General features: G+C 32.6%; 16 protein-coding genes, 1 non-coding gene and 1 pseudogene across 23 annotated transcripts; 10 read left to right on the top strand and 8 right to left on the bottom strand.

The window, feature by feature from the left end:
• Positions 1-12,126: 12,126 nt before the first annotated feature.
• LOC130973127 (subtilisin-like protease Glyma18g48580) lies at positions 12,127-16,708 on the top strand. Its single transcript, XM_057897541.1, has 11 exons — positions 12,127-12,266; positions 12,371-12,480; positions 12,618-12,715; positions 12,826-12,984; positions 13,352-13,475; positions 14,200-14,746; positions 14,859-14,953; positions 15,068-15,319; positions 15,445-15,559; positions 15,650-15,866; positions 16,093-16,708. The coding sequence occupies exons 1-11, from the start codon at positions 12,177-12,179 to the stop codon at positions 16,635-16,637; spliced, it is 2,352 nt and encodes a 783-aa protein (XP_057753524.1). The 5' UTR covers positions 12,127-12,176; the 3' UTR covers positions 16,638-16,708.
• Positions 16,709-53,880: 37,172 nt separating this feature from the next.
• Positions 53,881-58,935, top strand: LOC130976237 (uncharacterized). 2 transcript variants are annotated; one of them, XM_057901041.1, is made up of 10 exons: positions 53,881-54,633; positions 54,767-54,841; positions 55,598-55,707; positions 56,017-56,085; positions 56,188-56,303; positions 56,386-56,440; positions 56,736-56,856; positions 57,498-57,545; positions 57,800-57,894; positions 58,028-58,935. In XM_057901041.1, the coding sequence occupies exons 2-10, from the start codon at positions 54,814-54,816 to the stop codon at positions 58,127-58,129; spliced, it is 744 nt and encodes a 247-aa protein (XP_057757024.1). In that variant the 5' UTR covers positions 53,881-54,633; positions 54,767-54,813; the 3' UTR covers positions 58,130-58,935. The 2 variants fall into 2 exon arrangements, with proteins under 2 accessions (XP_057757024.1, XP_057757023.1); XM_057901040.1 differs by lacking the exon at positions 54,767-54,841 and having other exon boundaries at positions 53,884-54,633; positions 58,028-58,932.
• Positions 58,936-59,342: 407 nt separating this feature from the next.
• On the bottom strand, positions 59,343-63,674 carry LOC130976624 (probable WRKY transcription factor 12). The gene is made up of 4 exons (XM_057901535.1): positions 63,379-63,674; positions 63,139-63,218; positions 62,566-62,730; positions 59,343-59,645 (listed from the first exon to the last, which is right to left on the bottom strand). The coding sequence occupies exons 1-4, from the start codon at positions 63,649-63,651 to the stop codon at positions 59,483-59,485; spliced, it is 681 nt and encodes a 226-aa protein (XP_057757518.1). The 5' UTR covers positions 63,652-63,674; the 3' UTR covers positions 59,343-59,482.
• Positions 63,675-69,064: 5,390 nt separating this feature from the next.
• Positions 69,065-69,442, bottom strand: LOC130975752 (glycine-rich protein DOT1-like). Its single transcript, XM_057900492.1, has one exon. The coding sequence runs from the start codon at positions 69,440-69,442 to the stop codon at positions 69,065-69,067; it is 378 nt and encodes a 125-aa protein (XP_057756475.1).
• A 930-nt stretch (positions 69,443-70,372) lies between these two features.
• LOC130975751 (protein MAIN-LIKE 1-like) lies at positions 70,373-70,903 on the bottom strand. The gene has a single exon (XM_057900491.1). It carries the CDS (start codon positions 70,901-70,903, stop codon positions 70,373-70,375), a length of 531 nt encoding a protein of 176 aa, XP_057756474.1.
• A 10,040-nt stretch (positions 70,904-80,943) lies between these two features.
• LOC130973775 (transcription termination factor MTEF1, chloroplastic) lies at positions 80,944-82,003 on the top strand. The gene has a single exon (XM_057898431.1). It carries the CDS (start codon positions 81,037-81,039, stop codon positions 81,868-81,870), a length of 834 nt encoding a protein of 277 aa, XP_057754414.1. The 5' UTR covers positions 80,944-81,036; the 3' UTR covers positions 81,871-82,003.
• A 1,126-nt stretch (positions 82,004-83,129) lies between these two features.
• TRNAL-UAG (transfer RNA leucine (anticodon UAG)) lies at positions 83,130-83,209 on the top strand. The gene has a single exon. It is a non-coding gene; the product is annotated as a tRNA-Leu (tRNA).
• A 209-nt stretch (positions 83,210-83,418) lies between these two features.
• On the bottom strand, positions 83,419-85,653 carry LOC130973826 (pentatricopeptide repeat-containing protein At1g71460, chloroplastic-like). The gene has a single exon (XM_057898500.1). It carries the CDS (start codon positions 85,633-85,635, stop codon positions 83,548-83,550), a length of 2,088 nt encoding a protein of 695 aa, XP_057754483.1. The 5' UTR covers positions 85,636-85,653; the 3' UTR covers positions 83,419-83,547.
• Positions 85,654-97,620: 11,967 nt separating this feature from the next.
• Positions 97,621-98,515, top strand: LOC130976095 (uncharacterized). Its single transcript, XM_057900858.1, has one exon. It carries the CDS (start codon positions 97,786-97,788, stop codon positions 98,380-98,382), a length of 597 nt encoding a protein of 198 aa, XP_057756841.1. The 5' UTR covers positions 97,621-97,785; the 3' UTR covers positions 98,383-98,515.
• Positions 98,516-98,701: 186 nt separating this feature from the next.
• LOC130976094 (uncharacterized) lies at positions 98,702-100,629 on the bottom strand. Its single transcript, XM_057900857.1, has 5 exons — positions 100,292-100,629; positions 100,041-100,121; positions 99,848-99,916; positions 99,547-99,732; positions 98,702-99,395 (listed from the first exon to the last, which is right to left on the bottom strand). The coding sequence occupies exons 1-5, from the start codon at positions 100,391-100,393 to the stop codon at positions 98,769-98,771; spliced, it is 1,065 nt and encodes a 354-aa protein (XP_057756840.1). The 5' UTR covers positions 100,394-100,629; the 3' UTR covers positions 98,702-98,768.
• A 589-nt stretch (positions 100,630-101,218) lies between these two features.
• LOC130976096 (PRA1 family protein F4-like) lies at positions 101,219-101,979 on the bottom strand. Its single transcript, XM_057900859.1, has one exon. It carries the CDS (start codon positions 101,870-101,872, stop codon positions 101,306-101,308), a length of 567 nt encoding a protein of 188 aa, XP_057756842.1. The 5' UTR covers positions 101,873-101,979; the 3' UTR covers positions 101,219-101,305.
• Positions 101,980-102,748: 769 nt separating this feature from the next.
• LOC130974404 (uncharacterized) lies at positions 102,749-105,864 on the bottom strand. Of its 3 annotated transcripts, none has more exons than XM_057899290.1 (5): positions 105,514-105,864; positions 104,186-105,066; positions 103,477-103,880; positions 103,262-103,331; positions 102,749-103,095 (listed from the first exon to the last, which is right to left on the bottom strand). In XM_057899290.1, exons 2-5 carry the CDS (start codon positions 104,959-104,961, stop codon positions 103,032-103,034), a joined length of 1,314 nt encoding a protein of 437 aa, XP_057755273.1. In that variant the 5' UTR covers positions 104,962-105,066; positions 105,514-105,864; the 3' UTR covers positions 102,749-103,031. The 3 variants fall into 3 exon arrangements, with proteins under 3 accessions (XP_057755273.1, XP_057755272.1, XP_057755274.1); XM_057899289.1 differs by having other exon boundaries at positions 104,186-105,056; XM_057899291.1 differs by having other exon boundaries at positions 104,186-105,051.
• Positions 105,865-109,682: 3,818 nt separating this feature from the next.
• Positions 109,683-114,104, top strand: LOC130976524 (cysteine protease ATG4-like). Of its 4 annotated transcripts, XM_057901402.1 has the most exons (10): positions 109,683-109,817; positions 110,548-110,747; positions 110,847-111,098; positions 111,187-111,272; positions 111,637-111,687; positions 111,816-112,195; positions 112,525-112,663; positions 113,364-113,419; positions 113,500-113,570; positions 113,674-114,104. In XM_057901402.1, exons 2-10 carry the CDS (start codon positions 110,630-110,632, stop codon positions 113,886-113,888), a joined length of 1,368 nt encoding a protein of 455 aa, XP_057757385.1. In that variant the 5' UTR covers positions 109,683-109,817; positions 110,548-110,629; the 3' UTR covers positions 113,889-114,104. The 4 variants fall into 4 exon arrangements, with proteins under 4 accessions (XP_057757385.1, XP_057757384.1, XP_057757386.1 ...); XM_057901401.1 differs by having other exon boundaries at positions 110,548-111,098; XM_057901403.1 differs by lacking the exon at positions 109,683-109,817 and having other exon boundaries at positions 110,863-111,098.
• A 1,042-nt stretch (positions 114,105-115,146) lies between these two features.
• LOC130973228 (2-dehydro-3-deoxyphosphooctonate aldolase) lies at positions 115,147-122,023 on the top strand. Its single transcript, XM_057897663.1, has 16 exons — positions 115,147-115,487; positions 116,775-116,888; positions 117,014-117,067; positions 117,183-117,280; positions 117,827-117,923; positions 118,100-118,165; positions 118,320-118,379; positions 118,483-118,557; positions 118,671-118,755; positions 119,081-119,139; positions 119,812-119,856; positions 120,246-120,344; positions 120,481-120,528; positions 120,648-120,695; positions 121,159-121,223; positions 121,666-122,023. Exons 3-15 carry the CDS (start codon positions 117,032-117,034, stop codon positions 121,213-121,215), a joined length of 873 nt encoding a protein of 290 aa, XP_057753646.1. The 5' UTR covers positions 115,147-115,487; positions 116,775-116,888; positions 117,014-117,031; the 3' UTR covers positions 121,216-121,223; positions 121,666-122,023.
• A 1,610-nt stretch (positions 122,024-123,633) lies between these two features.
• On the top strand, positions 123,634-129,667 carry LOC130974041 (uncharacterized). Its single transcript, XM_057898772.1, has 12 exons — positions 123,634-124,139; positions 124,780-125,339; positions 125,423-125,512; positions 125,620-125,859; positions 126,326-126,547; positions 126,627-126,933; positions 127,020-127,357; positions 127,463-127,572; positions 127,657-127,760; positions 127,841-127,914; positions 128,002-128,098; positions 128,239-129,667. Exons 1-11 carry the CDS (start codon positions 123,941-123,943, stop codon positions 128,095-128,097), a joined length of 2,340 nt encoding a protein of 779 aa, XP_057754755.1. The 5' UTR covers positions 123,634-123,940; the 3' UTR covers position 128,098; positions 128,239-129,667.
• Positions 129,668-130,353: 686 nt separating this feature from the next.
• LOC130976454 (uncharacterized) lies at positions 130,354-133,492 on the top strand. The gene is made up of 5 exons (XM_057901325.1): positions 130,354-130,983; positions 131,807-131,905; positions 132,393-132,437; positions 132,572-132,709; positions 132,825-133,492. The coding sequence occupies exons 1-5, from the start codon at positions 130,573-130,575 to the stop codon at positions 133,149-133,151; spliced, it is 1,020 nt and encodes a 339-aa protein (XP_057757308.1). The 5' UTR covers positions 130,354-130,572; the 3' UTR covers positions 133,152-133,492.
• A 285-nt stretch (positions 133,493-133,777) lies between these two features.
• On the bottom strand, positions 133,778-134,908 carry LOC130977071 (uncharacterized). The gene is made up of 2 exons (XM_057902071.1): positions 134,744-134,908; positions 133,778-134,502 (listed from the first exon to the last, which is right to left on the bottom strand). Exons 1-2 carry the CDS (start codon positions 134,813-134,815, stop codon positions 133,939-133,941), a joined length of 636 nt encoding a protein of 211 aa, XP_057758054.1. The 5' UTR covers positions 134,816-134,908; the 3' UTR covers positions 133,778-133,938.
• A 3,387-nt stretch (positions 134,909-138,295) lies between these two features.
• Positions 138,296-141,736, top strand: LOC130975750 (uncharacterized; annotated as a pseudogene).
• The last annotated feature ends 1,517 nt before the right edge of the window (positions 141,737-143,253 follow it).

Below are 143,253 nucleotides of genomic sequence, written 5' to 3'. Positions count from 1 at the left end.
AGAAAGAACAAAATTTTTAATTAAATTCCTATTATTTCATTCGAACATATTATTGCTATAATTTTTTAATTTTTCTGATATTTATATATAATTTTAGTTTCAAATTATAAATGCAAGTGTATCATCAATGGCCGTTAATTAATTTTATTATTAAATGTGTATAAAAACAAATCAATGTAAAATTAGTTAGGATAATAACTTATTCATAAATTAATCAAAATATTTTAACTTGAAATATGAAGAATAAAAATTTTGTTGATAAATTAAATATAATAAATAATATTTTAACAATGAAACTATTTACTAATTTTTTTATTTTTTAATCTGAGTTATATTTTTAGTTTAATTAATAATATTCAAGGAAATTGATTTCAATATATACATTTTCGCCCCCGCACTACAATTCAATTCAGTTTGTGTATATAACATTTAAAAAAAATGTTAGCGGAGAGGCCCCTCCACCAATGTTATTATATCTCAAATTGACCCCAATATTTTTAAAATTTAAAAAATAATTCTGGTCCTTCAAAAACCATAATATACTTTTTCCTTCATAGAAGCTTCCATGTTATATGTTATATTATAAATAGTTTCACAAGGTAAGAAGAAACCGAGTGTTATAGGTCAATAAATGACTACAATGTAAATAAACATGGTCCTTAAACTATGCATAAATTGAGACAAACGTTTCGTAACTTACGTTGTAACTATAGTTAGTTTGTCCTTAAATAAAGTCACGTTCCCATTTTGGTTGTCATAAATTATTCTTCTGTCTATGTTGTAAACAATGTCCATGGCTCCTTGTCTTTCATGATCAGTCGCATTGCTTTGAAGAAAATTAAGCATGAGTATCTTTTATTTTATTTTAGTTTTCTATAGGATTTTGAATATACATTACTTTAGAAAGCAAGTTGGCTAAAGAAAATGTACGTCAATTATTCACTGGACTAAAAATTATTGTGTCTGAAAGGATGGGGTGATCATTTTCAATTGCTTGGAAAAAGACAGATATATAAAGAACGAATTACACTCACCAAAAAATAATTAGTCCCTTAATTTAATTGGCCGGGATGCTTCCATAAGGAAAAAAATCATTCTTTAAGGAAAAAATTAGACTAAGAGATTGATTAATGGTATTGTTGTCTTTTTAAAACAAAGTGTTCGTTGGTCCTTAATTCTTTATAGGTATACATTTTATTTAAATAGGTCCTTTTTAATGACATGATATATAATTGGTCTCTTTATTTTATTAATTAGTTTTTGTTAATGTTTCTTGTATATTTCTCATATTTTTTAATTATTTAAATGTCCATGTGATTGTACATATGATATCTTTTTTTCTTTATATATATATATATATATATATATATATATATATATATAGATGTTCATAATTTAGTAGTATGAAAGATAAGTACTTACAAGTAATGGAAGCTATATATATGATTAATAGTTTTGTAGCTAATTATATTACTATAGGAAGATTAAAAAATAGTTTAAATTCATTTTATTTAATATTTATTCATTTTAATAATAATTAATAAATATTAAATAAGATAAATTTAGGTGTTTTTTTATCATTTTTGTTGTTACTAAATATTTTTATGAAAAAGCAATTAATTAATTGTACATGTTTTACAGTTTTACTTCTTTTATATATAAAAGAAAGAGAGTGAAACTGAGATTATATATTATCCACATATTAGGTTAAAACTTTTGGTCATTTAGATAATTGGTTTTACTAATAGAGTAATAGTTCATCAATAATGTTCTGATGATTCTTTTTTTTTTTTATCAAGAAGCTAATAAGCATCAAGCATGTATATATAGATGGCAAAAACAAACAACGCATTATTATGACGATAAATAATATTGGTATAGAAGACCCATTAGATATCAGAATGGATTTTCTCAAATTATTTAATAAATTATGATCTTTTATTTTATATTTTTTAAGTGAAATAAAAGAAATATATAAAAAAATATTGAATAATAAAAAATTATATTTTATTAAATAATTAAAAAAATTAAGAAAATTTATTCTTGTTAGACACTCTTGAGTTTGTCCAACCTGTGGTTCTCAACATTATCATTATTTTCTTAATAGAAGTATAAAAGACAAAAGAAAGACAACCATATAATAAGTCCTATCTTTACGGAGTCGTCGCTCTCTAAATCCGACTATATACCATTATTCTGCTAATTTTAATTTAGCTCAACATTCACGAAGATCATGTTTTAGATTTTGTACGTATAAATTAGATACACAATATAGTCCACGCGTTGCTAAGTTGGTCTAACTAATGCATGAATTTTGTCAACATTCTAATAGTTTCTAGGAAGAATAATAAAATAAAGATTATTTCTGTATGACTGTGTATAATGAAAGACGATCACGAGTAGTGTATGTACACCTATGTTACATATTATTAAAACAAGGGGAGAGGAATTAAAAAAAATATATATTTAATCTCATTTGTCTCGTATTCTCCTTCTTCCTGCCATCCTTAGTTAAATATAGGAGTCATCAGTCTCCGTCCCTCGAGCCTTGACTTTAATTATCGTTGTTACACTCACCTAACATACTTATGTTATACAAAAATATATACTAATTTGTTACTCAATAATTGGCCCACAACAACAACTTTAAAATTGAATTATATTCAAACAAATAACCTTTTTAAAAATCTTTTCAACCAAACTACTAGAATCTCAAATATCAAAATATTAGCAAAAGACTTCATCAAATCAGCAATAAAAATACAAATAATCACTTCAGAATAACTCAATAGGTACTAAATGACTCACTCAGTCAAAAGTACGTAATTCATTCCAGATCTCTTTAAATAATTCTATACTCTTATTTGAGCGTTGGAATCTCTTTGCAGGTGTCCAACACCGCCGCCCTTACGAAAAGACAACGTTCATTCCTCTTAATCCAAGGAAAACAAATTCAAACACTAGCGAAACAAACTATACTTCGAAAACGTCTTTACACATAGGAACATTTGACGCCCAACATGAGGCCCGATTTTCTAACCCCCACAATTTTTGAAAATATTTTTTGTGCTTTTTTCTCCTTTTTGCAGGTCATAACATATGGCAGACGAACATAGCCATGCTCCCTCAAACTCTAACCTGATCGAGCTTCTGGCCATCAATAAATCCCTCAGGACAGATAACTAAAGAATGGCCGAACTCTTGCGCCAGAAACAGCACAGCCAGAACAAGGAAGGAGAACACAAGAATGCTGGAAATAAGGACGACCCTGATGAACATATGTCAGAGGCTAAGCACGTCATACCAACAACATTGAAAACAATCACGAAAAGAACAAACCCCTTTTCGAGGGAGATCATGAGCTTTCAAATGCCTAAAAATTTTACCATACTAATGACCCTGAAGCCCTACGAAAGGATAGGAGATCCCAATATCCACGTCACTAAATTCTACAAAATGATGTTTATGAATAAAGAGTCCGATCCGATTTTATGTCGAATTTTCCCTACGTTCTTAGATGGAGCCTCCCCGATCTGGTTTTCTAACCTACCCGAAGGATCTATTTGCAGCTTTGATGAGTTAGCCGACTTGTCTATCAACAATTTCGTCGCATCCAAAATATATGTGCACAACTCTGACTACCTAAGCACCATAAAGCAAGGACCACACGAGAGCCTGAAGGACTACATGATAAGGTTCGCAGAAGCAACTACAAAAATACCTAATTTAAATCCAGAAGTACATCTTCATGCCCTAAAAAGCAGCCTTCGTCACGGGAAGTTCCAGGAAACCATAGTCATAACGAAGCCAAAAACACTAGCTAAGTTTCGAGAAAAAGCAACAAGCCAAATTGAAATTGAATAACTCCGACAACTGTGAAAAGAGGAGAAGTCTACCTCAAGCAGGGAAGATGAGAAACGAAACAAGCATGCAAATAACAGAACAGACCAAAGATCATTTAAACTCACGCCAAAGTTCGATAGTTACACTCCTATCAACACCAAAAGAGAGGACATCATCAGAGACATTCTACATTCAATACTTATTATCAAACCTCCAAGTAAGGCAGACACATACCAGGACCAGCGATACGTTGACAAATCCAAATACTGCACCTTCCATCAGAAATATGGACACACGGCAGATGACTGTGTCATAGCAAAGGATCTACTTGAAAAATTAGCTCGACAAGGCCTATTAGACAAATACATTGATACCCGGGGACGAAAATGAAACACGAAAAACTTCGGCCAACATTCCAAAATAACTGATAATTCCCGAGATAAAAGGAAGAAGGTAGATGAAGATACTAATCCACCACATCGAATAATAAATTGTCTGGTGATTTTGTAGGAGGAGGATGTACCAACTCGGCCAGGAAGAGATCTTACCGAACTATGATGTCAGTAACTGGATCAAATTCGTCCCAACCTATCAACCCAAACAAACCGGAGATCTCATTCCTCCCCAAAGACTACAAAGCAAATGATCACAACCTTGACGACCCAGTGGTTATATCTGCACAAGTCGGAGAACCATTGGTAAAGAAAGTCCTGATGGATCCTGGGAGTAGTGCAGATGTCCTATTCTACTCAACATTCCAGAAAAAAAAAGTGATAAAGCCCTCCAAGCATCATCAGGGGAACTGGTAGGTTTTTTAGGTGAGCGAGTCCCAATCCAGGGTTATATTTGGTTACAAACTACACTTGGAAATTATCCTAATTGTAAAATCATTTACATACAATATTTAGTCGTCGATTGCAAAAGTCCTTACAATATAATTCGAGGCAGACCTTCTTTGAATGCCTTCAATGCTATTATCTCCATTGTACATTTGTGTATTAAGTTTCTTTTGCATGACAACAAAGTAGTAACAATTCATGGAGATCAAAGAGAGGCCATGCAGTGTTACAATGCCTGCCTAAAGAATGAATATTCGAGACAACCTGAGCAACAGTACGTCTAAACAGTATACAAATCAGAGCAATCACCTCCACTGGCCAACTTAGATCCTCAGACTAACTATCAAAAGCAACCAGTGCCAATAGATGACCTCACAAAGTTTCAATTAATAACCGAGGAAAGCAAATACACATACCTCAGAAACGCACTAAAAAATGAAGAGCAGGAACAACTAGTCGAACTATTGAGGCAAAATGACGACCTATTCGTGTGGACTCCAGCAGACTTTCCAGGAATAGACCCGAACGTCATCTGCCACAAATTGGCAATCAATCCGTCAATCTAACCTATAGCTCAGAAGAAAAGACACATTAGCACAAACAAAAGGGCAGCTTCTTTGGAAAAAACTGATGAGCGGATATTTTATACGCTTTTTGGGGGTAATTTCTTGTAGATTTTAGTATGTTTTAATTAGTTTTTAATAGAATTTTATTAGTTTTTAAGCAAAAATCATATTTCTGGACTTTACTATGAGTGTGTGTATTTTTCTGTGATTTCAGGTATTTTCTGACTGAAATTGAGGGAGCTGAGCAAAAATCTGACTTAGGCTGAAAAAGGACTGCTGATGCTGTTGGATCCTGACCTCCCTGCACTCGAAATGGATTTTCTGGAGCTACAGAAGTCCAATTGGCGCGCTCTCAACGGCATTGGAAAGTAGACATCCAGGGCTTTCCAGCAATATATAATAGTCCATACTTTGCGCAAGGATAGACGACGTAACTTGGCGTTGAACGCCAAGTTCATGCTGCTGTCTGGAGTTAAACGCCAGAAAAACGTCATGATCCGGAGTTGAACGCCCAAAACACGTCATAACCTGGAGTTTAACGCCAATAAAGGCCTCTACTCGTGGATAGCTTTTATCTCAGCCCCAGCACACACCAAGTGGGCCCCAGAAGTGGATTTCTGCACCAATTATCTTAGTTTATTCATTTTCTGTAAACCTAGGTTACTAGTTTACTATTTAAACAACTTTTACAGACATTTCTTGTACCTCATGACATTTTCAGATCTGAATTACATACTTTGTGACGGCATGAGTCTCTAAACTCCATTGTTGGGGGTGAGGAGCTCTGCAGCGTCTCGATGATTTAATACAATTCCTTTGTTTTCCATTCAAACACGCTTGTTCTTATCTAAGATGTTTATTCACGTTCATGGATTGAGGAAGGTGATGAGAAACCCAAAAGCTCCTTAAGCTGGGTTCATCAAAGAGCTCAGATACACCACCTGGTTAGCCAATGTAGTAATGGTTAAGAAGAACAACGGTAAGTGGAGGATGTGCGTGCACTATACAGACCTTAATAAGGCATGTCCAAAAGACGCATACCCCCTCCCATGTATCGATAAACTAGTTGACAGTTCTTCCGATTTTCAATGTTTAAGCTTTATGGATGCTTATTCCGGTTATAACCAAATACTAATGTATTCGGCTGACCAGGATAAGACTGCTTTTATTACTGACAATGGAAATTTTTGTTATAAGGTCATGCCGTTCGGACTCAAAAATGCAGGTGCAACATATCAGAGACTTATGGACAAAATCTTTTCAAACCAAATTGGCCGAAACATAGAAGTCTACGTCAATGACATGGTGGCGAAGACACTACATGCAACAAATCACATTAATAACTTAAAAGAAATCTTTCAACAGCTTTGAATATACAACATGAAACTCAACCCCGAGAAATGTTCTTTTGGAGTACGAGGGGGAAATTCCTCAGCTTCATGCTCAGATGCCGAGGTATTGAAGCCAACCCCAAAAAATGCTAAGCGATACTAAACATGAGAAGCCCAAGAACGGTTAAAGAAGTTCAACAACTTACCGGACGGCTTGCAGCATTATCCCGATTCTTGCCTCGTATAGCACATCGATCGCATCACTTTTTCAGAACACTAAAAAAGCAAGAAAAATTCAAATGGTCTGAGGAATGTGAGAAGGCCTTTACGGAGCTCAAGACCATACTATCAGAACCCCCTAGCCTTCAAACGCTGGAGCTTGGTAAACCCCTATACCTCTATTTATCTGTTACTAATCATGCTGTTAGTTCTATCTTGGTAACTGAAATAGGAAAGCAACAACACCCAGTATACTTCGTCAGCAAGTCACTCCAACATGCCAAGGTCAGATATCCAAAGTTAGAAAAATTAGCCCTGACCTTGATAACAACAGCCAAACACCTGCGATACTACTTCCAAAGTCATACCATCATAGTCAAAACAGAACAACCCCTCTAACAAATTTTAGCAAAGCTCAAACTTGCTGGAAGACTGATTAAATCGTAAATTGAATTATCCGAGTATGACATCTAATACCAATCGCGAGGAGCCATAAAGTCTCAAATGCTAGCAGATTTCATTACAGAACTCACAGTAGACGAGCCCAGTCCAACCGTAAACAATTGGACACTATACGTCGACGGGGCTTCAAACAACAAGGGTTCTGGAGCAGGAATACTGCTTGAAGATGAATAAGGAACGACCTTAGAACAATCTTTACAATTCACTTTCCACGCAAGCAACAATCAAACAGAATATGAAGCACTCATAGAAGGACTAAGACTGGCCCACACAATAGGCGTAACACAGCTCAGCGTCAACTGTGATTCCCTACTTGTGGTACAACAGGTAACAGGTAATTTCCAAGTAAAAGACCCAATGTTATAAAAGTATAATGCTATTGTCAATATTCTTATTAATGATTTTCAAAAATTTGAAATTTCTCACATACCTCGGCAACAAAATGATAGAGCAGATATCTTTTCAAAATTAGCAACAACCAGAAGCCAAACTAAAACACCCATTTTATCTCAACTAAAACTTGATGTACCTAGTGTTATGCTAACAACAATTTCGAGTATTTCATAGGAAGAAGACTGGCGAAATCCTTTCATATATTATTTAAAAACAGATTTGGTATTCCTCATTCCATTATAACTGATAATGGTAGACAATTCATAGATAAAAAATTCACAACTTTCCTATAAAATTACAAAATAATTCAACAGTTCTCGTCTGTAGAACACCCGTAAACTAATGGTTTAGCTGAGGCTGCCAATAAAGTTATCTTACAGGGACTCAGGAAGAAACTCGAAGATTCCAAAAGAGAATGGGCCGAGCTCGTTCCAGAGGTACTATGGAGTTATAACACAACAGAGCAGTCATCAACAAAAGAAACTCCCTTCAGGCTGGTATACAGGTGCGATGCTATGCTACCTATTGAAATCTCTCTACAATCTCCTAGAACCAAAAGCTTGAATGAAGGCAACAACATTAAAAACAGAAGAACTGAGCTGGATCTCGTCGAAGAATATTACAACAAGTCAACACTTCAACAACTCGCTACAAAACGAGCCATAGCTCAAAAATATAACAAGAAACTCACACCGAGGACATTCCTAGAGGGCGACCTTGTTCTTAGGAAAATAGAAGATGCACGAAAACTACCAGGACATGGAAAGCTAAGTGCCAACTGGGAAGGCCCATTTTGGGTTTATAAAATCATTGGCAGAGGAGCATACAAACTCCAAACACGAGAGGGTATAATATTACCAAATAATTGGAACATTTCTTCCTTAAAATTGTACTACAATTAGTCTATAAGTCAGGCACGGTGATGTAATCTTTTTTCTACTACCAGATTTTTCCCTAAGTTGGATTTTGCTGAAGAGGTTTTAATGAGGTACACCACCCCGCATCTTTATAATTATTAAAAATTTTACAACCCAGCAACTATAAGTCCCTTCACGTATCTGTTTTTTATCTTACTCGGCCAAGCACCATAACAAATCCCACCAACTCGTAAGATGAGTTTTCAATCATTAAAAAATATTTTCAAACAAGAAAATAACACAAATTATCAAATACGCACTGAGAGTGCAATCACAAACCACCAGTCAAACAATACCAAATATTTTCGGCTAAATAATATAAGCCAATAGTTCCAAAACAGCTACATCAAACAGTTTTTGGCCAAAAGCCAGAAGTTCCAAATACATACACAAAAAAACAAACAGTGAATAATCACTGATCTATTACAAAGATTCACGGGGTATTCGGATTCTCACCCTCTTCCTCTTCTTCATTATCATCATCTTCCACCAACTCTCCACCAACAACGACCTTGCACAGATCCATACATGACAAATCAACTCCAGGAGCTAACAACCTCGCCTGCTCAGCAGCTCTATCAAAACCAGCAGCAAACATTTCGAGGCCGTGATCCTCCTTCTCAGTCTCGAGTTGTTTCTTTTCAACACCAAGTGCTACCAACCTAGCCTCAAGTGCAGCCTTCTCCTCTTCAAACCTCTTTCTAGCATTTTTAGTCAAGGTCAATTTCTCCTGCAACGTATTTACCAAATGCAGAGCGTCACGAAGCTTATTCCCCTTCTCCAAGTTTTCTTGCACTAACTGATCCACAGTCGCCTTATCAAAGGCATCTCGTGCATGCCTAAGCTCCTAAGTCCGGCCGATGCACAACATTAACAAACCAAAATCAAAACAAGAAACATTAAGGAAATCAAAACTATCAAAACACATACCTGCAGATACTGAGAAACACCGACATTCTCAACATCATGAACAAGCTTAACGTCGGCAGAATTCTGACCATACTCATCAGCTACTAAGGACATAGGGAAATGCTCACTCCACAACGATGTCAAATCCTTATCCCCCCTATAGCCATGAAGGGATCTCTGGTTCTCAGTAAATTTCCTCACCTGCTCCAAATCAACATCCCTCTCACCGAGCTTATCCTCGGCTAGGTCTACAATCTTTTCCTTTTTACCATCACCTCTCTTTCGTTTATAACTCACTTTCTTCTTTGGCGAAGGATGATCGACCTCCGCATCCTTCTCCACCATACCATGGCTACTCGAACCCTACTTTTCAACATTTTTAGTACGGAAGAAAGCACGAAGACTACTTGACGTCACCTTTGGAGCCTTTTCAACTGAAACAAAACAACCATATCTTAAGACATCACACAAGCAAAATCAATCAAAATACAACCAACTTTTACCCATATATCCTGACAAAGCATCCTTATCTGACTCCAATTCAAGAAGTTCTACAACAGACAACAAATCAGACGAACAAATATGGTTTACTAAAAATTCAACAATCATCTCATTCTTATACTCCATTCTATCCATTCCTAGGATCTGTCTCGGCCTCGGATCCCAGAACAAAAGAAACTTTTCCAAAAGACATTCATCCACATACTAAGGAAAATCATTTTCGGCAACGCCAATATTTAAAAACATTAATTTAAAACCCTTATAAGAAGATCTATACAAGCTGAAAATAGCGCGACCAGGAGCACTAGCCAAGTTCAACCAACACCCCCTCTTCACACCTTACACTGGAACAAAGGAAAAAACACCTCTAATGACGGCTCTAACTCAAGACAATCCATCAATATTTCAAAGGCCCTCACAAATGCCCATGAGTTCGGATGTAACTATGACGGAGCACATTTTAACTGCATTAATACCCCACACTCAAATTCTGAAAAGGAAAACCTAACACCCAATTCGACAAAAATGCAGATATACATAAAAAAGAACTCAAAACTTTCTCCACGATGGTAAACACGATCGTCAGCATTACAAGTCATAAACCTAACATTAACACCTGAACCTTCCCTAACCCACGACAATGAAGAACCCAACTGAGACAAACTGCGATCATCATCAAAAACAGATACCCACTTCTTTACCAAATCTGCAACCCAAGCAAAAACGTCACGTGGATCCCACTCAAAAACTTCCTCCACTATCTTATCATCTTTCTTATTACTCTCAACACCCTTTCTACCCCTAGCACTTCTCTTTGACACCTTTTTTCCCTTTTCCATTCCAGAAAAAAGTCAAGCAGAAAAAAAATAACAAAGCAACTAAATTAAGAGTCACTAACCTTTTCTGCTCATCTTCAGCAAATAACCAAACAACGTAAAATCCGAATGGATAATCTAAAATCCAAAACTTCACCCACTAACCCACTACACACAACCTCAGTAAACCAGTAAAAACCCTAAGCAAACCACAATCGTTGATCAAAATATTACCTCACGAATCAATGGACAATAGTGATAACCATTTCATTCCCCCAGACGCATTAACTACAGCGGTCTTTTCAAACAATTTCTCTCCCCTCCTCGTATTTTGCATTCACCGCCAAAACATCAAGCTTTCCCCATTTTTCAAAAAACTTGCCATAAACAAGTCGACCTGATTCCGAGCTATACAAAAGCTCGACCTGTTATAACTTGGTTATGCAAAATAGGTCTAGCTTGGGGCTATGATCCGTTACCCAAGAACCGGTCCACAATAACAACTTCGGAATCAGATTCGATCCAAACAAATAACCTCCTCGAAAATCTCTCCAACCAAACCACTAGAATCTCAAATATCGGAGCATTAGCAAAAGACTCCGTCAAACCAGCAACAAAGATACGAATAACCACCTCAGAATAACTCAATATATACTAAGTGACTCACTCAGTCACAGGTACGTAATTCATTCCAGATCCCTCTAAATAATCTCATACTCTTATTTATTTGAGTGTTGGAGTCCCTTTGCAGGTGCCCAAGCCACCATCCTTTACAAAAAGACGACATTCCTTTCTCTTAGTCCAAGAAAAGCAAGTTCGAACACTAACAGAATTAACTATACTTTGGAGATATCTTTACACACAGAAACATATACCATTTATATATCAAATCAATTATTAATATATTTGTGTATAAATATATATATATATATAATTAAATTTATTTTTAATATATATTTATATTTTAATATATATTTTTTACTGATAATTAATTTTAATATACACGTAACTTCTATATTATATATTCTTAGATTCTCATTACACATGCATACATCTCCCGTATTTGTTTTAAATTCAATGAAGACTTTTTGCTTTTTAAAAATAAATAATAAACTAATATATAAATACACAAGGAACATGCGTTGAAAAAAAATTACTAAATAAATGCGAGTGTGAAAAATAATAGGAGTTAAAAAGAGACCAAGAGTAATATAATATAATAAGAGACAACCCTATTTCTTTTCTTTGTTTATCTTCAAAAATAGATAGATGTTCCATTACATAAGGAGAAAATTTTGCAGATCAACTCCCTCCAATGCATAGAATTGAAAGTATATATACTTATTAATTAGTATACACAAAGTTAAAGAGCACCAAGAATATGGGTCGTTATATCTTTTACCTTCATCTTCTTGTTTTATCTTTTCTTCTTTCTACTTTCTTTCTGACTGCTGCACAAGCCACCAAAAAGGCAAGATCTTTATTATTATTATTATTAGCTTCTAATTACTATTATTTTTTCATTTTTCATACTGTGTTTCAAATAAATGAGCCTTCTAATTTTGTAAATTTCAGTGCTACATTGTGTACTTGGGAGCACATTCTCATGGTCCAAACCCTTCGTCTTATGACCTTGAATCCGCTACAAATTCTCATCATGATTTACTAACTTCAACCTTGGGAAGGTATATATAATTAAACAATCATATATATCATATATAGATCGACTAATAAGTGTAATTCACAATAAAACCATGCAGTAAATGGACTAATTATCGCATATATATTTTGATCATCATCATTATTCACATTGAATTCACAGCCATGAGAAGGCCAAAGAAGCAATTATTTATTCATATAATAAACACATAAATGGCTTTGCTGCACTACTTGAAGAGGAAGAAGCAGCACAAATTGCAAGTAAGATGCAATGGTTTTCCATTATTATTAATATTGTCCCTCGGGACTTAATTAATAAACAAAATTTATAGTTAATAATGTTTATCTGGGAATTCATCAATTTGGTGCAGAAAACCCAAATGTTGTGTCAGTGTTCTTGAGCAAAGAGTATAAACCACACACTACACGTTCATGGGAGTTTCTTGGACTGCACAGGAGGAATGGTATGAACACAGCATGGCAGAAAGGGAGATATGGTGAAAATACAATCATAGCTAACATTGATACAGGTAAGCTTTCTCCACACCGCACATGCTACTTCATATACTTCATAATCAAAATCAGAACCGCATATATTATTGATAATGAGTTGGTCCAATGGGATTATATTACCGTGAAAATCCATTGTTTTCATCTTAAATTAATCTTAAATTAATAATAAAAAATTTGTTAGACGATAATTTAATTAAATATTTAATAATTTGGTATCAAATAAATTGTAGTTAACAACAACTCTTTATGATGTAAGAATCTTTTATAAAATCTAGAGACAGTTGTAAATTAAACAAATTATGTAATTTGAACTTGAACCATGATATATATATGTAAAAATAATTATTGTTTATATTAAATTTCACCTTTTGTATATACATACAGGTGTTTGGCCTGAATCTAAGAGTTTTAGTGACAAAGGAATAGGCCCTGTTCCAACAAAATGGCGTGGCGGTAATGTGTGTGAAATTAGCAAAGTTCGTAGTTCAAAAAAAACTCCATGCAACAGGTTCTCTTCTTCCTTCAATAATATTTTCTGCAAACACAAATATATTCTATCATATATGCTTAATTGCAAATTTTATGAAGCACCAGATTCACCAATTCAATATTAAAAACTGATAAAATAATTTGTACTTGTATATCATTAAGCGTAAAAGAATTTTATATAGATAACTAATAATGTATTATGGCTTTAGTAAAAAATAATAAATAATGAGCTTTTAAATTTTGTTACTTAAAAATGTAGTGAAAAAGCATAAATCTGATTTTATAACCGTGTTTTTACCACATTAAAATTAAACGGTTAAAAAAAATAAAAATATTATTTGTACACTAAAATTATTTACTAAAATAAGCTACTAATATATTTATATATAAATACATGTGTAATTTAATTTATTTTTAATATGTATTTATATTTTAATATATATTTTATATTGATAACTGATAGTTGATTTTAGTATATGCTGATCCGAAGAATATTAGGGGCCAATAATTTTTGTGATTTGTAGCTATCAAATATTCAAATAACCATCAATAATAATTTTAATGGTATGAAATTAGTATAAAATTTCATCCAATAATTTATTTTTTTTACTAATTACATATGGTCAGAATTTAATAAAGTTGCTGACCTAAACTTTGCTGACCGCTCATAACCTAGTATAACTCTAAAAAAAATTACTTGGCTAGTAGTCTAACTGAGCTTATGCTATATTATGATTAATCAGGAAACTAATCGGAGCAAGATACTTCAGCAAAGGCTACGAGGCAAGCATAGGCAAAATTGCGCCATCACAGCACACGGCACGTGACTTCGAAGGCCATGGCACCCACACTCTATCAACCGCCGGAGGCAACTTCGTACCCGGCGCAAGCGTTTTCGGCAACGGCAACGGCACCGCAAAGGGTGGATCACCAAGAGCCAGGGTTGCAGCCTACAAGGTGTGCTGGTCAACGATAGACGAGACAAGCTGCCATGGCGCAGACGTGTTGTCCGCCATTGACCAAGCCATCAGCGACGGCGTTGACGTCATCTCCATTTCGGCTGGTGGCAGAACAGAGGTAAACCCTAATGAGATATTCACCGATGAGGTGTCCATAGGAGCGTTCCATGCGCTTTCAAGAAACGTTGTTGTTGTTGCTTCAGCCGGTAATGAAGGACCCACACCTTCAAGTGTTGTCAACGTGGCTCCATGGGTGTTCACGGTTGCTGCTAGCACCATTGATAGGGACTTCAGCAGTAACGTAACTCTTGGTAACAATCAACAAGTCACGGTAAGTTTCTATGATAAAATACTTTCATTTCGTACTTTTTTCAAAATTTATTTTAACATTTTTTAATGTGTAGAATTAATTTGGTCATGTTCATGTAAACTTGAATTACCAGGGAGCCAGTCTTTTCGTAAATTTACCATCCAGTCAATCCTTTCCTCTCATCCTTGCATCTGATGCTAGATTTGCTAATGCCACAATTCAAAACGCGTAAGTACAAATCCTATAAAACTTTGATTAATTGAAAAACAATATAAGAGATAGATACAAAGTCACGCAAATTTAATTTAATCATGTATATGTACTTGTCATACGTTATTGCAGTCAACTTTGTATGCCTGGAACACTTGATCCAGCAAAAGCAAGGGGCAAAATAGTCATGTGCCTTCGAGGTGGGAAAATAAGGTCGGTTGCTGAAGGCCAAGAAGCTTTATCTGCAGGTGCAGTTGGAGTGGTTATGGAAAACGATGCTCAAAGTGGAAACACAGTTCTAGCTGAGCCTCATGTTTTGTCCACTACAAATGTCCCCAAAAATAATCAGGACAAAAATGTTCATGATTATTACAACAGTACCACGTAAGTAATAATTATGCCATATATATAATAACTTAACAAATTCTAAGTAACATTTTGAAACACTATTAGTTGCAAGTAAATTTTAGTTCAACACTTCAACTTATGGTTACATAAAAATGTTTCAGGAGCCCTACTATTAACATGTCTGCAGCAAGAACATTGCTTGGAACAAAGCCAGCTCCAGTTATGGCCTCATTCTCATCTAGAGGTCCAAATCCAATTCAACCGTCAATACTCAAGGTTTATATATAGTCATTGATCCTCCTTAGTGACATATTATTCAAAATTTTATTTTGTTTTCTAACTACATTCCCCTGCTTTGTGTTTCAGCCTGATATAACTGCACCAGGGGTGAACATACTAGCTTCATATTCCTTAGCAGCAAGTGCATCTAACTTGCCATCAGACACACGCCGTGGGTTCCGGTTCAATGTGCTACAAGGAACTTCCATGTCATGCCCTCATATCTCTGGTGTTGCTGGTCTTCTCAAAACTCGTCATCCAAATTGGTCTCCAGCAGCTATTAAATCCGCAATCATGACCACAGGTACTCTAAACATGCATTTCTTGTTTATCCTAAGGCTAATTATTTTGTTAGGCAGACAATCACTTGCATATGAGAATTGACAGATGATTTGACATTTTGACTAAACTGTCGTCTAACAATTTTCAACTATCATTTTAACGTCAAGTTGTAGTCATGATTTTGTTATGCTATATGATTATTCATATGCATGCCTTACTATATTGTTTCTTTTTCTTCACTTTTTCAGCAACTACTCAAGATAACACCAATGGAGCTATACAAGATGCATTTGATAATACATTAGCCACACCTTTTGCTTATGGTTCAGGGCATGTTCAACCAGACTTAGCCATGGACCCTGGACTTGTTTATGACATTACCATTCTTGATTACTTGAGCTTCTTATGTGCTTCTGGATACAGACAAAACCTCATTGCATCACTCAATTCCAACAAGAACTTCATATGCTCTGGATCTCACAGAGTAACAGACTTAAATTACCCTTCAATCACATTACCAAATCTCGGATCTGACGCAGAGAATGTTACTCGCACGGTTACTAATGTTGGACCTCCAGGAACATATGTTGCAAATGCAAAGTTGCCTGGATTTAACATTGTTGTGGTGCCGAGTTCCTTAAAGTTCAAGAGAGTTGGTGAGAAGAAGAGGTTCCAGGTAATTGTGAAGGCAAGAAGTGTGAGTCAGAATGGGAATTATCAATTTGGAGAGTTGAAATGGACAAATGGGAACCACATTGTTAGAAGTCCAATTGTTGTGAGGCGCACATCATGAGAAGTATATACTAATTAATATTAATACATTAATATATGGCTATGTATGACCCATGACATGTTATGAGATGTTCTTTTCTTGGATTTTAGGATGCTTTTGTTTTTTATTTGGTCTATCTATTAGTGTTCTTTTTCATTGTTGATTGTTAGGTTAGGCTATCTATCTATTTTCTGCGCAACCTTTCTATTTCTGCATAATTGACTTTGGTTAGATTGGACAACCCCCAATGACTGTTTTTTTTTTTTTTTTTTTTTGGTCGATGGATTGACACACTCACACACCCACTCACACACACTAACCTAGCCACTGCTAGGGTTCGAACTTGTGTGGCTTTGGATTGAGGCAAATACTTTTGCCATTGAACCACATGCCTCAGCCACACTTATAATTGACTGTTAAAAGAAAGAAGATTCTATGAAATTACATAAATGTTCCTTAACAAACACATTTGTAGAGAAAAAGGCAAGTGTGGGCCAAATAAGGAGGGATCAGTAATAAGCCAGCTTCAGCTTTGATCCAAATATTATGGGCCTTAATAAGCCTTGAACTCGGAACAAATAAAAATACAAGAAGGATACATGAACCTTGACCAAAAAAAAAAAGAAGGATGCTTGAACAAGAAGAGCAAAACTAAAGTGTTGGCAATTCTGCAGTAAGCAAGTGTTTAAGGTTTGAATCTCATATTGTGTATATAGTAATTTATTAATTAGTGGTAGACTTTTAAATAAAACTTAGATCCATAATGAATTAGTTTTTAATCAGTCAAACTAAAAAATATTATAAACAAAAAAAAAGATATTGGTAGTTCTATGACCAAATAGAGAAGTATTGGTGGTTGAACCAAAAAAAAAAAGAAATTATCATTTGATAGTACCTTATTTTGATGAATATCATGGAGGCTTATCAATTGATTTCTTTTTTTTTTTGTCAAAAGCATGGATTCATTATTGAAATTCATTTTGTTCAAGAATAAAAAATGGTTTAAAAGGGACATGGCACTTTTAATATCGATTTGTTATATTTATAAACAAATGTTATTGCCCAGCGGCTCAACTGCCATCTTGTTATTTGTCATAAAAACTAATTAGTGGATGAAGCTGAAAATTTATTATATTGGACCGAAAATGAGAAAATACAGGGAATACAATAGATACATCATACATGTTTGGCAGCGAGACAGAGCAGCTTCTTTTTCTTCTCTCGTTTTCATGAGGTCGGGCCCCTGATTAGTGGTCAAAGGACCACCTTTCCACCCACACTTATCTATTTATTTAATATCTATCTGAGTATAACTATATTAAGTATATACTAAAATTAATTACAAAAATCAGTCACTAACGTGAAATATACATTAGAATATAAAATATACATAAAAATAAGTTAAATTATATATATATATATATATTTAAATACAAATATATAATTACTGATCTTATTGATTGATTTTAGTGTACAAATAATATTTTTATTTATCTAATATATTAAAACCACCAAATTTATTAAATGACATACATACTTTAATTTTCTTTATTCATTTTTTTTAAATGAAAGATCACCTAAATTGTAAAAAAAATCAAATGAGTATGTAATTACAATTCATTATTATAATTTTTTTCTATTCTTATTAAAACTTTATAATTTTATATCTATTAAATTTTTTATAGTCAAATTAAAATTGTATCGTTTAAACTGATATATATTTCTTATATATATGTCAACAAAATTAATCAATACATTCCTTATACATATACTTTTTTAGATAAAGTATTTTTTTAACTCCTAACATTTGAACTAAATTCTAATATAGTCTCTAGTATTTAAAATATTTTATTTCATCTTTTTAACCAAAATTAATATTTTTCAAAAAAAAAATTTTCTTCTTGTACTACCTCTTTTTCTCTTCTATTATTATTATATTATTATTATTTTATTAAAAAATTAATAAAATTTATTATTTTTTATCTGTATTTAACTATTAATATTTAAAAACAAAAGTTAAAAATTATCGAATTATTAAATAAAAAAAATTGAACTAATAACTAAAAATAACGGTCAAAAACAATAAATTCTACTAGTAGCCCTCTAGTATTTCTCGTACGTGACATTCACAACAAACTAAAAGATATGCATTCATCTTGAAAAATCCAAGAAAAGATATTGATCTTAAAATATGCACTTATAAACTGTAAATCAAAATACTTTATGCAAAATATTTATAGTAATAAAAAAAATAATCAACATAATTATCAAAAGATATAAAATCCGTCATGTCAAAATCTTTGATGCAAAAATGTATACTATGCATTTTAAAATTTATATAATAAAAATAAATTGATAATGATAAAGTGATTATAATTATAGTTTTATTTTTTATTTTCTCTATTTTTAGAACATAGATTATTCTATCTTCTAAGACAAGAAAAAATAATATGTAATCATCACCGATAAATTTATAATATTTATTATTTAAAATAATTAGAATTTTACCTTTTGATTTTTCAATGTTATTATTTAAGAAGAACCTAATGGTTGAAATACCTCAATCAGTGTCATTTTCAATAATCTATCCTTTCCAAATCACTATATGTTATACAATATAGAAAGAAGGTTTAAGGATCCAATTGCAACTTGCCACAATTATTATTTCTATAAAACATTAAATACATTCACTTCCCTAAGAACCCTTGGAAATAAAGTATACCTTTCTTTTTACAAAAGGAGAAGAGTACCTTTCTCAAACTTGTAAAGTGATACTCAACCATTTTTAGGACCCAAAAAACCTTTCATGAACTAAAGGGCATATACCCTACGTTCATCAATTCAGGTGGTACACACTACACACAACATGGCGAAAAAGTTGTTCTTATTTAATTCATAGCATTTATCCCATTTTGTACATTGTTGTGAAGATATAGACCAAGTCTTTTTCAATGGAAACATCTTTTTTTTTTTTTCCTCTGTACATAATATTCGTGTTAAAATATATAGTACTAGTTTCCTGCATTAACGAAGAGGTTTCCATTGTGCCCCCACTATATGCTTAAATAATGAGTTACTCAAATTATATAGATAATTAAAGGGAACCTTTAAATCTTTAATAACATTATCGTCTTCTCTAAAAAATTTTGGTAGTCCCCATAAACCTTTTCCGATCCTTTTCTTTTCTCCAATTAAAACCTTTAACCTACTATATAGGTTTTCATAAAATAAGATTATTATATATTTAATTGGGATAATAAAGATCTCATTCCGATCAAATTGGAATTAAGCTGATCTTGGATTGTGTCCCAAATTAGGAACAAATTCGATAACCAAGTTAGCTAGGGTCATTTGTATGTGATTTAATGAAGATTACGTGTAATAATGTTAATGCTATGTGTCATCCCATTTATTATTAATTGTGTGACATGTAATATTCATTGAGATCAAACCAACATTTTATACACTAATATTTAAAAAATAATAAAAAATCAGTTCAATCAATTTAAAATTATTTTATTTAGTATTTAACTATTTATTAATTATTGTTAAAATAATTGTATAATTTTAAATATAATAAAAATATAATTACAAATGTTATATATATAAAATTATAAATGTTATATTATATAAGATAACTTTAAATATTGTTTCTTAATATTATCATATTTTATAAACAGTGTTAGAAATAACTAAAAATTCATAGTTATTATAAAATTTTAAGATTAAATTAGCTGGTCTGAAACGAATATTAGATATACTCTCTCTTGAAGTTAGATTTTAATGCTATGAGTATTTTTTTTTTTAATGAAACGAGGTTAACGAACGTCCAATAAAGAAAGGGAATAATTACACTATCACCCCCCCCCCCCCCCCCACATCAGCACTATTCAAAAACTTAAATCTCATTAGGAATATGAAAATAAAGAATATAAAGTCCTAATAGAAGAAGAGGATATTCTTTGTTGGCAAGATCTTTATCCGTTACTCGATTGATTTCTATATAGATATTTATTTCTCGTACAACCAATTACGATCAAGCAAATCCTTTAATTTGACTTGAGACTTAAACACGATTTCTTATATATCATTTCATTATTTAAAACAAATTTCATTCATAATAGTTTTGACTGTTGTATCAAATCTGATTTTATCTTCATAACCTTCAAAACGTTATTTGTATTCTATACAAGGACAATGTGATCCATATTGGAGCAACATTTTATATATATATATATATACTATGATATTTCAGCTCCCTAGATCAAAGTATACTTTTACAATAGTAACCTTTATGAAATCTTACAATCATATATCAACTTTTATCAAGTAGTGTTGGATTATTCTTGATGACAATATCGAAAGAAATAGTGCAATATTACAATAGTTGTATTTCTCTCCAATTTTGGATCGAACTTCTTTAAAATTATCAACTTAAACACTATAGTGATCCTTCTCAAATGGAGTCCCAAAAGGAAAATAAAAATGAACATTATATAGTATTTTCTCAATGTGTATATATATAGTGATCAGAATTATTAATATTTGACAACTCATGAAGGGTTGTAGACTCTTTTTCTCCACCTAAAAAGTTGTTTGGTCGCTAACCAAAATCAGCTCAAACAACTTGAAATAGTGAAACATGACAAAACATATTGCTGTTAGGTATATATATGAATATAATAATTAACCCGGGAAATATGTCTTTTCTTCTTTGTATATAAAAGGTGAACTAATAACTAAGATTTACAAAAATGAAGTGCAAATTTCCTTGGATTCCATACTTTAATTTTAAATAGGTTTATATATAATGTTGTATATATAATTTACTTTTACAAATTACAAGTATCGCGTTCTATTGATATCTTAAAATATAAGCTCAATTGGTTGAATAATCTATTATTACATTGTTTGGCGTTTTTACTGGATTTTTGGATAAAATTCAACACAAATGAATGTGTTATTGGCCTGAGATCGGGGGCTTATAATAGCATCCTCCGAAATCACCATGACAGTTTCATCGCAGGCTTTAGTGCAAATCTGGATAATTGTTAAATTACTTTAGCAAAATTTTAGGGTATTTCTTTGAGTTTTTTATTGTTTATTCAATGATGATAACAGCATCCAAGTAAAAATAAACTCAAATAGTTTTGAAGTTTTGTCAGAACTATTTTTATTACTCTCATAGTTTTTTTTCTCTTGTAGCAGCAATTCAGACTTTGCTGGTTAAGAAGTGAAATGTGACAATTAATTAATGTATTCTGAATGGTATGTTTAAAAAGTTAGAAACTTTTAATGATATAGAAATGAATTGAATTTAAATATTTGGAATGAATTAAGAAAATTATAAAATTGAATTTCAGTGTTTGGATTATTTATCAAATGAATTAAAGTTTTATAACTTTATCCTTTATTAATATAACATCATATTTAAATAATAAGAGAAAAAAATAAATTAATTTTTGACTTTTTGATTTATAGATATTTAGGTCCCTGAAGATTTAAAAATATATAAGTTTTTAACTTCTTTAAAATTTGAACATATCAATTTTTGGGTCTAATTTGTCTCATTTTAAAACTCTTGTATGTGTATCTGTATCAACCAGGTTAATACAACGGAAATCACGTTTAATTTTTTTGTTGGGTCTAACAGACCCAAGTAAACATAAGGGATCAATATGTCCAAGTTTTGAAAAGGTCAATAACTTAAATATATTTTCAAATTCTTAAGGATTTAAATATTCACGGATCAAAGGTCAAGGAGTTATTTGTCTTTTTTTTCAAATAATAAATATATTTATTTATTAAATTATATAAAATAATTAAAAAATTATATTTTTTAATTAAAATTTTTTTTCAATTAAAATTTCTTCACCTCTTTTAAAAAAATAAAAATTAGAGGAATCGAAAAATATTAAATTTAAAAAATATTTATTAATTAAAAAATTAAATAGTTTTTCATAGTTGATTCTATCGACAAACTAACAACAAAAAATAAACATCAACTATCAAGAAACAATTTGTTGAGTAGTTTAATAATATAGTAAGTAAAAAAAATTAGTTATTAATGGTAAATTATACCAATTAATTCATGTTATTAAAATAGAATGAAATTATGCCACTTTTTATTAGTAGTGTTATGATTGATACAACTTCACTTAAAATGTTTAGATGTATTGACAAACGCTTAGTCTCATTAATGTTCAGACGTATTGGCAAACATTCAGTGTATGTATGTCATTAATCTAAGTTAAATATATAAAATTTTGTGGATTTTTTTTAGATTTATATAGTAAAACTTAAAAAAAAGTATATATTATATTAATTAAGTGAATTCAAAGAAAAAGAAGAGAAGGGAATGAAAGTGGTGAGAGCAGAGAGAATGTGTGTTAAAAAGTGAAAGGCTTTGAGAAAAAATGAGTGAGAGAAAAGTTAAGAAAAAATAATTAAATTATAAGGATATTAGATTATAAAAATATTTTAGACATTTTAAATTTTAAGTGAAATTTCAATAAAATACAATTTTAAATCAGACTTATTTAATTTGAAATTAATTTTGAGAAAAAATAATAAAATTGAATTGAACTTTGTATAAATTAATTTAAATATTTTTATTTCAAACACTAAAATTAAATTCTAAAAAGTTTTCAAACAGTCTAAAATAAATTGTGTGAATGACTTAACTAAATTTAAATACAACTAAATTATTTACTTAGTTGTTTATGATTCACTTTCTAATATGATTTGGCTTCAATTTTCTAAAAATATTAGAAGAGTATCTTTTCCTAAAATAGTTGTGTAGTTTTGTTTTTTGAGTTAAAGTCAATTGATTATTAAAAAAAATATAAGCTCGAATAAATAATAGGAGTAGAGCGCAGTTAATCTCCACCGTTATTCATTTAGTAATTAAAAGGCTGTTTGCGGATCTATTAAGAAAATAAGAAGTATTTTACGTTTATAAAATGTTAAGTCGAAAATAATGTGGTGAGGGAAAGGAACTTTTATGGTGAAACACCAATTGATCTCTTAAAAGTTATTATTATTATTTTTTTTTTTGGTGACTTCTTAAAAGTTATTATTAAAAAGTTATACCTTCGTCTGTATTTATAATTTACAATTTATAAATACTTTTTATTTCATTCATGAAGAATATATTTTAGAAGTACTTATAGTTTATCGTGTGTCTTAGACTTGATTTCATAAAAAATTTTTAAAAAATGTTTGTACCACTTTTTAAAAACTTAAGCTCCTCATTTTATATTTAGTAAATAAGAAAGATCATATGTTTGTATTCACAACTTTTAAAAGATCGAGATACTTTTGAAAACATCTAAAATAGAGTTTTTTAAAGTTGACTTGTGTTTTTTAAAATTTAAAAGTCTAATATAACTTCATATATTAACTAATTTTTTAATTTAATACTTACATTTATATCTATTATAGTATTTTTAAATTTAAAAACTATTTTACCAAACGCAATTGTTATTACTTGTATTTATTGAAAGCTATTTTTAATTTGATTGATCAAATATAATGTTGCAATTTTTAAAAAATTATTTTTTAAAAATTATTTTTTATAAACTACTTTTAAAAATAAAAACTTTATCAAACTAAATCTTAATTTCCACGAATTCATATTTATTATTAACTCCATCAAATCTAGTAAATATAATTATTAGAAAGAGACAAAAAAAAAGGCTAATATAGTAGAGCCAATTAATAGTATACAGTACTGTTCTACATATATATTTTAATTTTTTTTCTTTTTCTTTCGGTGACTAATATATTTGCAATTTAATGATGAATAAATATAATAAGAAATCAACTTGTAATTAATTAATATTAGTCAACTGTTTTACTTTAAAAAAAATTTTAATCTTTATTATTGGGAGAATACTTAGAATTTAGAACTAAAAGTTATAGAATTCAAAATAATAGACTAACCAAAATACAATTCACATTAAAACAAAATTAACAAGTGAAGATATATAACGATGCAAAAATTATCAAATAATTAATAAAATAGTAAAAAATATAAGTGTAGTATATCACTAATAACAGCAATCATAACTCAGAGAAAAATATTCTAACAATCTTCCATATAAAAATGTCTACTATTTTTCATTGTAATACTCTCTCTTTATACACATGCACTCTTTCTATTTTCTATGGTTGTAACTAACTCTCCGCCTCAGTATAATATAATAATTTCTGTGACGCACTCTCATATCATGCTTCATAATCCTTCATCTACACATGTAGTTTTCTTGCTTTCTTGCTTGTTGGATCTACAATTGGTGCATTCGGTCCATCATAAATTGTCGGATCTGCAATTAGTGTATTTGGCCCATCATGAATTGAGTTGTTCGTATCAATCACTCCTTCCATTACAATGACCTTGTTCTCAAAGTCTTTCGCAGGATACATTCTTAGCAACTCAACCCAACTCACCCATGTTGCTTCATCTCTTAATGTTCCTTGCCATTCCACCAACACTTAAACATCCTGAGACCCATCATCAAGCTACAAGGTTCTACTATCAATAATGGCTACCGGCACTGGTTCAAAGGGAAGCGAAAGAGAAAGCTCGTTGATTTCCCTTGCCACAATGGACTAACTCTTAAACTCCTTCAATAGTTAAACATAAAAAACAGGATGAATTGCACTTTCATCTGGCAACTCCAGCTTGTAGGTGACGATTCTCACACCTTGGAGCACCTTAAATGGTCCAAAATATTTCTTACCAAGTTTCAAATGTCCTCGCGTCACTACAGACCCCTGCCGATACAGTTGGAGCTTTAAGAGAACTAAATCACCAATATTGAATGATTTTTCACACCTATGAAAGTCAGCTTGGCGTTTCATGCGTTCTTGGGCTTGCTAGAGGCGAAATTAGAGTTCCATGTCAAGAATTGATGGATCGATCCCACGATAATTGATGGATTAAGCAATAATGGTTGAGTGATTTACTTAGTCAAATAAACAGAAAATGGTGTTTGAGAGTTCAATAATATTAAACAGTAAATTCAGAGAATTAGAAAGCAAGCAGTAAATGGGTTGTGAAATATATATGAGAAAATAGTTAAGGTTTCAGAGTTGTTTATTTTCTGGATTTCTATTTCTTACCAACTATTTTAATTATGCAAGATTCAATTCATGACAAACTATATGTGACTAAACCCTAATTTCTTAGACCTTTTTAGTCTCATCTAGCCTTTATCAACCGCCAATTCCTTGGTCACTTGATTCCAATTAGAAGGTTAAGTTCAAAACTAGTTTATGTGCCACAGAAATCCTAATTATCCAAATATAAGAGGATTATATGTCACGTATCCCGTTAAGTCCAGATAATCAGTGATTTAGGAGAATTTGTTTTCAAACTGTTGTTCAGGTAAAGATCTTTTCCAAAATTTACAAGAACTCAATTAGAATAAGGATCATACTTTCGTTCCACCCAGATTCATAAGATGAAGAACGAAAAATAATTCTTGAAATTGAAATCAGCACATGAATTAAAATAGAAAAGTAATAGTATCAATCCATACAATAAACAGAGCTCCTAACCTTAACAGTGGAGGTTTAGTTGTTCATGGTTCAAAGAGAAAATAAGGATTTTGAAAAACTGTAAAGTGCGGAATGAAGTCCGAGAAAAGAGAGGCCCCCGAAGAAATGATTCTTTTCCCTTTTATATTTAATCCTAATTAATATAAAATATATTTTCTAAAACTAAATAATATCTTTTTATATTTATAAATAAAATAAAAAATTAATCAAAATATAAAACAAAATCTTCGAATACTTCTTTTTGCGTTGGGACCATGGCAAATACTAGTATTGGCACCTAACTTCACATTTGTGAAGTTAGACTTTGCCATGGCTGAATGGAATTGCTGCTGGCTCTTTCATGTGGCGCCTAACTTGGGAAATTCCCAGTTAGGCGCCACCTTGGTTGAATTCACGTGCAAGCTTTGATGTTCTGGCGCCTAACTTGAGAAATCCCAAGTTAAGTACCACCTTGACTGTACTAAATGGGAGAAAAGTGTATAGTATTTTATATCGTTGGAAAGCTCTGAAAGTTAGCTTTTCAATGCCGCTAGAATCACATTAATTGGACATCTGTAACTCAAGTTATTTCCATTGGAGTGAAAGGAGGTCAGAGTTGACAACATCATTCACTTTCTTCTCTTTTTCTATAGAAACTCTATCAAATCTATCTGAATGCTACCTAAAATAAACAGAATTACACACAACTCAAAGTAGCATCCATAGTGGCTAAAAGATATTTAAATCTTGATTAAACTTAACAATTCAAATGAAAATTCACTAGGAAAAGATAGAAAAGATGCTCACGCATCACAACACCAAACTTGAATTGTTGTTTGTCCTCAAGCAACCAAAATTAATATATGCTTAGGATGTGAATGTGCATGAAAAGTGAGTGTTCAATTAAGCTTCTGTCTCTTCTTAAAGTGGGATTTATACACTACAATCCGGAATAGCTTTGGCATCTCACTATCCTTTGAATCAGAGGAATGTCACTGTCATTTGGAATTAGAATTCGGATAATATTATGAATTCTTTGGCCTTCATACTTTGGTTTAATCCTTGAACATAACAAAAATTTTTTCATTCTCTTTTCTTTGGTGCTTTGCACCTTGAGTCTAGCCGTGACTTTAAATACTTTGTTTCAAACTTTACTTGATACAAAAATACCACAAGCACTTGACTGGGGAACTCTCTTTTGACTCTGATTTTTCTTTCAGTTACTTCCAGACAATGGTGCTCAAAACCTTTGGCATACTCTGTTAAATGCACTTGATCTCGACTCTTAGTGCTCTGTCTCATGGATTACTTGACACATTTACACCACAAGCATATGACTAGAGAAACAACTCTTTGAGCTTTTAATCATGTCTGACCTCCCTAGTCATTGATGCTCAGAGTCTTGGACCTTGCTTTTATTTTTCTTTGCTATTTCTTTTACTTCAAGGATTAAGCTTTTGTTTAATTCAGAGAATTCATAATAGTTCTCTAAATTCCTGTTCCTTATGCATCAACATCCTTTGATTCAAATTCAAATATGCACTGTTCATATCATGTATTCAGAATCATAAATAACACCACCATATTTAAGTAAATAAGACTACTCTTTAATATAAACTCATTTTCTCATGCAATATATCACCTCTTTTCTTTTTCTTTTTAGATTCAAGTTCAGTGAGCGGTACATGAGACAACTTTTTAGAATTAAAAGCAAATAACAGAATTAAAATTAGCAAAATTAAACTAGAACCTAGGAATTGAACTAACCAAAGATCATGCAGACACTAAAACAAAATAGTAGAAAACAGGAATATAACATAATAAGAACAGAAGGAAATATAGAATGAAAGGAACTCAACCACCTCAGTTATCCTAGTGGCCGTCTTATTCTTCAGGCTGTGCTCCTCTGTGAAGATGATTTGCCTCCCTTTGGTGCCCTTAAAATAAACAGAAAAGCCACAAGCGAAGCGACAACACCAAACTTAAAAGTTTGCTTGTTCTCAAGCAAAGAAAAACTAGAAAAAGGGGGACATAAAAAAATGTATGGAAGAGTAAAAACAAATATTAATGCAAAAGAAATCGAAAATGATAAAAGGACAAGAAAGATGAAAATTAAAACTTATTCATTTAACGATCAAAATATAATTCACATAAGAACAAGATCAATAGGTGAGGTTATATAACAATGCAAAAAATTATCAAGTAATCAATGAAATAATAAAAAATATAATTGTAGTATATCGGTAATAACAGCAACCCTGACTCAGGGAAGAATACTCTAACAACCTTCCATATGAAAATGCCTACCATCGTCTATGACACTACTCTCTCTTTATACACATGTACTATCTCTATTGTTGTAATTAACTCTCTCCTTCAGCATACTATAATAATCTTTTCGTGACGCACCTTTACATCACGCTTTGTAATCCTTCATCTACACAGGTGGTTTTCTTACTCTTTTACTTGTTGGATCTGCAATTAGTACATTTGGCCCATCATAAATTATCGGATCTACAATTGGTGTATTCGTCCATGACGAATTGACTTGTTCGAATTATAGAATTTAAAGCGTAAAGTTTAGAGTTTGAAATTTTAATTTTAAAATTTAAAATAGAAAAGTAATTTCAAAAAATCAACTCACATTAATTAGAAAAGTTTTACTCGCTCTCAAGTTGAAGTACTGAATATTTGTGTGAGATCTTATTACATTATCCTTATCATTTCTTTAATCGATTGATATATATGTATTATTGAAAAACAAAACTTACAACAATTAAAAAATATATAAATATAATTGCATGAAAAACATCATGATGTTGTAATTAAAATTGGTTGTTATTCTTCTGCACAACTGCACAAGTCATTACAAATAAACAGAATTATTTGAAATATGATGATGAGCTTATAATTATTAAATATAATTAGATGTTGTTCACCACACGAGTTAGAAACCATCTAATAACAAGTAAATAATATACATGGCAAATAACAAAATTGGAATTTAGAAAATCTCATTTAATTTAATTGTCCCCTAACCCGCTACTAACCTATAGTAGTAGTAAATCATTTCATTTTTACTTTAAGGGGTTGTTGTGGAGCCGAAAGTTACATACACGGTTATTCATATTTAATTTTATCATGATTTATTTTGCTGACATATAATGGTGCATACTGGTCCCTCTTTGTATTCTACTTTAGTTCCCATAAGCAATACAAGTATTGGATGAAAGAAAAAATATCACACGTAGCGTGCAAGCATAAAAAAATTTTGAGTATAATTTTGGTTACCTGTAAAAAGTTAATGATGAGTACCTTGATCATGAACTTAAGATTGCATATACCTAATTTATTTAAACAATTTTTTCCCTTCTAAAAGCCCCATTTGGTTAATAAGTTAGAGTTATTAACTTATTATGTGGTTTTTAGCCAGCTTAGTCAGTAGCCCAAAACATATAATGAAACTTAAAACTTTTAAATACAATTTATAAATATTGTTAGAGTCATATTCATTTTTAATAATATGATATATATAATAATAAAAAAAACTTTTAATACATGATACATATATTATCTTTACATGTAGACTTTAATATTTCTATTAAGGCCTGGTACACATATAATAAGTCTTTTTGATATACAAGTTCATATAAGTTAGTCCAAATCCAATAAAAATAACTCTTAATTTAGATTGCGTGTAAACACACGCTTTTCCAACTCTTGAATAGCGCAAAAGGTTCTTCTCTCTCAATCAAAACCGCAACGCTCAAAATTCAAATAAGGATCAAAATTTTTTAAAAATTTCTTAAAATCGTTGCGAAAAGTGAAGGAAGTTGCAAAGTTGAATTAAAAAAAAAATTATGAGAAAATGAAATAAGAAGATGAAGAAGAAGAAGCAGCAGAAAATGAGGAGGAGTAAGAGAGAGTTTTGAATTATGCAGAACTTATCAGCATACATACACCGAAAATTCTTAAACAATACACTTAAATCTTAGTGTTACACCCAAATTTGCTGCAAATACAGAAAAATATTTTTTCTAATGCTGTATTTTTTTCGTTTTCTTTTTTTTCTTATTTCTTTCTTTCTTTTAGTTGAATGAATGTAAGTTCATCATCTTCCAAGTAATTTTGTAGTATTATGTGTTTCTTCTTTTTTATTTGATTTTTTGTTTTTATTCTTCTTTAGAGAGTAAAACAAGAAGAAACTTAAGAAGGTAAAATAAGAAAGAAAAGATGAATAAGAAAAAAAAAAGAAGATGATGATGATGATAAAAAAGAAGAAGCAGCAAAAGATGAGGAGGAGGGAGAAGAAGAGTTTTGAATTTATCAGTATACATACACCGAAAATTCTTAAATAATACACTTAAATATCTTCGTGTTACACTCAAATTTGCTGCAAATACAAAAAAATGCTTTCTTTAATGCAGAACTCTTACATTACATTCAATTCAAAGCATCAACGAGGAATAACAATTTTCACAAACAAAAACAACATTATTCACTTACAGAATCATAAACTACTAACGAAAATATTAACTAGAATCGAACCACACTTCAACCACTTGATTGGATTCAAAACAATAATCAACTTCGTTCTGGTACGGTTCAATTGATAATATGAACTTGAATTATTCATTATCTTCAACAACGAGATAACTGTTCAAAACTGATTTTAGAACTTGATTTCAAAAATGTAGAGAACGAACGAAGAGAAATGCAGAGATGGAAGAGAACATAGATCGAAAACGTTGAGAAAATTCGAAAACAGAAACGAAATCCTTTCGAAAAAAGCAGCTATATATTCGCGCATTGATTGAAAAGTTAGTTAGATTAAAAAGCGCGTGAAGTGAATTAAGATAAAATGACTTGTATAAATTTTGATGAAAAAATAACTTGTATGTGAAGAATAAACATCACTATATGAAATTTAAAAAGAGGAAGTTTTAATAGTGAGAAAAAAAACTCAAAATTCATTATATGCATGATTAATTAATAATTATAATGATAAATTATTTGATCGGGTACTTGATATTTATGTTTTATAGAATTTAATTATATCTTAAAGAATGAAATGATCTAACCTGCGAGTTCAATTAAGGAGCTAATTTATTTATTTGATATAAGTTAATTTTTTAAATTATTTTTTATTATAAATGTTAAATTATAAATTTTAAACCCATCCTAAGTCTAAAATCATAAAACTTTAAATCTTAACCTTAAAATCTAAATCTTCCAAACAAAAATAAGAGTTTAAAATTAATTGTATAATAAAAATAAGAATAAACTCCTAAAAATACATTTGAATAATTTTGTCGTTAACAAAAATACATCTAAAATTTATTATCGATAAAAATACTCTTAAATAATTTAAAAATGCGACAAAAATATCCAAAAAGAATATATTTTTTTGTAAGTGGCAAACGACTTTTGTATTTGACAAACCACTTACATATGCATTCATTCCAAAACTTTATAGAAATATTTAAATAACTGTTTAAAAAATGCACACAAAAAATGAGATAAAAATTTAATCTCTATATTTTTTAATGTATTATTGGCTGTTGATAAAAAAAATACAAGAAAATATATATTAGCAAAAAATCACTAAATTTTAAGAATAAAAGTATCTCATTTTTTAATCATGCATGCAAATAAAAAACCGCATCAAAATTCAATCTCTAAAGCATTTTTTGAGAATACATATTTAATGCGCTACCAAAAATACGGGAGTTACCAACAAGAAGGTACCCACGAACTATAAACAGTGGCAAAACTCAATGACTGTGGTAACCAATTGCAACGCATTATATCTCTGTGGCCAAATTTTACAAAGTTTTCCGACGTTCTTGTTTGTCCGTGGCCAATTTGAGATGGGTTTTAATTTCTCGTTTGCCACAGACCCAATGATCACCGTGACAAAATAGAACGATGTCCACTTCCAATTCCGTGTTTAATTTGGTGTTTCCCTCCAACCCTTTTAAAATATTTTTATGCAGTTCATATTTTTCTTAAATTTAAACCGTAATTAACCGCAAATAAATACCAAGGTGCATGTTTTTTTTTTCAGTTTTCTGGTAGTTGGTTTTTTCTCTCTCATTTTCAGTGCTGCCATTGAGAATTAATAAGGTATGTTAATTATTTAATTTTAGATGTGATACATGATTTATAATTTTCACACATTTTCCTAAAGTTGTTAATTTTCGCTTCTTGATTAAATAGTAATTTCTCAGTGTGGTTATTGTAAAATCCAAGAAAATTAGTAAATAACTAGTCAATAAAATAATTATTAATCAAGAAATTAGAAAATGGAATTTTATAGTTTAATGGAGTAGAGAAAATTAAAATAAGAATTTTGACACTAATTTTAAAAAATTTGACCCAAAATTAAGTCGAATGGGCCAAATCGGACGAATCGGGCCGTATTAGGCCAAGGCCCAACCCATCTCATTAAAACACATGAGCTTCAGCTCATTGTTCTTCTCCTCAAAGAGAAACACGGTGAAGCAAGGGGGAAACATGCAAACCCTTACCCAAACCTTTAATCCAACGTAACTTTTGATCTGGAGCTTCGATTGATAAGCCATCAGCGGTCACGCGTTTATCTCAAAATTCTGTACAGAATCCACTAACTAATTTGGTAAGGAATTTACTTTATCTTGCCCAAATCTTTTCTTCACAGTTTTGAATTTGAGGTTTGGGAGTTGAGAATTTTTAATTGTTTTGATATTCTAGGGTCAAATTAACTGAAGAAAATTAGTGTGTCTTGCACAATTGATGAATAAATAAGGTAAGAACTTCAAGCCCTTGTTGATTTGTGGGTTAGCAAGCTTGAATGTTGATTATAGTGATATGTTGTGGGATTAGATTGAATGTTGTTAATTTGGAAAACATTGGTGATGCTGGGAGCTTGATTATGGGATCTTGGTGGTAGAAATTTAGTTCGAAGAGGCTTTGGGGCTGTGGATTCTTGAGGAACATTGATATCGATGAGTCTTTGGGTTTTACGAGGAATCGACTAAGGTACGGTTTAAGTTTCATTTAAGTACTGTGTGTGTAATGTGAATTCCTAGGTTAGATGCCTCTAGGAGTAAGCTTGAATTTAGTATTTGGATTGGATGATGCATTGTTTTTGTGTTAATTGAAATTGATATTGAATAGTGAGTAAGATGTATGTATATTGAATTGATAAATGTTGGGCCGGAGGCCATGAATTGGGGCCAAAGGCCGTGAAATTGGGCCGGAGGCCGAAAAAAGATAAGAAAGGTGAATGATACTTGTATAGGTGATGGTAATGATGATGTTTGTATGAATGATAATTTATGTGTGGCTTGAGTTGAAAAGGGTTAAGAGACTTGTTGATGAGATATGATAATGATATATTGGTGTGTGATAAATGTATGTTGTATGATTATGAATTTGGGATTGAACTTGATAGAAGTGGATATTGATATGTTGAGAAAGGGGTAAAAAGGGTGTAGAGCTGTGTTGTTGTAATATTGCATACGTTGGAACTGATGTCAAGTGTAGGAAGATTGATGTTGAGTGGTGAATTAATGAGTAAATGGCTATGCTTTATTGAAGAAGTGCGGTAGTGTTGCGAGTATGCGGGAGATGCATATGTGAGCTAAAGGTTGAGTATTTTTGAGCTTGGGGTACTGTCTTCCCATGTCAGCCGTGGATTTTTCCCGTGGATAATATTGAGCTTGGGGTGTTCTCTTCCCCATGTCGGCTTGGGGTGTCGTCTCCCCATGTCAGCGTGGGATTCTTCCTATGGTTAATTTTTGAGCTTAGGGTATTGTCTATTCTCTCCATTTCAGTTTGGGACTTTTTCCCATGAATGTTATTGAGCTTGGGGTGTTGTCTCCCCCATGTCAACTTGGGAATTCTCCCCATAGTGAGTTTTGAGCTTGAGGACATGTCGGGCTGGCTACGTAACCGACAGTTGATATCAACAGCCAATAGGACAGGCATGCATCATTTAGTATGCCTAAGTGTACCTATTTCCTAATTATTTGCCAATTGTCTTACTTGCCTTACTTGTGCATTATTTGTTGGTATTGTGTGTGTTTGCATAAAGTTCAACTCTTGGAATATTCTGTTGGAAAGGTAGTGGGGGTATGAAGTATATTGGGTTAGATTTAGAACCCCCTATGATAGTGGCCAAGTTATGGATCAGTGAGGATTTAGGTCAGATATGTCGAGATAAGAAGTTTAAAATGCTTAGTGAATTTATGTTATAGTGCATTGTATTTATTTGGCACCTTTATCGTACTGAAAACCCGTGGGTCGGGGGTTCTCATTCCGTACATATTCTCTGTTTTTCAGATGCAGGTCCTAGTACTCAACAGTGAACTGAATTCATCTGGAAGGCGGCGAAGTATATTTGGTTCTATTTTGTACTCTTAGAATCTCTCCAATTTATTTTGAAAACCTTCAATATGAATTATGTAAATGTTTAATTTGCAACCTACCTATAGAGGCGATGATGTATCTTTGGGAGAGATAAGAATTACTGCCGTCAATCTAGTATTAAGCTTCTGTACCTTAGCTAGCCTAAACTTTGCAGGCTGTGACTAGACTAATTTATTTATGATTATATCTATACATATGTAAATATATTATCCTTACCTTATTTTTTTCTTAATGAATTAATTTCTTAACGCTTTTCGAGCGTGCTTTATCGTCTGTTATCTATATATGAGAGTATTATTTTCGTTCGCAGTTTTATTCTACTCCTTTTTTAGGCTTCTCGTTTAATATTTTCCTTTAACATATATATATATATATATAATAATCCATCTTGAGAATGGTACCACCTTAATATCATTAACTTATGACTCGAGCATAAAGATCTGTATATTAGGGTGTTACAGTTATGTTGTTCATTAGCAGTATAGAAATTAGATGCGGATCATTATTTGCAATTTCGCTCTTTCTTTCATTTTTACCATGCACATTTTTCCTGTCGATGTTATTTCTGGCCAAATGTAATTTATTCTTTCCTATTTATTTATGGTGGTTATGTTTGTATTTATTACCCTTTTATTCTTTACTATTTATTTATGTTAGAGTTAAATTTTGATTCTGTTTGAGATGCATATTTGAGAGTACAGATACAATAGTCACTACAATCATCATCAAATTATTAGAAGAGAATTCAGTACTACAATAATAATGATTCATGTTATATATGTTAAAATTATAAGAAGAGTACAAAAGAGTACAAAAAGAAACTAATTTTATAAATTATTTATCGACTAAAACTCACTTTTTATATCAGTTATATTTTTTTCATATATATGATGGATCATTATTATAGCGTTGAATTCTCTTTCAATCATTATTCTTAAGTATGTATCTCAAATAGAATCAAAATTTAACTCCACCATAAATAAATAGTAAAAAATAAAAAGATAAGAAATACAAATAATAAAGAACATGCAAAATTTATTCATGGTCAGGTTTTAATTTTGTTTTGAATTTCATCTTTAACTCATTGTTTTGATGGCTACTTTTATATACAATTATAATATGTTAGTATAGTTTAACTCCTTTTGATAGAGAGCATTATTTTGATAGAGAGCATTATTTGAATTGGGGTGTGAAGTGAATGAGAACTAATTTTTTGTTAGTATATTCTAGTGATTTTTTAGTCTTTTATTTGTTCATATGAATCTAATTAATTGTCGTAATTATAAAAAATATGACTAATTATGCTTTTGAATCTTGATGTATTTGTTACTATTTAGGTCACACAAAATGACAATCGCACGACCTTGCAGAAAAGATTCAACCTGGATTACTATGGAAGAGCATGACTTGCTTGAATGTTGTGGAAGCATCAAGTTTGCTACGGAGATGGCTTTTACTTCTCCATTCTCCTCGTTGCAACACGCACTCGATGTGGTGTCCGATATTTGGTGTAACAAGATTAATGTGCATTCTTGGCTGATATAATGTGCATTTTTGGCTGATAGCACTCAATGCTCACACCAATATCTGTGAAAAGTCGCCCTTTTCACATGCATTCTACATTAGTGCCCCCATCTTTTGCTATAGATTCTAGTATAGAGGTTTGCTGCCTTTAATATTCTGTTTGTGCTTTGTTATCGAATTTAATATGATGTTACCATTTAATAATTCTCTATAGTTATTCGGTTTGGTTGAAAACTCGTAGGAGATATATGCACTTAGCATGCAGTATCTGCAAAGGCATGGGTTTTTATATTTTACTATTTCTTCTGACTGGGATGCGAATGTTATATTAATGGATCTGAAGGTAACTTTTAAAAATAAATTATTTGCTAGCACTCGTATATAAGACTATACATCGAATATAAATCATTTCATTTTTTATCTATGTAGATAAGTGTTAAAACTAACCCAGCATGTGAGTTTGAGTGGGCACGTCGAAAACAATTTATCATCATAGAGCAACACATTTCAAATTTTTTTCAAAAGAGAGGATATGTTCGCTCTACAACTGAATCACCAGAAGCCCAGACTGCGGTAAAGGATTTTGATCTCAACAAGAAGCCATTCTGGAAGGAGAATTTAGATCCTATTGCTCGTGAAAAAGCTAGACGATTTTGTAATATTTGGTATCCAGGAAAATATTATGTCTGATGTGCTTCTAGTTTAGTTTCGTTGAACATAACCCCATTATATTATTAGTTCTCTTAGTTTCTTATTCTAATTTTATCTAGGCTTAGTCTTTCTGTTTAATGTTACATTTGATTTTCATCTGAACATGCTATATGACTATATGATGTACTGAAATTTCCAATTCAATTTATGATGATGTTTTATGCTTTGTTTTCTACGTTGTTTTATTTTCCATGTGAACATTTATATTTATACTTGGTATTAATAGTAATGTTGTTAATTCCATAAACCAAAATCGTATATAACATTAATAAATTCAAAAACTTTATTATCCACAGGTGAATGTTGTCACAATTATGACGTAAATAAAGGAAATTATACATGTTCAACCAAGATTATTGTTAGTCTTTTGGCCAACAATAAAATAAAAGTATCTGTTTCCATAATTTAGTTGTACAAAAAAGAAAAATTATTCAATAGGAAAGCCTAGGACCAACTAAACTGTGGCATGTATCTATATACAATTTCCAGCTACGCTTCTTGTAATCTTTGGAAGATGATGTCTTTTTGGCTTTGCCGTTTTTTCATTACAGCTTTCATCTTTGAAAGAGCATTTAGCATAACCTTCATCAGATTTCTCTAAATAAAGGGGAAAAGACCATCACTGCCGCACAACAAATTTTAAAAGAAGTACACTGCCTATGTTGTTTCTGAGACATTTCTAGTGTCCTTTGGAGTCATGAACACATGGGGAGGAAGCACCGGTTTCTCTCGCATGTTCTTAGTTTTGTGAAGGAGAAATGTCCCGGATAAAATCGTGACAAAGCCGCACAACTCAGTCGCGATTTGCGTTGCATTTTGCGAGGCCTAGTCCTGCACAGCACCAAAAATAAACCACCAAAGTAGAGAAGAACATCATTTGCAAAGTAATAACACAGATTTTATGTGAAAACAGATCAACAGATTCTAAAGTATAATCTTGGAGTCTTGGTGTCTGAAATACAAATTAGAACCTCATTGTGAACATAGTAGATTTATTTTTCTCTATATTGTAACTCTAGCAGCGTGATCACTGGTTCAACTAATCAAATTCTCATAATATTGTTAAATTCAGTGTGCCTAAATATAGATGTCCATGTTCTGTAAAAACTAGCCAGAGAGTACTGATTTATTATTAATACCATAGGTAGTGATGTTTATCACATTTTCCATCCATATTTTATCTTTCAATTTTACGTTGACATGCACTCTGAATAAGGCATTTTTATTTCCACAAACTACTAGATTTGAAGATAGTATCGCAGCTCTAAGGTCTAACAAAAGTAACAATTGTTTGGAACAAAAAATTCATAATGGGCACAAAGGTAAAAGTCACCTTAAACATGATCATGCTGGCAAAAATGGTAAATGTTGTAAACATGACATAGTAAAATGGTAATACGACAGCAGTGTTAAAAGTGTCCAATGCCTGCAAATGTTTCCAGATTAAACTAGAAGCATTACAGGTTACTTAAAAAGGCTCTTATCACAAACTACTAACTCAACAAACCTATTTTTTCTTCACAGACAGAATGCCAAAATGAGGCGAAGTTCTGTCGTGAGTCCAATGGATACACTAGAATAAGTAAGTTGCCATGCCATTCCTAGAGTATTGCATCTCAAGCTTTATTCATCCGGGACAAATCAATTGTAATTGGGAAAAAACACTACAAAGCCTTTTGTTTAAAACTTCTCAAAATACTATATACTGAATTACACAATGAAAGCGTGGTCATTTGGCTATTGATATCATGACAGAAGCCTGAAAGAGGGAGAATGCATAATCTTTTTTATTTTAGAAAAATTCATAGAAATATCCATCTAAAACTGAGAAATATTCTGAAAATTCTAGGAACGGCAGAGATGACTCTATTTATAATTCTCCAATAATCAGCAAATAGAATACATTACATCACTGATAAATATGATTCCAAAGATTACCTTGTTCAAGTAATTAATCTGTAAAAGACAACATCCTAACATGATCATTGTAAAAAAACCAGGTCTAAAAGTACTAGAATTGATTTGTGCCTTCAAATGTAAGCTTCAGAGCCATTCCTACTGCTTTCACGCTCATAACCAATAGTATGCAATAAGAAAAAAACTACGATAATTTTTACTTAAATCGCATGTCCAAGTGCATAAGTTGCAAAATTGGCTATTCCCTTAACGATCACTACAAAAATTTAGACATCTATAGAGAATTAGTTGAGAAAATTCCCTAAGATTAGTGACACGAGAAAAATAATTATAGAACACTAAGAGATAAGATGGACAATTTTCTCGATAAAACGCCTCAGCTAAGTATGTATCTAATATATGATAGATTCATGTAAGGGATCTAAGATATTGGTGTTCACTTCGAAAGAGATGCTTTATTCTTTTGTGACACTGAAAAACTTAACACGTGCCAATTATATTTTTTCCTCTTCCAGTCTTTTTCCTTGCTTTTGAGAGCAAAAAAGGGGCAGTGTCATTTTATAAAAGCTTATTGTAACACCCTAACTATCAAAGCTCACGCTTCCGGCTGCGTGACTCTGATAGCTCGGACATTACGACGACACTTATACTAATTATTACTAAAATATGAGCCTGTTTAAAACTTTAAACCGTAAAACCGCTCCCAAAAATACTTTGTTATACAACATACATCTATACATACCATATAACTTACAAAAACTCATAAAGGATACATCCATATAGATACATATATTTATAGATAATATCACAAGTAGTATCCAATACAATCCCTATCCCTCTTACAGAATATCTCAAGATAAAGGCGAGGGTACAATAAGTAATAATCTAAAGCATAACATAACATTTTAACCATAACTAACTACATTCTTCGAGACTTCTGCACCCATATCCTGAAAGGGGAAAAAATGTAAGGGGGGTGAGAACATCATCCTCGAAAGGGTTCTCAGTAGAGGGTTTTTGAGAATTACTGTAATAGGATACGTGAAGATAAATCGTACTAGTGATTAATAATCGTCTTATGCCTCTTTTAAAAAACAACGGTTTACAATAAAATTAAAGACGAAAATCTTTTCTAAAAAAAGGAACCGTTCAATTGTTAAAAACATCAAAAGCCTTTCAAAAGGTTTATCTATACTGAACCAAAATAGCCTTTCATATCTTATTCCAAACCAGAACCACAAAACCGAAATCAACCATCGGTCCATCTCATTCAACCACGGCCCTAGGCCCAAACAATCCAACCACAACCAATCCACCACAATCCAACAGAGTTCCAGATGCAAACACAAGTAGGAAGATGCAAACACAAACAAACAGTTATTGCAAGTAAAACAATTAGCAGTTAATCACATAGGCAAACCAAGTACAATATGCACACCCAAACAATGTCACATAGATGTATATGATGCATGCCTGTCCCTAGTGGCTGATGATATCATCTGTCGGTTATAGAACCAACCTGACAAGTCCTGGTAGCTAACCGTTGGACTGTCCCTCTGTCGTGTCTCCCCAACTCGAGTTATACTCAATATAAACTTGATCATAATCATGATTCATATCCATCACCCTCACTGGTGAATATTTATGGGGGTGAGCTCATCCGGAAATTTCACAGTGCCTGGCCACCCTGACGACATAGGGTCAAAAGAGCTTCGAGTCTCTATCTGGAGCACGTGGTGGCTAGCCACTGCTTCCTCCCAGGGAAACTCTTATCTCCGATGGTGAAAGTGCAACATCACAACTTATCAATGTCTCAGCATAAATGCTTTCATTCTCAATCATGGATCAACATCTATCTCAGCCATCCGGCTCACGTTTCAATCCAGAACCAGCCAATATTCATATCATTCAAGCCATTCTGGCTCACAACAAAACAACACTTCCACATTCAAAATCATCAAATTCATGAAATCGGCATTTAAGCCATAAATCATTTTCTCTATTCATTTCACTTTGAAATCAAGTTTCGACACTTTTCAGCCTTGGCTTTAGAAATCTCGTTTCTCAAATCATCTCAGACTCATAAGCCAAATTTACTCAAAGTGAGTTCCCTTTTTAAAACAAAGCCTCTCGGCATTCTCTTTCCAAAACTTCCAAAACCATGGAAGGTTAAAGATTTATTTCAAAGTATTCAAAATCACCCATACAACAATGGGATTTTATAACAATAGTTCCTCGGCAGAGTCCCAAGTCTTTAGGGGAGAATAACATAACTCATTTCACCAAATTCATTCTAAATTCATTAAAAACCTTGGCTTTCTGATTTGAGTAGTAAAATAGGATCTAAGCCAATCCGAGTCATGTAATCAATTACTCTTTTCAAAGCCATTTCCTTTACTTAAACAAAACCGGCTTCAATTCCATAATTAAATCTGAAGCATTTCAAACTGCTAAGAGAATCATTTTTGTTGTGTTAAACTAGAGTTCAAAGGGTACTCTGAATCTCATTCAAAACGTCAAAATAAAAAAAGTTCATCAATCGAAATCCAATTCCTTTTAAAATCACGAAAACTCTTCCAATGGACACCCTTTATGTTTAATAGAGAAAAACATAAACCCGTTTTACCTTTTAAAATAGCCTCAAGGAAAAATTCTCTTTTGAATAACTTGTACCCAAAGACATACTATTCTTCTTGGAAAATAAGGAGAAGTCATGATTCTCTTTTCAGTAATTCTTTCAAAGCATAGCTTCATTGTTTTTCATAATTGATTTAAGTAAAGTTAATAAAAGAAGACCTAAATTCACAATCCTCCAAGTAAATAGGAAAGGCATTAAACTCAAAATTTCCCAAATAACATTTCAAATAAAGCCTCGTATTTTATAGAAATTTCGGCAGCATCTCCCCTAAAACTTGGACTTTGCCACCCGGTTCGGGTCCCAACTAAACCGTTTCTCATTCTTTTTCAACAGCTCAAAACCAGAAATCAATTCAAAAGCAAGTCAAATCCAATAGTCGCCTCAGTGGCATATCTCAAGGAAACCATTTCAAAATCAACTCAATATCAACTGATTTAACTCATTTCCAAAGCTTAAAAGAATCGGTTCAGAAATAAATCATTTGTCCAAAACCAAGTCAATTAAAGTAAACTAGGCTGAATTCAAAAGTGCATTCGACTTCTCAAATCATCAAAATAATTAACTCAAATCAAATCAATCCTCAACGGATTAAACTTAGATTTCAAATCTTTAAAGAATCAACTTCAAACATTACAATTCACAAAGCCGCACAACAATTCAGTCAAACCAATATCCATAATCATTCGAGTCAATCAAATAATACATAAGGCAGATACAATCACCAAATACACAATATCTCACATCAGTATCCATATGTAATAATTCCAATACATAAAACATAGTTTTTTGGAAAGTGCCCCTACCTCAAAACGCAAATTCTATAACCCAAACGCCTCATAAGTTCTTTCCGCCTCGACCCGAAATCAACAGTCAAAATCCCGGCAACCAAAACCTCAGTTCCAAGCCACTTTCGCAACAGTCTCAACAACTCTAATCGCAACATTACAACAACAAACCGAAAATAGCGGCTGAGCCAAAATAGCGGCGGTCTCTGAACCGGTTCGGCGGTAGCCCGGCAGCCACCTCGAGCGGCAGCGGCAATCAGACTGCGGCAATGGTGCCTGGAACCCACATACAGAGACGATAAAGCCTACATAATCTTAAACGAATGAAAACCAATCCAAAACCCTTACCGGTAGAGTTTTTCGGTGGCAGAGGCAACCTCAGCCCCAACTACTCGTAACAGCAACAGCAACTCTAACTGTGACATGCCATAATTTGAACTCAGCCCTACGTTATCAAAACCTTAAGATTCCTACCCAAATATAACAAAGTGCATATTTTCAAGGGTTCCGGAATGTAACTCTTACCGTAACTAAGGTGAAGTGACTGAGCCAAGCGGCGGCATCCCCGGCGGTGGTTCCGGTAGCCACCGGACTGCTCCTGGCGACCAGAATAATGGCAAGGCGTCCTCCTCCTTCGGCAGCAACAGTGCATAAGCTTCAGCTAAGCACCGCAGAGCAGCAGATCGGCAGTGGTGGAGCCGGCTTCTCCTCCATCGCGTTCTGTTCCTCCCGCACTGCTCTGTCCCTCTTGCCAACGACCGTGACAGAAACAACCCCCAGCAGCGGAGGCAGCAAGGCTAGCTCGACCGCAGCAGAGTGTGACATGCCTCTCTCCTGGGCTCTCGCTCCCCCTCTGGCCGCGATTCACGACGGCGATAGTAGCGCCGTTGGAAGACACGGAAGCAGTGGCGGCGACAAGGCTAGTCGCAAGCTTCTCTTCTTCGTGCGCCTCTCTGTTCTGGGTTCCCTCCTTCGCGACGGCCATGGTGGCGGCAGATCGGTGGCAACGTGGTGATGCGACGGTGAGGGAGCTTGGCGACGGTGACCTTGGCAGCATGGACTGCTGCGGCGGCGCGGCGCAGCGAGCTTCCCTCCTTCCACTGGTGGCGAAACCCTTAATCTCAAATCTCCCCTTTCCTCTTCCGGCGGACCCCCTTCCCCTGCTTCCCTTTCTATTTCTTTCTTTCTTTCATCTTTGCAGCCGTTGCTGCTGCTGATTGTTGGGAGAGGGTTTTGGTGGCTGTAGGGTTAGAGGGAACGGGTAACTGGGTTAGGGTTTTTAGGGTTAGGGGTAATTTCGTAATTTCAAATAAAAATAGGGCCAATATAGTAATTAAAAATAGATTTTAACCCAACAATAATAAAGCATAAAAATACTATTGGCTCATCAATTTTACAAATTATTTTCAATAAAAGGTCCAAATCAAATAATTAGAAATAATATAATTAAATCCTTTATTTTCTCAAAACAGTGGTATTAATATTCTAAAATATTAATTATTTAGTCCAAAATCATATAAAAATCCTTATTATTTCACAACTACCAACTTTATGATTTAAATATAGAAAATAATCTAATAATTATAAAAATTGGATAATAATCATAACTTATCTCAAATTCAATAAATCAAAACTTGCCTTAATTTTCTTTAATAGAGAAATTTCCGAAATTAAAGCTACAGAAACACTGAATTTGAAATTAGCTAATGATAGCCCTTTTTCCAAAGGTTTTGGGTCTTACACTTATCAAAGAGTTACGTGAATCCTTAGTGCAAGGAGTTTATAAAAACACCAGTAATGTAATTTCTTTTTAAATAAAGATATTTCAACAATTAGAAATGCTTCTGAAGACTAAAGAAAGCTGAAACTTATGAAGCCTAATTGCACCTGCCATGATGGTGAACCTTAATTGCCCCTGCTATGATTGCAGAGACTACTGGAACAACGGAAAACCCACCAGAAGCTTCTGACAAAAACTTTCGTTCAATCCCACTCTTCATTATGGATGAAAAAACATCCAGACAATCAATCCTTGAAGAGCTACGAAGACAAAGTGAAGACATAAACTTGAGTTCGGAAGATGGGTTGGAACAAATAAGTCTCAATGATGATGGGGATGAAATTTCAGAGACGGAGATGTTAAATCAAAATGGTGTTGATCTACCAGAACCTGCCGCACCTAAGAATAAAAGATAAAAATGAGGCACTGCTTGTGAAGGTCAAAGGTAGGTTTATTCAAACTCTAACTTCTCTTTGAGTCCAATCTATTGACTTTGTGCTGGCTGATTTTTTTTTCTCATCTTGTTTTTTAATTTACACAACTTAGTTTTTGTTCCCTTTAATTTTTGTTCCTTCTATGTTTGCTCTGCACAAAGCATATTTGTGATTTTTCTGTCTTCTCTTGTTTATGTGTAACTATAAATATATTTTAAAATTATTGGATACTGTGATATAGGATTTTTGCTTGTAGTATGTCTACATTTTATACATGATTAAAAAAAAGTCATATGTGGGATAAAAATGTAACTAGTTGTGGTTGGAATTATTAGCCTTGAATTGGTTCTTGTTATTATACACTTTGCTTTAATAATATTATTTTTATCTTGATTAATCAATGCATGGACAGACTAGCAATATGCTTATTTACTTTGTTGGTAACCACTTTTAGTGTAACGAAACCTTGAACCATATAATCTAATTTTCCATTCATTAAAGCCGCACTTGTTTAATTAATAAGTTCAAGATTCTAGAGACAATTTCTTACCAACCCACTGTACTTTTATTGTCGAATACTATATTTAGTTCGGTACCGATATGTGTATGCAATTTATTATTAGATTAGTATGCAATTTAGATTAATTAGTGATATATATGTGTGCAATTAATTTGATAAGTTTAAGTTTGTCATCTATGCCATTTTGTTTTTCTTTTTTTAATTTTGGTTTAGTTTGACTTGACGTTCTTCCATTAATTCAGACACCTCTACTGAAGAAATCATCATTCACAAGATGATAGCGATTCAAGTTTGGGCCTTGAAAAAAAGTGAAAAAGTTATGATGGAATTGGATGCAGATGGACAAGGTCGAGATAACGGCTCGAACCTGTTTATGAGATTTCTTGGTCAAGTAGCTCGTTGAATTATATTTTGTCCCATATCAATCAAAAGATGGGATAAGATACCAGAAGATAACACAAAAAGACAGTAGAAACTTATTGAAGTAAGTTTATTTCACTTTGATGTGCATTTTTATTGATTTGTTGTCATCCTAATTTAGCTCCTAACTTGCCTCTATTTAGGTTTGCGTTTTCTGTTTATTATTGTTATTTCTTGTTAAAAAAGAAATGGTGTAAGAGTTGAAATCTTAGTGTAGATAGATTCATTTGGAGATACTTTAAGTAAGCTATAACAAGATGTCATTGCTCTATGATTTATGAATTGATTAGGTATTAAACAGTTACTGCTGCAGGTTATATGCTATTACTATCAATATTGTCAAGTTAGCTACATTTCATTCTTAGGAGTTAGGATACATTTCCTGGATTTCTTTTCCAGCTCCGTTTGCTAATTTCATGAATGTTTTGAAATTAATATTTGGAGAGTGAAATACTTGAGAGGAAAATTTTGTTTAGCTATATAGTTGTCTCAATTTGATGAAAATTGATAAAATTACAATCAGAAAACCTTTAGCTCTACCTTAGTAAAATTCAAAAGGGGCTATGTATTTGAGGTCGTGAGTTTTCTTGCAACTAGGCTTGTATATTGGATTCCTTCCTTTTTTTGTTGATACATGTTTATGTCATATTACAGCAAGAATGTTCATTATGAAAATTTATAAGTAGGCTTTTGTTATGCATCATCCATTTTCTCAATTTTTTTTCTTTTTAAATATCTGCCGTTGGAGCTAGATAGCTATCTGACACAACAATGTGTTACAGTACACTGTTATGAATGTTTCAAAAGTGGATAAACTACAGTAAGCACGGGTTAGGATTAGCTTTAAAAAGTCTTTTTTTTTAATATTATCTTTCTAAGATATAATCTGCAGTATGGTTATCAAATCGCATATTTTTTAATAATTGATCTCCTCTATGAAATATTTCAAGAAAAATTTTGAATTTGATTATGCTACTGGCGTCAAATGGGCTCTGAGGACCTTAGGTGATAGATGGAAGACACATAAGTATAATTTACGAGGAGAATACTTTTTTCCTAACAAAAAAAGACAGAAATTCTGGTTGCGAATCCCTCAGACATACCGCCTGTTGAATGGACTGCTTTTGTGGATCATTATATGGATCCTAAAACAAAGATAAATAATTAATCTATGCTTTTTAATTTTTTTATCGAATATTTATTATGGATATCTGGTAACATTTATTTGCTAGTTTCTTGTTCTTGAAAATCATAGAAACAATGTTTGCAAATCGCCAGAAATCTTGAGAAGCTTATAGTTTTACATGTCGGTGGAAGTAAAAGCAATGCTAGAAGAGTAACTCAGATGGTATTATTTTTTTTATTATTGAGCCTAGTGTTGTTATACTATTACTATAAAATTAGCGATTTTAATTAAATTTGTGATTGCCTTTAATATTCTATTGTATTAGGAGAAAAAATTAGGAAGGCCTGTATGTCGAAGCGAGGTTATTGTATCAACTTTGCTAAAGAAATATGGGAGTTATGTAAGCGGAGAAGGACAACGATTAGTTGTGAGTGTCTCAATTTTTTTTATATGGCTGTACATTTTTTTAGAAAAAGTCTAGGGGCCAACAACTTTATTAAATTTTGGCCAGCATGTAACCAGCAAAAGAGAAGTGAGTAATCCTACATCATTGGATAAAATCTCACACCATTAAAAATATTATTGATGGCTACTTGATGGCTACAAATCACAAAAATTGCTGGCTCCCTAGCACTCCTCATTTTTTTATATGCCTTGATTATGTTAATATTTTACTCCAATGCGATGTGCATTTGTTTGTAGAAAAAAATAGCAAAAAATTTGCCTGAAGATCAAGAGCGTGTTTGCCACTGAAGGTATTCATTCAAAAGTCTTGGCTCATCCGGATGATGCAATTGGAAAAGTTTTCGGTCCTGAGAATGGTAAGCTAGTACGTGGCTTTAGTAATGCTGCATGTCCCAGTGGTTTTGGTAAATCAAAGCGCATCTTTGGAGGGACAATATGCGGAAGTTCTAGCAGTACATCGCAACAACATGTTGCAGATTTAGAGAGGCAACTTCAAGAAGTTAATTAAAGATCAAGTGGCAACTCTCCATAGATTTCTATAACAGAAATACTGTGATGAAGTACCTACATTCTCTGATTCTGTGCCACACATTCAGTCGGATTGATGCACCTCATGTCATGTTTATTTTAATTTTAATTTATATCTAGTTTATACTATTATTAGAGATACTTTTATTTTTTGTCGTATAGAATTATAGAACTTAATTTTTGTTATTTCTTTACTATATATATGAACAATGCACATGCTTTAATTTACTGATATTATTTAGTTCGCTATTTTTTTTGTTTTAATATATAGTTATTATCGTTGCTTTGATTTTTTTTATTATTATAAAATATTTTTAATATGTTAGTATATATATATATATATATATATATATAGAAATAAATATATGTAATATCAATTTAAAAAAATATTCAATTGATAATTATGACTGAAAGTTTTTTTTAAATTAAAAAAATTTAGCTACGAATTTATGTGTTGGTAAATAGCCCATAAATATTGGCCATGAAAAAATTTGTGAAAAAATTTCAGCCTGTCAAATATTTTTTGTGCATATTTTTTTTGCCACAAAAAAAATCGTGACTAATAAATAACCCAGAAATGTTTAGCCACAGAAAAAATGTGACAAAAAAACCCGGGCTGTCAATATTAGCCACGAAAAAATTGTAGCAAAACTACACTTGTTGGTCACACTGTTGTCATTTAGCCACAGTTCAGAGTGTGGCTAATAACGTAAAAACCGTGGCTATTTAGATGTCTCCACGGGTCATAAAACTGTGGCTAACAGGCCAAAAACTGTGACTAACTGAAAAAGTGTCGCCCTTGTTAGCCACAAAAATGTATTCGTTGTTAACGCTTAATTGTCACGAATTTTCTTGATTTTAGCCACGATTTTTTTCGTGGCTAATTACCGCATTTTTGGTAGTGATATTAGACATTTTTGTCGCTTTTTTAAATTATTTGAAAACATTTTTGTTAATAATAAAATTTGAGTGCATCAAAAATAATATAATATGACTATATTATAGTGACCATGGTAACTATACAAGTATTGTTAAAATTAAAATTATATTTTTTTATATTTTAATAACACTTTTTTAAATATTATTTTTAAAAATACTATAGTCATAATAGTTATCATAACACCTTAAAAAAAATTGATTATACTACGTGTACATTAAAATTAGCTATTAAAGTCAATTATATATAAAATATATATTAAAAATAAATTAAATTTTATATATATTTATATACAAATATATTAGTGGTTGATTTTGCTGTACGAATAATTTTTTTTTTAAAAAAAAAACATCAAAGAACATGCATGGAGCATGCAGGTCAGTTTCGGAAAAGCGAAGCAACAAAGAAAAGAAAAGAAAAGAAAGGTAGAGAAAAGGTTAGGCCTTGCATGTTACATTCTTCCTCACGTAAAGTGGCTTCAACTTTGTGAGGCATACAAGATGCATGCGTGTGGACCATAATAATCCACAAAATTTCTATCACATTTAATTTATTCATCTTATAGAAAACACTCTATATTTAATATGACTCATGTATATAAGGAGCCACTTAATAAATAATAATGATCTACTCATTATTGTACAAAAATTTAGTATAGTCAACTAGTCAAGCGGCCGTTGTAGTGCTATAATTTTAATATTGTGAGTTTTTTTTTTTTTTTTTCTTGGGAGGATGGGGGGAGGAGGGAGGGAGTGGCAACACTTGTGGACCATGTTGTTATTTAATTATTTATACATATAAAATGGAAAAAAAGAAAAGAAGTAATATAACAATAATAATAATAATAATAATATTAGTACTTATGAATAAATATTATATGAAAAAGTATAGGGTATCAATATATTATCTGTTAATTTATTGTTAATAATAATTAATTATTATATTTTAAACATATGTATAAAGAGACACATCTAAAAAATACATTTATAAAGACACTTTCATTAAACACAACCATAAAAAGATATTTTTTATATTAGACACATCTACGAAGATACTTTCATTAAATACAGTCATAAACAAAAATTAACAGAAATACTGTTGATAACGTAGCGAAATTGATATAATATATAATATATTATAATAATATTTTATTAATTATAATAACAACATTTTTCTATATTTTTACGTACACCTAACATTTCTTTTTAAAATACTCTATATTAATAAAAGAATATATTTTACAATTTTAAATTAATAGCAGAATCCAAACTCTTTTAATTAGATTTTAAGATATATACTTATTATTTTAGTTTAAATATACTTATTATTTTAACTAATCGTATCTATTACATGGAAAATTTTTTCTACATACATTAATGTATAAAATGAAGAAATTAATAAAATAATAAATTTTAAAATTAATCATTCTTAAATTAAGATAATAGAGACAGTAGATAGAATCTCGATTTAACTTTTAAAATTTTTCGATGTTATAATTTTAAATGAGTTTATTAATTTTACAAAATTTATACTAAATATGACGATTTTACGATTTAAATCTTATTAAGATTTTACGTTTTACATTCTTAATTTACCTTTTTTTATTTTACATAAAATCTCGATTTTTTTTACCTTGCTTGAAATGTGATGAGAATTATAAATTCAATAGTAATTAATATTTTATTTTATTTTTTATTAATTTTATCAATTTAAAAATTCAAATTCGGTGTATAAATAATGTTGGTGAAGGTGAAAGGCCTATGCTAAACTCTCCATTCTACACTTTCCCCATCTATGATGGCTTTTGGGCCGCATTAACCAACATCCCATGTGAATATGACTCCTGTTTTCAAAATCTTATTAGAGAGCATTATAATACATGGTCGACCCCCTTAGCTTTGCTTCCACATACACATGATGCTGTCCATTGTCTATTGCTCACACACATACACTTTTAGCTTTTTCAGAAAAATTGACTATAGGTTATGAATATTTGATTGGTTTCTCATTAGCTTTCTTTTATTTAATTAATATTAATATTTGTTGATGTCAAGTGGGGAAAATGTGGTGGTGAAGTGTTGTTGATTAGGAGAGGTCAAAGGCTTCTTCATCATTCACAATCCACATGGACTATTTATTATTATAGAATTGCAAGCGTTTTAGTGAAGCTTTTTATATATCTATTTCCCATAAACAACTCCTCCAATCTTGATGTCTAAAAAGATAAGGTGCTTGATAAATAAAAAACTAATAAAATAGTTCCACTTTTAATTTCATATATATAATAATAATATGTATTGTGATTTTTATGGTACACCTTTTTAATCACCATTCACCAATAATGATTGATGATATATGGCTTTGATATAAGTGTTTTCTTTATTTTTTTGCTTTGGGGTTTAATAATTACAATTGATATATGAATTGTTTAGATAGAGTAATTAACACTGAATTCACTTAGTAGTTGATTAACAATAATTTAACATACCCTTCAAATTGTAAGAATGGTATAATAATTTGAGTCAAGTAAAAAAGAAGGAAAGTTCCTTGCTTAGCTCATGCCTTTTTTTTCCCCAACAAATATTTACTATTAGAATCTTTTATATGGTGGTGAAATGGTAAAAGAGGGTGGAGGTTCGAGTCCTCTTCAAGGCATAATATTGAGATTTTTTATTGAATTAGAATAAATTCGACAGTGCATCACGAAATTTTGGTGGTGGATTTTTGCGACGAATTTTAATGGGTTAGTGACAGATATAATGTTATTAACAAAATTAGTGATGAACGATATTTCACAATAAAAATGACGTTACTAACAATTAGCGATGAATTTTTTATCCGTCGTTAATTAGTGACAAATCTCATGTAAAATGCATCACTAACTTAAGACAGTGTTTATTTGATGTTCATATCCATCAAAAACACAGACACGGTAGTACATGTTCAGTGTTTGTTTTGTAAGACATAAATTTAAGAAAGACACGGTTACACATGATTACACATTAGAGACATGTAATTTGTGTCTTCTCAAAATGGTAAGACACGAATCTTTTTTTAGATGGACACAAATTATAATAATTTTTTGGATAATGTCACCCTTAATAAATTTATAAAATTCTTAAATCTGCCCTCCTTTCTACATCATTCCCTTCCCTCCCAATTTAGTTCATCCCTCTCAGGTCTTCCTTCTTCCATCTCCTTTTCCACATCAAGATCTTTTATTGTTGTAGCCGTTGCTGACTCTGTTGCCGTCACTGACACCGTCATGACCTTTTTCCTCTTTTTCTCTTCTTCATCTCTGTCTATACCTTTTTTCGCCTTTTTCTGCCAATGTTGCCTCTGCAACAAAAATTGCTGCAGCCTCCTTTACATATTATCGCGCGTTGATGTCCAGATCTACGTTTATTTTCGTGTTGCCTTCGTTGTCGTCTTCCAAATCTACCTCTATTCCCCACTACCGTCTTCCATGCCATCATCTTCTTTTTCCTTCTCCTCTATTTTTCACTGCATGTACTCTTCTTTTTTTTAAATGTATATTTAAATTTTTATTTTTGTAGAGCTTGACCATAAAAAAATTATTATAAATTCAGATTTGGTTTGATCTTTGGAGAGTAGATTAGCATGAGTTGATGTTTCCATTGTTGCATGCAGCTAGTTTAGCAATTTGTCTTTCTTCTTTTTTCTGGTTGGAAATTGTTATCAATTTATTTGAAATTTATTTGTAAAAATAAGGAAATTCGATTTATTTGAACTCTTGTCTTATTTGTTTTTTAAAATGTAAAGTGATATTAGATTAATACACATTATAATTTTGTATTATGTGTTTGATTGAATTATTTGATTAGTCTAATAGTTATAAATTGTAGTAGAAAAATGATAGTGATGACAGAAAAAAAAGTGGTGATAGTGGTATTTTTTTTTATAAGGATAATATTGACATTTGTAATTTAGTGTCATGTCTTATGTAAAGTTGTCAAACAAAGTAAAAAGTTTGTGTCTCATTATGTCTATGTTCTTGTGTCTATGTTTAAACTCATACATGAACCAAACACAGCCTAACGTCACTATTATTCCCAATATTTAACGACAAAATTTTTGAGAAACACTTTATTTGTCACTAAAATTTAAAAAAATGTCATCACCTGCTTATTCTGTCGCTATTTCAGCTATATCCGTCACTAATTAGAGACAAAAAAATTTTGCCACAAAATTTTGTTGCTATGCAAAAAATTCTAATAGTGAATCGGCTATTATTTTAAGGTGAAAACTCAGGTACAGTCAATTTTATGTAAAGTTGATAGTTGAGAATCATTAAATGATTTGACTTATTTGACTAAATTGTTATCTACCGGCTCTCAATTATCAACTTCACATGAAGTTGACTACACTTAAGTTTCCACCTTATTTTAAATTATTTTTTATTTTAAATTCTAAAACTATAAATCTTAAACCTTCAATTATAAATTCTAAATCCTAAATTTTCAAAAAAAAAAAAGAGTTATTATAATTTAAAAAAATAATATTAACTAATTAAGAATTAATTTCTTACAATAGAGACTATAATTATAAAGTTAACCCCCTTTTTATTGGTTCTATTTTTATATAGATTTTCTTTTTATGGCTTAGACAAAGCAAATACTATAGCTTAGTAGTGTTTATTCTTCTTTATTTACTTTATACTTTTTATTTCTTCTCTTTCTTTTATATATTTATTTATTGTATAGTATTATTGCTATGATTTAACCTCTGGCCCAAGTTGTTAGATATGGTTATAAACTTATAATCTTTTTATGCTAATGACGACATTGTTATATATTAAGCTAACTAGATTCCAACTTTACTTCAAAGGCTCTATAATGGAATGTTGCACTTTCTATATTCGTTTGCTATGAAAGTGTGGAAGATTAGGAATATTGGTGTGGGCAATAACGTACCTGTAGCTAAAATTCTCTATAGAAGTCACTTCTAATACTAATATTAGATGTAATTAAATTTCTTATTGATAAATAAAAGAATATAAATAATTACATCTTTAATAACGCCTCTTTTTATTTGTATAAATTTTATTTTTTTAACAAATATTAAAATTCTAAATATAAAAATTTTAGTATTATATTATAATAAAATGACTTATTTAAAACTTAAATTGATCTGTATATACCTATCGTGAAAGAAGCCACAAATTATTATTACACGAATCTTGTGTTGACATATTTTCAACGATGGTCTAACAATATCCAGAACATTGATTTTTCGAAATCTCAACGTGAGGTGCAAATTTATTAGTCCTATTCAGTTATGCCGAACATTAGAGACATTATTAATGGGGTGCAATTACCGATTTAGAACAGAAAAGAAGGTTCGGACGGCAATTATCTTATTTTTTATAAATAAATTGAATTAATGAGAATTTTAGCTTTGGTGGACTAATAAATATAAAAAAAATGAATATTGTGATTTATAAATTATAATCGCGGCGCATATTAGATAGGTGTGGAAGTTTTTTGTTTTTAAAAAAATGGAGAAAATGAAAAAGAAGTGATAGATGTTAAAGAGGTGAGGGAAGCCACACTTAACAAAACGCCAACGAAGGAGGGTTTCTGAGAGCACCAGTCTCACGCACGACACAAGTCACAACTCATCTAACTAACAATGCGTTAAAACGTTTTTAGAGAGAGAAACTCAGATAACGCAAAACTTAACTGCTGCTTCTTCTCCTTCTTCTTCTCTCTCAGATCTGTTCTCATAAACCCTAATTTTCCCTATTTTTCTTTCCAAGATTCTCTCTTTCTTTCTCCTCTTTACGATCCTTCCATATTCCCCCTTTTCATCTCAACTTTATTTTGTCGTCCCTCCATTTTTAATCACTTTTTTTTTTTCTTTATCACTTTCCGTTTGTTTCCCGAGAAAATCACCTCTCTGACGCCCTGTACCTTATCCTCTCCGACTTTCTCTCTGCTCTCCAATCCGTTTCTTGCTCCATTTCTCCCAGCATTTAGCTGATTGATGCAACTTTCCTGGTTGATTGGATTTTCCGGGAAAGTTGGTGATTTTCCGGGATAGTATTTTCCCCTCTCTTTTCCGGGAAACTAAGGAATTCTAGATTGCTGAACAACTCGATGATGATTATGATGATGATGTAGTGGAGTGAATGAGACCAAACTTATAATAATAACAGCAGCAGTAGTACGAATGGACGATAGAGGTGGATCGTTCGTTGCTGTTAGGAGGATTTCGCAGGGTATTGATCGAAGCAACACGTGCCATTCAACCTCTGGTAAAAATGACTCTGAATTCTATCACCTAAAATTTTTCCCGTGATTTTCGCAGATATATCTCTATATTCTACTTTCGTAACGTTTGATTCCTTTTGTGTTTTTTCCTTCCTTTTTTTTCGCCTTTTATTATAGTGATGAATCTTTAAATCGAGATTGATCCCGGATTTTTTACTTGCGTGATGTTTGCGGATATTCAAAATTGCCTTGGTGGGTGCATTTATACATTTATTGCTTTCTTTGGATCGGTATTTTCCCCTTTTTCGTTGTTGTTGTTAGAGATCTCTATTCAGCTCAGTTTAATATGAAAGATGCTACTATTAGAGCCAAAAGAGCTTTTACTGTGCTTAATTCATGTATGAATGTTATGTGTAATAGGGTTATCTCATAGATCTAGCATTCTTGAAGTGCCCCTCTTTTTATGTATGTTGGAAATAAATGTTTCTGTCATCATTTTTTGTGTTGATGTGAAACTGCGCTTTACTAATTGAGTGTAGAAATAGTGGAAAACTCTAATTGAAGTTAGTTATTATGGTTTGGTAAAGCCAGTGGTTGGAAGTATTGTTGAAACTAATGATTTATATTTGAAAATTGGACTTACTGTTGATGAAATGAAATAATATGAAAGGGATCAGAGAAGACTCGAATTAAACAAAAGCTGTTATGCACTGAGGATATCTCGTCAGTAATTAAAATTCATTATTTCTGCCCTTCAGCTGTTTTATATATTTGTAAAGTATTGCTGAAACTATTGATTTATATTCAAAAATTGTAATTGCTATTTATGAAATCAAATAATACGAAAGGAATCAGAGAAGAATCAAATTGAACAAAAGCTGTTATGTACCGAGGATAACTAGTCAGTAATTAAAGTTCATGATTCCTGTCCTTCAGTTGTTTTATATATTTGCAGTGCAAAAATTTGAAGCTCAATCTTCATTTATGGGCAGTTTTATTTTGTTACAGCTGAGATTGTGACAGGATCAACAGCATGGCTTGGCAGAGGTCTGTCTTGTGTCTGTGCACAGAGGAGAGAGAGTGATGCTCGTCCCTCTTTTGATCTAACTCCAGTCCAGGTATTATTTTATTTCTAATTTATTCTTTTATTTAATTGATATATTACTTTATTAAGTAATGGTTGATGCTGTGTTTACTGAACATAGAATTTAGTGCGGAACATGAGTTTTGTTTCAGTAGACCTTTGGTTATGTCTGATTTATATCTTACTCTGAATTGTAATGCCATAAGTAATGGGGTTTTTGTATAAAATTTTTCTCGGTTCGCGTTCTAAAGCTTTTGAGATAAAAATGACACGTGCATACTCTCCCTATTTTCCATTTACGTTTTGCTACAACAAATTCTCAATGCTGAATTTTGTTCATTAGGAGGAAAGCCTACAGAGGTTACAGAGTCGTATAGATGTCCCGTATGATAGTTCTATTCCTGAGCACCAGGTATTATATTAATAATTTTCAGGTTATTGTAAGTATGTGACAGTATCCATGTGGCTTATTTCCATAAGCAATGTAATTTATATTTGCTATTGATGATCTTAGGATGCTCTAAGGGCTTTATGGAATGCTGCATATCCTGAGGAAGAACTCCATGGCTTGATTTCTGAGCAGTGGAAGGAAATGGGCTGGCAAGGGAAGGATCCATCGACAGATTTTAGGTAAATATTAAACTGGTGGATTTCTTCTGGATGCTGTGACTTCTATAACTAGTTTATAATGCCTATTATTCCTATTTGACAGGGGTGGTGGTTTCATATCATTGGAGAATTTGCTGTTCTTTGCCAGGAATTTCCCGGTATGAGCTGTTTATTTTTCTCTTTTCCTTTTTTTTTTTTTTACCCTCCCACTCTTTTTGATGTAATAAATTATTTGGTGACTTAACGTAGACCAAAACCAATGTTTAGATTCAAAAGAAGTCCTGTTGTGGTTAACAAATCAATCATATTAATATATTTGATCCAACATAAAAGACTAATTTTGTTACTAATAACAAGAAAGGGACTTCTACACTTAATAGAGATTGTGTTGTCTGGCACTGCGTTCTTTCTCGTGAATTGGCTTGCCTAAGCATCAAATTTTGGATTTTGCAGAAATCGTTTCAGGATCTTTTGCGGAAGCAGGAAGGAGACCGGTCAGTGTGGGAATACCCATTTGCTGTTGCTGGTGTTAACATCACATTTATGCTTATTCAGATGCTGGATCTTGAAGCAGGTTTGTTAGTTCTTCTGTTCTAAGTTAAATTTTCAGTCTCAGCAGTTTGCATATATATCTTGTCTAAACTGATGAATGGAGGATGCCTTTATATATGTGCAGATTTCATAGGGCACTATGTAAAGGGTGTTATTTGCTGATAGGGATATGGTTGTTTTAATTTACACTTTTCTTTTTACATACTTCTGTATGCCAAGTGGTAATTTACCATTTGTCATTATTTATTTACTGGATGATATATTCTAATTGTTAGGATTAGGTTTGTATAGTGGCTTGTTTTCATTTCACAAAAATCCTGTTCCATTTTAGTTGAAATGATGGAAGATATTGGTCACATGAATCGAATGACATGGGTTAACCTCGTACAATTCACTTCTTACTTTTAGGCATGAAATAGTATTGTTGGGCCCTTGTTCTTAAAACAACATTTCTTTTTCCCTGGTACAAGCAATGTGGGCTCACTACTGTTATCCCAACATGCTGGCAACCTTCTAATGTTTTTACTATGTTTCTGGTTTGAGATGTAATATGTGACTGTTTCTAATACAGGCTTCTGCTTGTAGATTATGTTACTTGTTTCCATGTAATTTGTTCCATTTGATCGAGTTATCTGCTAATAATTTTCTTTGCCTTGACGACAGTCAAACCACGGACACTGGTGGGAGCAACATTTCTAAAATTTCTTGCAGGTAACCTTGATTTCCAATCCTGATAATCTATTAAGTTTATGAGAAATGCAATTTTCTATGAAAAGGGACTTGATGCTTGACAAAAAATTCTTTGGATGATTTCCTTCCATCTTAGTCACTTCCACCTTTTGCTCTCTCATAATTTAGTCTTTGCTATTTATTTCATATGTCTCCAAAATTCACAAAGTACTTTGTACAAAATTGCATATTTGTGTGAGTGTAACTAACTGAATTCAGTTATGCATGCATGACAGAAAATGAATCAGCTTTTGATCTTCTCTATTGTATAACATTCAAGCTGATGGATCATCAATGGCTTTCCATGCGTGCGTCATACATGGATTTTAATGTAAGTATTCCTTATCCTCATTTTGATTGATACCGATAGGACAGGATATGGCAGAACTGCAGAGGCAACCTTTAAATACATAAAAGGTATTCTTAAGATCAATATTTACTGATTTATGTATTAATTATAACAGACAGTAATGAAAGCAACGCGCCGGCAGCTGGAGAAAGAGCTTCTGCTTGAAGACCTAACACGGCTAGAAGATGTACCCTCATACAAACTTCTTTCACGATAGTATCTGAAGACTACTAGCTTTAGCTAGAAGGTGTTTTTGTACTTGATGTGATGCACTTATGATATCCATACCTGCCGTTTCAGCCTTTAACCTTCTAACATTTGAGTAGGACTGAGACAAGCTTAAGAACGACATCACGACGATCTAGAGGCACTGGTAAAACTTTAAATCTAGTCAGAAGGTGATATTCTTGGCTGACACACTGCCGGGGGAGTTTGAAATATAGGTTTGCTTGGTACCAAAGAGATTAGATTGTAATGGATTGCGGTTTGTCTATATATTTCCTTGACGTCCATTATTGGGCAAATGCTGCTTGCAGTCTTGTATTAGGGGCTGGTGTACTTAAAGTTGCTTACATCTTGGTGGCCTTGTTTGTGAAAGGAATCCATATGCTGGTTATTTGTTTGAGTAATAGAATCAATATCTGAGTTGATTTTCTCTTTTAAAGTTTTTAACTAATCATTTTTGCTAGAAAATTTTCAAATCAATTTTGTGGAAGAAAATGCAGCTGCTCAACACATTCGGATCTCCATTTGAAATGGTTACTGTAGACATGGAGGTTCTTATATAGGTACCTTATCTGTGGATTCCATAGTTTCCGAGCCTTATAATTATGGAATATCTTGAATTTGTTAAGCAAGTTAGGTTTTGCTAGATGACGATACATTGGAGGATGCGAATTTGAAAATTATCCTCTACTGCAAGCTTGAAACACTTTCCAATTCTATTTCCATAGTGAAATATGGCCCAACCTCAGGTGTTTGGGTCATCATATCCATATCAATTTCCATCTCTTGCATAAGCTAGTTCAGTGTAACACATCAAATTGAGTAATTTATTATAATTATTTCTTCATCATGAAATTCAAGCCATCATCTCAGTAGTTAGCAACTCAATTTGCTAGCTAATGCCTTCATTATTCTTGCTGCTTTTAATACTAAAGAAAAATGTACTACTTAGCAATATAAAAATAAAGGGTCCATATAACATTTTTAAACACCCTTTCATCATTTGTATTGTCCGATTTGGCAGATGATTTATGGGTATAAAAATAAATACCTGAATTCGAGATCCTACTAAAATTGGGAGTAATTTTGGTAATTTATACCACCTTCACCTAGTACGACCCAAAAAAAAAATACAAATAGCAAAACTTTTATCATTCCATATTTGAAACAACTTAATGAAGAATGTAGAATGATACGTAGATGGAGTAGTTCATATATGAATGCAGATTTAAGCATTAACAAATAACAATAAATACATAGAAATCTGTTTCTTAATCATAACAAAAGATTTGTGGACAAATTTTCTGTTTCCCATGTCTCTTCAATTATATGAAGGAAAATATTATTAAAAAGAAGTGAAACATTCATGGTCTGAAGAATTTGAGTCATCGGAAGGGATGTGATTGTGTCTACCTTCATAAGTGGTTATCACCATTCTACAATCTTCTGAGAGTCTTTCAACTCTCTTCTTCACCCTGCAGTTGCTATGTGTACACCTGTAATAACTCCTGCAATATAATATTATGTAATATACCAATTATATTTTTTAACAAATTAATCAAAGTTGTTTAGTGTGGGAGTGAAATAAATAATGCACCTTAAAGAGAATCTAATAAGTTTCCTTGTGTAAATTAATAAATTTATGATGGAACAACAAAATAGTTTCTGAGTGAATGAAATATTTCACTTGTTCTTTCGTTTGTTTAATTCCCTTGTAATTTGTAGTGAAATCTTTTTCTATTATTAATTATAAATTAAGGTTTTGCTTAATGTACTTGTGAATAAAAAATAGTAGTTTTATTGTTTTAATGGACCTGAACTATGTCTATACGTAATTTTGAAATAATATCTTTTATTATTGGCATGGTTAAAGATATACAATTTTTTCTTTTTGCATCAAGCAAACATTATATCATCAAATAAAACTCGTGTTCTTCATTTTCAAAGTTCTATCTTATTGCCTTATTGGTTGTTAAACAATGTATGTTAGTACCATCACCATAAAATTTGTAACCTTTTCTTCCCAGTTCATGAAGTTATTCTTTCAATAATTAAATTTTCCATTTTCTAATTTTCCTATAATTAGATTGCACTTCTAATAAGTTGTAACTACATTACCTACCTTTAAGTGCAATTTTGTAATGATGATATGAGATAGAAATATATAATTGGGCTTTCTTAAGTTTTAGGACACACATTGAATACGATTTGGTGTTTGACCACTTTGTAAAACATTCAACAGTCCCTTCCCATGCACGTTACATGCATATATATACTTAACAATCATATTATAAATAATAATAATAATCCTTTCAAGATAAAGTGATAAATTCTGATAGATATGTACCAACTTATATATTTCTCTACCCGTAAACTATTATGTCTTATTTAGCTTTAAGGCCGCATTTATTTATAGAGACAGGACACTAGACAGAGATACTGAGATATAAAATCGTGTTTAATATATAAGATATCGATAGAGATATTGTGCTCAAAGACACTAAATTAATATATTTTGTGTTCATCATAACAAAAAAAACACAACAACACTAACAAAAGATACAACTTATTTTTTATTTTATCTTTTATTATTCGTATTAATTTTTTCTAATTATATTTTTTCAATTTTTTAAATAAATAAAAATGAGAATAAATTTAATTTTTATAATTTATTCTATTTTATTATTAAATAGAATACAAAGATATTAAATTCTATGTTTATATTTTTTATATCTTATTTTTAATTAGTGTCTTATCTTATCCTATTTTAAAAAATAACCAGAGGGTAAATGACTTGAAATTGCATCATAAATAGTACTTTAAGATCATCTTTTGATGACAAATATATTCACAAATTTAAGTGGCCTATATCAAGACTCTCAAATCATAGAGATCCACGCATTATAAAAATACTTAATATTTAGCTGCTAGGTGATCTTATAGTTATATAAGATTTTTATACAATGTTAATGTTAATGTATAGTAATTAAATTAATTAGAATTATGAAAAAAAAAAGAAATATGTAAAAGTTGTAGTTAATAGTGCCAAGGTAATACCATTCATCTGGAAATTAAAAGCGTCGAAATTTTGGCGGATTTAATTTCTAGGTCATGCATGCATCAAGTACTCAAAAGGCATGAAAAGCTAAAAGTTAAGACAAATTAAAACATTGAACACATGATAAATTACTTCTTCCATTTTAAAATAACTTTTAAGAAACCATTGTACTTAGATATAAAATAAGTTTAAATGCATTAGTGTTTTAGTATATATAAAAAACAAAAGTCAAAAAACGACCGTTATTTTAAATGGCTGAAATATTATAATAAATTGATCAATCCCATAGCAAGTTTGTTTGGTTTTATCATTCTAGTCAAAGAGATTAGGGCGTGATTACTTCCACAAATTAAATTATAAATTTTTTTAATTAGTTATAAACTTAATTACAGTACTACAAGTTTACATATGGAACTCCAGGCATGCACTCATTTTCATATATGTTGGATGTTGGATATATGTTAGTCATAGAAATTAATACCATTGCAAATAAATTGGATGGTATTGGAAGAAGGTATGGAATATTGGCGACCCTATACTGCACCATATTGTCAAAACTCTAATAATTAGTATTCTGAGTGATAATATATTAATTCTTTTTTCCCTCTCTCCTTAATTATCAATATATTATTTATATTATTTCATCTGAAACTAAGTCTAAGGGTGAAAATCCTCTGTCACTCAATACTATTAATCCTATTAACATTCTTTAGAACAAAAAGTTTAGTCACTATAAATTCATAATATACATTTTCAATTATAATTTTCAAAACTAATATATATCTAATCATATATAAAAATTACTAATATCAATTTGATGCATGCATTGATGGCTATTAATCTTGTGATGACTGTGACAATTTCATCATTGATTTACTGCCGACACAACAGTATACTTTTTTCAAAAAAAAAAAAAAAGGACATTTTACCTTTGTTTCTCCGGGTATAATGCCATTGATGTTGCCATTGTACTCAACAATATGCATTTTTCATCTGCATATATATTGATAGATTCTCCTATTCTCCAAAAGTGGAAAAATCCTAAGCCTCATGGATAACATTTTTTTAACCGTTTTGTTGAATGTCTTCTACTTGTGATTAATTCATTAATTATATTCTTCCATATGAATGTAACTATTTTAGGAGAATAATTATTTCTTTCAGTTCAGTTGACAGTTTAATTATGTGTTCCTTTATCAAAATTAAGAAGGTGCTATTTTAAAATTAATTTCACATGTATATGAATCAATAGTATATATGATGTTAATACTTTTTAGTAAAAGTAACAATTCATTGTTTTCCGTTAAATATATGGATTTATTAAGGTTAATAAGGTTATTGGATGATTAATTAACTAACTAATTAATTACCTTGGATGAAGGCTATTCTTGACAACTTTTTGGCCATATTTCCTCCATTTATAACCATCATCAAGAACATCAACATCACTTCTTGTTTGGAAACAAAACCTTGGCTCTCTTAGTTTCCTTCTCATTTTCACCTTGTTCTTCTCTGTGGCTGCACTACTCTTCCACCTATCACAACACACCATATACATTAACTTACATAAATTATTTATTATATTATATGGTTAATAGTCTTAATAATTAGATAGAAATAGAGATTTATAATAATAGTAAAATAGAGAGCATGTGGAGTAGTCAGTGATGCAACTGTGTAAAAAGTAGATTCAGCTATCAATGAGAATCAAGACTATTTTCGAGTCTTTAAGTTCATAATTTCATATTTCATATTATTGCTCCGATCCTTCTTCAAAACCAAAACACAAAAGAAGATTATATTATGCACATAGTAGTTAGAAACCACACATTTTATGATCACAATAAGCTTAATAAATATCTTCCTATTTTTGTATATAGTTATATTTATTGATTAATTACCACATGCACATGCACTCTAATAAATAATAGAGAGAAGGATACCATGTAATATTATTGTTGCCTTCACTAGAATTTCCAGTGCAATTTTCATCATTCACAGCCTTTGGATCCAGAGTTCCCACCTAAAAATTTATCATAAAGAAAAAAAAATTAAGAAGAAAAAAGTTCATAGAAAAATACCCTACAATTAAAAAGACACAAGAGAGAGAAAGCAAAAATAAAATAAAACCAAAAATTTCTAACTAGGGTGAAGATCAAAACTTCATCCTTCTATAAAAATACCTGCTTGTTATGCCAATTTTTTGTTGTGGCGGTTGTGGTTGCAATTGTGGCGGGCGTAGTGGTGGTGGCAAGGATGGTGGCAGCATCTAAGGATTGAGAGAGTTGAGAAGATTGAGATTGTGATGAAGTAGGTGACAAGAAGCCAAGAAGGTGGTTTTCTTCAAACTGAACAAAGTTCATTTCATGGATTATGGCTTGTGAAGGTGTGGTGATGTTGGTGAATGGAACTTGAAGCTCATAATTGGGAACACCACTTCTCTCTCCTCCTTGCATATCCCACTTCTTATTATATATAATAATTCTTAATTGAACTTTGGAGTACTATATAATTGATCTTCTTCTTCTTCTTCCCTTTAATTAATTAATCTTGTAATTTTCATAAAGATATAGTAGATAGCAACTACCACTTCCTCTTGAGATACATACCTAAACTTCTAGGGTATATAAAATTAATAAGGTTATGTTAGGAGGGTATATAGGACATGAGGCTTTGTAGTTTGGTCAATTGCTACTATAAGTTTGCCGGTTATGGTTTTCTTCTGATTTATTCCTCCTTGTTTTCTTTAGGGAAGTCTTTTCAGTCTTGGACTACTCTATCTCAAGGAATCTACATCAATGGGTGAAAGAAGATATTAAAAGAAAAAAAATTCTAGAGGGTTATCATTATTTTTAATTATTAGTTAGTTATCAATATTTAAAATTATGGAATAAAGTATATCGTTAAATTATTAACTAGTCTAAAAAAATTGAATTGATAGTTAAGTAACGACAAAAAATAATAAATTTTGATAATTTTTTAATATTTTTTTATTAAAAGATGAATATAAAACAATATTTTTAATTATATATATATAAACACACTTCTCTCTTTTTTTTTAATTATGAAAATGTTTTTTATTTTAGTTTTTTATGGTATCTTTTAATCTGGCAGATCAAGAATTAATCTGTCGCAATACAAAACTCTATTTAAGAGTTTATCGCTGGTTAATGAGTTGCTGCATGTCCAATACAAAATTCGGACCCTCAACATTTATGTAAGTGAACTAATAAACTAATTATTACACCAACTCAATTTGATTATGAAAAATATCTTTTATAGAGATGATTCTTATCATAAGTAGTCATAATTATAAATATAGCATTACTCTAAAATAATTAGTAAGACAATATATATGTCACACCTGAAATATTTAATTATTTAATAATGTCAAAAGTTGCCATGTATATATGACGCTGCTTTTAATTTTTGTTGAAGAAAAAAATTCTTTTATTTGATTATTATTGTATAAAAATCATAGAGAAAATTAAAACTCAACAATTTGGTTTCTAATCAAGCTAAGAATTTCGGGAGACACATTTATCTAGTATCTTTTAAAATATTTTTTACAGTGAGTAATGCAAATTAAATTTCTCCGTGCCACCACATACATTCATGAAACACGCATATCTATTGTAGATGATATTGATATTAATAATATTTGATAAAATAGTTTCAAAATGCAATGATTATCATAGAAATAATTTGATTAAGTGGATGTTGGCTCTTTGTGTAGATTGATGGTTTAGGGTATTTCTTTCACACCTAAAGTGAGAGAGACCTTCTCATATACTGACAAATAGTGTGGTGACAAAACCATTTCTTAGTTTCCTTCATTCAGACCTTAATGTTCTCCACTTGGTCACTATGCAAAATTATTTAAACTTTTTCTTAGTAATAATATATTATAATTAAACTGAATTGCTTAATAAACACAGATCACATAATAACTAGGTACCACATCCCCACTACCATTGGAAGGCCCCCAACTCCCATGTTAAAACCCATCCCATAAAAATTAACCTAAAAACATGAATATCTGTAAGACATAAATATATACAAAGATTAAAAAAATAATAATAATAAGTGAAAATTAATTTTGCTAAAAATTTAAACTAATAAAAAGAGATATATAAAATTCTTTTTTTTCTTTTGAGATCAATAAAGATCAAATCCTAAACTTATAAATCATCCAAGAATAAAATATAACTTTTATTTTTAATTTTTGTTAAAGATTTTTAAAATATTTTTAAATTTTATTTTATTTTAATTTTATTCTAAAAATTTTATATTTATATCAAATATATCCTTAACGAATAATTTTTAAAAAAATTTAAAATTAATTTAACAATAATTTTATAAGAATAACTTTTAATATAATACAAATAACTCAGACATAGTTATTATGTATTACTACTGAATTAGGTCTAAATTTTTTTAAAAATTTAGTTGTTAGGAATATATTTAATATAAATAAAAATTTTAAAACAAAATAAAATTTGAGAGTCAACAAACTTGGAAAACAAAAACTTAAATCAATAAAAAAATAATTATATTTCTAACCGTTCTATCTCTGTATTTACATCTTATTTTATCTACTACTAAATCTAAATACAGTATAGAGGACAGTGATGAGTGGTGGGGGTGCTTCAAAGTTTTTGCATCACTGTTAAGGAAAATGCATGTGGAAAGTTTGGAATAGAAATGAGAAAGTGAGAAACAAAGAAAAACAACCTTCCAAATTAAAAGAAACGCATGGGTGATGTATGTTTCCATTTACCGAAGGAAATTATATATTCAAGTAACTATGATATATATATATATATATATATATATACCGAGTATTTCATCATATCGAGTTGAGTGTTTCTCCATATTCTATATTTGGTTTCACAAGCTAAGTGACTTCATGACCTACGGTCTCTATCTGTTCCCTCTTACTCTTAATTTGAAAAGAATCTCCCAACTCCCTCCCCACAACACCAGTTTTTAATTCCTATATATTTAAACAAGTATTAATTTAATGTCGTATATACTAATATATAGCAATGTTTGTATTTGAATATGTTTTCAAATAGTGCGTGCATGATAGCATTATCATCTTGTTCCAAAATTTTAAATTTATAGATAGATGTATGTAAATGATTATATATCCAATTATGATGTGCTTTCTGCCTTTCTCACACAACTTTTTTTTTTGCATGAATAATGGTGATGAATTTGAATTTCAAATTTTTGAATCACTACAATAATATAGATTATTTTGTAGGATTATATGAGTCAAAAAAGAATTAAAATTCGTCAAAAAAATAAATTTTGACACTATTTTAACTATGGAAATATGTTGATAAAAATTTTGTCAAAAATAGTATTTTTAACATATAAGTAATTGTAAAAAAAGTTTAAATCTTATTTTGATAAATATTGACCATAAAAGATACTATTTATTTTGACATTTATTAACCATAAAAAATTCTCAACAAAAATTTTTAACAAAGAATGAGATGAGATCTTGAAGCTGAAGAATAAACTGAGATTTTGAAGATGAAAAATGAGTAGTATGATTCTAAACTGAGAGCAGTGTAATGCCAAAATTGATGGAACTCAACGAAGAAAAGAAATAGTGGAATAAGTTGAAAACAAATGAGTGTCAAAATTGAGGAATAATTTTTTACAGTCAAATTATTCATCAAAAAATATAAAAAATTTGACATTTGTAATATTTGTCAAAAATATAGATTAATTTTTACACCTAATTATAACCGTTAATAAAAAACGTGTTAAAATAGTTCTTTTTTTTGTAGTGAATTCTACAAATTCTAATAATATATCATGATACTATTTATTTTACAAATTATTTTAACTAATAAGAGAATACATATAAATAATTATTAAATATCGATCTAACATATTTTCAATAGCACTGTATACCCTACTATGTCACTATTTATACTTGTAATGTAGTAATAATAAGTTAATAACATTAGGAAAGTGTTACCAAAGCAAGTATATATGAAGCATGTTCTTACTATATTTAGTTAGAATAATCACTTTGCTATATCTAGGTTTAACTACTAATAATCAGAGATAAATTAAAGTGATGTGAATATATAATAATTGTTAAAAAGAACTAAACTAATTTAAAGTTAAAAAATGATTCAACTAGGACTAATTAAATACACACGTACACTACCTGATGATCTAATCGATAAAAACTCGTTGAAAGTTTTCGATGTTTATGGACTTGAAAATTGGAATTCATTCATAAAAAGCAACTTCTAATAGAAAGTTATGGAAGATGCATTTTCTAAAGTGTTATCTAAACAGTAGTGTCGCATTTATGCACTAGTGGCTACCTCAACTTTCTCTTTCACTTTCACTTTCAAATTCAATTTCAATCTCATTTGTGCTTTTATTATCATTGCTCATTCTTTGTCCCCACGAAATGTATGATCTGAACAATCTTACGTGTATGATGTAATTGGCCGGTTCAAAACTAAAGAAGTTTTTGAATGAAAAGATATCTAATTCAAGTATAAATTATACTAGAATTTATATTGGTGAATTACTTTTTTTTTTATTCACGGTATCTCTCAACCCAACAGACTAAAGACTAATTATTTGTAATAGATTGAAGCTTTGCTGTATACACAAGACCGAATTTAAACTCTGACACTTATTTAAGCAGACGAGTGAGTTGACGATCACTCGACCAACCCAAATTAGTTTTTTGGTGAATTACTTATAATTTTAATATTTTTATAGTTGTAACTGATTGAATAATAAAATGATAAATATAAAATTTAAACTTAATTTCAAAGTTAATAAATCAATTATATATTTAAATTTGAATAATAACAAATTTAGGGTAAAAAACACAAATAAATCATGGGAGGAAAGTTGTTACATGAATAAGCCAAATTGAAGATTGATTTACGAATGAGCCAAAGCATACTTATACGTAGTTCGAACCTATTTGGTTCGAACTACATTTCCATATAAATCGAACCTATTTGGTTCGAACTACACACACATAATTCGAACCTAATTGGTTCGAATTACACACGAATAGGTGCCATCACATAATTCGAACCTAATTGGTTCGAATTCCAGTAATTATAAATCGAACCAAGATGGTTCGAATTACTAAGAAACAGACCTGAATATGTTACGTGCATGGGATCGTAATTGATGAATATGTTTTGTTTAAGGAATTTTAAACGAAATGTCTGTTGAACACATATGGGAATAAATTAGTCTACGAATTAAATTAATTAAGACATGACGCGGAAATTAAATAACATCAAAACGCAAAGTACAGATGTTTTCATAGTAACACACACATACATCTAAAGGTGAATACGAAGTAACACTGATAACAAAATACATAGACGAAGATAGGTAACATACAACTCGGAACAGAAATCATCTAAACAGGTGCGACCCCGTGAAGCAACGACGTGGAACCCGTGTCCTTTGACCTCTCCGGATAAGCGGCTCCTCATCCTCGATCTCGTCGTCCTCGTCCTCGTCCTGCGGGGCTGGCTGTGCAGGCGTCCTAGGCTGGACATGTACCAGTCGGGATGAGGACGGCCCGACAACTGAATGTGACCCAGCAGTATGTGCCGAAACTGGGGTACCACCCAAAGCGAAATACCTAGGAGGAGGCACGGAGGGAGGCTCATTCAGATCGACATGTAACGGTGCCTGTGTCCCCGTCGTCTGACTCTGCCCACGGGCAGTCTCATCATCATGCATGATGGTACTGATCTCATCTAAGAAGGGGGATCCACCAAAATCCCCATCATACCCAACACCGGCAAGGAAGTCTGAAAACGTGCTGCCCGGACTCACCCATGGCGTACTCTCCTAAAGTGTGTGGTCGTCAGGGGGAACTCCAATGAAGTAATCTCCGAGCGGCCCCTCCCCAAGTCCAGCCTCACCATGGGCAGTGGGATCTCCAGTGGCGTACCCCTTTCCACCAAGGCCGCCATGATGGGGACTAACAACCCCGACTGCACCCCTTCCCCCACCGTCCACGTCACGAAGATCACCATCATCGTGGCCCGCAACGGGTGCCCTCCGTCTGCCTCCACGCCCTTGTCCTCGACCACCACCCCTACCTGCCTCATCAGCCTCCCCCATAGCCTGCTCTAGCCAACTCCACTCACGCTGGCTCCGTCGTGTCCCGACACGAGCTCTCCTCTCAACCTGACGCCTATCAGGGACGTCGTCGACTCGATCCATGTCAGGAACTCACCCAGGACCCCTCTGTGACGCCTCGACAGGAATAGGAACGTCCCTCGGATCCCTCAGATAAAATTCGGGTGACAAGAACCTTTTTTCATGCTGACTCCACCAGTCTAGGTAGGCGTGCGAAGGTCCAGGGTCGGCAACAACATCGAACTAGAGGACGTGGTCCGCACGGGTCTCCCAAAGAATATGCCAATGCTGTAAAGCGGACGGGAACCAACGATCACCGCCTCTCCCGTCCTTCGACATCAGAAAGTCGATGTTAAGGGCGGGACGCGGGAGGGGCTACACACCACCGAACTGCGGTAGAACCCTATCTACCTGATACCACTCTACAACGGCAAAGTATATCAGCGACGTGACAGACCGCCACACCGCCATGTGTCGAGGCTCCAACGCCTCCGGATGCACAACCTAAAGTACCTCGGGGGAGCTATACGACATCCAGATAAAGTGCACAAAAAATAGCTATGTTGTCACGCCAACTCCCTCTACAGAAACATCTGATGTCTAGTTATTCAAATAAAAGTAACCGGACAACATGTCTATCTTCAGTCTCGTGCTCTGCACTCTAGGACCCTTCTCGCTGTAGGAAGGGCTGTAACCTGACCACTTGCAGCGCACATGGGTGTTATGTTTAATCAGAAGTATGACAGATTTGTAATACAGTACAATCAAACATGAACATTAGCTATTTTAACTTGAAATAGAAAAGCCTGAGTAGCGTACCTCGATACCAAAGGCCAGCTGCACGTATCATACCCAGCAGGCCTAAACTTGGGAAAGCGCCAGAAGATCCAGGATTGAAGTAGCTGAAGTGGGCCCGCTAACTTTACCACATGTCTGTTTGCCACTCGACACATGCACCGCTACAACCATGCCAATGCTGCAGACCCCCAATTGTAGGAACCCATCTCCTCAAGCCTAGCTAGCTACGCAGGGAAGCCATCTGATGTGAATGCGGTTGCCGAACTTGTCGGCAAATAGCTGAGTGCCCAACAACATCATGATATAGGCACGAGCGAAGCGCCGCACAGTCTCCTCATCGGCTCCCTCGGGGCACTCTCCGAAAGTCTCCTGGAACCAGGTGCAGTTTACTGTGAACTTCTGAACCTGGCTCGGAGGAGGAATCACTCCAAGCAACTCCTCGAACCACACCCAAGCTGGACGTCCACCCTCGATATACATATGGAAATCTGTAAGGCAATCGCTGACATAACGCCCGTCCACTGCCAACCCCAACTGGTACGCGACGTCCTGAAGCGTGATCGTGCACTCTCCGAAGGGCATATGGAAGGTGTGCGTCTCAGGACGCCACCGCTCGACGAAGGCGCTGACAAGGGGCTCATCTAACCGGAACCATCTATCATTCAGTCTAGCCAGATGGTATAACCCGGCCATCTGCAAGTAGGGAACATAACGCTCATCGAGTGGCATGCCTTGTTGCCGCCGCATGCTCCTGATGCATCGCTGCGGCTGCGCATTAAATGGACCGCATTATTAGAACCACATACAATACTGGTAACAAAAAAAAAACTAACACAATAAACCACTTACATAAACCATCAAGACAACCGCATATAAAACCACTAACATAAACCACTTACATAAACCATCAACACAACCGCATATAAAACCCCTTACAAAAAACCACTTACCCTAAACCACCAACTAAACCGCATGCAAAACCACTAAAATAAACCATTTGCAATACCACTACAATAAACCACTAACAATACCACCTAACATAAACCACTTACATAAACCATTAACACAACACAACCGCATATAAAACCACTTACAAAAAACCACTTATCCTAAACCACCAACTAAATCGCATGCAAAACCACTAAAATAAACCATTTGCAATACCACTACAATAAACCACTAACAATACCACCTAACATAAACCACTTACATAAACCATTAACACAACCGGATATAAAACCACTTACAAAAAACCACTTACCATAAACCACCAACTAAACCGCATGCAAAACTTCTAATATAAACCATTTGGAATACCACCACGATAAACCACTAACATAAACTGCCACTAAAATAACATGCAAAACCACTAACTCAAATAAATCGTGTGCACAAAATTTTCTATGTACTAACCTCGTCGTTGATGACCCCCGGCTATATGAGTAACCCCGTCCAACCGGTACAGCCTTGCAGGATCGTCCCCCATCAGCTGAGTCTTTGGTTCTACTATTTCTCGGATCGAATTTGGGTCGTTTTCTCTGGGATTTGGTGGGGTATGGAAAATGAGAAATGGTTTGAATTTGCTTGATTCGAACTCCTTATATAGCCCAACTGTACGTAATTCGAATGTGGCACTTAATCATGAGTAATTCGAATCAATTAGGTTCGAATTATGTGATGGCACCTATTCGTGTGTAATTCGAGCCAATTAGGTCCGAATTATGTGTGTGTAGTTCGAACCAAATATATTCGATTTATATGGAAATGTAGTTCGAACCAAATAGGTTCGAATTATATATAAGTATGATTTAACTCATTCGTGAATCAATCTTCAATTTAGCTTATTCATGTAACAACTTTCCTCCCATGGTCTATTTGTGTTTTTTACCCACAAATTTATATATTTATAACAAAAACTTCATACTTTATTATTTCCTTATTATTTTATGATATAGACTCTTATATACTGAATATATATATATATATATATATATATATATATATATATAAGGTGAAAACTCAGGTGTAGTCGACTTCATGTGAAGTTGATAACTGAGAGTCATTATATGATTTAACTGATTTGACTAAATTTTTATCTAACGGCTCTCAAGTATCAACTTCACGTGAAATCGACTTCACCTGAGTTTTTACTTTTATAAAAACCTTCATACTTTGTTATCAGCAATGTTACATGATCAATTAATTTTAATAACTCAATTTAATTAAATTAGTCCAATAATTTATTAGCATAATAAAAATCAATTAAAAATATTAAAAACTAATTAAATGTAATTATAAAAATAATTTATTTACCTAATATTTTTGTTTTGTCATATCCTCTTTTCTATTCAATTATTATTTTACATGACTGAGACTCTAATTATACTCATCCAATAGTATAATTAATACGCTTCTCTCTCTCTCTCTCTCTCTCATATATAAAACCTTATCCCTCCTTATAAGGGTGCATCAAGAACTACTATGTGCAAACTTATCGAAGAATAAAATAGGGAGGGAAGAAAAAGAAAGAGAGAAAATTAGAGTAGAGTGGTACACTGGTATGTATATACGTATGGCAACAGAGCCGACATAACTCATGATTTCTAAATACAAAGTTCAAAAGTGTAATAAATGATATTCCAAAAACAGGGTTACGATTGGAAGCACCTTGTGCGGGTGAAGACCTGGTGGAGGCAGGAATAGTGCCCTATTCCCCGTACTATAAAAACAACGGTTTAGACGTTTTGTTAAACATACTCACTAATGATGTAAAAAATTATATAATAATAATAATTATTATATTAAGATCACAAATAGTGTCTTCTTTTTTCTATAATATAACTTTAAAAATACTGCTGTATATATAAAAAAATTATTAAATTAACTATTATATATTTATGTATAAACATATATTGTTCATGTCTTAAATTCCTTGTCTATAATAAAAACCTGAGTCTAAATAAATTTACCCAATACTATAAAGGGTCTAAAAAAATTCAATGAATCTATACGGGTTAATCCACCTGACTTATTCGAAACACGTGGGATAACTTACAACTCATCTACCACTTTAAACGTGGGATAATTTTCTAAATATTAGGAGAATAATTACCCACTATCACTAGCAAGACTTTAGAGTGATGATCAAATTATCATTTAACTTCTATAAATATTTCGTCTAATTTAATTATTTTTTCGATCCTAATTCATAATAAATTTATTTAAAATTTTTTATTTTAAATATCGAAATTTTTTATAAATATTTTTTATTATCTTTATTTAAAAATATCAGACAATTTTACTTCACCAACAGACAAATCAGAATTACTGTTTAAAGGAATCTAGATTTTGTGTCTAAATCCATATTACATTAACTTCAGATAATTCCATATAGCATATATATTGTTTAATTTATTTTTAATATATATTTTATATAAATAAATAATTTTTAATACACATAATATATATATTGATATAACTCTTTATGTTAATAATAATCTAAATAAATATTATGTTTTTAACATTCATGTTAGTACTGTATTAATTTAGTGCGACTCAATTGACAAAGTATATATGTAAATATATAATACAGGTTTTGAATTTTATCTTTATTAAATATATTTATTGAAAGATTAAACCACTAAAAATTTTTCAAGTTTGACAAAAATATTCTCTAAATTGGTTAACAACAAAAATATTTTTAAAATAAAAAGTGATAAAAAAATTCATAAACGACAAATAATTTTTATATTTGTTAAATTGTTTGTGCATTTAATCTAAAATTTTATAAAAATATTTAAATAATTATTTAAAAAATACAAAAAAGCAAACCGCCATTTGATTTTTAGATTTTTTTTATTTTTTAAAAGTATCTTCTATTGAGAAAAAATCACAATCAGAAAAGATATTAATTTGATTTAAAATTATCAAATTTAAAGATAAAAATATTTATTCATTTTCTAGTTATATGTACTTGCAAAAGCTACGTCAAAATTCAATTTTTAAAAACCTTTTTGAGATATATATTAAGGTTAGATACTTTTTTTTAGTTTTAAAATATTTAATAAAGTACTGTTTTAGTTTTTAATGATTGAATTATATCTTAATTTCGTTTCTAAAATTTTAAATGTTATATTTTTATTTTAAATATCTTTATTTTATTTTTTTGTAGTTTTTTAATCAAAATTAAAAATTCTTCTTTTATTATCATCTTATTTTATATCAGTAATTCATAATCTGTAGTGGTTATAGTGATAATTATAATAATTTAAGAATAAAATTGATAAAAAAAAAGAATATAATAAAAAAGTATTTTTTAAAAAAATTAATTTTAATGTAAAAAATAAAATAAAATAAAATATTTTAATTATAATAATTAAAATTTAGATCTAACTTAAATATTAAAAATTAAATAATATTTTATTTAAAAATATTTTAAAAATATTTTTGTTATTTAATAATCTAAAGATATTTTTTTATGATTATCCTTATAAAAGAGGAATAGTTGTCGATTAACACCTCATCAACTTAAGGACCTTATAAATTGTTTGTCTAAATAATAGGGTTTGATAGATACTGAAGAGTGAAGATGAACCAAAAAAAAATAGGAACTGTTTTTGGCGAAATCTCATAAGAATGCAGTGCTGAATTCCATGCAACAATTATGGCAATTGGATCAGTTTCAAAGTCTTCCAGATCCTAATCATGACGGTGTGAAGCATCATCTATTCTGTGGGTCCCATTGCTTTTCTCGAACACTTTATTATTTGCTACAATAATATTTAAAAAATAAAAAAATAAAATAACTTATAATTTTATTGGTAAATTAATGTGCACTGCACTTTTAATTTATATTTTTTTATTATAATTTATATTGTTGTAATAATAAAAATAGGAATAGTCATAATAATGGGTTAATAGTCCTTAAAAGATAAGACATTTTTTAAATTTAATCTAAAAGATTTTTTCAATCAAAATAGTTTTTTAAAGATTACGAATTAATCATATTTGTCATCCAGTCACTTTATTAATAATTTTTTTCAAAGATTGATATTGTAAAATGTTAATTGATAATATATATAATACCTAATATGTCTAATTGGATATTGGTCAAATATGTTTATGAAAATTTATTAATTTAGTCATTTTTTTCAATTACAAAAATCTTATTCCTAATATGACCTAGTGACAAAATTGATAGATTTTCGTAAACATATTTAGTCAACGTCTAATTGAACATGTTATGTGTCATGTGTGCTATCATTTAATATTTCACATTATGAATCGTTGACGAAAATTGTCAATGGAGTAACTGAAGAATATATATGATTAATTCATAATGTTTAAAGAATCAATTTAATTGAAAAAATCTTTCAAGAACGAATTTAAAAAATGTCTTATTTTTCATGGACTAATTTGATTATTAACCCGACAAAAATTATATTATTTGTATACCTAGCTAGAGATGATTACCTGAAAAGTATATAAAAAAAAGGAGTAGTGCTACACATACAAGTCATTTGGGTTTACAAGTCATACAAGTTGGACCAAACCACACGCACTACTCAACGGTTTTCACAGCGTGCTTCACATTCCTACTCTTCCTCCTCTTCTTTCTTCTTCTCCTTTTTTTTGTGTTTTTCCTCATTTTTCTTCGCGTGTTTCATCTTCATTGTTGTTTTTTATTACTGTTGTTGTTGCTGCATTTTTTTCCTCTTTCTCCTTCTATTGATTTTGTAACATTATATATTTTTTTCTTCTTTTTTTCCTTATTTCTTTCTTTCTTTTTGTTAAATGAATATAAGTTTATCCTCTTCCAAGTAATTTTGTAGCATTATGTGTTTTTTCTTTTTTTTTGTTTGATTGTTTTGTTTTTATTATTGTTAAGAGAGTAAAATAAGAAGAAACTTGAGAAGGTAAAACAAAAAGGAAAAGATGAATAAGAAAAAAAGAAGAAGTAGACAATGATGATGATGAAAAAAAAAAAGAAACAATAGAAGATGAAAAAGAGAAAGATGAAGATGAAGAGTCTTGAATTATGCAGAATTTATCAGAATAAAAATACACCAAAAAATTCTTAAAATACACCCAAATATTTTTGTGTTACACCCAAATTTACTGTAAATACAGGAAAATATTTTTTTAATGTAGAATTTTTACATTATATTCAATTCAAACCATAAACAATGAAACATTATTCACCTACAGAATCATAAACTACTAACGAAAAAATTAACTAGAAGAAATTCCAATGAAAAAAGAAGGATGAAAATGAGGAGGAGAAAGTGGTGGTTTTGATGACGACGATAACGAAGAAGAAGAAGAGGAAGAAGAACGTGCAGCAAGAAGAAGAAGAAGAAAAACATGCAGCAAGAAGAAGAAGAAGAACGTGCAGTGAAAAACGTGCAGTAACAACTCGAAGTGCATGAATATAAATAGGGCTGCACACGGATTGGATCGGATCAGATATAGCCTAAAATTCTATCCGATCCGCACTGCATTCATCGGATCGGATTAGATACGATATCCGTATTTTTTAGGTTGGATCCGATCTGATCCGATCGAATCGAATATCGGGTATATCCGCATAATTAAAAAAAAAACTATTTTAAGATTTTGTTTGGCTGTTTTTACAAAAAAAAATTTAGAAAATTCATTTTTTATCTGTTTAAACCTATTTACTCCTAGAATATTATCAATAATAGTTCTTTTGAATAAAAAACAAAATAATAACACAAGATTTAAGTTTAATTATTCTAAGTTGAAGTATAACATAAAAAATTAAAAACAAAATATCATAAAATTCATAAAATAACACACTAAAATTCATATCATATTAGGGTTTACTGTCTTAAACTATGCTATTTATATGTGATGTGCGGAAATACAGATTTGTGGATTGGATCCACGGATATCACTGTCGAATCCACAATCCGATTTGACCATAGTGCGGATCGGACCGGATCCGATTCGATGGCTCTGCGGATCGGATAATATCCACAAAATTCGGATCGGATGCGGATAATTACCGCGGATATGCGGATATTATCTGATCCATGTGCAGCCCTAAATATAAATGACTTGTAAAGACTTGTATGAAAACACTTGTATGTGAAGAATTATTTCAAAAGAAGATAGTTATCCGAGATTTTAGTTAAAAAAGTAGAATTAAAAAATTATTGCAATAAAAAATAATTATTTCACCTCTAGTCTCTTTATTATTTTTTTTTTAAATATTCTATCGGAAAAAGGTGAATTATATGTTAAAAATATAAGCTTACAGCTTTTTTCTTTTATGAAATAAAAGTGAAATTAAAAAAGTTAGGATCCATATTTTAAACAACAATAAAATAATATAAAATAACTATAAAAAGAATTTATATTCTCTTTATACAACTTTAATCTATATAGTAAAATATCTTTCAAAAAAATCTTTCTTAAATTAAAATTTCTTTTTATTTCTACGTACTAATTAAAACAATAATTAGAGTTTATTAAAACTATAATTATAATAGTAAAAAAACAAATATCATTTATATATTTTTTTCTTTTTATTAACTCTAATTTATTTTTCTCAGTTCTCACAAAAAAAACTTTCAATCTATTATTTCTACCAATATTCTTTTTAATTTATATCTCAATAACCGTAGTATCAAACAAGTAATTTTATGATAAATTTAAAGAAATTTATATGAAAAATAACAAAATAGGTCCGAAATTTCCTTTATGCTTGTATAAATAATGATCTCTTTCTTATCTATATCTGAGTTATGGATTTCCTTTTAGTGATGTAGAGTTAAGTTTTGTTAGGTAATTAACTACCTTTTTTTTTTCCTTCTGCAGAATATCAGCTTACATTTCTTTCTTTTCTCAAAATTTTGTTTTTACAACCATCTCCCAAACCATATGTTTCTCTCATCTCTCTTTTTTATTGGTTAATTATTAGGTGAAAGAAGTTAAATCCCTTTGTTTTCCCATCTCTTAATAGCAGATTATGAAGATCAATTTCTGATAGCTTGCTCCCAAGGATCAAACTTGGAATAGCATGATACTAACGCATCCAAGCAACTATCACTTTTCTATTTTTAAAATGTTTATCAGCTTGTACAGGCTTGAAGTTTTAAAAGACTAATTTAATTTAGCAGGGTAAAACCAGCTTAGGAGTTATTAACTTCCTTGCAACAACGACTATTTGAAAAATTATTCACACTTGTCTCTCTCTATATATATATTCTAATGTTTCCTAAGCCCAAATATTGACAGAGCTGTAATATTTTCTTACGTTTTTATAGTTTACAAAACAAAGACTTCCACGCCGTTCTTGGAAACTACATAGAAACTTTGTAGAACACTAAAGTTTTGCAAGTCTTTATGGGGCTCTCATTTAACAAATAAAAACACATTTATAACTATTTATTTTTGCAGTTTTCTCTTTTAAACAAATATTACATTACTCCATATATATATAATTCTTGGAAATTGCAATGAAGCTAACATAGTGATAACTAAACCAATGAAGAACCCTTCTGCAACATAATTGAATTTCTCATTCCTAAGCTGTTTGATTCACCTAAAAAGTCATCATCCTTTTTTTTATTTTTAATCAAATGAAATAGAAAAGGAGCCAAACGATAGCTCATATTTTTATAAGCTATGCTTTGAATTCACATTTACCAAACTCACTATCACAAATAATAATTCTATAAATGTTATGTCCCAGCCCTCATTCACTCCCACTTTGCATTGAACTTTTCATCACCTTTATATGAGATTCTTAATTCTTAGTAAAAAAAACCTTCCCCAAATATCCTCACTATTGTATATTAATTAAACCAAGAAATGACCAAATCAGAACTATGGCCAAATTTATCACAATATTAGGCAAAAGGTTATCCATTGAAGATCATGTTTCCCTCTACTTCAAGAATGCCTATTACTATCATCATTGTTATTATTATTGTTGTTGTTATGCTGAACTCACTCACAGCCACAGGCACAGGCCAGGGGATTTTGAACCAGAATCATGTTCTGTGCCATGAAAAAAGATAGAAATGCACTTTCAGCATTTATGCAGGGGATTGAAGATCCACACAAGTTTCCCTCATCTAGGTCCACTGAACAAGATTGCTGCAAATGGTTTGGAGTTGAATGCAACAACATCACAGGTAAAGTCACCATGCTAGATCCTTCGTCATGTTCTTCTTCATTATAGCTGACAATAACTTATCAGGACCTATCTCTCCCAGCTTGTGTGATAACATGGAGAATCAATCAGAGTCAATTCAGTTGGATCTCTCAAATAATCTCTTTTCTGGAGAATTTCCTGATTGTTGGACGCTTTTCAAATCCTTGAGCCATTTGAGTTTGGGGGGAAACAAGTTAACTGGTAAAATTCCTAACTCTATTGGTTCATTGGCAATACTCTAAACTTAAGACTTCATAACAACAATTTCTCTGGGAATGTTCATCCTTCACTTAAAAACTGCAAACAATTGTGGTCCTTGAAATATTCCAACCTGGATCACCCAATTAAATATGATCCTTTTGTTTCGGTCGAGCAAATTCAGTGGCAGTATTCCATTGCAAATCTGTGAACTGTCTAATCTTATTGATGGTTAACCCTACTGATGGCTACTTCTTGGAACCAGACTTCAATAAGGAGTAGTTACATACTTACCCGAAACTTACTGAGGATCTAGATTTGCTTCTGAAAGGCCATGAACTATCCTACAAGAAGTATATTATGCTTTTGCGCATCGTTGATTTCTCGAGCAACAAGCTTTCAGGATCAATCCTTTCGGAGTTATTTAGGCTCTGCGTTGCAGGCGTTAGACCTGTCCCATAATCATTTGAAGGGAGTGGTACCAAATGACATTGGACACATGAGGTTTTTGGAATCTTAAGACCTTTCAAACAATCAATTGTCCAGCGAATTCCTCAAAGCATGCGGAATTTGTCTTTCCAGGGTCATTTGAACTTGTCATACAATGATTTCAAGGGAATGATTCCACCACTGAGCACCCAACTTCAGAGCTTTTTGGAGCTCCCCTTCTCAAGAACTGCACACAAGAGAAAGGGCACAATAGATCCAAACAGAAGGAGGACAGAGATAGTGATGAGTTTGGAACCTCTTTCCTCATTGGCATGGGAGTTGGCTTTGCTTCTTGTTTCTGGGTAGTTTGTAGCACCATTTTCTTCATCAAGAGATGCAGGCATGCTTATTTTCGGATGCTCGATAACCTCTATATCTTTGTTTTGGTAAAAATGAATCGCTTTCTCTAAAAAGTAAAAACTCAACAAATTGCATTACTAGCAATCTGGGAGGCATGCTTTTTTTGTTAAGGTATGAATCTTAAATCCTAATGTTAATTGTTGCTTTCTGTGCTTCCTAAAGAAGACATTTGATCATCTTGTAAGTATTGGAGAATATTTTAGATAGAAAACATTGTGCATGAACATGTCAAATTTATATTGAATGTATGCAGTGCAAAACTTGTTTCTGGGACTTGCTCTGATTTTTTTTTTTCTAATTGAACTAAAGTCGTAAAATAAAAAATGAGAACAAATTTATATTAAAAAAAAAACGGCGAAAACAGAGACAGATTTGGATGTATAAAAATGAAGCAAGTTTTCATGAATAAATTCCATAGGTAAATTCATACAGAAAATTTCTCTATGTATATGCATGTAATATTTTATCTTTTACTAACCCGGCTATATTTATTAAAAATTAATAATAACTTATACCCATTATTTTTGAGATAACAGCATTTAAATAAATAGAAGTATGAAAAATCGTTACAGAGCAATTATGGTTGTTAGTTGATACCTTATCCTCTTCACTTCAGCTTCAAGTTCAGTTCAGTTCAGCACACACAAAAATGCTTCTCTCTTTACACCTCCCTTCACCATCCCCTTCTTCTTACCACACTCCTTCTAGAACCTTCCACAACAAACCCCACTACATCAAGTTCCGTACATCTTACCGCCAAAATCTCCGTTACCTCCAACACCTAACCGTTATCCCGCCCGACTCCCTCCCTGACTCCGACACTCTCCACCGCATATTCACCATCGTTAACCTCCTCAAATCCCACTCCCTCTCCGACTCCGACATCCCCCGCATCGCCGCTGCTGCACCCTCCCTCTTCTCCCCCTCCTCCGCCGCCTTCTCCCCCGATAACATATCCGCCGTGTTCCACTTCCTCGCCACCGACGTCGCCGCCTCCTCCGCCGAGTCCCGCGGCCTCGTCCTGCGCTGCCCTCACCTACTCCTCTCCCCGCACCCCGACCTCTGCCTCCGCCCAACGCTCTACTTCCTCCGCGACGAGATCGGGCTCTCCGGTCTGAACCGGCCGACGAACAGGAACGCGCATCTGCTGAACACGCGCGTGGAGGATCTGCGCGTGAGGGTGGAGTTTTTGACGGAGGAGGTTGGGTTTGAGTATGAGGAGGCGGTTAGGGCGTTGGTACGGGTACCGGCTATATTCGGTTACGGTTTGGAAAGTAATTTGAGGCCGAAATTTGAGTATTTGGTTGGTGAGATGGGTAGGGATGTTGAAGAACTGAAAAAGTTTCCACACTACTTTGGGTTTAGCTTGCGTAACAAAATTGTGCCAAGGCATTTACATTTGAAGCAAATGGGTGTTGTTGATGTTCCTTTGAATAAGATGCTTATGTGGCGTGATGAAAGATTCTATGCAAAATGGAAGTGATAGTAGTATATTCATCACTTATAACTTGTTACTTTTGTTAATATTCATGTATAGAATCATGGTATTTTTTTGCCTTGGTTTTGATTTTGGCATTCTGATCAATTTAATTGACTAATATATTTTTTAGACTAATTTGGAGCGTTTGATCTTTCAAGAACACAAACATTATCCTCTAAGGACTAAATTGAGAGCAATTTAAGCAGAGATTTGTATATATTGATGCATTTTAGAAGCTCTTTGGGTCTGCAGATAATGAAATCTTAGGAAATATCATAGCTTTGTCAACAGTTGGAGAAAATATACCTATTTTGACTCTCTTACTGACAAATTGAAGACTAGTACCCGTTAAAACCAATAGCAATGAAGCATTGTTTCGAGGAAGTTAATACTGGTGTGTTAATTCTTTAATCTGGTTTTGGAAAGGATCAATTTCAAGATAACCTATCACAAATTTTGAAAAATCAACAAATCTTGAAGAAGCTGATTCATCATTAAATAAGGATTGTGGAGCTTCATTATATAACAATAAAGCAAACACGTTGATTCCAATATATAACTGGGATTATGTTTTCCTCTGTGTGGAAGCATGGTGAACTCACTCATGGTCATTGGTCAGGATGGCTTGAAAAATGTTCTTGGTAACGAAAATGATCAAAATGCGCATTCAGTGTTTACACAAGGCATTGAAGATCCATGGAACAGGCTCTCATCTTAGTCCAGTGAACAAGATTACTGCAAATGGTTTGGTGTGCAGTGTGACAACATCACAAGGGCGAAATCAATTTCTCTTCTATGTTTGATCTTGAATTTCTAAGCTACTTGGATTTGAGCAGTAATGACTTTAAGGCGAGAAGACACCACATCCAACTCAAAACAAAGTAGTGAGTTAACGATACACTACTCCTTACAGTTGCAACATTAACAGTTATCACTGGACTATTGATTGTTGTTGCTCTATTGTGCATTTGATGGATGCTTTACTATTAGTTACGTGATATATGTACTGTTTGACAAATACATATTTGTGCATAGTTTCATAAGTCCGGATTTAGAATAAACTACTAAGCATTTTATCAATAAAGCTTTCATGTCGTTAGTATTTAGTAGGCCTTTAATTTATTTCAGTGTAGAAATGATAAAAACTTAATACTTTTTAAAGTAATGTAAAAGGCAAAGCTGGTTATCCAGAAAGCAATGAAAAATTGAAAATAGGTCAGCAATAATTCAATTAGTAATTTTATTGGAAACAAACAACATCTGACAGTTTGGCCGAGTGGTCTAAGGCGCCAGATTTAGGCTCTGGTCCGAAAGGGCGTGGGTTCAAATCCCACAGCTGTCATTTGTTTTCTTTCTTTTTGTCATTTTTGGACAAATATCTTGCCAGCTTAGTCACTCACTCCATTCACAATCCAAATGCCCCTCTCAACTCAGTACATACAGGTAGATAAGATATAAACTTAAATACATGAACTAAATTAGGTAAGCAATTATATTTATATCTTGAATTAAACAAAAAAATTTGAAATATAGTTATTACAATGAGTATGGTATAAAATTTTCAAATAAATTACAACTTATGGATTCTGAACTAAAATTACATGTCTCTAGTTAATCTAGATTCAAGAATGTTTTAACAATATGTAAATCTTCCATATGAAAACTGGGATGTTGCCTTCTCTATACAACAGAACTCATCTGTACAAGTTTTTGAGCTTTCTCCAGTTGACCATCATGGGTAAGAAGTCGGACCATTATATCAAACTGTTCTTTAGATGGTTCAATTTTATATCTAGTCATTAACTTGAATATCCTATAAGCATCATCAACAAATCCAGCTCTGTCAAAGATAGATAGCATTGCATCGAAAGTGAAATGCGTCGGAGTAGAACCTCTCGATGTCATCCGATCGAAAAGAGCAATTGCACCTTCATACAATTCATTATTTCCATAGGCCCTAATAAGAGCAGTCCATGTGATTGAACCTTTAACAGGGACAGCATCAAATACCAACTTTGCCTTATTAACCTCTCCCAAAGTCCCATACATATTGATAAGTTCTGCAGAAACAAAAGGGACTTTTGCAAAATCCTTTTTCAAGAGCTGTGCATGAATCTCTTGTCCATGCTTCAAAAGTTTTAGCACACCACAAACACTCAGCATTCTGGCTATTGCAACTGAGTCCGGCCTATGCTTTGATGATTGCATTGACCTTATCACATCAAGTGCTTCATGATGATGACCATTTTCTACATATGAATCAATCATGGCTGTCCATGAAATAACTGTCCTTTTCTCCATACTGTCAAATAGTCTTTCGGAATATTCAATCACGCCACACTTCGAGTACATTACCATCAACGAATTAGTTATGGACGCGTTAGGCAAAAACCAATGCTTCAAAGCATAAGCATGAACCTGCTTCCCCTGTTTCAAAGCCCTCAACTGAGCACATACTGGAAGAACAGTTGCAACTGTCACAACATCAGGCCTGAACCCTTCTTGCTGCATCCAAATAGTCGACCTCAGTGCCTGCTCCAACCTACCATTCCAAGCATAACCGGACATTAAAGCCGTCCAACAAACTAAATTCCTCTCCGCCGAGCTATAAAAAACTCGCCTAGCCGAACTCATATCCCCACATTTGCAATACATATCAATCAAGGCAGACTGAATAGGCACTCGCCTATAGTACTCCTTCGTCTTCACCACATAAGCATGAATCTCTTTGCCCAATCGCTGCTCAGAAACTTCCCCTATTGCAGGAAGAACCGACATCACCACAACCGAATTAACCTCCACTCCTTCCTCCACCATCCACCTCACATATTCCAAGGCCTCCCTCTGCAGCCTATTATGCACAAAACCCGCCACCATTGCTCCCCAAACCACAACATCCCTGTTGGGAATTTCGTCAAACACGCGGCGCGCAAGATTGATCCTCCCACACTTGAAGTATAAATCAATCAAACTCGTCCTAATAATTGAACTATCAACCAAACCATTCTTTATCAACAACCCATGAGCCTTGAGGCCCTGGAAAAGGGCAGGTGCACCGGCGAAACTCTTGATCACAGTGGTGAAAGTATACACATTCAACTCAACACCCAATGCCCTCATCTCAGTATAAGCTTTAAGCACATCAAGGTAGTGCTTTTTACCCGAAATCACAGACCCTCTTAACAACGCATTCCATGGGTACACACTGTTACAGGGTAACTCGTTAAAGATTTGTTTGGCTTCTTCCAAAGCGCCGCAAGAGGTGTACATGTGAACAAGCTTCGTTCGCAAAAACTCGTTGTTTTCGAAGCCGTTGATTCGGATATGGACGTGGACTTCTCTACCATGTTGTAGCGACTTGGTGCGAATGCAGGCGGCGATGAGAGTGGAGAAAGTGGTGGCGTTGACAGGGATTCCCTGTTGGTCAACGTAATCGAGAATGGTAAGTGCTTCTTTGAGTTTGTCTTGGCGCGCGAATCGTTTGATGTCTTTGTAGATGGAGCGTGGATTTTTTGTGTGGATGGGTAAGGAGGATGGAAATGCATCTTTCTGTTTGAAATGTTTCAGCTTCTTGTAGTGGTGGTGATGGTGATGGCGGTGGTTCTTGGTGGTGGGGAATTCGGACGGCTCTGTTGTGTGGTGGGGTTTCTTTGGGAGTGGTGGTTTGAAGTTGAAGAGTTGGAAGGTGATTTTGGTGTTGGAGGATGGCGAAGGTGAGGTGGGATTTGGAGGGAAGGAGTGAAGTTGGAGGGAGAGAGAGGCTGCCATGGTTGAAACTGAGTAAGAGTGAGAGCATAGTAATTGGATAATACAGTTGTTGTTTTGAATAGTGTAGGCTTTTAGTTGAATAATTAAAAAAATACAAAAAATTTTATATTTATCACTATAAAATATCTGTGTTTATTTTCAATAAATTTATATATTTTTTATATGTTTAATTTAAAAATATTTTTATATTTATTATTGTAAAGTTTGTGTGTTTTCTCCTTTTGTTTTTTTACAAAAGGTTATGTTTACCTTAAAATATTTGTTTGTTTTTTTTGAAAAATTCTTGTGCTTTTCTTTATAAATTTCTCTATTTTCTTTCTAATTTTTTAAAAATATACAAATAAATAAACAAAATAAAAAAATACATAAAAAGAAATAGAAAAAATAAAAAATAAAAATACTATTTGTATACTAAAATTAACCACCAATATATTTGTATATAAATATATGTGTAGTTTAATGTATTTTTAATGTATATTTATATTTTAACATGTATTTTATACTGATAACTAACTTTGGTGATTGATTTTGGTGTACACATAATTTAACCCAATTAAAAAAAAGGGAGGAGCACTAAAAAATCAAAAAGAAAAAAGAAAAGAAAACGAATAAAAAAGAACGAGATAAAAAAATATATATACGAATTTGATTAAACTTACTTACTAACAATATTTAGTTAAGCCTGTTACAATATGAATGACCATTGACCACCAACCATTCCTCTAATTGAATTTACTTGGATGGTACAAAATAAAACTTTTTAATTTCTCTCTTTCACATGTTACTAATATAATAGTAGTAAATCTACAAGTTACTTTTATTATTAGAGTGAAATAATTATATTAGTAAATATTAATACTAGAATTTTTTTTATACTTCTTTATTTTATATTTATTATATTTTTTTATTTATTTATTTTACAACATGTTATCATCATGATACTCTGATAAAATTTTAGAAAAACTCAGGTAACAAATTTTCATTATGTCGAAATTTTCTCATCTTAAATTTAATGCTCTTGATATATCTGGAAACAACTATTTATCATGGATACTAGACGCTGAAATCCATCTTGATTCAATGAATCTTGGAGATACCACTAACGCTGAAAATAATGCATTCCAAAAGGATAAAACCAAAGTCATGATCTTTCTTCGTCGTCATCTTGAAGAAGGATTAAAAAATAAATATCTCACATTAAAAGATCCTACAGATCTGTGGAAAGACCTTGAAAAAAGATATAATCATCAAAAGACGGTGATCCTTCCTCAAGTCCGATATGAATAGACGCACTTGCGTCTAAAGGATTTTAAATTCAGAAATGAATATAATTTAACAATGTTTCGAATGATATGTTAGAGAAAAATTTCTCAACCTTCCATGTCTCGAATGTGCTCTTGCAGCAGCAGTATCGAGAAAAAGGATTTAAAAAATATTATGAGTTAATTTCTTGCTTTCTTGTTGCTAAACGCAACAATGAATTAATTTTAAAAAATATGAAGCGCGTCCAGTTGGCGCCTCCTCATTTTCTGAAGCAAATGCGACAAATCATAACCTCAGAAGAGGTAAATCGTAAGCTTTTGGTAACAAGAAAAATTATAGAAGGAAGAAGAATTATGTTCATAAGAAAGGATCTCACCAGAAGTGGGATAAAAAAAAGAAATATTGGACAAAATAAATCAACAGAGGATAAATATTTTCGTTGTGGTGGAAAGGGCCATTGATCGCGTACCTGTCGTACCCCAAAGCACCTAGTTGATCTTTATCAAGCATCTTTGAAAAAAGACGACAAAAAAAGGAAACAAATTTTGTTTCGAATGATGCTGAAAATTACATCACTCAATCACTCATTATGATGTATCTGATTTCTTTGAGAATCCTAAAGAAAATATTGGCCATTTGATCAATGATGGAATAGTTTAATACGTGGGATTGTTAACTATTCATGTAAATAAATAATATAAGAAACTTATTGTTAAGTTTTATTTTCTATACATCTGAATTTCAAGTATGATGTATAATAAAATATTTATGAATTTCAAAATTAATAAATGTGCCAAGATAATAATAATAAAATTTTTAGTATATATTATAATTCTTAGAAAAGTATTTTCAATCAAGAAAATAGTTTTACTCCACAAATATTTCTACTCATTTTATTATTATTTGTCTTTAAAGAAAATAGCAAGGGCATATAATGAAGATGTATGTTTTGCGGATAGTGTAAGTTTGCACATCATTCTCAAAAGTAATATATACTTTACCTATCTTGTGCCAAAAGAAGAATATGTTAATACTATTATTGGCTCAGACAATATGATAGAAAGCTCCAGAAGAGCTATAATTTTGTTTCCTGGAGGAACAAAATTCATAATAAATAATGCACTATTATATACTAAATCTCTAAGGAACTTATTGAGTTTCAAAGATATTCATCAAAATGGATATCATATTGAAATGATGAATGAGAAAAATCATGAGTACTTATGTATCACAACTCATGATTTAAATAAAAAAGTGATATTGGAAAAGTTGCCCTCACTTTCATCTAGGTTATATTATATCAAAATTAGTGCAATTGAACCACATGCCATTGTAAACCAGAAGTTTACTAGCCCAAATGAATTCATAACTTGGCATGATCGATTGGGTTATCCGGGAACAATCATGATGCGGAGAATTATTGAAAACTCTCATGGATATTCACTAAAGAACCAGAAGATTATTAAATCTAGTGAATTTTGTTGTGTTGCATATTTTCAGAAAAAGTTAATTTTAAGACCATCACCAGTAAAGATTGGATTTGGATCCCCTGAATTCCTAGAAAGGATTCAAGGCGACATATGTAGACATATTCATTCACCATATAGATCTATTAGATATTTTATGGTCCTAATAGACGCATCTTCGAGATGGTCACATGTGTGCTTATTGTCTTCTTTCAACCTGGCATTTGCGAGATTACTTGCTCAAATTATTCAATTAAAAGCACAATTTTCAGAAAATCCAATCAAAACAATTCGTCTTGATAATGCTGGTGAATTTACTTTCCAAACTTTTGATGCTTATTGTATGACTAACAGAATAAGTGTTGAACATCTAGTAGCTCATATTCACACACAAAATAGGTTAATAAAATCACTTATTAAACGCCTCCAATTGATTGCTAGACCCTTACTTATGACAACAAACCTCCCAACTTCAGCTTGGGGCATGTTATTTTACATGCCACAACACTTATTAGTTTAAGGCCAATGAGTTACCATCAGTTCTCTCCTATGCAATTAGTTTTTGGCCAGCAGCCAAATGTTTTCCATTTAAGAATATTTGAGTGTGCGATATATGTTCCCATTGCACCACCTTTTCGCACCAAAATGAGACTCCAAAGAAAATTGGGTATATATGTTGGATATGATTCTCCCTCTATAGTGATGTATCTTGAGATATAAACTGAAAATGTATTTAAAACACGATTTGCGGATTGTCGTTTTGATGAATCAAAATTTTTAACATTAAGAGGAGAGAATAAGCTTCCTGAAAAGGAATTTAATTAGAATGCATCATTCTTAATACATTTAGATCCTCGATCAGGGTAACGTGAATTAGAAGTTTAAAAGATTATACATTTGTAAAGAATAGCAAATGAACTACCTGATGCATTTTCCGAGTCCAAGAGGATAACCAAATCTTATATACCAGTGAAAAATGCCCCAATTCGAATTGATGTCCCAGTCGGACAAATAGCCACTGAAACAAATTTACGCCAGAAGTGTGGCAGGCCTGTCGGTTCTAAAGAAAAAAAATCTTGAAAAAAAAGAGATAAATATTATTCTTGTTCAAAAAAATATAGTAAAGACACATGCAGTTGTCTAAAATTTTGATATAATTTTAACGCCAGAAGATGTTCAGGTACCTGAAAATTGTGAAAATAACGAGATCTTGATAAATTATGTCTTTACAGGAGAGAAATGGGAACGAAATAAGATAGTTGTCAATGAAATATTTGCGTATAATGTGGCATTAAATATCATGCATGAAAGTAAGGATCTTGAGCCAAGAACAGTCGAAGAATGTCGACAAAGGAATGATTAGTCAAAATGGGAAGAAGTCATGAAGGCTGAGTTAGACTCACTTGTAAAACGTGAAGTCTTTGGACCTGTAGTCCGTACACTGGAAGATGTAAAACCTGTCAGATACAGATGAGTATTTGTGAGAAAACGAAATGAGAAAAATAAAGTTGTACGCTATAAAGCTCAATTTGTGGCACAAGGTTTTTCTCAAAGACCCGGTATAGATTATAAAGAAACATATTCCCCTATAGTGGATGCAATAACATTACGTTATTTGGTCAGTTTATCCGCATATCATAAACTACATATGCATTTAATGGATGTGGTAACAGCTTACTTATACGGCTCATAGATCGTGATATCTATATGAAAGTCCTTGAAGGACTAAAGATATCTAAACCATCCAATGAATATTCGCAGGGATTATACTCAGTTAAATTGCAAAGATCTTTATATGGTCTAAAGCAATCTGGATGAATGTGCTATAATCGTCTTACTGAGTATCTGGCTAAAATAGATTTAAGAATGATGATATCTGCCTATGTATTTTCATAAAGAAATTTGCATCTGGATTCATTATAATTGTTGGGTACGTTGATGATTTAAATATCATTGGAACTCTTGAAAAGATTCCAACAATTATAAAAATTCTAAAAGAAGAGTTTGAGATGAAAGATCTTGGAAAGACTAAATTTTGTCTTGACCTGTAGATTGAGCATACAAAAAATAGGATCTTAATTCATCAAACAACATACACAAAAAAGATCTTGAAGAAATTTTATATGGATAAGTCACATCCATTAAGTACCCCAATGATCATAAGGTTTTTGGATGTGAAAAATGATCAATTCCGTCACAAAGAAGAAATGAAGATATCTTTAGTCTTGAAGAAGTGTCATTGGAACGCTGATGTTATATTTTGTGTGGAAAAATGAATTTCTCCCAAAATAACACCAATCTAACCGGCAAGTGCACCGGGTCGCATCAAGTAATAAAACTCACGGGTGTGAGGTCGATCCCACAGGGATTGAAGGATTGAGCAATTTTAGTTTAGTGGTTGATTTAGTCAAGCGAATCAAGATTTGGTTGATTGATTGGTGATTGGCAGAATTTAAATTGCATTGAAAGTAAAGGGAATGGGAAATTAGCATGAATTTAAAGAGAACAAAAATTAAAGTGCTGAATCTTAAGAAACAAGAAATTAAGTGGCAGAAACTTAAAGAGCAAGAAATGTAAATTGCAAGAATCTTAAATGGCAAGAAATGTAAATGACTTGAAATGTAAAGGGGATTGGGACTTGGATTTGCAGGAATTAAACAAAGAGAAGTTGAATTGCATTAAACAGAAGAGTAAATGGGAATTGGGGTTGGATCGGATTTAAAACAGGAAAGTAAATGAACAAGTGAAGCAAGAAACAGAGAATTGAAATGGGAAAATTAGATCTCAGGACCCAGAGACTAGAAAACCAAGTCTAGATCTCAATGCCTTCCTAGATCCAATAAGAACAATAGTAAAAGAATTGTAAATTGCAAAGAAAATGGAAGAAGAACAATTAACAGAGAACTAAATTCAATTAAGCAGTAAAAAGAGATCCAAGGATGAGATTGAAACAGAATTCCTTCAATTCTCCAACCCAAGATCCAAGACAATTGTAATTGAAATTTAAAAGTAATAAAACTAAGAGGAAGAGAATGGAATTCTCCTTCCCCAAACTAAGAAACTAAAGATCACTCTCTGTAACTAAAATAAAAGGAAAGCTCTATGAAAAATTCTAAAAAGGGAACCCCCCGAATAACTTGAATTCTAGCCTATTTATACACTTTCTTCAATTGATCTTCAAGCCTTGAGTTGGGCCCTTACTCTTGGTGGAATTGGGTTGAAAGAGGCCTTGGTTAATTGCTCTTGAAGTTTGGAGAGAAACCCAAGTGAACCATGTGAACCGGATTTGATTTTTGCAAAGTTGGATTCAAAGTTTGAGTTGAAGTTAGGGGGCTAACTTTAAGGCCAACTTTTCATATCAGCAAATCAATTTTTCTGATGCCAAAGTTGGTGCCAAAGTTAGGGGGCTAACTTCAGCGCCAACTTTGGCCCTTCCTTATGCATATATGGCGCCAACGTTAGCCTCCAAGTTTGGGGGCTAACGTTGGCGCAAACTTTGGCCAGCCCCTGGGAGAAATTAACATGCCAACGTTAGCCTCCAAGTTTGGGGGCTAACGTTGGCGCAAACTTTGGCTACCCTTGGTGAGAATTGTCATGCCAACGTTAGCCTCCAAGTTTGGGGGCTAACGTTGGCGCAAACTTTGAGTGGCTCAGGGAAGAAAATTCAACTTCTCAAGTTAGCCTTCAAGTTAGGGGGCTAACTTTGAGGCTAACTTTGCACCAAAAGTTTATGCCAAAGTTTGAGGGCTAACTTCAACTCCAACTTTATGTTTCCTGGTTCAAATTCACTTGTTTCATTGTCTCCTCTTTGCTTCTAGCTGTTCCTTCTTTCTTCCACTTTTCTCCAAGCTTTCTTCACCTATCATTAATCAACCAAACACATCAAAGCTATGCCCAAAATCATAAGGTATTCAATTTATCATAATATGCAACAATTATAGCATAAAACCTCATGAGTTTGCATTAATTCACATATGGTTGATTCAATCAAAAGAAGCATGAAAATCTACCCAATTGGCTTGCTTAAGGCTCAAGAAAGTGCATAATTCAAGTGAAAACAAAAGAAAAAGATTAGTAAAACTAGGCTAAGATGACTTGTCATCACAACACCAAACTTAAAACTTGCTTGTCCCCAAGCAAGAAAAGAATTATTGAGAAGAAAGAATGAAGTGGAGAAGGATGTTTATGCTAGCAGAAAGTTATTGGTAGTTCATGGGGTTTTGTGTGGATATGCGATACTCACTTCTTATTGACTCTTAGGCCTAGAAAGTCTCCTTCAAGCTTCAAGTAACTTACTGCTATGACCTCTCATTATTCCCTTATCCTTGGCTATTACTTTGTTCAAAGCTTTATTTGAGTGTCATATGTAGCAAGTTCATTTTCTTTTCTGCATACTTGACACATTATTCACCATGGACACTTGGCTCACCTTTCCTTTCAAACATTGATGCCCAGCACCTCTTTGGGTTACTAAATGCCTTGTAGTTAGGTTGCTCTTGATAGTGGATTTTCAGCTGATGATCCCGGATTAGTTAATCCAAGTCACCGAGTGTTGAAGCACTCCAAAGAGCTTAGTAGTCCAAGCAGATCATAATACACAGACACCACAGGCATATATTTTTAAGGTTCAAGCTATTGGTGTCCAGCTTTGTTTCTTTTGTTTTCTTTGGTTCTGCCATCTTTTGGCTATTTCTTTTCTTTCTTTCTTTTTGTTTTTCTTTTGAACCAAGGATTTTCTTATTGAGATTCATAGACAGTAAGCCACTCTACACTTAGAATGAGACATTCTAGTTCACTTATTCACTAATAGTGAGTTTTTATACAATCACACACATACCACCACTTACTTTTATCATACTTCTATCTAGCAGAGAACTATCTTACTTCACATTCAAACATTTTTTTTATTGATTTAAAAATGCAGGGGGCAGATCATGCTTTTCAGTCAAGTGAAAGTAAACACACAAGCACAAACTTAACTAGCTCACTTATTTTAAAAGAAAATTGACTCTGCTTGAACTCAAGGGACACTTTAGCAGAACATACTCAAAACATTTCTCAACAGCAAAGATTAAGTGTATATACAACCTATTGGTTTGCAGTTCTTTTGTTCGTCCTTCTGTTGTGCCCCTTTTTGAGTCATGATGCCAAATTCCTTGCTACTTCCTCTGATTCAACATTTTGACTCTGGCAGACTTTTATGTTCTTGCTACAGGTTATAGAGTTAAAACTAAAAAGCAATTATATGGTTGAATAATTTGTCTGATTGCTTGAGACTAGCAATGTGTAGGAAGCTAGAATGTGTTTCTGAATGAAGTTTTGGTGGAACACCAAACTTAGAAACCTTCATTCTCTCTTAAATTGTTTTTGGTGTGCAACACCAAACTTAGTTCCTTGCAATACATATCAATTATTCAACATTTCTATTGAAAAAGTTATGAAAAGAAAACTACCTCAGGTTGGGTTGCCATTGTTGTTGTCTGCTCCACCTGGTGGATTAGTTGAATGTTCCTCCATATCTTGAAATTCGTCTTCTGATTCCTCTTCTCCAACAATATTCTTCCCTCTTTCAGCTCTTCTTAGCCTCCTGAGAGTTCTTTCATCTTGTTCATGAAGATTTAGTGTGCTTCTTCTTGTACCTGACATACAAGCATAACAAAAGAAATTCACAAACCAGTGATGTTTCAATTTACTGCCGAATTGAAGTTTTAATTAGTTTAAGCAAAAAATCAAACAGTTAGTGGGTTAATCAAAAGTAAAGGAAAAGTGCTTGATCTAAATTACCACCTCACTTAATCATTGTCAATCTAATCAATCCCCGGCAACGGCGCCAAAAACTTGATGTTATATTTTGTGTGGAAAAATGAATTTCTCCCAAAATAACACCAATCTAACCGGCAAGTGCACCGGGTCGCATCAAGTAATAAAACTCACGGGTGTGAGGTCGATCCCACAGGGATTGAAGGATTGAGCAATTTTAGTTTAGTGGTTGATTTAGTCAAGCGAATCAAGATTTGGTTGATTGATTGGTGATTGGCAGAATTTAAATTGCATTGAAAGTAAAGGGAATGGGAAATTAGCATGAATTTAAAGAGAACAAAAATTAAAGTGCTGAATCTTAAGAAACAAGAAATTAAGTGGCAGAAACTTAAAGAGCAAGAAATGTAAATTGCAAGAATCTTAAATGGCAAGAAATGTAAATGACTTGAAATGTAAAGGGGATTGGGACTTGGATTTGCAGGAATTAAACAAAGAGAAGTTGAATTGCATTAAACAGAAGAGTAAATGGGAATTGGGGTTGGATCGGATTTAAAACAGGAAAGTAAATGAACAAGTGAAGAAACAGAGAATTGAAATGGGAAAATTAGATCTCAGGACCCAGAGACTAGGAAACCAAGTCTAGATCTCAATGCCTTCCTAGATCCAATAAGAACAATAGTAAAAGAATTGTAAATTGCAAAGAAAATGGAAGAAGAACAATTAACAGAGAACTAAATTCAATTAAGCAGTAAAAAGAGATCCAAGGATGAGATTGAAACAGAATTCCTTCAATTCTCCAACCCAAGATCCAAGACAATTGTAATTGAAATTTAAAAGTAATAAAACTAAGAGGAAGAGAATGGAATTCTCCTTCCCCAAACTAAGAAACTAAAGATCACTCTCTGTAACTAAAATAAAAGGAAAGCTCTATGAAAAATTCTAAAAAGGGAACCCCCCGAATAACTTGAATTCTAGCCTATTTATACACTTTCTTCAATTGATCTTCAAGCCTTGAGTTGGGCCCTTACTCTTGGTGGAATTGGGTTGAAAGAGGCCTTGGTTAATTGCTCTTGAAGTTTGGAGAGAAACCCAAGTGAACCATGTGAACCGGATTTGATTTTTGCAAAGTTGGATTCAAAGTTTGAGTTGAAATTAGGGGGCTAACTTTAAGGCCAACTTTTCATATCAGCAAATCAATTTTTCTGATGCCAAAGTTGGTGCCAAAGTTAGGGGGCTAACTTCAGCACCAACTTTGGCCCTTCCTTATGCATATATGGCGCCAACGTTAGCCTCCAAGTTTGGGGGCTAACGTTGGCGCAAACTTTGGCCAGCCCCTGGGAGAAATTAACATGCCAACGTTAGCCTCCAAGTTTGGGGGCTAACGTTGGCGCAAACTTTGGCTACCCTTGGTGAGAATTGTCATGCCAACGTTAGCCTCCAAGTTTGGGGGCTAACGTTGGCGCAAACTTTGAGTGGCTCAGGGAAGAAAATTCAACTTCTCAAGTTAGCCTTCAAGTTAGGGGGCTAACTTTGAGGCTAACTTTGCACCAAAAGTTTATGCCAAAGTTTGAGGGCTAACTTCAACTCCAACTTTATGTTTCCTGGTTCAAATTCACTTGTTTCATTGTCTCCTCTTTGCTTCTAGCTGTTCCTTCTTTCTTCCACTTTTCTCCAAGCTTTCTTCACCTATCATTAATCAACCAAACACATCAAAGCTATGCCCAAAATCATAAGTATTCATTTTCATAATATGTAACAATTATAGCATAAAACCTCATGAGTTTGCATTAATTCACATATGGTTGATTCAATCAAAAGAAGCATGAAAATCTACCCAATTGGCTTGCTTAAGGCTCAAGAAAGTGCATAATTCAAGTGAAAACAAAAGAAAAAGATTAGTAAAACTAGGCTAAGATGACTTGTCATCAAGCGCTAATGTACCTTGCTAATAATACACGAGTTGACATATCATTTGCTGTAAATTTACTAGCAAGGTATAGTTCCTCTCCAACCAGAAGAAATTGGAATGGAATGAAACAAATTTTTCGATATCTTTATGCAACGGTTGATATGGGATTGTTTTATCCCTATGGATCCAAGTCACAACTAGCTGGCTATGCAGATGCAGGATACTTGTTTGATCTACACAAAGGGAGATCTCAAATATGATACGTGTTCACATATGGTGGTACAGCTATATCATGGAGGTTCACGAAACAGACGATAGCGACAACATCCTCTAATCATATCAAAATACTAGCGATTCATAAAGCAAGTTGCGAGTGTTTTTGGCTTAGGAGTTTAATCCAATATATTTTGTCATCATGTGGACTAACTGATCATAAGATAGCTCCAACTGTCCTTTTTGAAGATAATACAACATGCATTGTTCAACTTAAAGGTGGATACATCAAAGGTGATAGAACAAATCATATTTCTTCCAAATTCTTCTTCACTCATGATCTTCAAAATCAAGAGACGATTGATGTCCAACAAATCTGCTCAAGTGATAATCTGGCAGATTTATTTACAAAGTTACTCCCAAAATCTTCTTTTAAAAAATTGGTACATCAGATTGGCATTCGCCGATTTTGAGATATTAAATAATGTCGACAAGAGGGGGAGATTGTACTCTTTTTTCCTTGGTTAGGTTTTTTCTATTGGATTTTTCTTGACAAGGTTTTTAATAAGGCAGTTCCCCTCAAATGATATTGTACTATTTTTTTTTTCACTAAATTTCTTTTTTCATTGAATTTTTTTTGTAAAATTTTAATGAGACATAATCTTTAATGGTCATCTAAAGAGAGGTGTTACAATATGGATGATCATTAACCACCAACCATTCTTCCAATTGAATTTACTTAGATAGTACAAAATTTTTTTCTTCTCTCTTTTGGTACGTTATTAATATAATAGTAGTAAATATATAAGTTACTTCTATTATTACTGTGAAATAATTATACTAGTAAATACTAATACTAAAATCTTTTTTTTATATTTTTTATTTTATATTTATTATATCTTTTTTATTTATTTATTTTACAACAACGCCGAATTTTTGGGGGAAAAAAATACTATCTATTTCAAAAAATTATTGTCTAAATCTAACATTAAACTTGAATGCATGGATAATTTTTCTATTGCTTGGGTGGGCTGCATTAATAATTTTGGAGATAAAATTCAACGTGCAATTCATTAAATCACATTTGACTAAGTCATTGTGCTCAAAGCACTTCTCTTTCAATATGCTGTTTTCTTATCTATGTGCCCTTCCCAAAATTGCCATCAATGACTTGAATAGTTGAATCTATTTTTCAACATATAATTTAAATCATCTTACCTCTATATTAATATCATCACTCTATCATTATTAAATTTACCACAATTTAATTTTAATTCAAAACTCTTATTGTTCACTCCTTAATCATATTTATATAAACTATACCATTAATATTCCTCTTTATACTTGTCCAAGTCTTCGGATTCAAAGTCTTCGATAATCGATATGCTTTTTCTCTTAGACTTGATCATACTCCCCTTTCGCTTATATATATATATATATATATATATATATATATAACAAGCCGCTTTCACTGAATTTCATATATCCTATCTTCACACTAAGCTTAGAACGAATTTCTCTTATTTTTGTGTCACATAAATGGCAAATTATGGAACTACACAGAGAGTAGCAACCTCTTCCTCAAACTCTTCATCAAAGCCTGAAAACTATGAACCAAAAGTTCCAAATGAAAATCACTTCAAGATTTTCTGCCCCTTTAGCATTCCTTTAACATCAGAATCTGCAGCAGTTCGAATCATAAGAAACTTTGGCATCTATGGTCTATACTACACCCACTTTGTGTGGATCATACTATTCATAACTCTCATACCTGCCAGAAAAGTGTCACTGATTCTTCTTGTTATCATGACATACGTGACTTCTCTTTTTCTTTTGATTCTAAGGACATGGCCAAATTCTTTTCTGCTTCACAAGATCATAAACAAGTGGTTTGTGTTGGCTGTGATCGCGGTTGCAACGGCGGTGCAGCTGGTTTTAACTGACGCAGGGATTCATTTGGCAGTGACTTTGGCTTGTAGTATGCCTCTTGTTTTGGTTCATGCAGTTTTGTGGGTTGGTTTTTATGGTTCTGAGGTTGTGAATTATGATGCTGGTTCTGCTTCTGCTTCAAGAGAAGGTGCTCCTCTTTTTGTTGCTAATGAGAGTGGAGATAAGGTTTCAAATGATGCTGTTTGACTTTTCTGTTTTTATGAGTCTTGCTCAAGAAATGAGTTTGTTAAATTAATGTGGTAATAAAACTGTCAATTTTTTTTTCTATGAATAAGTTGGTATTTTGAGATTTTAATAACAGTTTTTGTTTTAAGTGTAATTATTTGAAATATGTTTGATCATATTTCTATTTCTGTATTGAATGGCAAGTCATGACTGTTTGATGAATTCAGATTAGTCTTGCTAAGATCTATATTTCAGAGAATAATATATATATACATGGGTTAGTAGAAGTCTAATAAGATCAACATGGGTTACATTAATAAGGATGGTTAGTTACATGTGGTGAAAACAAAAAATAAAAGTACATTAACAAATAATCAGAAACCATAATGCAATGCATAGCATTAGAGTTACTCAGCTACTTCTACTTTTTTATGCAGCCAGGAATAAAAAAGAACCAGCATAACCAAACCAACAAGAACCATAACAAAACCAAGAACACCTAAACATGTAAACAAGGTACCATGAATTCTAAATGTGCCACATACAACACTAAACCCTGATGCTGCAGCCACCAACACAGACAAAGAATACAGCAATGAGAGACATAACATTGAGATAATAGGCACTCTAAATCCCAAAGACCAAGCCACCATCACTGTGTATGCAAAGCTCACTATGAACATTCCGGTCCATATTGTCGCCGGTAAGAACCTTGTAGATGCTTGAAACAAGCTCAGTGGTATCTTCGAGTTGTTTCTTGTGCTTGCGAATTGCGAAAGGTTTTCGAAAGGACTACCTAAACAAGATAGCAATGCTGCTTGTACTCCAAGCAACTTCACTGCCAATGCGGCTCGGTGTTCTGGTGGACAAATTATCTCTGCTGAACAGAATTGCATAAATGTTTTTCGTGTAGAATCAGTTTGTTGAACCTTTTTGGTTAAGCCTTGGTCGCGATCCGAAGTCTGGCTTGTGTCTTTTAGGTTTACCACCACATGGGAGGTGGAAGAAGAAGATACATCACATTCCTTTTTTGTCTGTTCATTTTGAAAGATCCACTGAAAATGTTACTCAATGTATTTCAAGTTAAAGGCACTGCACTCAAATTTAACACAAGTTATATTGCATAGACAAAGAAAATATGAGAAAGGAAGATAATCACTATAATCATAAATTCCTTTTCTTTACCTGCTTTCTAGTTAAGTTGTAGCCGGAGTTCTTATTAGGCTTTTGCATTGACTTGTCAAGTTCTTGTTTTCTCTTTTTATCATTGTGCAGAAAATTGTGTTCCTCATCATCTTCTGTGACCCCCACTTCATCATCATCATCCTCATCATGGATATAGGCCTTGTTATAAGGCAACATTCTATCAGGCTGCATAGACATCCAGATACAGAAGTCATAAAAGTTATATAAAGAACTTTTTTTGACATTCTTTTAAAATTTTGAACAAAAGATTAAAAAATGATGAAGATAATCAATCTCTCACCTCATAAAATACTGCTGTAGCATTTCTCAAGTATGCAATAGTTCTCAATAACTCCTTATTTGTAGGGTACTGCAAATTCGGAACATAGAAAACATGTATGTCAATGGCAAAAAAACAAAGAAACTCGGAAGGCACAGATCATATATAAAATTTAATAAAAAAATAAAAAAGGAAGTGTCAAGCAGTATCTTGCCTCAGTTTGTTTGCCTGAAATTCTCGCCACCACTGATCCGCGGCGCAATCTCCTGTATATGATTGGATTTGGTTGTCTTGCCTTTGTTGTTTCAAGATATTGCAAACCAAATGAAGAAGTCAGTGAAACAAAAAGTCAACTATTGCTACCTTACCTAATCAGAAAATATTTAGTGGTACAGTTCTTGATGCTATATATAATAAGATTCAATTATTCAACTTTGAGGGAATGCAAATAGTGCATAAACTTACAGGCTTTCTTGGGAGCAAAAACTTGTTGCTTATACTATTGTTCTTGTTGTTGTTATCATCTCTGTTCTGTTCTGAAACAGAAGGCATACTCAAAGAAGCCATGATCAAACAAGTGGATCACTGGATTGATATAACTTCAAATATGGCAATTCACTCAATTCAGGTGGATCAACACAGGTTCTTATAAGTCAGTGTTTTGTGATTAAAAGGATTACTGTGGAAGAAAAAGGTCAGTGAAGAGACACATGGAGGAAGTTGTAAGTCTCCATTTTTTACTTTGTAGAGGAATATCTTGTTATATCATACTTTATTGTACTTACCAGTTTTTGTACGCAAAAGTCACTGCTCTATAATACATTAACAATTCCTTTTTTTTTTTTGTGGGATGGAAGCTTCTTCTACACATAAGTTTTTGTAGAATATTCAATTTAAGACAATATATGTTCTATTCTTAATGATGTGAAAGAATGGTGAGGAAAAGATGAATCTTTTGGTAAGTATGCTGTTGATAGTAATTTGGAAGAATTAATACAACTATACAAGCACTTCATAAAGGTAATTTGAGGATAATAGTCTTAAATTCCATATATGAGTGACATGAGTTCTTTTTTTTATATCATTGGTTTTACAACATAAAAATAAAATAAAATGTTCTAAACAATAAATTTTTCTGATTATTATTATTATTAATTTATTATTGTGAAAATACTTCCTCAAATACTAATAGCTCTTAACATAAACTTGATTCGAACTAATCTATCAGGTGGAACAAAGCTTTATTATTGAAAATGTTTTGAATTATTTTCACAGTAAGAAAAAAGAATAAAGGATATAATGCAGGCAGCCCAACCTGATAATTACATCAGTCCGATTCATCACTGATTCCACAGCTTGAAGTAAGAACAAAGAATGCTGCAATTTATTTTATTCACAATTCCAACACTTCTATTACATTACAATTGCAGTGAAAAAAAAAAAAAACAAAATTGAGAATGTTGACTTATAACTAAAAAATCAAACTTCCTCTGTGCCATCAGCACCAACTTCACAATTACAATTACAATAATGATCTTCAGTGTCAAAGGAATGGTGATGAGCAATCCATAAAAGTGAATGAATCAAAATTATAGGAACAGCAATAGCTAAAGTAACTGCAAGATGAGACCCAGCTTCAGTCACCACAAGCATCACCACAGTTACAAACACTAGCAATGACAACACAAACCTTTTATCTATGACTTTGTGAAGAAAAATAGAATAAGGGAATGCCCTTAGAATTAAACAGTAAATGGTTATTACATATGTCATTATAACCAAAATAATCAATGAAATTTTATGCCTGGGGATGAGGACTATGAAGAGTATGATCCAAAAGAATAATGTGTAATATAAACCAAGATTCCCTAAGTTCCTCATGATTCTGATTGCTGCAGCTTCTGAAGTTAACGGCATGTTAAAGGGACAGTATATTTTGATGTCAGTATAGAGCTTTTCATGATTCTCTTTTGGTTCATGAGATTCAACTTTGGTTGAAGGTTTTGAGGAGGTTGGTATTCTTTGGCTAGTTCCAAAATTTGCCATATCATATGAAGTATGAAATTTGGAAGATCAAAGAAGGGCTAAGTAGAAAAAAAAAAAAAACACTCTTTAACAACAATTACTGAAGCTAGAGGGTATTAGGTTCAATTGATGGCTGGTTGTGTTACTTTGATTGTGAATTTGGTTTATTATAAATATGTAGAATATTGTGTCAATTTCTAGCTGAGTGGAAAGAGACATTTTGTCATTCTAAGATTTTAGTAAATATGGAAGAAATTTCATAAAAGGAGAGTGTAATAACAGGGAACCTTCCTTTGTTGTTTCTAATGTTTGGTTTCCCTAAATATTCTGGCCCTACTTGTTTGTAGCCAAACATTTGAATTGTCTTCAGTTCAGTTTGATCAAGTACTAGTAGTGAAGGTGGTTTCAATCTGATATTTGTCTTTTTCTTTTGTTTTTAACAAAATTATGTTTAAATGGATAAGAATGAGAATTCCAAATTTATTTCTTGATTGACAGTTTCATTAAATTCTAAAGAAAAATGACAATGATTTTTGAATCTACATATTTGGTTTTGAAGTTAAGTGTGGTTCTGGTTGTCATTAATAATAGTAGTAAATATACTATCAAAATACTGACTAGTACTTAAAAAATAGTGATCCTAGTTGGTATGATTGTTGCAAGTGTTAATAATTTGTAAGCATCTGCTTCAAATTTATGCAAGTTTTAACTGGTCAAAATTCATTAAAGAAGACCTTAGGAATTAAAAGTAGGTTAGAGGACTGAACTAAGATAATCTATCTTTCCCTTCTTTTTTTTTCTGCTTTTGGTTTTACTGCAAAGAAGGATGGAGAACAAATCTCTACCATAGTTTAATCTCTAACAAGGAAGAAATGGTTATATTTTAGCAAATCCATCGACTGCATTGTGATTGGCTTCTAAAGCAACTCACAATTAAAAGTTTTATGAAACACTTATTTCTCTAAAGTAATTTATTGCCAAACATGCTCGAGAACAGGTTACAGATGAAGTGGTATTTACAGCAAATGGTGAATTGAATGTTACATCCTGAATTCCCAAATAGTAATAATCTGAATTGAGAAATAAATAATAGGATAGAAGAAAATATCCACATATATGATTCGTCATAACAGAACAGCAATCAATGGTACGAGAACATGTTTCAAATGGGGTTCAGCATTCAACTTTGCCGAAACTTTGGCCACACAGTGATTACTCCTGGTCTCATCTCCTCAAACCGGTATCTGCAGAACATAAAACGTGAGCAAATAAGATCTCAACCAGTAAGAACCAAGGTATTCGATTTTCTGAGTGTCATGGTGAACTAGTCCACCGATCTTCTTCATTTTCAATGTCATCCGCATTGCTCAAAGGTAAGGGGGGGTAGTACAGAAAGGAAAGATGTTTCACCTGTTTTCGCTGAGGAAACTTCTCACAGCTGTGGGAAGAGCGGCTTGTCCTCGGCTATGATTACCAACGCCTGTAGCAATTGGAGATAGGGTAACTTAAATTCTAGTTTTGTATTTAAGAAAATTTGATAACATTTCCAATCAATAAATGATAGAAAGGTGTCAAGGAAATAATGAAACCGCTGCAACATGGTGGTACAAGATAAAGTAACATACCTGTAATGACATGTAAAGCTACTGATTTAAGCCTTATTGGTGCTTGTTTATCTGAATTTTCACTGTCCACAGAATTAAGAGATCCAATAGTTGAATGTGTAAGCCCATTATTAACCTTAACACCATTTGAAGTGGCTGAAGTCTTTGAGAAGCCTTGGCTTTCAATTTTTAATAAATGTTCTTGCAATGCTCGAATAGCCTCTGCCGCATGTAGACCATGTAAATCCAGTCTAGAAATATCGTTTTCACTATTTCTGATATTTAGAATTTTTGTGGCTGCCGTAGAATTAAGTTCTTCAGCTGTATGCCATTCCTCTCGGGCCTTCATTGAGTGCTGCTGAGCAGAAAAATGATCACCTCTCAAAAAAGCATTAGCAGCTGCCCTAGAATGTCGAGATGCCAGCCTGTTTAAAAAGATAGGCTAAAATATATTAATGCCTGGTGACCGTGATGAGAGTCTAAAACAAATGAAATCCTTTCAATTGAACAAGTTAAATCCAAAACATTTATTATCTCTATTATGACTGAAGATTGTAATTATTCAGTAAAATATGAGGATAGAATAGTAAATCTAGAAGCAAAAAGAGGAGCAAAAGGTAATTATTAGATGTCGCAAATTAATTAGACCTTTTGGATCTGATTGAATATCTAAAACAAGAATATGAAAAACTGGAATTTCTATAGCCGAAAAAAGAGTTACAATTTATACCTCATTGTCTTCAATGCATCCTTTCGATGACTAAGGTAGACATCATCCTCTTCCCATTCAGGCTCAACCGGAACATAATTCAAGGGGCCCAGTTGGCATCTAACATTACCATCATAGAACTTTTCATCCGAGGAAGCATTTCTATCTGCAAAGTCTTTACCATTATCTTTGAGATGACCAACGCTTGAATTGATTGGAATATCATCTGTCCCCTTTCCAAACATTAGACTCTCATCAATCTTCTCCTTGCAGGGAACATAATATGAATTAGCTGCTCCAGGATCACTTGATACTTTGCATTCTTCAATGTTAACTGCAGAAGCCATTGTTTCCAATAAAGTTGCAGCCTTATCAACATCATTACTAACCGCGGCTAAGATATCCTCTATCAAGCTATCATCAGCCCAATGATGCTGCCCTTTGAGCTTTTTGATGGCCAAATCAGTATCATCCTGAGCAGTAGTGGCACAATATTTTCCACCAGAATCAGAACCTGTCATTGGTGTTTGGCTTTTCCCACCCTCTTTTAGAGTGGGGAAATTCTGTGTAGGAAGAAGTACAGAAGAGAAAGACTTCGCAAGAACATGGTTCTTATTAACCAGTTTATCATCATTTTGTATTAAATTAGAAGCACCAACAGGTGGGAAAGGGTCCTTATCAATTTCAGATTTAAGACCATTTTTCTTTTTCTGTTTGAGATCAAAAGCTGTCCAACCAGACGATTGACCCCTAGCTCGTGACATCTTATTAAGGGAAGTTCTGGCCAAAACGTTCATTTAAGCACAAACTACTTTGCTAAAAGGAATGGGGCTGCCCGAACACTTAATGCAGACGCAGAAGAATTCAGGCAGCCACAATCTGCAGACCTGTCCTGCAGACAACTAAAGTCAATATCTGTAACTATCCTCCTTCATATCATACAAAGTGCAAACATGTTAAAATAGACACATAACAGCAATAACAACAATAACAAAGCCTGTGTCCCGAAACCATGAAAAATCGAATTTTTTTAATGATTACACCCATAGTGTTTCTCTGTGCCCTCTATCTAGTTATTGGGCTACATCAGACGCGTCCGATTTGTGATACATTTTGTAAAACCAAGTATGATGACACATTACAAATCACAAGACATAGTTTCAGGTAGCTCAAGTCGCACTTCAATCAAGTAAAACTACACCAACTGAAGATAAAATAGAGAATATCTAAGCAAGCACAGCACCAAATAGAGATGCTCAAAAAACCTTATTGAAGATATATACACCAACATAAAGCATAAGCTAAATATAAGTATAGCTGAAAGAAGAAAAACCCAGATGAAAACTCACCTTGTTTTAACAATAAAGACGTGAAAGAACAGGACTTGAAGGTTATTTGGGAAGAGCAGAACTCAGAAAGCGTAACCAAGGAATGAACCGGTCAAAGGGTTGAAAAAGCGAAGGAAGAAGAAAACCAGAAAATCGTTGTTCGAAGATATTAACGTTGAGACCGAATTGTACTGAACCAAATCTGCACCTGTTATCCATAAATCTTCTGGGTGTGGAAATTTCAAAGAGAAAAAGAGAGGGAATCAAAACTCTCAGGGTAAAATTTTCTGGTTTGTTCCACCCTTCCTTTCTCAGAAGCCACATATAATGGGGTTTGAGAGAGAGAGAGAGAGAGAGAGAGATTTGATTTTTGATGAATAAAGTCAAATAGAAAACGCCGTCACGATAAGAAACGGCAATAACTGAGGTTGCAACGAACAACAACCTATGAATTTACGAAACTCGCCCTTGTTGATTACCCCAATAATTGGTCTTAGGTCAGGTAGGTGTGACACATGAACATATAAATTGAATAATTTTATGATAATATTTTAACGAATTTGGTTCATAATTTTAGTGTTTATTTAGGTATCTTTAAATCAATAAAAAAATTTTAATCAATTTTTTTATTTTTTAATATATTTAACAAATTTTTAATAATAAAAATAAAAATATTAAAAAAATAAAAAATATTTTTTTTGAAAAATTATGATTTATATCTTTTTTTAAAAGATTTTTTAAAAAAATATATTTTTAAATAATAAATAAATAAAAAATATTTTTATTTTATTTTATCTAAACATAATTAATAAATAAAAAATATTTTTATATGAGATATTTAAACATAAAATTATTTTTATTTTTATAAATTTTTTTAAAAAATTATTAAAAAAAATCTTTTTAAACCCTTACAAAAGAGTTAAAACACTTTTTAAAAAACTTTTTTAGAGTAATTCTCTACATACAAGTGATTTTCCATACAAGTCATACAAGTCATTTATAAACACGCCGTTTCACTTTTTTTTTGTGCCTCGTTTTCTTCTTCTTCCTCTTCATCTTCCTCTTCCTCTTCCTCTTCCTCTTCTTTCTCTGTGTCTCTTTTTCTTCTCTTCCTCCCTCTTTTTTTATTTAAATTTCTTCTCCTCTTTTCGTTTTCTCTTTCTCCTTCATCAAAATCACCAGAAAAAACGAAGAAACATTATTCAAGGTACGTTTCTTGCCTTCTCTTTCTCCTTCTTCTTCTTCTTCTTGCTATACGTTCTTCTTCTTCTTCATGTTCTTCTTCTTCATTTACGTGCTTTTCTCTTTGTTTTCTTTCTTCGTTATTCTCGGTTTCCATTGTTTTTTGACATCAAGCTCTGAAATCGTTTTTGAAGAAGAAGCAGCAGCAGAAAATGAGGAGGAAAAAGAGAAAGAGTTCTGAATTATGCATAAGGTGTACTTCAACGAATTTTGGGTGTATTTCTTAAATTCTTTGGGTGTATTTTTGTAATCCTTTGAGTGTATTTCTATAATTTTTTGGGTGTATTGATTTCAAGAGAAATATACTGTCTCTCCTTATATTGGGTGTATTTCTTAAATCCTTTGGGTATATTTCTTAAATCCTTTGAGTGTATTTCTGTAATCATTTGGTTTATTTCTATAACTGTTTGGGTGTATTTCTGTAATCTTTTTGATGTATTTCTATAATCGTTTGGGTATATTTTTGTAATCGTTCGGGTGTATTTCTGAAGTTCCATCATCTTCAAAACAATTTCAAAACTTGATTTCAGAAACTATGAAAATTGAAAAAAAAAATAGAAGGAGATCGAAGACAACTAGAGAACACTTTTCCATACAAATCATACAAGTCATTTATATTCACGCTTCTTCTTCTTCTGTAACGCACGTGTTAGGCCCAACTTCTTCTTCTGCTTCTTCTTCTGTAACGCGCGTGTTAGGCCCAACTTGTAAGACTTGTAAAGAAAAATGACTTGTATGTGTAGCACTCTTCTATTTTTTAATACATTCAAATTATTAATGTAGTTGGATATTATTACATTAATTTCAAAAGGAAGTAATACATTTTAATATTTTTCTAATGATGCTCTAGAATAAAAAACAATAAAACAAAAACACGAGTATTTAATTATTATTTTGTAAATTACAATTAAATAAGTTTTAGTTTATGATTTTGTTAGATGGGATCATTGTTATCAGAACCGGACCGGACCGGCCGGTTCGACCGGAAAACCGGTGAACCGGTGGTCTGACCAGTTCGGTTGATAAATTGGACCGGACAAGCATTCAAACCGGTCAACGGTGGTCAAATCCGTTGAAAACCGGCCGGTTCGTGCGTCAGATCGGATTAGACCCGCCGCGGGTCCCCGGTACAACCGCGGACCGCCGAACCATCTTAGCCTCCCACTAGTACGGTACCCAAAAATGATTACCATGGGTTTCGAACATGGGACTACGTGGGAAGATACCCTCCCCCTTGCCACTATGCCAGACTTGCTTCTTATTGGAATACATGACAAATATTATATATATCACAAAACATGAATGATTTTTTATTTTTTTTATTATTTAAGTATCAATTCACATGGATACCAAACAAGTAACAACATATAATATATAAATATATTGATATATTAATATTAATTGTGTTATCTTTTTTATTTATTTAAATTGAAAAAGTATTTTGTATTAATAACTAATTTATTATTTCTTTTTGCATTATAAATTATATTTAAGAATTGATATTTAATTATTATTAATATATTTTTAAAAATATGCATTTAACTTTTAATTCTAATTTTATTTTTATAATTTTATATTTTTATTTAATTATGACCGGGTCAACCGGATAAATCAGTGACCTACCGGTTGAACCAATAACTCAGTGACCCAGTCGTATGACCAGGTCAATTACCGGTTCGGTTCTGATAACTATGGATGGGATAACTATTTTCCAAAGCCACGCTGTCACGTTACGTAGGTGTTGCCGTGTTGCTTGTAGGCCTTCGATTATTTACAAAAATGGGCCTTCCGTTTTAGGTGGCTTCTATTTTTAGCTACGTCTTCTGTCTTCATGTCCTCTTCTAATTTCTAACCTTTGCCTTCTCCATTTATCTTTCTTTTTCTTTGCAACTCGCAGTATACATTTTTGGACGGTGAATATTCTTATAAAATTAAAAATGCATCAATTAAATTAAGGGTTCATTTTAACTAATTTGGTCAAGTGGCTAATTCGTTTATCTACTTAAATAAATATTAAAAATTTAAATTTTATTATATATGATAATTTATTAGTGAGTGATTAAATTAGAGAATATCATGAAAAATTAAATAAATTAAATGTTGACTTAATGATAGAGAAAAATAATGTAATACAAAGAAAAAAAACAATTTAATGGGAAAATTATGTAATTAAATAAACTGGGTTTTAAAATTATCTAGATACAATAATTAATAATCGGTACATTTCGCTCATGTAACTAATCTATATAAATTGTTATAGGATATAGAATTTTAAAAATTTAAATATAAATTATTTTAAGGTAAACTAAAATACAATATAAACTGTGACACCTTAGAGCACTTAAATTTAAATTTTAAAAACTCTAAATGGGCTTCAATCTCTCTCACTTTCGGCTCAGATTCCATGCCGATCTTTCTTTCTGTTCCTGAGGTGAGTTTTTTTAATTTTTTAATTATTTTTTATTAATTTTGTGAATGTGCTTCTCCTGCAAAATATATAACAATATCTGATTTTGTAAGTATCACACAAAAAAAAAAAAACGTAGTTTTAGACTTTTAGTTGAGAAGATCTAAGATAAAATCGATTCTGTTTCTACTTTCTACCTATAAGTCTATAACAAATATATTTCTACATAAAACACTGGTTTGTCCATATTTTGAGGATTTATTCATAATTTTTAAATTTAAAATTCAAATGCATTGTTTGTTATGTTTAAATTAATTATTTTTTATTTTTTATTTACGTGAGAAAAATAGAGTCAACAGTTTAATAATATGATCAATTCAATCACAGATTTAATTCTAATAATTATATTGTAGTACTTTATATAAATTATTAGTTACCAAAATATAATTAATTTTTAATTATTGTATTTAGATCATTTTAAAAATTACTTTATTTAATTACATAATTTGTTCTAATTTAATGTTTATAAGAAATTAAAAAGCATATTTAAGGCTTAAAGAAGTTGGAGGAAAGAAAAACATGGGACGGCCAGAGAGGTAGAGAGGGAAGAAGAAGAAGAGAAGTGGAGTCTCAACCAAGTCTCCCAATACCTCTATAACACTTCAAGATCCTCCTGGTACGGTTTCCTTTTTCAATTTCACTTTCTTCTCATCCAATTCCAACTCATTCCCACAAAAGGAAAATCAAACTAATCTAGGAGTATAAAAGATTAAAAATCTTTTCTTTCCCCCCTTATTTTCTGTTAACTTTTTAAATTCCATTCGAATTTTCTTTTATCAAGGTTAGTTGATTTACTCGTGCAATTGCTTTAGCATCTCCAATGAATTTTGGATTTGCGTGCTCTGAAACCATTCGATTTATGTCTCTGCGAGAATTTCCTTTCTGGGTTTTGTTCCTTGTGTTTTATATTTTATGTTTTTTTTTTCTTTTTTTTTTCCCTTGCAATGAAGATTCATGTTTTGTGCTATGGAAATTCTTAATGTGTGAAATGGCATCATTGATCCTGGGCATCGATTATGTATGTGTAATGCGTTTATCTTGTTTAGTTAAGGATGGTTCTGTAGATTTGGGGAATTGAACTTTCTGAATTTCTCTTTCAACAAGATTATGATTAGGGGATACTTTATGAGTCGTGCATGATAATGTTAATATTCATTGATTCCCTTGTTTTTTTAGCTAGTCGAGGCAACATATGTTGTTAGTTCACTTAGTTGTGTTAGTTTGTGGTGGCTCAAGATATTCTTTTTTTTTTGGATGCTGGATAGTTTAAATAGCTCAATAAAGAAAGCTGTAATTGTTTCTTGGCTGAATCTTTCAATTCCTAAATGTTTTTGGATGCCTTTCAGGTCTGTTTCCCCTTCACCTGCAGATATTGGCCTACACTCGATTTTTTTCTATGAACCAACTCATGTTTTCTGTGGCTTCATAATGGTATTGAAGAGTATCTGTGAGAGGATCATTGGTGCAACATGTTCTTCTAAAAGCTCAGTTGAGACTATAGATAACAGTCAGGTGCCTGCTTCTTTGAAAGTAGGGTCTGGTGAAAGTAAGTATCCTAACACTTCCTTGTGGTCAGGCTTCTTTCCATCTGGTTTTTTGGTCTCTGAAACGCATAGTGAACCATCGCCTTCTGAAAAGAAAGCAGTTTATTTTGGAAATAGTGGGTGGGCAGCTGCTGTGTGGAAAGTTGTTAACAGTGGCTCAATGAGGAGATTTCAAGAACGTGTACTTGGGACAGGGAGGACTGAGATTTCAAGTTCTGATGGTGATATATGGCTTCTGGGTGTCTGCCATAATATTTCACAACAAGAATCAACTGCAAATGTAGATACTAGAAACGAGTTTGCTGCATTTGAGCAAGATTTTTCTTCAAAAATCTTAGTAACATATCGGAAAGGTCTGTCAAATATATACTGTGCTTTCTAGGATGTTTCTTTGTGTTAGATATTATATTCACAAATATTAATGTGCATACATATCTATAGGCTTTGATGCTATTGGAGATTCAAAGTATACTAGTGATGTTAATTGGGGATGTATGTTTCGGAGCAGCCAGATGCTTGTAGCTCAGGTATTGTGCTTTTTATCCAATGGTTGTATTTAACTAAGCTATTGCCACATTGTACCTTAGTATAATCTTCTTTAGCTAATATTTAAAAGGATTAGCATGTGTTGTTATTTAGCTAAGATTTTCATGTCTTAAATTTACCTTTTGTATGTATATGAAGATGTGAAGATGGCTTATCCTCTTTTGTAATCTCAGTTCTATTCTAATAGAAGTTCTTGTAGTATCCCAGAAAGAAGAAAAAAGAAAAAAAACCTCTATATATTAATTCTTGCTTTCTATTATTTATTTATTTAATTTTTTTTCTCTGTTTGTGTTCTCTTTCAAAATATAGCAACTAACAGCATCAAATGGCCTTCCTTGTGTACAGGCATTGCTCTTTCATAAATTAGGTAGATCATGGAGGAAAAATATTGATAAGGTAAGGTGATTGATTTGCAGTGTGTTTTTCTTGTAATCAGATTGTTACTTTTCTATTCATTTGTTGTATGTGTTTCCTTGTTTAATATAAATGCTAATAGGTTAAGTATGTATTTTCATAATCTGCAGCCACTGGATAAAGAATATATTGAGATCTTACAAAGTTTTGGTGATTCGGAGGCTTCTGCTTTCTCTATTCACAATCTCCTTCAAGCCGGTAAAGATTATGGCCTTGCCGTTGGGTCATGGGTGGGCCCATATGCCATGTGTCGAACATGGGAAGTTCTAGCTCGTAACCAGAGGGAGACAGACAACCTTGCAGAGCAGCCACTTCCAATGGCAATTTATGTTGTCTCTGGAGATGAAGATGGAGAACGTGGTGGAGCACCAGTTGTCTGCATTGAAGATGCATCCAAACGATGTTCTGACTTTTCAAGGGGCAAACTTGTTTGGACGCCTCTGCTTTTATTGGTTCCTCTGGTTCTTGGACTTGATAAAATCAATCCAAGGTGTGTAACTTTTTCAATGTTCTATAGGACTATAAATCAATAGGTACTACTACTGAGGGCACTTATTATAATTTTATGTGATGGTAAATTTTGGAACTTCCAATGCATAACAAAATATTTTTATTCTTATATGAATTATAGAAGTGTCAATTTGTAAACAAAGAGCTTCCTTTATCTGAATACAGTTATATAATTGGCTGCATGTTAAGTCATTGCCACATGAAGATCTAAAAATATCATTTGAAATCTGTTTTGTGTCTACTCTCTTCTTGTTGAATATAGCACTATGACAGTATGACTGATCTATTGTGTCTATAAACCATTATCAGGTATATCCCATTATTGCAATCAATTTTTAAATTCCCTCAGAGCCTTGGTATTTTGGGCAGTAAACCAGGTGCTTCAACATATCTTATTGGTGTTCAGGGTGACAAGGCATTGTACCTTGATCCACATGAAGTTCAGCAGGTACATTATTCTCAACAAATAGTTGCCATTTACTGACTTCATTAATTTATTGCACTATTCGGATGTTGGAACTTGTCATATAGGTTATATACTAATGCACTGTCTTAATTTAAGTATATGTTGCTCCATGTTTATTTCCATTGTTGTTTTAGTAAACTTGTACATCGTATGTTCTCAACCGGCCTAGGTAGTAGCCCTTTAGTTTCAAAAGAAATAGATAAGTCAAAAAGTAAAAATGAAAAACCAAGAAACGATCTAGGTATCTATCTCTATTTGCAATAAATTATATCAATCAAAACATGATTTGGTTAAATTAAACACAATCTGCCATGATTGTAGTGATGAAATCAGGATGAATCATTGTCCAAAATCGGTTTGGATTATTATGGATAATTATAATATGATATTCTTTAAAGTTTTGTGTGTATGAGTAATCATCTATGTTAAATTAGAAAAGGTAAAGCAATTCTTAGGAATTTCTCATCACACACAAGTGGATGAGCATTTGCTTCCTTCACATGACGTTTTAATTTTACAGTAATCTTACTTTTAGCTTCACTGATGGGTAAAGCACCATGATTCAGGGCGATTTCCATTAATAACTTATTTCTTGTTATGAGTTGAAGGTGGCAAGAGCCACATGATTCTGTCAAGAGACAATCTTAACTTATCTATATTATTATGTTTATATGTTTTTCAGGTTGTCAATATCAATGGGGAATCCCAAGAGACTAGTACCTCCTCATACCATAGCAAGTAGGCTTATTACCAGTATTGATTTTCTTCTTGTTCTTATCTCCTTCATTCTTTGTCTCACTTTGCAAAACTTCTACCAGTGTTATCAGGCACATACCCCTAGATTCAATTGACCCATCCTTGGCTATTGGATTTTACTGCCGAGACAAAGGTTTGCTGGTTTCTTTACCTTAATTTCATGGCTTAAAATAACTTGGGTAACATCTAAGCTCTCTGTTGACCCTGATAATCTGCTTGTTAATGGTGGCTGTCAGATGATTTCGACGACTTCTGTTCCCGAGCTTCCAAGCTTGCTGAAGAATCAAATGGCGCCCCATTATTCACGGTAGCTCAGTCTTGGAGGTTCATATCGCAAACCGCTAGTAACAATGGGCCGGGTGGCAACCTTGGATTCCAAGACGATGATTCCGTAGCTATGGATGTTGCGAACGAAGCAGGCAACAATGAGGATGATTGGCAACTCCTGTAATTCCAGAGTTGCGCATGGTTGATTTGAAGTGATGGGTGTAAAAATTTGTTGTTTGATTCTCGTGTGCCTAAGCCTAATTTGTCCGTGTTGTTGATGCCTAGTTTTTGGGGCTCACCATTCTCAAGATATGATCGAAAATAGGCTTTGTAGAAAAGTAAATTATACTGAATATGATTCTTTGGCTTAATTTATTTGCTCATTTGTTGATATAGCTAACTAGGTATTTGTTGTACATTACACGGCTAGTTTCGTTCATAGTTGTTGCTTGTACCCTTCTGTTGGTTACAAAGTAGAAACTCGTAGTGGGATAATACTTTTGAACTGTCAAATAAATGGTAGAAAGTGATTCAGAAATGCTGTCTTGAAACACAAGCTTTGATATAAAGTTTAAACTTAATGCAAAATGGTTTCTTTAACATACTTTTTTAGTTTTTTTTTATAACTTTTTTTAACCTAATGTAATGGGATTGAAATGAATGAGTCAATGAGATAGGAGAGATTTAACTAGTAATGTTAATAGTTGAGAAAAGCAACAAGAAGAAAAATGGAAGACTTGGAATTTGATTGTTGAATATTCTTCTTATTTGCATATGATGTTTCGATAAAAAAAAAAATTGCTACATTTGTAGCAATTCAATGTCTAAGGATTTGATTTCAACGCCTTGCAAATCTTTAGTGAACAACTAAGTTTATGTGCCATAATGCCATATGACTGTAAGCAACTTTGCAATTTTATTTAGAGACGCAATAAGTATATTTACGACTAACTGGATTTTACTTTATTTTATCTGAATTTTTTCATTAAATAATTCTAGAAACCATTCGTGGTCTCTAGTCAACTTGGATTGGTCATATGATTAAATTACTGGTAGGTTTAAATAAACATCAAGAATTTAAATTTTATTTTATACATGCAACAATTTATTAATTAATAACAACAAATTCTTAACTTTAAGAAATATCGTAAAAAACCGAAGGAAAAAAAAAAAGCATTTATGGCCTCTAATTGAAAAGAGTAAAAAACAAAAAAATATTTGTTTTTTTTCTTCTAAAATCATAATTCATGATAACAAGTAAATATAATAACTAAGGTTCTAAAAATCCAATGGGACCAATTGGTTCAACTGAATTAATTAAAACCAATCTTTTAGTTAATTATGCTGAGATGAAAAATTATTTAGTAAATAAAAAATCGGTTGAACCGACGATTAACCGGTCTGCTGACATTTACCCGAACCCACTATCAGTGACTGTCACCCATAGCCCCATACATCAGAAGAGAGACATTGCCCCTCTCACCCCCACCTTCTCCGTCGCCGAACTATTCTCCGTCGCCCAGAGGCTGTCGTCGCCGCTGGCATTGCCACAGAACCCTCAAGTCGCCGTTGGATTAGGCTCACCCTAGCCTCCCACTTCTCCCGTTGACGTCGCTCACCTTCACAGAACCCACGCTCACGTTCGTTCTCTTATTGCCGGCGCGCCTCAGCTCCGTTGCGGTCCTCTTTCCGGCGTCGCTCACGTTCGTTCTATCCTCGGCGTCTCTCTCTGTTCAAGCTCTCTCTCTCTCTCTCTCTCTCTGCGATCTCACTCTCTCACCGTGTAAGCCTCCACTGCTTCTTCAGTTTCATTAAGGTGTTTGATGTAGGTGTAAAGATAGGATTACTGGCCCTAAGTTTCATTTGGTTTTGATAAATCCAATGTTATTCTTCAGTTTCACCTAACAGGTTATTCTATTTTCTCTATTCAAACTTCAGTTCATAGCATATTAGAGAAACACATCACAGAAAATTTTTGGGTCATAATTAATGTCTATGTTACTTGCAATAATGCAATCTACCCTATGATTTCTAGACTTGTATGATTCATAGATTCAATTTTGAAGAATTCAAATTCATTTCATGATAGAGATTGAATATTATTTAACGACTAAACTATGTTGCAAATTGTATTAGCGAGAAATTTCTGTACTAAAGTTTTCACCAATTAAAAATTTAATTGCTTTAAGAGATTTTGAACTTGTGACCAGAAGGAACCACAAACTAAGTGAGCGATTCATTAACAACATCATCATTAGTTTTTTTTTTCCCTCTTTGGACATCTGAGTATATTTTGACCGATCTCCATTTGTCTGTTCTCTGTTTTGGTATTTTTGGCTTTTTCCTTTTTGATAGATGAGACTTGCATCATCTTTTTTTTTCTCATGTAATGTAACGTGGGTATTGTTTTTTGTTTTGGGGGGGGGGGGGGGGGGGGGGATTATTGAGGCTTGGAATTTTAGTTGGTCATGGCCAGGGAGGGCATTTGATTGTTTCAAGGCAGGGATAGGTGTTCATATGATGAATATATGAAGATGTGCAGGGACAGATAGAGCGATCATGCTACTTATTTTTGTTTCTCATAGTGCTCTGAATTTTGTTTTTAGTTTTTAGTTTTTTTTTGTGTTTACTTGTTCTGTTTTGTTTGTTGCAAGATTGATTGTTTGGTTGTGTTTGTATTTTGTAGCCTTTTCTCACTGTCTGTGCATGGGATTGTAGTGAGTGAGCGGAAGTATAAACAAGAAAGAAGAGTTATTATATGAAATGATCAAATATTAAATTTTATTTTATATTTAATTAAACCGGTTCGATTATGGTTTGAATCTGGCTAGACTATTAAATTATTAAACCCATCATTCGATCGGTTGTTTTTGCAACTTTGATAATAATTAAAATTTCGATTTAACTTTTCGATCCACTAAATTTTATTAAATCTTTATTACATCAAATAATCTATCATTTAAATTTTGTTAAGATTTTAGCTGCTTAGCGAGTAACAAACAACTGAAACTAGTTCTCCCCCGACAACTACAGAGAATTATCTAGCCATTTCTTTTTCATTCTTTTGCAGTGAACGATTCCATTCTTCATCAATCAAGGTGCTCACTCTTACGCTAAACACAGATCTCACTCTATCTTCTCTCTTCTCTTCATCTGCGTTTAGATTCGGAATTAATAAAAAAAGGTACTGTCTCAAACTTTACTGAGCTCGATGTTATTTTACACAATGTAGCATCTTAACGGATCAGAATTCATACACCTTTGCTGAATCCATCAAATTTCTCATACTTTGTCCCTTTTTGTGTACAGCTTCGGAAGAAAAAAAAGATGGATCCACCGTCAATGCTGTATAGCCAGCTCAAGGTTCGTGATTTCTCTCAGATTTTGTGTTTCTTGACCATGAATTTTCTTGGGTCACGATCAAAATCTCCCCTTCCTTTTTTTTCGATGTGTTGTGGTTCTGTGAATGTGTTAACAGGCTGCAGAACCGTTCTTCCTGTTAGCGGGTCCTAATGTGATTGAATCAGAGGAACACATTATGAAGATGGCTAAGCACATAAAGACTATTACATCTAAGTATGCTATTATTCTCTATTAAGGAACTTTTTCATCTTTTGGTTTCATGGTTAAAAGACTGAAGCTGATTTGATTGAAATCCAATAGGGAATAACTGTAGCGCCTAAGTTGAATTATAAAAAAATTGTCAGTAGTTCAATAAGTATAATCATGACAATCATCCCCGTGGGTTTGCAGCTAAATTCTTTGTAGTATTTTGTGTGAAGTTAAATCCCTTTTTCTTTCCTAATACACATGCTCTAACTTTGTGTAATTTAAAAAGTTTCGCTATAATGGCAACTACTTGAAATGCGGAACTCTTTTACTTATTGTTTCCCAGAATTGCATCTAGTATAGGAGGTTGCACTCGTTACAGGCACTGTGGGCTGAGATATCGAACCTATGTAATTCTAAGAGTGATGTTGGTCAGTAAAACTAACACAACACATGATATGGATGAGAGGGAAAGGACCTTCACGTGACAAGGAATCAAAATTAAATTTGTAAAATATAATGTCGGGCAGATGGTTTGTATCTTTGTTGATAAAGAGTATGTGTGTCTTTCAGAGTTGGCATCCCATTGGTTTTCAAATCAAGCTTTGATAAGGCTAACAGAACATCATCAAAATCTTTTCGTGGCCCAGGGATGGTTGAGGGATTGAAGGTTATGATTCTATTACTTTTTATTATGATATATTGCTTTTGTCATTGGCATTTTGAGGATTACAGTAGGAACACTTGTTTGAAAACAGGTGTAATTGCTGAATTCCATATAATAGCAAAGCTATTTTGTGTAGTTGAACTATTTCTTCCTTTAATTTTGTTATGTTATAATTTCAGATACTTGAGAAGGTTAAAGTAGCATATGACCTCCCTATAGTAACAGATGTGCATGAGTCCATCCAGGTAAGATGTTTTACTTTTACTAAATTTAGCCTTTGGGAATTATACAAGTATTATGGTAATGTCATTATTTGGCACACGATCCAGGCTTGTCATAATGTTGTCTTCAATTTTGGATCCTGATCTACCTTTAACAGATTTATCTTTTCTTTGGCAGTGTGAAGCAGTCGGCAGAGTTGCAGATATCATTCAAATTCCAGCATTCTTATGCCGTCAAGTAAATATTCTTTACATCAAATTTTAGTATCAATTGGATGGATATAAACTTAAGTAGATGTGATCACATCAATTCTTTTTTTGTGTTTTGCCTCTAATGACAGACAGATCTTCTAGTTGCTGCAGCCAAAACTGGGAAAATTGTCCACATCAAGAAGGGCCAGTTTTGTGCTCCTTCCGTGAGTATGCTGTCCCGCTATGTTGCAAGTTTTAATAATCAACAATTACTTAAGCTCAGTAAATATTCGCTGTCTTTTAGTATTCTCATGTTTTATAATGTTCATATAAATAGGTCATGGCAAATTCAGCAGAGAAGGTTCGGTTGGCTGGAAATCCTAATGTTATGGTTTGTGAGAGAGGAACTATGTTTGGATACAGTGAGTTATAACATCTATTATGAGGTCTTCTATATGCTTTTGGATGATGTTATTCTTTGAAACCGTTCAATATCATGAATTGCTTTCTGTTTCCACATGTTCTAGTTTCATTTTAATCTTGTGTTCTTTTCACTTATATGATTTAATTTGAATCTATATTTTTCTATTTAAGTGATCCATAGCACATTCCCTCCTATAATCAAAGTTTTTAACATGCATTTGAGGTTTAACTTTGCTCAAAGAATGTCAGCACTGCAATTGATTGTCCTCTATCATTCTATTTTCAAAACCCAGAATTGATTAAATTCGTTGCCTTTTTTTATAGATGATTTGATTGTCGATCCACGTAACCTGGAGTGGATGAGAGAAGCCGATTGCCCTATTGTAAGTTAATATTTGTTTTATTATATGCTTCTCATTAAGATGAACTATTTGAATCTTTCTATGCTTTCTTATTCAATGGAAGGTTATAATATGCTAGGGAGAAAGGTATCTCCCTTTCTGAACCATTTATTTGATGATAGAATTACACTTCATTAAATAGGATGAATCCATGTGAACACAATCAGCCAGACTGGCACATGTTAATATGGTCAAAGTTGCTTTAAAGACCAACTCTAAGCTGCATCACTTCCCTCTCTGTATCTTAGAAGAACGATGATTTCATAATCCCCCAAATTGTTTTCCTTGACGTAATTACATTACCTAACATGCACAAATGGCGCTCTCCAATCTTTCGTAAATTTTTTTCCGCTTTTCCTGTTGATATTTTGTCAATGATACTGGAGTGTTTTGTTCACATCATCCCCAAGGAATAATATTGTTATATGTTCAATATGCGAATAAACTAAGAAGAAAACCAGACGGAATGCATTTTCCAATTTATGAGAATAAGATTGACTTCATTGTTCCTTTTGCCGTAACTCTAGAGAACTACTCATCACAGGGTCTTTCGCCATTATACTAATATTTGGGTCATGGTGAAGTTTCTTGCCACTGCCTCTTTATGCCATTTTCCCCTGGAGAACTCAAATATTTATTCAATGTTTATCCCAGGTAGCTGATATAACACACTCACTGCAACAGCCTGCTGGAAAGAAGGTGGGTTTGTAGTTGGACTTTTAGTAGTTTGTATTTTGCAACACAACAGTTGTCTCATATGAATCTCTTTTTCTCCTTGCATTCTACTCGTTCTCCCCAGTATTTAATGTTATGTAAATGCTTTATATGCGAAAGTTTTCCTTGTGTAATTTCACTAACTGTATTATAGAGCAGAGTGCTCTTTCAGATTCGTGATGTCAAAAGTTCATTGGCTTCTATGCATTGTTGATTCATGAGGATCATTGTGTATTCAGTACACCTGCCTCATGTTACCTTTCTTTTTTTACATTTGAACACTGGAGTCACACAAGATCTGTTTCTACTGTGAACCCAACTATCATACCAGATTTCTTTAGTTCCAGCTTTTAACATTCTGCTTTCATGTCTAGTTGGATGGCGGTGGTGTTGCAAGTGGAGGTCTTCGAGAACTAATACCTTGCATTGCAAGAACTGCAGTTGCTGTAGGAGTGGATGGAATTTTCATGGAGGTACAAATATTAGTACTATTTTTTTAAGGGGATCTTACTGGGATTATTATTAAAAGAAAGTAGTTCAGGGTAAACTTTAAGGCTTGTATTTAGTTTGTTCATCAAACAACTTCTAAATGCCTTCTTGGTTCTTTAGGTACATGATGATCCACTGAATGCACCTGTTGATGGTCCAACACAGTGGGTGAGTTGTTACTTATTAAAATCATTCAAATTTACAGGACATCATTTTGCCAACATTTACTTTTTCTTCGATGCTTCTGAATATTATTGAACTATATGTGTTATCTCCTTATTTGACAGCCTTTACGCCACTTGGAGGAGTTACTTGAAGAGCTTGTAGCTATTGCTGTAAGTTGTTTCTTGAAACTCATGATTGTATTTTTGCCCCCTAATAAAAAGGGTGGTACTTGCAGCAGAAAGTATTGGCATCTGACTCATAAAATTGTTTTTGAGTGTATGATTTTGCATGTCATGCTAATACAAAAAATCAATAGATTGAGGGAAGAACTTAGAATTTGAATTCCCTTTTCATTTCCTACTTTTTATTCCATACTTCCTCTAACAAAAGAAATGGACAAGTAAAATTACTGAATATTTTCAAAGTGATTATTGTTTTTGCTTTTTGTATTGGGTATCCCTTATCCCCCAATTTTTATTATCCTTTTCCTCATATTAATGAAATTCTTTTTTTATTAAAATAGAAAATTGAAGTGATTATGCATTTATTTACCTTTTAGCAGGTGAAAGATTTTTTGTTTTGCATTTGAGTTCTGAACTTTTATATGTGATTGACTCTTCTGACATATTGTAGAGGGTAAGCAAAGGGAAGAAAAAATTCAACATTGATCTCACACCATTTCGTGAATAGCAAGAATGGTAATAAATTATTCATATTTTTACTCATTTTGCGTTTTTTGATAATATAGATGATTAAGAATCCTTTCTTAATCCTTTCTCTCTTACTAATAAGAAATACTAAGAAGCATGCAATAAAAAGTGACATGTTTCTGGAACCATCAAAAGGATGCAGAAGCAAAGTTTTTACATATTGTCTAAAATATCTTACAAAAGAAATGTGCAAATTATTTGTTATTTCATTGGTAGAGTAATCCATGATGTTACAAATTCAGATTGTGAGAAAACTTCAAGCACAAATCCAAACAAGTTTCAAATTACCAAAGTCTTATAGCAAAGCAACAAATTATTCTAATATAAATACTCTAAACAACCACATTACTTGCTATATGTTTCATCTATTTTAGAGTGAAAATGCTTACATATTTTATTGTTTATACTAACATAAATTCTGATTTTGCAGGTGATGATTTCCTGTTATTAAGAATGTAATTCTCTGAGGATTGGCCTTTATAAGATCAGATTGTTTTAAGGTTGAATGTACGATTATCTTTGCACCCCATCACAAGTTCAAGCCCCTTATAAAGGAGAGCTTATCCTTTAAGAGAGATTATTTGAAGTAGTGACACATCCAATTATCATTTGTCAAAGATTCTATGTAGCCTTTCAAATCATTGCAGTTTCTAGAAGCAATGTGGATCTAGAAAGTTAAGTATTTTAATGTGTGATGTTTTTTCTTTATATACTAGGTTTCAAATTCTGTAGTTAATTATATGAATGATTACTTTTAGTAATGCAAAACGCAGCTAGTTTCTCTTGAATCTTAATGATGGGGTTTCGCTTTCTGTAATGGGGTTACGCATAAAAGGAACATAACATTTGTGAACCTAAAACCCCTGAGGCTTTAACAATTGAAGGTTCATAACTTTTTGACTAGCAATGATAACAAACAATGAAACAAAAAGGTGCTGGCACAATGGTAAAGTTATTCTACAACCTAAAGAATGATTTGCATTCAAATCTTTGAAAATCTTATTAGAGAAGATATTAATATTAGAAGTAAATGAAAATTAGGTCTTTGTTTCAACTTCAAACTACTTAGCCTCTAAAGAAAAAAGAAGTACCAATTAATTTTTTTCAATAATAATTATAGACATGTTATGTCCTTTTGTCAATAGATAGTACAAAATGAAATATAATTATTCAAGTGTGTTTCGTTATATACACCGATATGTTTTGTTGTATTCGTCATCTTTTGAGTTTCTATATGATCCTTAGTAGTAAAATATAATTTTAAAATTTTTTAATCATTGCTAAATAGCAATTTTTTAATTTTATTTACTAATTAGTCCTTTGTATATTATCTAATTCTAAAATCTATTTTGTATTTTATAAATTATTATTTTATTATTTATTATTTATTTTATCTTTATAATTCTATGATTAACAATTTGATGTTCTATAAGTATTTATTTTCAATCTCTTTTTCAATTTTATTTTGAGATTGAAATTCTAATATTATCTTTTTCAATCTAAGAATTATGAAATTATTAATCTTAAGATTAAAAAAGGTAAGATTTATTCATTCTTTTAATTTTTATCTTAATATTTCAGTTCAATTTTACATTTAAATGAAATCTTTTTAGTGTTTAATTCTAAAATGTTATAGATAACTTAGAATTATATAAACTCTCAGGATAAAATTAATTTATTTTTTACAAATATTGAATATAAAAAGTATGTTTTCATGAACTTTTGTTTTATATCTTGCTATTACTTTCTCTCTACAAAATTCACTCTCATTAATTTTTTTCTTAAAAAATGAGCGATTTGGGACAAATATTAGAGAATTATACTTAGCAATTCTAATTTAAGAAGGTTTGTTTCTGCTATTTTAGATTCTGAATAAAATACCCTTTTTAACAAAGAAAAAATAATATTTTTGTTTAACGCTCTAACATCATCTTTTAGAAAATCAGAAATTGCAAAAAAATAGCTCAACACATTTATTTTTGCTTTTCCTATCATATTAAAGTTTTATTATGCAAAATATATATAATAGAGAGTTTAATTTACATAATATAAAATCATTTTACTATGCCTAATTAAAACTTTTTTTGTTACTTGACTGTTGACTATTACATGCAGCTATAATTTATTTCCTTTGTTTAAAGAAAAGTGCTTAAGATATTTCTTTTAAAAAATTACTAAGTGCTTTAGATAATTTTAATTAAATTTTTAATTTAATTTTAATATACCCACTATAATTTAATTTTAATATACCCACTATTAAAGATTACATGTTTTGATAGGAGATTATTTTGGAGATTTTTTTGGTAAAGACCAAAATCAGATTATTTTGCAGATTCAACATAAGAATATATGCTCACTATTTTAATTAAATTTTAATAAATAAGAAAAAGGGGAAAAAATTCGTCAAAGTAAAAACTGAGACAGGTTCACTCTCGTTTTCTCTGTATTTTCTAGGGTTTTTCGTGTTCCTCTATCTTCGATTCACCTTATCTAGGGTTTTCGGTTCTTTTCTAACCCAAATTTGCTCTATTCTTCGTACTCAGCAATTGGATTCCCTTCCAATTTTTATTGTCTCTTCAGCTGGGACAATCCTTTCTGGTTTTGTTTTGGGTTCGTCCACGTTTCTGATCTCGTCGCAAAAGGTCAATTTTTTTTGTTCGAAAAAAGTATTTCCTTCAACCCTGTTGAGGAAAGAACTGTGAACAATGCCTCAACGAACAGTGAAGAAAGGTGCTGCGGCGAAAAGAGCGAAGACCGCCCTTGAAAACAACAACCATAATGACAACCTTGGGCAAGAGCCTGAAACTGCGGAAGCGGTTGTGAATAATCATGAAGAAGAAGAAGAAAACATAGCTAATGATGAGAAAAGTGTTCTTTCGGATGAGAAGCTCGATGATGTGAAGAGTAAGTTCTTTTACCTGATCCCTTTTTTAATATATAAATATTATAATTTGGGAGATTTTCATTTGGATCATAGTAGTATGTGAAATATTATTTCCAATTAGGTTATGCTACATACTGGAGCTGTTAACAGTTATAATTTGATCAGGGGCTTGTCCAAAGTTTCTAACTTTTGCTTATGTTAGACCTCTAAAATAGTGATCACGTGAATTAGTATGGAACAGATATCTTAACATGATTATATGGAACACTTTTCTTATTATAGTATGGAGCTATAGAAATTAGTGTGTCCCTTCTCTCAATTTGGAAATTATGGAAACTTTTGTAGCAAATAAAGAATTTCTTTGATGGATTACAATCACATGGCTGTGTGACTCTAACCATTCTTATGGTTTTATTTTTTGTTTAATTAGTATGGATGTTTATGGTGTTGATAGTGCGTTTATTTTCTTGGGTTGAGGGGCAGGTCCTTTCTTTCCCTTCCCTTGTGCCTCGTGACTTGGCATTACTGTTGGAAATATTTTGAATTGAGAATAATTAGGCCGGATTAAGGATTTTGGACTTTTATCATTATTTAACTATTACTATGATTTTAGGAAAGAGTATATTGACTGGGATGATTTAAATATTTATTTTATGGCAGACAAAGAAGAGGAGGTTAAGGAGTCCATAGATGAATATGAAAAAGATGAACAGTTAGATTTTGAGGATAACTATCCTGAGTATGAACCTTTAGAGGACTATAACGGAGTTGACTATGATGAAAAGGAAATTGAACAAGACGAGCATCAGGAGGTTAGAGATGAAGTAGAGGAAGAGTGTGAAGTAGTTGCAGGAGAAGATGATATTTCAGGTGATGAAGAAATTGAATACGTTTATGAAGAAGTTGAGGTTGATGAGGATGATGAGCATAATGATGAGGAACATGATCATTCGTCACGGATGGCTGATGCGGAGCAAAAGGAGCACCCTGAAGGTGTAAATAAGAGACACAAGCAAAAGGAATTTGAAGTATTTGTCGGAGGCTTATATAAGGATGCTACTGAGGAGGATCTGAGGAAGGTTTTTGGTGAAGTTGGGGTAATTACTGAAGTCAGGCTGATGATGAATCCTCATACTAAAAAGAACAGAGGATTTGCCTTCTTGCATTTTGAAACTATTGAACAAGCTAAAAAAGCTGCAACAGAGCTGAAAAATCCAGTGGTAATATTTGATATTCTAATGATTTAAGCTGGTTTAAAATTGTCAGCATATTAAATCATGTGTTCTCATCACTGCAATTTCAGATTAATGGCAAACAATGCCGTGTTTCTCCTGTTCAAGACAATGATACCATCTATTTGGGTAATATATGCAAGACATGGAAATTAGAAGCTGTAAGTTCTTTTCCTGGCCTATCGGTTGCCTTCTTCAAGGCTTGAGTTATGCTTACTCATCAGAAGTTTTTTTAGTTTCTAACTATTCATGCAATTTCTGGTGCCAGCTAAAAGATAAGCTGAGACATTATGGGGTTGGAAATTTTGAGAACCTGACTTTAGTAGAAGACAGTAACAATGAAGGAATGAACCGTGGATTTGCATTTTTGGATTTTTCATCTCGTTCTGAGGCTAGGAAAGCCTATACACAACTGCAGAAGAGAGATGTTGTGTTTGGAGTTGATAAGCCAGCAGAGATTTCATTTACAGACTCCTTTATTGACCCAGTTGATGATATTATGGCACAGGTAATCTTCTGAATCTGAATTCATTGCTTTCGCTGAAGGTCATGAGATGGAACTGCCTACTATAATTCTTCAATGTTATTGAAACATTTGGACTGTTTGTGAACGTTTATGCTGGCATAGTGGCTAACTTTTGTTGGTAGACTATATTTTTGGTGTATAATATCTAAATACATCTGGTCGGATAAGGGTTGGTTGCTGTATTTTTTGGTGTTATATAATTGTCTTAATTCTGATTTTTGATAAAAGACCACTGGGTTTACCTTTTCTATTTAATAAGTAAACTTCTAAGGATTTAATAGTTTTGGGGGTGTACTCGATGAAAATTTGGTAGCTTTAATTTGGGGACAGTTAGCAGTTTATCCTTGCCATGGTCTTTGCTAATTAGCTGATGATGTACCTGCATTTCATAATAAAGTGACCTATGATTTTTTTCTGGCATAGCTGATCAAGTTTATTCATGTTTCAGGTTAAAACTGTATTTATAGATTCCCTGCCTCCTTCATGGGATGAAGATTATGTCCGAGATCTTCTTAAGAAATATGGGGAGATTGAAAAGATTGAGCTTGCTAAAAACATGCCAGCTGCCAGTAGGAAGGATTTTGGATTTGTTACGTTTGGTACACATGCTGCTGCCGTGGAATGTGCTGATAGCATTACCAGCTCAGGATTGGGCGAAGGTGACAAGAAGGTATGTTTTGGATTTTAAATACAATTTCCGTGTGCAACTGCCAAATGAGGTTTTTTAAATCCATCTGACCCCTTTTCAGGCAAAAGTTAAGGCTAGATTGTCAAGGCCTCTTCGGAAAGGCAGTAGAAAACATGTTAGCCATGCGGCCTACAGTTCTGGTCGCAATTCTGGAATCTTATCAAGGCCTTCAAGAGCCAGGCCTGCACCACGTAGTCTTCCTGCTCGCATGGTAAGACGAATTGAAAGTCATGTTCCACCTGGTAGGCCTTTTAGTGTGATGGATAGACGGCCTGTTAGTGTGAGAGATAGAAGACCTGTTATGTCTATGTCACTGAGATCAAGGCCGGTGTCTCATCTAGCCAGATCCTCTGAGAGGAGATTGAGTAGTAAGTATTATTCTTTTATTTATTTATTTTTGCCAGACTTCTGTTGTTAACCTTTCTTTATGACCAATGCTACATTGTCTCTTTAGCATCTGGATATCCAAAAAGTAGCATGAAGAGAGACTATGGTCTATGTGAGGAATTGCCACCTCCAAGAAGTAGAGTTGCTGTAGATTATGGGTCTAGGATGTCCTCTCAAAAACACCTCTCCTACAGGGATTATCCAGCCCATGGCTCTCGCTACCCTGAGCTGCGTAAAGGTACGTCTCGTACTTCAGCAGCTGCACCTATGAGAAGTTATGTGGATGATGGCTATGGCCAAAGATTTGAGAGGCCTCCTCTTTCTTCTTCCCATTTTAATCACCGTGAAGGACACTCCCGTGATTATGAGACACTGTCGGGTTCGAAACGTACTTATTCTGTCATAGTAAGTATTGTATGTTAACTTTGAGGATTTTTTTAATGGTGTTACTGTTTCTTTAGTATCCTTCCCTTCGGAAAACTAAATTCTTACACTTCCATTTGTCATCAGGATGATGCCCCTCCTCGATATGCTGATACTGGTGCTCGCCAGTCAAGATCACGTTTGGACTATGAGTATGGGGGTAGTATTTCACAATATGGAGATGCCTATGGCGATAGGTTAGTTTCCTCAAAGTTTATGTTCTTGGGGAAAAAAAAACTTTGCTGTTTTCTGGCAACTTACTTCTTACGTTTTGATTGTAGACTTGGAAGATCTAGTCTGGGCTATAGTAATGGCAGGAGTTCTATATCTACTCGAGACTCTCATGGAATGTATAGCAGTCGGCAGAGCACAAGTTACAGTGCAGGTAGATTTTGTTACAAATGATATGATGATGATGATGATATATATAATCTAATTTTCTTGGTTTTTGTATCTTGATGTCAGGTTCTTTTGGTGGAAGTGATCGTGATTTGTACTCAGCAAGTTATGGTGGTGATTACATATCTCGTGGCAGTAATGTAATGTTACTTTCCTATCTCTGTTTGATGAAGTGTTGTATATGGTATATTCTATACTTGTATTCTTATATTGTGTTGGTGTTGCAGGCTGGTGGCAGATCATATTCGTCAATGTATTCCAGCAGGGGTGTGGGTGGTAGCAGCAGCTATATGAGTGGTAGTAGATCTAGGTCGTATTACTGAGGTGAGTCCATTTCATAACTCCTTGTCATTACATTGTTTCTTTTAACTACACGATGATTGATGAGTTCCCAATACAAATCAATCTCCTTTGCCTGAGAAATTTTCCATCCTCAAATGGCATCTTCTATATGTTTCCACAAGGGAGTATGACTGGCGAAGATTGCACACCTGGTCACTAGTAAATTTGTCGATGAACAGATCTATGTACAAAGATAAAGCTGCTGGTAGGATATGGATTTCGAAGCTTATGCACATTATGATGCCTAGTTGGGGACTCATTACAAAATGAACGTCATGTCAATTCAGGCTATCTTGGAGCTTATTTGGACATATCATAAGTTATTTAGTTTATGCTGTAAGTACTGAAGTTAACTAGAACTGGAGACCGGATGCTGAGTACATGATGTGTAGTTAGGCTTCATTTTATAGGAAATCCACTGCTATATGTTCTGTTGATTTGGCCACAGATCAAGGATACTGATGTTTCTTTAGGGTAAAAGGATTGCTGGAATTATTTCATGATGTCATACAGTTGGTTTCTTTTCCATCACAACAGAGATGAATTATTACTTTCATATTTTTTGCAATCACCTGATTATGAGCAGCTGCGAACTCCTCATCACTATTGAGCAACCACAGGTGGTGGTTTGAGGACTATTTAAGCTATAAATCAAGGATAGATTATCATATCCTAAAAAGCATGATGCACTTGCAACACATACCACTGCAGTGATTCTAAGTTAATGATTTTACACTTAAGATCATTAACTCGAGCCCCTCAATTCTTTTTCTCTCTAATGCAATTATTTTCCACAGTCCAAATGCATTACTGTCTGTACAGCCTTTGCTCTAAGCTACATAATTGGAAAATGCAACTTTGAAGTATGTATAGCAGCAGAAAAGGATTGATTATAGCAGAGCAGACAAGGATGATTATCATCTGTTATAGGTTCTGGATTCCGATAACTTAGTGAAGCTGCGGATTATTTTGCATACCGCTCGATTCATCCAAATCCGATGCCCCAATAGCAAACGTGAAACTAGCTAAAATATGTAGGAATTTGTTCACAATTTGGACTTGCTCCCTTCATGATTTTCTTATGCTCAGAGGAGTTTTTGGTTTCCAACTATTCAAATTCCCGTGCCATATTGAGGTGTTAAAGCAGCAAAGACAAATTTGCTATTCATATTCAGATTCAGATTCTAAAGGACATTCGATTCTGGTGTCCAAAAATATGTGAATCTTTGCATGTGGAATTGGTTATGCAAAGCTTGAGAAGATTCTTGAATGTTTTCCTTTCCTTTTACTATACTTTACCACTTTGTCCATATTTTCACCGTCAGTGTGCTTGAATTAGCATACATTAAGCATAAAACCAGAGCTTTGGTAAAACAATTTCATTCAATGCAATTGTAAATTCTGGAAAATACTGCTCTCCAGTTTTTGTTTCCCCAATTGTTTTACTATCTACAATTGTATAGAAAGGAGCTGTAAATACATATATTATTGCTTCCTTTGTTTTAGATCAATAATATCACCATTAATAACAATAATGGAGGGTTTCGTGAAGGGTTTTTGACATGTATTAAGGAGCTATCAAAATCAGATATTAGTATAGAATATATATTAAAATATAAAATATATATTAAGAATAAATTAAATTATACATGTATTTATATATAAATACATTATGATTAATTTTAGTGGTTTTTTTAATGTGTAAATAGTATTTTTGTTTTTAGGCATAAATGAAAATTTTCTTTTATTTTTTATTAGAAAAAAATTAATTTTAATGCAATTATTAGTGTAAATTAATTTTATACGTGTATTCAATTATGTAATACTATAGTCACCAAAAAAAAGAGTCACCAAAAAAATTATGTAATATTATATTAATAAAAATAATTATTTTTTATTTTGCACATAGTTATCTAAACGAACGAATTTAATTAAATAATTATATAAAATACTAAATAGTTTATGCTATATCAAAATTAAAAAAAAATGCTTTGTATAAGATGATTCACTCCTAATGCAAGATGATGGATACAACAATTAAATTCATAACAATTTTTTTATGATAAAAATCATCTTAAAATAAAAGGACTACAAATGAATGAATGATCATAAACTAAGATTTTTGTAGTAAAAAGTATAAAAACACCGCGACAAATCTTCTAGGCTTAATAATAAGGGGGAAATTCTGTTTGGGGAAAAAAGTTAAAAAAAAAAAGAAAAAGGCAAAAGTGGAAAATGGGTCGCTATTTTTGTTAAGAAAGCAATCACCTTTGAGTTTAGTTGCCAAGTTCATCATGAAATCCTGCAAATGTGATTGCGCTTGTTCTCGTTTCTTCACGATCCTTCGTTCCCCAAATCACAGAAAAATTCTGCCTCAATCGAAAAGGAAGAAGAAGAGAACGAAAATCCACAACCCAATTTTCTCTGTTGTCGAAAAGTTTGCACCATAATCTGAAATGGGTCGTCGGCAAAATGACTCAGGTTTCGGTAAATTTACCCTTTTGTCCCTCTTCCTGATGGGTGCAATCTCCTGCTTGGCGGTATACCTGTTTCTCACTGTGGTTTTCAGTCCCAACAACACTACTGCATCTCTTTCTTCAATGGAGCATGTTGATGGGGTTGATGATTTGCTGAACCATGAAGAAGAAGGAGGAGAAGAAGAAGAAGAAAGGCCATGTTGTGATGGGGTTGAGCATTTGGAGCTATGGGGTGATGCCGTTAAATGGGGTAGTGATTTTAGGGTAAATTCTTCTAAGGAATGTTGCATGGCTTGTAAGAGGATGTGTAGAGGTGATGGTGGAGCTTGTTTGTGTAATTCATGGGTGTTTTGTGGTGATAGAGATGCATGTGGACCTAGATTTGGTGAGGTATTGCTATGAATTCTGCTTTGTTGTTAGCTTAGTACTATTAAATTCTGTACCTATCATGGATGTTGATAATATGCTTATGAAAAGTGAAAAAAAAAATGGAATAATATGATGTATCTAGCATCTAGGCTTATGTTTAGTGTCCTTTTTTTATACCTCATGCATAAGCACAATTATGTTACTAGAATCATACATTGGTTGATCCACTTATTTGATTGGTCAGTTAATTTTGTTTTGGTAACTGGAACTTGATGATTTTGAAACCTTTGACTGACAGCTACTATAGTGTACCTGTCTATTATCATGTAGCATTTAGCAAAGTTGGTTGGTTGATGCAAATACTTAATAGTCTCTTTTTAACTGTCTTACATATAAAAATTCATATTTTTTTTCAGTTTTCTAGATCATGTCAAGAATGTTTATTTTGTCATAATTAAGCATTTCTTAATGGAATTACTCACCATATCAAGATCCAGGTTCCAGCCTGGGACTCTTTCAATTGCATCCCATTTGAAACTGGTTAGGTTGGTATTCATGAGGTGTATAGAGTAGCGGCTGTTATGTAGCTTCCAGTTGATCAAAAAGATGTGTATGATTTTATTTTATTTTTCTGTCTTATTAAGGGATTATGATTTATATTTTGGAATTTTGATTGGGCATCATAGTGGCTTCATTATAAAGACATACAATTTAGTAGGTTTAGCATACTATTACTTCAGATGAACAACTCTTTAAGGTCTAAGGATGAGATATTCCTGTATTTGAGGCTTAGAGTTTTAATGCACTTTTCCTAATACATTTATGTTACCTCCTCTCGTTTCAGTGTTGGTTAAAAAGACAGAAGGATGCATTAAACCCTGAACGACGAGACTTGGGAGATAAAGTGATGTGGACTTCTGGTTTAGTCTTTGATAAGGGAGAGGTAAGATTGCTATATGATGTGATTAGTTGGTACTGCACATACTAATCTGAGATATCTATCTTTATCAAATTTTCATGGTTTCAAAAATTATATAAGAAGAAATTTACTGAACAAAGTGAAAATGACTACAAAGCCAAGGGTGGATAAGGAATCCTCCTTAGCATAAGTACTCTGAGCCTACTGGAGCTAGTGTACATTTATTTAATTTGTTTTCTTCTATGATCTAGAACTAGAAGAGAAGAGTCACTTAATTATCATAACTGAGTATGTATAAATTGTTTCTTTTTCATAATCTTAAAGTCTTCACATTATTATGATACATCTCATTTCTGTTAGAAATCTATTTGATATATAATCCACGCCTTAAGTTTTTGACAAAATATGCTGATAATCTGTTTCCACTATATTGTATCTTGTGCTCTTACTGTCTTAAATGTATGTCTTTCAGCTGTATATTTATCTGTTGCTTGTATGTTTGTAATTTTAGGGAATTGTTGGACTGGAAACTGACTATGGAATTCTACGTATAAAAGTGAGTATTCTACACATGTTTACGTCATCATGTATCTGACATTCATTGGACTCTTTCAGCTTGGTTTTGTGTTCAGGATGTTGAACACATCTTCCATTTAGTGGATTGACTCTTATCAACTCTCTATGCTACAGCTTTTTCCCGACTGTGCTCCCCAATCTGCCTCCTACATTCTTGAGTTGTTGGCATTGCCTCACTGCATTGGGTGCCAGATTTATCGTTCAGAGAGCCGAGGTAGCTTTTGGGATTCAGAGGGAAACCACATTAAGAAGGTAAATTTCATTATGTTAACAATTGTACAAATTGTGCTTTATCATTCTGATGATTTTTGAGGTTTATGGATACCGGAAACATATTTAGTGTTTATCGATTTGAATGTTGATATAGGCTGCATTTGGTCCCCCTTTTGCGCTAATCCAAGGAACATTTGAGTCCATTGGTTCTACATTCAAGGATATCCCAAAAGAGTATTGTCCGACCATAAGAAGAGGATCTGTAGCATGGGTTGGTTCAGGTCCAGAATTCTTCATCAGCCTGGCTAATCATAATGAATGGAAAAATGCATACACTGTCTTCGGTTCCATACTATCTGAAGATATGGAAATCTTGGAGAAAATTGCTCAGCTTCCGACCAAATCAGATGTTTGGAATGGCATTAATGTTGCTGTCTTGGAGAATCCGGTTTCATTACGGTTCCGGAGAATTACCACATAGTGCAGAAACCGTTAGATTGTTTTTGGTTCCATTCATTTATTCTGAAGGTTTATTTTATTCCTGTTTAACTATAGCTGATTTTATATCAAATTGAGTATACTTCAACTAGTTTGGTAGGTATGTATGTGGATATTTCTTGATTCACTAGAGATGTAGATAAGCTGAAGTGTTCGTTTTAAAATTCAGCTCATTATAAAAATTAACATTCAATGTTAAACCAAAATAACTTGTTTTTGAACGTTCGAATCTCATTCTAAATACTTAACAAAGGCATTTGTCTAGGTTCACCTATCATTACTCACAAACAACACGAAAGTAAAGTCATGTGACAAATACAAATTGGAAGCCGAAGTACCATATGTTTCTTCATTCAGCTATGTTTTTGTAGTGAAAGTCTCAAGCATCCTATGCAAAAGACACAGTGATTCACTTATATTTTGAGTCTAGATAAATAACAATAAGTACATCATAACTTTGCATCCCTGGTTTGTGAAGATTGAATTCTCCAATTGCAATTTATGGAGAAATAGGAAAATACCATGGTAAGGGAATACGAATGGATACTACTATGAAGAAGAGAGTACCAAATAAACGAAAGTGAAACATTGAATAATCAAACACGACCATCCATAAACCATTATGTTATCAAGTATCACACATGAGTAACTTTAGCAAGACAGAACAAATTCTTAGGTTTACATAGTCCAATTTCACTTATTTAAATTTTAAACACAAACAGAAAGCTGTATGAGTCATCATATATTATGTGTTATGTCATTTGGACTGATCACTCTTCCCTCACTGTCAGTGCTCTCTTGTTATTGTATAGCCATTTACAAAGGAGCACCACCAAACTATTCAAACAGATTACAAAGGAGACGCAAACACCCCCTACGGCAACAAACCATATGGCCGGCATCTTGAATGTCTTGCAATTTACCGCAATCCCAGAAGTCTTGCGTGCTAGATCAGCCAAATAATATAGCAGCGCATCCATCATTAAGGGCATAAGAAAACATCGTGCTCCAGGATGCTCACGCCAGAACAGGATCACCCCTAGAATAAAACACCCAATGAAGGTGGCCATATCTACCATCTCCGGAAATAATGTGAAAAGTGCTTGTACATAATTCTGATCGGTGTCTGAAAAGTTTCCAGCTTGGAGACCCAATGTGGCAGCTCTCTTCGCGGGTCCCAAGTGACGACCTTGGGTCAGAGCAGCCCAAGAAAAGATAGCAAAACGGAGACTAGGAACCATTTCTTTCATCTCTGACCATAGAGAATGTAGAAATCCTTGCTCAGATGAGATGTTTGTTGTAAGAGGATCAACATTTTCAGCGTCTGTGCTTGTCTAAACAAAGAAGAAAAAAATAAACGGAAACATTTCTTGAATTTTAAGACTAAGTGATATTTTTGTCATTTTAGCATAATATACTGTGATAGAAACCAGTAAAGAGTAAACCATATTGTTATTCCACAATAGTTCCAAAGTAATCACAAGCTGTAACTGCTCCTGAAAACCTTGATCATGGTGATGATAGGCAAGAAGATAAAAACTCAGAAGAAGAATAAAGCAAGGAATGGTGTTTTACCGTTTTACTTGACTTCTTGTGAGCTTGCACCGCTTCTTCCATGTCTCTTTGGACTCCACTATCCATCTTCATTACTACAACTCCGTTGCTAACAAAGGATCTCTTCCCAAACTTGGTGACAGATTGATAGACGCGCCTTGCCGAAGATGCTTCTCCTTAGGGGCAAAGAATGATAGTAAATTTCTCCCTTCTTTCTTACTATATGTGTATTTGTAATGCCCTCATTATAATAATATATTTGCCTCCACATTTAAAAATCTTTTATTTATGTGTGAAAAAAATTATACTATTAAATATTAATACAATGATAAAGATTATTGTATTATATAAATTAAAAAAAATATAAAAAATAATTTTTATTTAGTTAATATTAATCTATTTTAGTGTTTAGATTTATAATTTAAAATTTAGAATTAAAAATGAATAATTTTAGGTGTAGATTTTAAGATAAATAGAATAATTTTTAAAAATTAGCCTATGTTGGCTAAAAAAATTAGTTAATTTCGTAAAAAATAATTTATTACATAAATATTATAGAGTGTTAATTTAATAATTAAATAATAAAAAATATTTGAATAATAATTTAATAAAAAAAAGAGACATTGTTTATAACTATCTATAAAAGAATTGTGATTTGTTTGATTTTTTAATTTTTATATTTTACACAATTTTTTATTATCCCCTCCTAAATGTGTTTGTCCGTTTATCTTCGCATTAAAAACGTTTAAACTAAACTCTGATTTATAATTTTAGTCATTTCTACTATATTAGAGAAGAAAACATAATCCCGTGACAAAAAAAAAAAAAAAAAGAGATGATGACTCAATAGGAAGGGTGCCAGTATTTAGATAAATTGTTTGTTGGCTCCAATGTAATTATCCTTTATTTGTTAAAAATAAAAAGACATGATGATTCAATAGATTCTGCCAAACTTAACTAAAATTCAACACAAAATCACGATGCCATTGTTTTAGTGTTGGAAATAGAGAATTATGATGGAAACAGGACATTGATGATGAATTTTTTCATGAGATGTTTGTTAAATTGTATATCAATCACACAAGAACAACTCCCCAAATTCAACACTATAATTAGAAAAAGAGAAAAGGATGGAATAAGTATGATGCTCAGCCTTATTTAGTAAACTGATGTGATGCATTTGATTCTCCATTGCTAAACACATACTTGCAGGCTAAAGGTAACGCGTTTATTAATGTTGGTATTATTTTGTTGGTATTATATTATTTTCTGTGTTACCAAAAAAAGAAGAAACTCATACACTATTTTCTTAACATACAGGTAGTGGTTCTCTAAATCCATTGCTAAAACTACTACTACCTTTTCTTTCCCTTCTACCCACATCAGCATTGCCTTTTTACACACCAATTCATTGTAGTCTATTCTTTCATTCTGATATAGATAAAAAAAAAATAATAATAATAATAAACATGACAAAGATATCAATAGGTGAATGAAATTTGATTACAAATTTTTTAATGATAAGGACTTGATTGACAGCTTTTATATTATCCTAATTGAAAATTGAGTAAAATTAAAAAATTTTCAAGTATAATTTAATCATATTAATTAATCTATTATTATACTTTTCTTAAAATTATGATTCATAAAAATGTAGGTTCGGTTGACATAAGAAATAAGATGATTCAGAATTAGTACTTACAGCTTATATTAGGTCATAAATTTCAGACTCATTGAGATTGTGACCATATCTTTTAGGTTCACCTATCATTGCTCACAAACAACACGACAGTAAAGTCATGTGACAAATACAAGTTGGAAGCCGAAGTACCATATGTTTCTTCATTTAGCTATGTTTTTGTGTATAGTGAAAGATGCAAAACACAGTGTGATTCACTTATATTTTGACTCTAGATAAATAACAATAACTACATCATAACTTTGCATCCCTGGTTTGTGAAGATTGAATTCTCCAATTGCAATTTATGGAGAAATAGGAAAATACCATTGTAAGGGAATACGAATGGATAGTACTATGAAGAGAGTACCAAATAAATGAATAGTGAACAAAAATGAACATTGAATAATCAAACACGTCCATCCATAAACCATTATCTTATCAAGTATCACACATGACTAACTTATAGCAAGACAGAATAAGTTGTTAGGTTCACACTTTACACACAAAACAAAGCTGTATGAGTCATCATATATTGTCCAGAGTATGTGTTATGTCATTTGGACTGATCACTACTTCCCTCACTGTCAGTCCCCTCTTATGTGTGTATAGCCATGCACCATACACCACCACCAAAATCATCAAACCGGCTACCAAAGAGATGCCAACACCCTCTACGGCAGCAAACCATAAGGCCGGGATCTTGAATGTCTTGCAATTTACGCCAATCCCAGAAGCCTTGCGTGCTAGCTCAGCGAAATAATATAGCGGTGCATACATCATGAGGAGCATAAGAGCACACTGAGCTGCAGGATGCACACGCCAGAGCAGGATGTATGTGCCAAATTGTCTGAGATTTTGTTTTGTTGCTCGCAACTATTCTTAACCATGTTCATCATAGTCACCTAATCAGTCATACGTGTATGCTAATGATTTAAACAATCTTTGTAACAGAAAATCTATGAAAGAAATGAAGTTTGGAAATAAAACAACCAGAGGCAGCATGTTCTTAACAGTATGATAATAATAGACAGAAAATATTTGGTTTCTCACTTGTCCTATTTTTACATAATAGAAGTGTTAAGAAAAAAAAAACAAAAAACAAAATGTAAGTAGAGGACTCTTTTAGCTCCACAAATAACCTCAGAATAATTTCTTTTAGCAGAATATGGTGAAGGCCTTGTGTAGTTTATATTAGAGTAGCATTTAGATGCAGTTGTAGTAACCTGAGCTTGATAAGATAAAATCATAAATAAATAAAAAATCAAACATGTCATGTGGCTGATTCTTACTAGATGTGAAATACATATTACTAATAACTCGAGTTAGATATGACATAAAAATATTCATCCTAACAGTCCTCATAAGATGCAAGTATATAGATGCATGGCTATATGCTAACAAAGGTTATATAAGCCTTCGGCATCATTGTGAATTTTGTTTGCTTTAAATGTCTTTCTGGATTCTCCTCCTAACTTTCTTTTATTCTCAAGGGTGATGGTGGCTTTGGACTGGTTTATAAATCATCGTTCGCAGGAAGGAGCAATCTGTGCAGCAAGAACCCAGATTTTTCACCTTCTCTGAACCAAGTGAAGAAGGAAATCAACAACTTAGAAATTTTTTATTTATTGGGTGTCAACAAAGAAACTATAAATGCAAGCAAGGAAACCGTGTTTTCGCGCCTTTTATTTCCACGACACAAGAATAAGGAAATTACAATACGAGTGACATCATTTGCAATTTCAACTATTATGGCTCTTCATATATCTCTCCTGCTATGTCACCTGCCACTATTCAGAAAACATTTGGCGGCCTTCATGTTCCTTGCCCAGGAACCACTTAAAAAATATGCCTTCGGATCCATACTTATTCCCATGCTTGAATTGTTAAGCTACATGGTGCTTGTTTCGGCTGTTGCTTCGATTCTTCTTCTTCGTGCAAAATTCACTTGCATGCACTCTGTAATGTTCTTCTCTTGGAGCATCCTCATGATTGCCGAATCGGATAATCCGATCAGTGCACTGTACCTTACAATACTAGGAAATTTTTTCATAGGGTGGTATGCAGTATGCTCCTGGAAAAGCAGCAACCAAATGCAAGGGCAGAAGTTGTCTGGCTCAGTTGAGCCCGAGAGTTCACATGATCTTCATCCTTCTCAGTTATGCACTATATGTGTTACTAAGTGAGAGATTTGCACTTACTGAGAAAGCATGCTATAAGTCCAATGTAAAATAAATGTCGCATATGTGGCTGTGTTTGCTGTTTCTACTCTTGTCTTTGTAATTTGAAGTTGTACTGCTTTGACCTCGGTGCAGTACTATGATGTTTTGCTGTTGGTAACTTCTTATAAGTTGGATTGTGTACCAAACTTTGTGCTTCGTTATTTAATGCTTGGAATATTTATATATTTCATAGAGCGTATGATTTTATCCTCTGGATTTCGGTTGATGGGAGATAGAAATATTTTCCCCTTTTGAAGAACAGAAGCATAGATATCCGTGTGCTGTGATACAAAGTTGCTAAGTTTTCTCAAATGTGGTTCACTTTACATTTTAGTAATGGTTTTAGAATCTTGTTCTTTAAACCATACACATAAATGTAACATTGGTTGTGTCTCCACTTTCAATTATTTGATGCAAGTAGCAAGAAATGTACACCGGAGACTTAGTATCTGAGGTGCTGAATTTTAAGACTAAGTGATATAGTTTTGCGAACAAGAAAAGTGGAAAGGCTTAATTAGAATGACGGTCCTATAGTTTCCCGTGTATTCTTGTCAATTTAGTCGTAATATAGTGTGGTAGAAACCAGTAAAGAATAAACCATATTATTTATTCCAAAACAGTTCTAAAGTAACAAGAAACAGAACATAATGCTGCATCGTCTTTTATAATGAATCCAATTAGTCTGACGTAAATTATTTATGGAGTCCGGAGTTCAATCTCGAAGGCCAAAATGGTGCAATTGGAAACTCAGAATGAAATTGGTGCAGGGGTTCAATCTCAGTGAACATTTTGGAGATTTAGTCAATCTGTTGGGGAAAAAAGTGGAGTTATGGGGTGATGCCGTTAAATGGGGTAGTGATTTTAGGGTAAATTCTTCTAAGGAATGTTGCATGGCTTGTAAGAGGATGTGTAGAGGTGATGGTGGAGCTTGTTTGTGTAATTCATGGGTGTTTTGTGGTGATAGAGATGCATGTGGACCTAGATTTGGTGAGGTATTGCTATGAATTCTGCATTTTTGTTAGCTTAGTACTATTGAATTCTGCACCTATCATAGATTTTGATAATATGCTTATGAAAAGGAAAAAAAAATGGAATAATATGATGTATCTAGCATCTAGGCTTATGTTTAGTGTCCTTTTTTTATACCTCATGCATGAGCACAATTATGTTACTAGAATCATACTTGGTGACCTACATTGGTTGATCCTCTTATTTGATTGGTCAGTTAATTTTGTTTCGGTAACTGGAACTTGATGATTTTGAGAACCTTTGACTGACAGCTAGTATAATGTTCCTGTCTATTATCATGTAGCATTTGGCAAAGTTGTTTGGTTGATGCAAATACTTAATAGTCTCTTTTTAATTGTCTTACATATAAAAATTCATATTTTTTTCAGTTTTCTAGATCATATCAAGAATGTTTATTTTGTCATAATTAAGCATTTCTTAATGGAATTACGCACCATATCAAGATCCAGGTTCCAGCCTGGGACTCTTTCAATATTGCATCCCATTTGAAACTGGTTGGATTGGTATTCATGAGGAGTATAGAGTAGCCACTGTTTAGTAGCTTTCAGTCGACCAAAAAACTGTGTATGGTTTTATTTTATTTGTGTCTTTTCCTTATTAACGGATTATGATGTATATTTTTAAAATTTGATTGAGCATCATAGTGGTGTCATTATAAAGACATACACTTTTAGTAGATGTAGCTTATTATTGCTTCAGATGAACAACTGTTTAAGGTCCAAGAATGAGATATTCCTGTATTTGAGGGTTAAGAGTTTTAATGTACTATTCCTAATACGTTTATGTTACCTGCTCTCGTTTTAGTGTTGGTTAAAAAGACAGAAGGATGCATTAAACCCGGAACGACGAGACTCGGGAGATAAAGTGATGTGGACTTCTGGTTTAGTTTAGTCTTTGATAAGGGAGAGGTAGGATTGTCATATTGATGTGATTAGTTGGTTCTGCACAGATTTTCATGATTTCAAAATTATTGAAAATGACTACAAAGCCAAGAGTCACTTCATTCTCATAACTGAGCATGTATAAATTGTTTGTTTTTCGTAATCTTTCAAATCTTTACATTATTAAGGTCGATCTCATTTCTGTTTAGAAATCTATTTGATATATAATCCATGCCTTATGTTTATGACAAAATATGCTGATAATCTGTTTCCACTATATTGTATCTTGTGCTCTTCTTGTCTTATATATATGTCTTTTAGCTGTACATTTATCTGTTGCTTGTACCTTTGTACTTTTAGGGAATTGTTGGTCTGGAAACTGACTACGGAATTCTACAAATAAAACTGAGTATTCTACACATGTTTACATTATCATATATCTGAGATTCATTGCACTCTTTCACCTTGGTTATTTTATGTTCAGGATGCCGGACATGTCCTCCATTTAGCTAATAGACACTCTTATCAACTCTCTATCCTACAGCTTTTTCCTGACTGTGCTCCACAACCTGTTTCCTACATTCTTGAGCTGTTGGCATTGCCTCACTGCATTGGTTGCCAGATTTATCGTTCAGAGAGCCGAGGAAGCTTTTGGGATTCAGAGGGAAACCACATTAAGAAGGTAAGCTTCATTATGTTAACAATTGTATAAAATTGTACTTTATCATTCTAAAGATTTTGAGGTTTGTGGGATACTGGAAACATATTCAATGGTCGAAGCCTTGGTCTTATACACATCAAGGTTTCTGATTTGTTCACCCTGGTATGATGTGTTCATCGATTTGAATGTTGATGTAGGCTTCATTTGGTCCCCCCCCCCCCCCCCCCCCCCCCTTTTGCACTAATCCAAGGAACATTCGAATCCATTGCTTCTACATTCAAGGATATCCCAAAAGAGTATTGTCCTACCATAAGAAGAGGATCTATAGCATGGGTTGGTTCAGGTCCAGAATTCTTCATCAGCCTGGCTAATCACAATGAATGGAGAAATGCATACACAGTTTTCGGCTCTGTCCTATCTGAAGATATGAAAATCTTGGAGAAGATTACTCAGCTTCCAACTAAGTCAGATGTTTGGAATGACATTAATGTCGCCGTCTTGGAGAATCCGATTTTGTTACGGTTCCGGAGAATTACCACATAGTGCAGAAACCATTATTAGATTGTTCTTGGTTCCATTCATTTGTTCTAAAGGTTTGCTTTGTTTCTCTCTAATTAGTGATGATGGTCTTAATGTACCTCTCGACATGCTTGAAGAGACATTTTAAAAATAAATATAATGTAGATATATTCAGTTTCAGGCACCAAATTATATATCTCTTGATATTCCTTTATACACTCAGGATGCAGATAAGCTGAAGGGTTAACCTTAAAATGCTCAATAAAATTAATGTGTTTACAAGTTTTAATTACTTTTCTTTTACAATATACAATATAATATCTTTTGCAGTACATGTTATTTACGTTAGATTTGTCTCACTGTATTGTGACTGGCAAGAAAATTTTGACGGAGACAATATATTTTTATTACGATAGTTAATGACTAAATGCTATGTTCTGAGTTCTAACACTATATTCCCAACCACTTGAAGATAAATTCTTTTTCTATTTATTTTACGAAATGTCTGAAATACAAAAAACAGAGGAAGCACGTTCTATTTTCCCCAAATCATCCACTGATTCACGGCCACCGGAAGAAAAAAAAAATCACAATTCAGAAACAGAGGTGTTTATTAAATTTTGCAAAATTCTCAATCATTCTAAGCAGAATACTAGCGGCTAATGGATATTAAGAGAAATCCAAATCAACATATTTATTAAGAGAGATATCACAGACTTGAACCAAAACGTAAAAAAAAAAAATAATAATAAAAAATAAAAATCACAAATGTGTTGAACGTTATATTTTGAACAAAAAATATAAACATTACATTTGAAACCAAAACAGGCATTAAATTTACGAATCTTTTCAAATATATATACATAGGGAAGGTTTTGGAGGCTAAAATTGTGGTGCCTAAAAATGATTTTTTGTCGATCAACAAATACTTTGTTGATATTTGATGGTGTTAGATAATGTAAAAGAAGTGTTAGGGCCAAGAACAAAAAAATAAGTGCCTGCCCCAAAACTGTTTTTGGTTCATGTGGGTCATTAATTTATTCTTGAATCATGGCCCTTGTTTTGATCAATTTTGTTTATTTCTTTAAAATTGTATAATAATATGTAATTCACGTTTATTTAAAAATAATAGAAAAAAACTATTTAAAATTATATTTAAATTAAGGTTTAATGACTTTGTTTAACCCTATGATTTCGCAAAATTTTTAATTAGGTCTCTGTACTTTTTTTCTTTTTCATTGAGTCTTTGTACCAAAACTTTTTTTTAATTGGATCCCTACACTTTTTTTTCTTTTATTTGGGTCCCTCCACCAATTTTTTTTTTAGTTGGATCCCTATAAAATTAAGTTAATTACTGCCAAGAGAGACCTAATTAAAAAAAATTGGTACATGAACTTAATTAAAAGGAAAAAAAGTATAAGGACCTATTGAAAATTTTGTAAAACTATAAAGACTAACAGAGTAATCAGTTAGATGTAATTTGAAGGGATAAGTATTGTTTTGATCCCTCATATTGAGGGTCGGAATCGAACTCGTCCCTG

Source organism: Arachis stenosperma, chromosome 4, assembly GCF_014773155.1.
Source record: "Arachis stenosperma cultivar V10309 chromosome 4, arast.V10309.gnm1.PFL2, whole genome shotgun sequence".
Taxonomy (NCBI): domain Eukaryota; kingdom Viridiplantae; phylum Streptophyta; class Magnoliopsida; order Fabales; family Fabaceae; genus Arachis; species Arachis stenosperma.
The sequence above is the reverse complement of the archived record's forward strand: the minus strand, read 5'-3'. Positions and strand labels throughout refer to the sequence as shown.

Excerpts from the sequence above, each read along its gene's own strand:
- LOC130976524 (XM_057901401.1), top strand. The coding sequence starts at position 110,630 with ATGGTATTGAAGAGTATCTGTGAGAGGATCATTGGTGCAACATGTTCT. Across the intron at positions 112,664-113,363 it reads ATCCACATGAAGTTCAGCAG|GTTGTCAATATCAATGGGGA; the intron begins GTACATTATTCT and ends TATGTTTTTCAG. Across the intron at positions 113,571-113,673 it reads ATTTTACTGCCGAGACAAAG|ATGATTTCGACGACTTCTGT; the intron begins GTTTGCTGGTTT and ends GGTGGCTGTCAG.
- LOC130976095 (XM_057900858.1), top strand. The coding sequence starts at position 97,786 with ATGGCAAATTATGGAACTACACAGAGAGTAGCAACCTCTTCCTCAAAC.
- LOC130973228 (XM_057897663.1), top strand. The coding sequence starts at position 117,032 with ATGGATCCACCGTCAATGCTGTATAGCCAGCTCAAG. Across the intron at positions 117,068-117,182 it reads TGCTGTATAGCCAGCTCAAG|GCTGCAGAACCGTTCTTCCT; the intron begins GTTCGTGATTTC and ends ATGTGTTAACAG. Across the intron at positions 120,345-120,480 it reads TGGATGGAATTTTCATGGAG|GTACATGATGATCCACTGAA; the intron begins GTACAAATATTA and ends TTGGTTCTTTAG.
- LOC130977071 (XM_057902071.1), bottom strand. The coding sequence starts at position 134,815 with ATGAAGATGGATAGTGGAGTCCAAAGAGACATGGAAGAAGCGGTGCAA. Across the intron at positions 134,503-134,743 it reads ACAAGAAGTCAAGTAAAACG|ACAAGCACAGACGCTGAAAA; the intron begins GTAAAACACCAT and ends TTCTTTGTTTAG.
- LOC130973127 (XM_057897541.1), top strand. The coding sequence starts at position 12,177 with ATGGGTCGTTATATCTTTTACCTTCATCTTCTTGTTTTATCTTTTCTT. Across the intron at positions 12,985-13,351 it reads CATAGCTAACATTGATACAG|GTGTTTGGCCTGAATCTAAG; the intron begins GTAAGCTTTCTC and ends ATATACATACAG. Across the intron at positions 14,954-15,067 it reads AATGCCACAATTCAAAACGC|TCAACTTTGTATGCCTGGAA; the intron begins GTAAGTACAAAT and ends ACGTTATTGCAG.
- LOC130976096 (XM_057900859.1), bottom strand. The coding sequence starts at position 101,872 with ATGGCAAATTTTGGAACTAGCCAAAGAATACCAACCTCCTCAAAACCT.
- LOC130974404 (XM_057899290.1), bottom strand. The coding sequence starts at position 104,961 with ATGAACGTTTTGGCCAGAACTTCCCTTAATAAGATGTCACGAGCTAGG. Across the intron at positions 103,881-104,185 it reads GATGCATTGAAGACAATGAG|GCTGGCATCTCGACATTCTA; the intron begins GTATAAATTGTA and ends CTTTTTAAACAG. Across the intron at positions 103,332-103,476 it reads AGCTTTACATGTCATTACAG|GCGTTGGTAATCATAGCCGA; the intron begins GTATGTTACTTT and ends CAATTGCTACAG.
- LOC130975752 (XM_057900492.1), bottom strand. The coding sequence starts at position 69,442 with ATGGATCGAGTCGACGACGTCCCTGATAGGCGTCAGGTTGAGAGGAGA.
- LOC130976237 (XM_057901040.1), top strand. The coding sequence starts at position 54,549 with ATGGACGATAGAGGTGGATCGTTCGTTGCTGTTAGGAGGATTTCGCAG. Across the intron at positions 54,634-55,597 it reads CACGTGCCATTCAACCTCTG|CTGAGATTGTGACAGGATCA; the intron begins GTAAAAATGACT and ends ATTTTGTTACAG. Across the intron at positions 56,441-56,735 it reads TCTTTGCCAGGAATTTCCCG|AAATCGTTTCAGGATCTTTT; the intron begins GTATGAGCTGTT and ends TGGATTTTGCAG.
- LOC130974041 (XM_057898772.1), top strand. The coding sequence starts at position 123,941 with ATGCCTCAACGAACAGTGAAGAAAGGTGCTGCGGCGAAAAGAGCGAAG. Across the intron at positions 125,340-125,422 it reads CAGAGCTGAAAAATCCAGTG|ATTAATGGCAAACAATGCCG; the intron begins GTAATATTTGAT and ends CTGCAATTTCAG. Across the intron at positions 126,934-127,019 it reads CTCTGAGAGGAGATTGAGTA|CATCTGGATATCCAAAAAGT; the intron begins GTAAGTATTATT and ends TTGTCTCTTTAG.
- LOC130976454 (XM_057901325.1), top strand. The coding sequence starts at position 130,573 with ATGGGTCGTCGGCAAAATGACTCAGGTTTCGGTAAATTTACCCTTTTG. Across the intron at positions 132,438-132,571 it reads ATGGAATTCTACGTATAAAA|CTTTTTCCCGACTGTGCTCC; the intron begins GTGAGTATTCTA and ends TCTATGCTACAG. Across the intron at positions 132,710-132,824 it reads AGGGAAACCACATTAAGAAG|GCTGCATTTGGTCCCCCTTT; the intron begins GTAAATTTCATT and ends ATGTTGATATAG.
- LOC130976624 (XM_057901535.1), bottom strand. The coding sequence starts at position 63,651 with ATGCAAGGAGGAGAGAGAAGTGGTGTTCCCAATTATGAGCTTCAAGTT. Across the intron at positions 62,731-63,138 it reads GGCAACAATAATATTACATG|GTGGAAGAGTAGTGCAGCCA; the intron begins GTATCCTTCTCT and ends GTGTTGTGATAG. Across the intron at positions 59,646-62,565 it reads AAGAATAGCCTTCATCCAAG|GAGTTATTACAGGTGTACAC; the intron begins GTAATTAATTAG and ends ATTATATTGCAG.
- LOC130975751 (XM_057900491.1), bottom strand. The coding sequence starts at position 70,903 with ATGCGGCGGCAACAAGGCATGCCACTCGATGAGCGTTATGTTCCCTAC.
- LOC130976094 (XM_057900857.1), bottom strand. The coding sequence starts at position 100,393 with ATGGCTTCTTTGAGTATGCCTTCTGTTTCAGAACAGAACAGAGATGAT. Across the intron at positions 99,733-99,847 it reads CTACAGCAGTATTTTATGAG|CCTGATAGAATGTTGCCTTA; the intron begins GTGAGAGATTGA and ends ATGTCTATGCAG. Across the intron at positions 99,396-99,546 it reads ACAACTTAACTAGAAAGCAG|ACAAAAAAGGAATGTGATGT; the intron begins GTAAAGAAAAGG and ends CAAAATGAACAG.
- LOC130973775 (XM_057898431.1), top strand. The coding sequence starts at position 81,037 with ATGCTTCTCTCTTTACACCTCCCTTCACCATCCCCTTCTTCTTACCAC.
- LOC130973826 (XM_057898500.1), bottom strand. The coding sequence starts at position 85,635 with ATGGCAGCCTCTCTCTCCCTCCAACTTCACTCCTTCCCTCCAAATCCC.